The 122824-nt window shown below is 49.3% G+C and overlaps 1 protein-coding gene across 2 annotated transcripts; it reads left to right on the forward strand.

Annotated features, from left to right (window-relative positions):
- Nucleotides 1-6611: 6611 nt before the first annotated feature.
- On the forward strand, nt 6612-120471 carry SPECC1 (sperm antigen with calponin homology and coiled-coil domains 1). 2 transcript variants are annotated; one of them, XM_056865246.1, is made up of 14 exons: nt 6612-6758; nt 11833-11968; nt 56598-58153; nt 61804-62011; nt 65433-65506; nt 68321-68499; nt 82059-82204; nt 83258-83358; nt 87219-87300; nt 94693-94846; nt 96203-96305; nt 111600-111716; nt 114692-114751; nt 120283-120471. In XM_056865246.1, the coding sequence occupies exons 1-14, from the start codon at nt 6612-6614 to the stop codon at nt 120370-120372; spliced, it is 3153 nt and encodes a 1050-aa protein (XP_056721224.1). In that variant the 3' UTR covers nt 120373-120471. The 2 variants fall into 2 exon arrangements, with proteins under 2 accessions (XP_056721224.1, XP_056721225.1); XM_056865247.1 differs by lacking the exons at nt 6612-6758; nt 11833-11968 and adding an exon at nt 21190-21230.
- Nucleotides 120472-122824: the final 2353 nt, after the last annotated feature.

Raw genomic sequence — 122824 nt, forward strand, 5'->3', positions numbered from 1 at the left:
TCAAGGCAAGAGACAGAGGTAAGTTTGCCATTTCCTGCCTCTGCATCACAACCCTGGACGTCCTCGGTGGTGTTGCATCCCCCTACTAACCAGGGCCGACCCTGCTTAGCTTCCAAGATCCAATGAGATCAGGCTAGCCTGGGCCATCCAGGTCAGGTCAGCTTAGTTTAGCTTTCCTTTAAAAAGAAGAAGGGTTGGTTTTGATATGCCGACTTTCCCACTTAAGGAAGAATCAAACCGGCTTTCAATCACCTTCTCGTCCCCTCCCCACAACAGACACCCTGCAAGCTAGGTGGGGTTGAGAGCGCTGTAAGAGAACTGTGACCAGCCCAAGGTCACCCAGCTGGCTTCATGTGTAGGAATGGGGAAACCAACCCTGTTCACCAGATTAGAGTCCACCGCTCATGTGGAGGAGTGGGAAATCAAACCCAATTCTCTTGATTATAGTCCACTGCTCCTAACTACTACACCATGCTGGCTCTCCCAATGTACAGATTAGCTAAGTGTACAAATGTACTAATTAGCTAAGTGGATGACTAGTGGTAGTTTAGAGGCTCTTTGGTGCTTGAAGGACAGACCGCCAGGGAAACTTTTGATGATAGGTTAAAAATGCACACACAGTGTAAAAGTGGGATGTACAAAAACGAAAGATAGGATTGTCCATTAGAAACAACGGGAGAGGCTGCACAGCCCATTGAAGAAAATGGGAGCCAGGATTGCCAATTGACTTGCATGGGCTCCATATTACAGCACAAAAAGATTTGCAAAGAAAATGTGGACTGGATTTTCCATTAAGGTCTCTGGGCATAGGTACACTACTGTAGGACTGGAACGACAGCCCCCAGAGTGGAATGAAGAAGAAGAGTTGGTTTTTATATGCTGACTTTCTCTACCACTTATGTGAGTCTCAAACTGGCTTATAATCACTTTCCCTTCCCCTCCCCACAACAGACACCCTATGAGGTAGGTGGGGCTGAGAGAGCTCTAACAGAGCTGTGACTGGCCCAGGGTCACCCAGCTGGCTTTGTGTGTAGGAGTGAGGAAACAAATCCAGTTCACCAGATTAGCCTCCACCGCTCAAGTGGAGGAGTGGGGAATCGAACCTGGTCTCCAGATCAGACTCCACTGCTCCAAACCACCCTGGAATTGGCTGAAGTGTTCTGGGACTGGAATGACAGCCCCCAAAGTGGAATAACGGCCCCTGAGACTAGCAGATGTGTTCTAGCGCTGGAACAAGAGCTCCCAGAGTGGAATGACGGCCCCTGGTACTAGCAGAAGTGTTCTGGAACTGGAATGACAGTCCCTGGATCTAGCTTTCATTCCAGTCCCAGAACAGATCTGCTAGTACCTGGGGGCTGTCATTCCAATCTGGGGGGCTGTCATTTCGGTCCCAGAACACTTCTCAGGGCTGTCATTCCAGTCCCAGAGTAGTGTATCTATGCCCAGAGACCTTAATGGAAAACCCAGCCCACATTTTCTTTGCAACTCTTTTAGTGCTGTAATGTATTTCAATGGAGTCCATGCAAATCAGCTGGCAATCCTGGCTCCCATTATCTTCAATGGGCTGTCCAGCCTGTATTATTGTTTCTAATGGGTAATCCTGTCATTCATTTTAGTACATCCCTGTAAAGATGGTTCAATCAGGTTCCTGTTTATTCAACTTCAAGGGTGGGAAAATTCCACTAGCCTTTGGTTAAAAAGGAAAGTATCAGCCTGTTCTACACTGTTAGTTTAAAATCCTAGTGGCGATGTGGGGAGGTTTCTTCTCTCTACAAAAATTATGTTAAAAATATTTACAGACACTTTCCTGGGATTAAACACCATTGAATAATTGCACTAGGATACTGAGTAGACTGTGCTCTCAGAGATGTTTGCTTTTAGACTGAAATCCAGGAGGACTGCAGAAATCTTTTAAAATCTATAAAGTTCATATCACTGGTACCTGGCATTACATTTTATGGTATTTATTTATTTATTTAATTTGAGTTAGTACACATGGCCCAGCCCAACTAAGTGTCGTTTATGTCATATCCGGCCCTCCTCACAAATGAGTTCGACACCCCTGGTCTAGACGTTTTGAGGATCTAGAGGTTATGGGGAGATGTTCCCGTACGACCAACCCATCCCTCCTTGCCTAACATGTGGTTAGAATATGACATGTTATGGGGTTGACTTTGAGGTTCATGTCACCGTGAATCAAGCGTGTGGGGGACAGCATGATACCTGGGAGATATGGGCCAGTGATGTCCATAAGCCGCTTAGGACTCAGCCCTCCATCTGTGTTGTCAGTCTTTGCTTTGGAAATCATAGTGGGCCTCCAGCCTTGCTAGGCTTGCAAGAAGTCGAGATGAGTCACAGGGAAGGGAACCATCAAGGCTGTGGTTTTGCAAAAGACAGCCGGAATTTCTCTCAATCTTTCGTATCTCAGCTTGCGCTGCTGTTTTTCGCTTCCGACACCAACCAACCGGCGGGGAAGCTCCCCTTATCATGATCTAAGAATAGCTGGTTTCAGTTGCTGAAGCTGTTCTGGGACAGCCAGGAGCGCCAGGGTAGGATCGGTCTACTCTACACCTTTGGGTTTTCTTCTCCCGGAAGTTCCTCCTGATCCCTTGATGATAGTTTCTGGTTCCCCCTCTGTACATTTTCCAGCTTTGTGAGGCTCCTTGTAATCTGACGTGGTATGCATTAAAAAAAACCACCCCAAATGCTTTGGGAGCTTTTAACAACCAAAGTTTTCTAGAACTTCACAAAGCAGATGGCAATCTGACCGCAGTCCTCACCCAAAGGCTGCTTTTTCTGAGGACGTGTCTCTCGTGCAATCTGGACTGCAGGTGTCCCTGAGTCCATGGTGCTGCAGCTCAGGCGCGGGAGGGAACAGTCGATGCTGCCTCCTAATTCATTTCCACCCACTCTCCTGCCTTCCAAAGCGCCTCCCGTGCTCTTGGCACCTAGTACAAAGCAGAAACTGTTGCTTAAGAGTCACGATGTTCCCTGGGGAGGCAAAGGATCAACCCTTTTTAAAGTGGTATTCTTTTTTTAAAAAGTGGTATCCTTTTTTTTTTTTTTGCGAGGAGCGCTGTAGTGGACACACCGAAATTGGTTCAGGGATGAGACGTTGCCCCGTGAATTTGAGGATGGGACACAGAAAAGAGAATCTGGAATTGGCAAGATGAATTTCTCCTAGTTGTTCAGATCAGCCTGAGCCTGCTATGGGGTTGTCGGTGTTAGCAGAGCGAGAGGCACGCAGCAGAATGAGCACAATCTGATTAAGGACTTGATAACTGTTCATTAATGAACGACATAATAGGTAGTATGAGTGAATAGTTTTATTTGCATAAATAATGCCTTAGGCCATTACATAAAGCCTTAAAGGTAAAAAGTAAAGGTCCCCTGTGCAAGCACCGGGTCATTCCTGACCCATGGGGTGACGTCACATCCCGACGTTTCCAAGGCAGACTTCGTTTGCGGGGTGGTTTGCCAGTGCCTTCCCTAGTCATCTTCCCCTTTACCCCTAGCGAGCTGGGTACTCATTTCACCAACCTCGGAAGGATGGAAGGCTGAGTCAACCTTGAGCCGGCTACCTGAAACCAACTTCCGTTGGGATCGAACTCAGGTCGTGAGCAGAGCTTTTGACTGCAGCTTAACACTCTGTGCCAAGGGGCTCCTACATAAAGCCTTAGGCCATTACAAACATGTCAACAATTCCACAAATACATAATAGAAGGAAAAAACTAGGTTAAAAATGCTAGATTGATAATAAATATAATAAAACTATGCAAAATTGATGCATACAGAGCAATAATAGCTAAAATTGTGGCAGTGTCCCAATTGGCCAATGAGACCTAGCAACCATGAAACTCATAATAGATAGTAAAGTAGAAAGACAGAGACAGTCTCCTAACTAGCTGAGAGAGCAGAGATAGAACTTCCAAGAAGAAGGAGGAAATTGCCCTAAGAATATCAGTCTGAGGACAGACAAGAGGTGACACTTAAAAGGATGGAAGGTCCCTAACCTTACTGTTCTACCTAGCTGCCCACTTGCTGCCCCCTGCAGGGCCGCCTTCTTCTCATTCTTTTGCACACTAGACATTGCTGATTCCAACAGTCGAGAGAATATCTCCTGACCTGAAGGAGCAAAGCAGCATCCTTGGCTGGCATCCCACCAATCAGAGCTATGCAGTGGCACACCAGCCCAGTCTGCATCCCTGAGATTATCAGTTTGAGACCTGCACAGGCTGGGGGGGAGATCCTAACAATGGGACACGGCAACCTTAACACCCGCATCACCATTTGGTGCATCACCCCAAAAGAAACCACTGTCTGCAGTTTGCTGCCTTCCAGCGTCACCGCTACAGATGGCTGGAAGGTAGTATTACAGCTCTCGATCAGTTTACACTGGAGTTGCTGCAAACTTTGCCATGAATATGTTTGGCAGGTGATCTTACCATAATCGAAGATGGCAAATCTGATGTGCCGATCTCAGGTTTAGTTCATTAGTGTGGCAAACTGGCCCTGGCAAGCTGAAGACAATTGACCTGCTCCCTCTGTTTCAACAGTACAAAAAAACAAGGACCACATAACCAAGGGAATGGGTTAAACATTGTGCCTGAGAGTAGAATAAGCTGCAATGAGGAGTAAACCTCGTTCAATAAAATGGGACTTATTTCCAAGTAAACCAGCGTAGGACTGTACTCTTAGACCTCAAAGTCTGGAATGACAGTCCCTGGGATTGGAACGATTGCTTCTCCAGGGCTGTTTGGGCCTCCAAGACCACCCCCTAAGATGGTCTACCAGATGCAAGTCCCCTTTTATTGAATAAGCTTACTCCCAGGAAGAAAGATTGCATCCTCATTCTACTTGCAGAGACCATATTTATACTCGTTTCCATGTTTTTCTTTGGAATAATTCTCAAGCAAGGATGCATAGAATTGCAGTATGCAGTGTTTATTATCAAATTTTAGTGGAATTGCATATAGAAAAGGAAAGTAAAATTGAGAAAGAATTCTAAATGGGTGGTATGATCTAGTGGTTGGAGGTTTGGTGTCATGTTCTCTTCTTCAAGCCAAGGAAGGTGGGGATGCGGCTGCAGGCGGGTGGGATCTTTCCAAGGGTATTTGGACCTCCTCGTCCACCTTTAAGCAGCTGTCCTCAGATGAAGGACCCAGCCTCATTCTACTTGCAGTGCAGAGACCCATTCTCTTGTTCTTCCAAATCTGTTCCTAGTTTTATGGGTAACGCTAACAAGGTCTGCTGAGTTCTTTCGCAAAACAGCTGAGTTGAAAGCAATAAAACTCTGCTGCCTTGCTACACTCAGAATTCGTTAACGAGAACAACAAAAGGTAGAATCAAACTAATTCGTTTTGGAAGGAAGGTTGAAACACAGTTGCAGAGAGAATAATTATGCCCGTGCAGCAGTGACACCGGGATGTGAGAGGCAGCATGCTCGTCTGGATGCTGAGCATGTGTAAGCCCTGTTCTGAAGCTGCCAACCCCCCCAGAACTCCCAGCTCCCCAATCAGCCAATAAATCAGTGACATATTCACACTTGGTGATTAACAGGCACTCCAAACCTGCAGGAGTTTGAGCATCCTAAGTTAACACAAGTTTATCCCCCCCCCCCTTGTCATCATTTGCTGGCCTTCCCATCCTTCTCCCAACTGGCTTATGGGGGCTCACTCCTTGGCCAGGTTTTTCTAGTGGTCGCTATTTATTAGTATTGGATGCCATCTTGTTTATTAATTATATGGAGTACAGAATTTTTATAAGGGTTTAAGGTATGTTTTAATTGGTGTTTTATTATGCATTGTTGTAACCCGCTCTGAGCCCGGCTTGCTGGGAATGAGGGTGGGCTATAGAGATGAGGAATAAATAAATAAGATGGCCAGAGAGCCAGCATGGTGTAGTGGTTAAGGTGTCGGACTAGGATCTGGGAAACCCAAGTTCGAATCCCCACTCTGCCATGGACAATTTCTGGGTGACCTTGGGCCAGTCGCTCAGTCTCAGCCCTGGCAAGTATTTTGGATGGGAGACCTCCAAGGAATACCAGGGGTGTGACATGGAGGCAGGCAATGGCAAACCATCTCCAAATGTCTCTTGCCTTGAAAGCCCTACGGGGTCACCATAAATCGACTGCAACATGATGGTACTTTACACATACACATTTGACACAAGGGGCCGATAGGGTTCCACTCATAAGGATGTCAACTCTGATGGAGTCACCTAGCTGCTCTTCAGTTGACCTTGAGCTTGTTTTACTCTCTTGGGCTCAGTGGCTGCAAGCCATCTTGTTAGGCCCTAACCAGGTGAGAATGGGCAGCTGTCCTACTGTTGCTAACTTCCATGGCATTGAGATGCTCCTTCAGTGGCACACACAGGTGACTAAAGCTGTGCTGAAAATGCAGTTGTCTGAGAGCTCCTTCCAGGAGCCTCTCTTGGGTCTCTGCCTGAAAGAGAGCAGAGAGTCTGTGGCATACCTCTTTCCATCTGTTCTGTAAAGCAATGCCAGATGTTCTTCAGTTTGGTCTCTTCTTTGGGCCCAGAAGCTTTCACGCTACTAACGTGGCATCTCTCTCCTCTTCTTTTTCCAGACCGACCCCCCACCTGGAAGGAAAATGAAAAGCACCGCCAGGCCGTGGAGTGCCGTGTCAAAACCGGGAAGCCACGTGACAGAGCGAGGGAAGCCTCTGCCTGCCGCATCTGTGGGCATGAAGACCTCCAAGTCCTCCACCTCGCTTGCCTTCGATTCCCGGCTCAGCAAGGTGAGCAGCGCAAGAGTGACTTGGGAGTTTCCAGCCGGGAGTGCTAAAGACTACCCAACAGCACTTAAACTAGTTTACTTGACACCTGGGGTAGTCAAAGACGGCAGGAAGCTGATACCCCTCCACCCCGTGTGTTCCTGCATGGGTGGCACTCCTGATTTGAGGCAGCGTTTACTCATGGTGGGCGGGGGGGCTCCCAAGTCAGAGGACCTTCCCATTAGGTGCTGTGTGGATAGAAAGGTTGGGGGAGAAGAGACCAGAACACTCCTGCCATAACAGCCTCCCCTCCTCTTTCGTTGGACCTACGCAGGTCTTTCTCTCCCCTCCTCTCCCTCTCCTTTCAAGTTGGCTCCAAAATTTTGTGATAATTTTTGCTGCCCTGGTTCCAGTCAACAGTGGGGTACAAGAAAGTGTTTGGTTGCAATCCAGAGTTGATTCCCCACTCAGTTGCGACGCACCGATGCGACATTTAAGGCCTGCCTTTCTCTACCCTGGTCAAACACGGGTGTATGCAGGTTGTTTCTGTTGGATATGCACAGTATTCTCCATGCACAGTATTTGCAGTCAGATTTTCAAATCACTCTGCCCAGGGGTCTGAAACTGACCAAGATTCTCTGTGAACCTGACCAAATAAGCGACCACATAGGTGGTTTGTGATTATTTCAGCATTCTTGCTAGTCCCAAACAAAAAAACTGTCGCCTCCCTCTTCTCCTGGCAGATGAGTTGCTCCCTTCACACGTCTGGCTTCCTCCCACAGTGGCTTGGCTGGCAGAGGAGCGTGCTCCCAGCAGGGTCTGCAAAACCTACATTTTGTGAGTCAGCCCTAGAGATTAAAAGGAAAGGAGGTCGATTGGGAATGAAGCAGAACTGGGAATGTTTTTCATTTTCCCCTCTGCATTGCTTCTCTCTGCCTAAATAGAGCCTGGGTTTTTTACAAGGTTTCTAAATCTCCTGCTTCAGAAGGAAGGCAGCACGACCTAGCCGTAGCCTTGGATTGCAATCTCCTCCGGAGCCCCAGGCAGGGCAAATGAGGTCAGGTGCTCTGCGAGGAGATTTCAGTTTTGACTGATTTAAAAACCAAACCTCTCTTTTGGGGAGTGCTTTGTGAGATGAGCACTTCTGGGACCATGAGGGTTTCCTTGCCAAATATTCTGGGCGGTTTGTCTCTAGAACTGCTGAGAACTAGGGCTGTTGATTCGGTTCGGCCCGAACTGAAAAACAGCCGAATTTCCCCTGATTTGGTGGTTTTTAGTTCGGGATGAACCAAACTCAAAAATGGCGGGCAACCGGGGGAGCCGAATTCAGCGAGTTCGGGAGTTCACGAATAAATCCGGCCAATTCGGGGTGTCAGTAAGCAGCATAACCGTCAGTAAGCAGCATTCTCCTTCCCCGGCCAATCGGTGGCCCAGCTGGGTCTTCTTCTGGCCAATCAGTCAGGATTGAGTACTGGAGGAATCAGCTGATGTGCAGCCCAGCTGGGGAGAGAGAGAGAGAGAGAGGGAAATCCTCGTGTGTGTGGGGGGGTGCTTGTGCACATTCGCTCCTTTCTGTGGCTGTAGGGGGCATATTTTTTGGGTTACAGACCCCAAACTTTCAGCAGAGATTCAGACAAGCCTTCTTAAGAGACCACCCAAGTTTTGTAAACATTGGGTCAGGGGGTCCCGAGATATGGGCTCCCCCCTTTTTTCTTTCCATGGCTGCAGGGGGTGCATTTTTGGGGGTACAGACCCCAAACTTTCAGTGGAGCTTCAGATGAGCCTTCTTAAGATACCCCCCAAGTTTTGTAAACATTGGGTCAGGAGGTCTCGAGATATGGGCTCCACCCCTTTTCCCTTCCCCCCTTTTCCATTTATGTGGCTGCAGGGGGCGCTTTTTTGGGGATACAGCCCCCAAACTTTCAGCATAGCTTCAGACAATCCTTCTTAAGATACCACCCAAGTTTTGTAAAGATGGGTTCAGTGGGGGCAGAAATATTGGCTCCCCCCCTTTTCTCTTTCCGTGGCTGCAGGGGGCGCATTTTTGGGGGTGCAGATCCCAAACTTTGAGCAGAGCTTCAGACAAGCCTTCTTAAGAGACCACCCAAGTTTTGTAAATATTGGGTCAGGGGGTCCCGAGATATGGGCTTTCCCCTTTCCCCTATTGGGATGAATGGATCAGCTGATCCTGTGCATCTCCAGAGCAAAATGTCCCGTGCCTAATTGGAATCGTCTTGGATTACAAGTCCTCCCCAGCCCCTCCTGATGGAACAGAAGACAGCCACAGTAAGACCCCTTTGGGGGCTTTAATCTATAATTTTTCTCCTGTGTGTGTGTGTGGGGGGGGAAGCAGAGTCTGTGTGTGTGTGGGGAGGGAGCAGTTTCTGTGGGTGGGGGGGGGAAGCCAAAGGGGGCTTTTGCCGGTTCTGCCTGGGGGGGTGTTCCCCCTCGAGTCTCTCTCTCCCTGGTTTGAGGGGGGGGTTTTCAATTGTGTGTCTTCAGGTTTTCCCTCATTCATAAGAGCGGTTAGGTCTATTTGGATGCTTGCTCAAAACTGGTTTTCAAATGGTGACTTAAAGAATGCATTTGGAGTCCCATGCAAAAGGGGAAATTCCACCCCTCCTGCTCATTATGCATAGCTAGCTGCCTCTGTCCCTTTCCATGGTTTGCAAACTCCCAGGTGTCAGGTGTTGCTTTGCACAGTTGCAAAGGTGTTGCTTACAAGGTTGTGTTGTTTTGCAGTCCTGTTGCAATGCTTTGCAAACTTCTCAGCTGTTTGTCGGGGCTGGGAGCTTTGTGCGTGGGCAGCAAGCTCTGCTCAGACATGCACATTAAGGGTGGGGGGGACCCCTTTCAGGGCCCATATCTCAGCCCCCCCTGACCCAATCTTTACAAAACTTGGGGGGTCTTTCAAGAAACATCTTTTGAAGCTCCGCTGAAAGTTTGGGACCTCTACTCCCAAAAATGCCCCCCCAGAGCCACGGAAAGGCGCGGTTGTGTTTTAAATGGCTTTATTCGGCCGAATTTTTTTCCCGAACTTTGAATTCCCGCCGAATTGCACGGACCCGAAGTGGGGGAGTTCGGACTTCGGCATATGCCGAATCTAAACTGGCCGAATTCAGCCGAATCCGAACTATACCGAATTTTTTTTAATTCAACAGTCCTACTGAGAACCACTATGGGCCACAAGACAAAGATACCCCCATACTCACGAACACTGCATTTGGGCTCCCCTCACATTCAAAAGGACACATGCAAGATTCGTTATTAGAACAGGCATGTCGTTGTTGTCCCACACTGGCCCCCTACCCAGGGGCCTGGGCAATCTGAGCCTCTGGACTTTTGTACCTTGCTATCACCTGCTCTTGGTGACCCAGTCCCTTGGGGAGGGGCCGTGGCTCAGTGGTAGAGCATCTGCTTGGCATGCAGAAGGTCCCAGGCTCAATCCCCGGCATCTCCAGTTAAAGGGACTAGGCAAGCAGGTGATGTGAAAGACCCTGGAGAGCCATTGCCGGACTGAGGAGACAATACTGACTTTTATGGACTGAGGTTCTGATTCAGTATAAGGCAGCTTCATGTGTTCATGTGACTCCTGTTCTATCTATGTAACAAAGAAATGAGGTACACGGTGGAGCACGTTTGTGTCTTTTGGCTTATTATTTGGCATCTGTTAGCCCTGGCAGTGGTGGAAAGGGCCCTCAAGTTGCAGCCAGTTTATGGCAGACCTGTAGGGATTTCAAGGCAAGAGTCAGAGGTGGTTTGCCACTGCCTTCCCGTATGGAGCAACCCCTGCTTCCTTGTTAGTCTCCCATCCAAGCGCTAACCAGGCCGCATCCTACTTAGCTTCTGAGATCTGACAAGATCAGGCTACCCTGGGGCTATCCAGGTCAGGACTTCAGCCCTGGGGTGTGATGGAAAATTTAAGCTAAGCAAGTACCCTTGATGCCTTCTTTCACTGCCCTGCAATATCGCCAGACACTCCCCATCCATAATTACTAGAATCCAGCTTTAAAATAACTTCCACTGTGATTCTCAGGCTGCCGGATTTTCTGCCTGATAGAATAAACTGGATGCTCGTAACACAGTGTCTTTTGGTGAAAGAAATGCAAAGCCCAGCCCATGTCCAAAGTGTGTCTGTGTGTGGAGGGGGGAGGGAGGAATCTTTAGGCAGAGCCCATTGAGGTGGGCCTCCCCCAGAGACATATGGAGCCTGTTGCGGTTCAGAATACTCAGATTCAGGGGTCTCGGCAACAACTCTGGCGAGTTATATAAGAGAGCCTGGAATGGCCAGCTGCTGCCACAGGACAGCTGAGCCCCAGGACAGAGTTGCTCCCCTCGCTCTGAAGAAGGAATACCTGGGAGCCTGCAGCTTTGAAATGGATTGGGAGCCGGCGGCGAAAGACTGCAAGCGAATCTGACACATCACAGAGCCCATGAGGGGGCCCTGAAAGTGGTGAAGAAGGCTTTCCCTCCCCTCTGTGGGCATTGTAAAACAAAAACACAGGTCCCCTGTGCAAGCACTGGGTCATTACTGACCTGTGGAGTGATGCCACATCATGACACTCACTAGGCAGACGATGTTTTATGGGGTGGTTTGCCATTGCCTTCCCCAATCATCTACACTTTACCCCCAGCAAGCTGGGTACTCATTTTGCCGACCTCGGAAGGATGGGAGGCTGAGTCAACCTTGAACTGGCTACCTGAAGCCAACTTCCGTTGGCATCGAACTCAGGTCGTGGGCAGAGCTTTTGTCTGCATTCCTGCAGCTTACCCCTCTGCACCACGGGGCTCTTTGTAGCAGAGCCATTTAAGGTTCTACAAGGCCAGTTATGACCTTATTGGGATGAGGATCCATCCATGCCCGACTGGGATGCTTTTGCAGGTTTCTTTCCTGATTAAAATATCTCAGACCCAGTCTTGGACACTGACCGGGTTCTTGGACTTGCCAAAGCTACCACCTCTCAATGCACTCCTTGCCAGTCATGGCTGGGCAGATCTCCCTTGTGGAAAAGAAAAGAAAAAAAGGGGGAAACATATCCCAGAGGGATGCCAACCACCTGCTTGCAAACTTGCTGATGAGCTTGTCTTTCTCTTGCAGCTCAAGCGGGCCAGCAGCGAAGACATGCTGACAAAACCGGGGGTCATGGCTGCCTCAGGAGGCTCTCGGCTGAAAAAGACTATTACAACGGGGGCCATCTCCGAGCTCGCAGGGAACCGGCTGAGGCCCATCACAGGTAAGGGAGTGCCAAGAGGCGAGTTATTTCTTCCAGTAAAACTAAACCACAGCCGCGGTTCATCTTACCCCCTGGAAGTGCGGCTGTTTGGCGGGGACAGCAACTGGCGTCCTGGTGGTCTGATTTGGTCTGGTTGGTGCTAGAAGACTGGCCATGTGGCAGGGCAGCTTGTGGGGTTCTCCTGAGGAGTTCATGCAAGTTGGACCAAACCTTCACACTAAGCCATCACATGGACTTAGCATTCTCTTTAGCCTTCATAAAAAAGTAATAGCACTGTGCAGATGGCGCAGCTGCCCTGGAGCGATGGCATTCTTTTCCAGAGCTCTCTGCGTGCAGCTTGACTGACTGGCAAGGGTCACCTGGGCTTTTGTCAAGCGGCTGCGTGGTGGACTTGTACTTTCATGTCCTCAGGAACTCTGTTGGTATCTGAAACTCTTTTTTTTTCTGAATGAAAATTGGAAGCACACTTTACTCTTCCCCTGGAAAAACTTCATTTTCAGAGCACGCCACAAGAATTACTTGTCTTCAGAGGACACTTACCCCCTGTGCTTCTGTATGAGTTACTATTCTGGGAGTGCTGCCTAACTGGAAGGAGGTACCTCTAGAGCAGGTTCATGCAAAGGCACAAGGGGCACCCTCTGGGGCTGGATGATTGAGCCATTGTCTACGGAGGGAGAGACTGAAGGATGATTCATTTGCGTCCAATGCAGAGGCAGGGCAGAATTGAGCTCAAAAGGAGCAAGATCCAAAGAAGTAAAACGTAGAGAGATGTATACTCTTCTGTGTGGGTAGCTGGGGTTTCAGCCCTTTAGATGTTTAAACTAATTCACTGTTGGGTGGTAACAGTCCATTCACAAGTGTGTAGTTTGTCAAGTTCTGCTAGTCCTTATGGATGCAAGCATAGGCTAGAAGTGTGAGTTGAGAGAGCCTGCCGAATTGCAGACTCCAAACGGGTGGGCTAAATATGCTTTGCAGAGTCCAGAGTGTGGGACCACTCCTCTGCTTAAAACCTTGCCTCTCAGCAGTTAACAGAAGAACAGCACTTTGCGTGCAATGAGAAGATTTACATTATTCTGATTAAGCATGTGGCAGTTAGGAGGGCCAGCATGGTGTCATGGTTAAGGTGTCGGACTAGGACCTGGGAAACCCAGCTTCGAATCCCCACTCTGCCATGGAAACTTTCTGGATAACCTTGGGCTAGTCACACACTCCCAGCCTCCACCCTGGCAAGTATTCGAAGAAGAAGAAGGAGGTTTTTATACCCCACTTTTCTCTGCCTTTAAGGAATCTCCGAGCGGCTTACAATCGCCTTCCCTTCCTGTCCCAACAACAGGCACCTTGAGAGGTAGGTGAGGCTGAGAGAGTTCTGAGAGAACTGTGACTGGCCCAAGCTCACCCAACAGGCTTCATGTGGAGGAGCAGGGAATCGAACCCGCTTCTCCAGATTAGAGTCTGCCATTCTTAACCGCTACACCACACTGTTTCTCAACATAGCTGTACCAATTATTATTTAAAAGCCTAAACATGCCCTCTGGTGATGGTGAGGATGGCAGCCATGGAGAACGGAGACAGGGAAAATGTGAAGAAAGTTCCTGTGTGGATGCTCCTTTCCCACTGCAAATGCCTTTGCATTCCTTCATCTTGCACTGGTATAAAATCTTACATCCCCCCCTTTTGCTCATACACCTGGGCTGGCCACTAGAGGGTGCCAACCACCCTTCTCTTCATGCATGTGATGCTCTGGTCCAGGGAAGCGTAGGCTAGTACAGACATGGTTGGTCTTTAAAATGCCACAAAACTCTTACTTGTATTCCGCTGAAGCATACAAACACAGCTGCCCCACTGGAATGTGGAGCCTAAACAAATATACAAGGAGATTTTGCACTGGGGCCATTTTTAAAAAAAAAAGTCAGCCTGCAGGGCAAGCCAAAGAGATCTCAGACGGTGAAATCTCTCACCCTGGGGAGCAGGCAGTTCACATGAACACATGAAGCTGCCTTCAACTGAATCAGATCCTTGACCCATCAAAGTCAGTATTGTCTACTCAGACCCACAGCTGCTGTCCAGGGTCTCAGGCAGAGGTCTTTCACATCACCCACGTGCCTAGTTCCTTTAACTGGAGATGCCGGGGATTGAACCTGAGACCTTCTGCATGCCAAGCAGATGCTCTGCCACTGAGCCACAGCCCTCCCACAGTTCCTCAGGTCCAAGCTGAAACTGATTAGTAATTTAGAGGTAGGATTGCAGCTTTGAGCATTTGTTGCTTTATTTGATGGTGTGCATAATTAGAGGTCGGCTGACTAGCAGATAATTAAGTCTGGTTCACAGAGCTGCTTTTTAAAAATCACTTGATTGACCCAAAACCTGGTGACTTGAAGCTGAACTTGTGAACAGATTCCCTTTACAAAAGTGTTCCAGGGTATAAGCTTTTCAGAGTCAAAGCTTCTGCCATCAGAAAAAGGGACCTTAACTCTTGAAAGCTTATACCCTGGAAATCTGGTTGGTCTTTAAGATGCTACTGGACTCAAAACTAGCTCTTCTAGTACAGACCAACACGGCTGCCCACCTGAAACTACCTTTACAAAAGCTGTGCCCATATTCACAACATATTCCATTAGCTAACTCAGTCTTGTCTCCTTGGATTGGCTGTGGTTCTCAAAGGCCTCAGGCAGGGAAGGATCTTTCTCGGCACCCACTTTCTGAGATCCTTGAGTGGGAAGTGCCAACGGCTGACCTCAGACACGTGCTCCTCATTTGAAGTGTTTGGTCTGGGATGGCTCATTCACACATGCATGTCTTTGCTCTGCAGTGTCATCATCCACTGGCGAGTGCAAACTGGCGTGGTGTGGTGGTTAAGAGTGGCGGACTGTAAGATGGAGAAACAGGTTTGTTTCTCCACTCCTCCACATGAGCGGCGGACACTCATCTGCTGAACCGTTTTTGATTCCCCACTCCTCCACGTGAAGCCTGCTGAGTGACCTTGGGCCAGTCACAGTTCTCTCAGAACTCTCCCAGCCCCACCTACCTCACATGGTGCCTGTTTGGGACGGGGGAAGGGAAGGTGATTGTAAGCTGCTTAGAGACTCCTTATGGTAGAGAAAAGCAAGGTATAAAAACCAACTCTTCTCTCATTTTTCAGAGGGCCAAAAGTACAAATAAGGGTCAGTGTGCCAGGTTAATGGAGGTTTCCCAGGTTGCTACTGACACCCGCTGACCCCATCCCCCCCGCTTTCTACCCCCTTCTGACAAGAATATGGGCACACCTAGCCTGTAAGTCACTAGTGAAGAAGAAGAGTTGGTTTTATATGCCAGCTTTCTCTACCACTTAAGGAAGAATCAAACCTGCTTACAATCACCTTCCCTTCCCCTCCCCACAAGAAGAAGAGGTGGTTTTTATATGCCGACTTTCTCTGCCACTTAAGGGAGACTCAAACCGGCTTATAATCACCTTTCCTTCCCCTCTCCACAACAGATACCCTGTGAGATGGGTTAGACTGAGAGAGCTCTAATAGAGCTGTGACTTGCCCAAGGTCACCCAGCTGGCTTTGTGTGTAGGAGTGGGAAAACAAATCCACTTCACCAGATTAGCCTCCGCTGCTCATGTGGAGGAGTGGGGAATCAAACCTGGTTCTCCAGATCAGACTCCACCTCTCCAAACCACCCCTCTTAACCACTACACCATGCTAGCTCTCTTCTAGTCACAACAGACACCCTGTGAGGTAGGTGAGGCTGAGAGAGCTCCAAGAGAGCTGTGACTAGCCCAAGGTCACCCAGCTGGCTTCATGTGTAGGAGTGGGGAAACCAACCCAGTTCTCCGGATCAGACTCCACCGCTCCAAACCACCGCTCTTAACCGCTACACCATGCTGGCTCCTATTAACTAGTTGGGCCAGGAAAGAGTCTCCATTTTTTGTTGCCATTTGGTTTGCTCTTGACCCTTCTGGCTACTACGAAATTGTGTGTGTGTGTGTGAGAGAGAGAGAGAGAGAAACCTTCCTGACCAGTTTTATTAGCAAGATAAATTTCCCATAAACTGTTAAAAGGCCCAGATTAGACCTGAAGCAAAGAGAGACATCTCCTTTGAAAGCCAGGCCGTGTCTGACCCCCCCCGCCTCCATGCCCTGCAAATGTCAGGGTTTGACAGGGTCTGTTTCTTTGGATCCTCACATCAAAGGAGATCTGGGCCTTTGACGGGTCACCGTACCTTTTGGCTCTGTGGGGCTGCCCCCTCCTCCTTCTGCTGTGAAATGCAGAGCAGGGCAAGGTCAGCCTGCTGGAAACCAAAGGAAGTCTCCTGGGTGGGATTTTCTGGTCCTGCCAGATTGGCAAGGGCAGGGACCTCTTCACCTCCTTGGGGAGGGTGGCTCACATTCCTTTGGCAGCAGAATGTCCAGAAAGATGTTGGGGGCTTAACCATGATTGGATGTCTGGGTTGCTCTCAGTTTGCTTCTGGGCCCAATTCAAGGCACCGGCATTCACCTTTAAAGCCTTATTCGACTTGGGACCAACATACTCGAAGGACCACCTATCCCCATATGACCCTAATCCACCATTATGCTTATCTTTGGGGGGGCTGTCATCTGAGGCAGTACGTGTGGCAGCCCAAGAAATTGCCTTCTCGGTCATGGCACCAAAATTGCAGAATTCCCTCCCCAGGGAGATTCATCTGCCCCCTCTCATTATCACCCTCCCGTGGGCGAAAACTTCTTGTTTAATTTGGCATTCCCTTACCACCACCCTGTGTCCCTATTCATGATTGAATTCTGTGTTATATATAAAAGTTGATTTTAACATCTTTTTAACTGTTTGCTGCCTTGAGGGCTCCAGTTGGGTGGAAAAGCAGCAAAAAAATATTTTAAATAATAATTGTTGACTCCCAAATCCAGACACTGGGCTGTGATCTAGTTGTTTGGTTAGTCTATCAATTTTTTAGCTATGGTTCACCCCTGTTCCATCTATCCCCACAACAACCCCAAGAAATAAGTTGGATTGAGAGTGACTGACCCAAGATTCAATTAGCTTTTTAGCCAAACAGGGATTTAAACTTGGGTTGCCCAATAAAATGTCTCTGCAGGCTACTATAATTTTTTAAATAGTCTGAATCTCCTGGCTGTTTTATAGGAGAGCTTTCTTCTCTGGCTGAGAGATCAGAACGCGGCCAGGAGAACAGATCTCCATCTCTCCATCCCAGCTGGCTTCTAGAGAATCTTGCAGGCTCTTCAGATGTTAAGATGTTTTGGGACCTCAAGGCCTGTTTAGTTTGGACTGGAATGTATTTTAAGCTATTCTCAAGTTCTGCCCTCTCCTTAGACATTCTGTTGTTGACCTCTTTGTCCCCGAGCTCCTTGAATGCTTGTTGACATTCTCCTGACATCACAGCAGCTAAGCCAGTGAGGAGGACTCGCCCACAATAGGGAGCAGGTGGGCAAAAGTCAGTTTTTATGTAATAAGATGTTGAAGATGCCGTTGGATAAAATGCGAGAGCTCTGTCTTCCCTCCGGGGCACTAACTCTTTAGACTGGGACTCCCTAATCAATGATAGCAATTCAAGTTGATGAAGTAGCTGTTTGACTTGACCCCAGGGAGCCTTTCCAACCCGTTTGGCTGGCTCTTTTGGGAGTCCCATAACGAGCAGGGTGTTTTCTGCTCCAAAGCTGCCAGATGCATGAATGCAGCTAGCATGTTGTGTTTGGTTTCCGTGGTTGTTTTTAATATTCTGTTTGCTCAGTCCGGAGAACTCAGAAATCTCTTTGGCCCTCTGGCTGAAGACATGATCTGTATGCAAACTGCAAGCGCTTTCTACCAATTCTGAGGATTCTGACTTTTGAGTGTGTGTGCGGGTGGCAAGCTCAAAGGCCAAGCCCTTTGCAGCCTTCCTGCCTAGGTGGATTGAGATGTTGAAAACTAAGTGGAAGAGAAAAGGGGACTGAAACCCCACCTAGAAAACAGAAGCTGGGTACCCAAGGTTGGGTGTGATGAATAAAATATATAGATAATGAAAATATAATTTATTTAAGGCACTATGACAAGGTAAAAATTATTTAAAAACGTTAAAACAGCACAATGGCATTTCCTAAGGTTGATATACTATAACCACATGCCAAACATGTTTCGGCATATACAGACAATATATATCGGACCAGGCACGTATATAGGTTGTATAATATATTCCCAATTATACAAACATCTGGTCAGATTGTCTAAAGTTGTTATACTGGGCTGTATATGTCTCCCATATACTAAAACTAAATGGATCCAGCTGACCGACACAAAGGAAAGAGAACAGAGCTGTAAAGGTGCCTAAGGAGGCCGGGACCACCCAGGGCTGCGCCATCTTTTAGGGACTCCCATCTCTACCACTACCCTGACTTGGATAGCCCCAGGTTAGCCTGATCTTGTCAGATCTCAGAAGCTAAGCAGGGTCAGCCCTGGCTAGTACTTGGATGGGCGACCTCCAAGGAACACCAGAGTCATGATGTGGAGGCAGGCAACGGCACACCACCTCTGAAGTCTCTTGCCTTGAAAACCCTACAAGGTCTCCATAAGTCAGTTGCGACTTGATGGCGCGCACACACACACACACACACACACACAAATCCCTACTACTGGCAAGGCTTGCTCTTGGCTCAAGACCCCAGCACAGCCAGTGGCGTCCCCCCTAAATACCCCAGACGAGGCGAAAGATCAGCCTTCCTCCATCTCATTGATTGTGCTTGCAAACTTGCCAGTGGGAAGGGCTATAATTGATGATGCGTTTTTTCTCTCTGATGTTGGATGGAAGACCTATGCTCAAGATGTGTGATCCTAGAATAAATGCTCTTCTTTGTTCCTATGCAAATGCATGCAGAATTAATTGACTTAAAGCCCAGTGGCTATGATTTCTGCAGTTCCTTCCTTTTAATCTTAAAAAAAAAACCACAGTCTTTCTTAGGCAGGTGTTTTGTAACCTGTTTTACTACAGCGGCCTTCCATTGTTCTGGCCAGTGAAGCTGCGTGCACTGGGAGGAGTGACTTGACCATTTTTTACAATGGCTGCGATCCTAAGAACCTTTGCCTGGGTGCAAGCCCCATTGAATAAAATGGCCCTTGCTTCTGAGTAGATCTGCGTAGGTTGGTTCCCCATGTTTTCTTAAAAACTGAAACGTGTCCTTTCTGTTTAAATGAGTGAGACGGAAGACGGCACAAAGAATCAGTGTGCCCCTTTCTTGCTTGTTTTTTGCTGTCAAGTCACAGCTGACTTATGGTGACCTGGTAGGACTTTCAAGGCAAGAGACGTTGGGAGATGGTTTGCCATTGTCTGCCTCTGCATCATGCCCCTGGGTATTCCTTGGAGGTGTCCCATCCAAATGCATGCTGGGGTCAAGGCTGAGAGTGTGTTGTGGCTGGCCCAAGGGAACCCAGCAAGCTTCCATGGAGTGAGGGATTTGAACCTGGCTCTCTCCGTTTCTTGTTAGGACTAACCAGCGTGGTGTGGTGGTTTGAAGCGGTGGTCTCTAATCTGGAGAACCAGGTTTGATTCCCCACTCCTCCACATGAGCGGCGGACTCTAAGTCGGAGAACCAGGTTTGATTCCCCACTCCTCCACATGAAGCCTGCTGGGTGTTCTTGGGCTAGTCACAGTTCCCTTACAGTTCCCACACACCTCACAGGTGTCTGTTGTGAGGAGGGGAAGGGAAGGTGATTGTAAGCTGGTTTGATTCTTCCTTAAGTGGAAGAGAAAATCGGCATATAAAAAACAACTTTTCTTCTTCTTCTAGCCAAAATATCAGAAAACACTATGGACAAGCAAAAGTCCCCTAGAACTCTTCACGGGGCTGGACTAACTACAAAAGGGGTGGGGGACAAGCTGTCGCAAGGCATGATGGAGCAGTCCAAAGCATGCTTTCTTTCCAAGGGAGACCAGGGGGTGTTGCAGCTTTTATTTGCACCCAGCTTAACCTGATTGCCGCTGGAGCCCCTCCTGTCTCCTGTTTAAGAATCCTCCAAAGTACAGATTCTTGGGCTCCTGGGTCAGGCTCTGAAAGCCCCCCCCCCCCGCCCTTTGACTTTGCACTTCGCCTCCAGCCTGCGCCAACAGGGAGGCAGGGAGGGCAAAGCTTTGCGCTGGCAGCTGCAGGCCATTTATGCATGGGCGGTTTTGCCGCCCTCTAGATGCACATTCCCCCCCTCTGAATTCAACTCAAAAATCAGCCCCTATTAAGTACGATACCAGACACTATTTTTACTCATCGAACTTTTTTGATATATGCCACCACTGCTGCACGTGTGATATATGCGGCCAAATGGAAGTCTGGTGAGACACCGACTAAAAATGATTGGCTAAATAAGATGCTGGAATTGACAGAGATGGCGAAACCTAGAGCTTTGATAAATCAGAATGATAATGTACAATTTTTTTGGGGGGGGGAAATGGGAGGCGTGGAGAATATACTGTGAAAACCAATTTTTACTGGGACCCGTTTTTGGGTTTCATATATTTTGTATGATGGTTACATCGAGGTATCGGATTAACGACTGTCAATAAGATAAGCATAGATTAATTTTGTGAGCAAAAGTATATACAATTTATTTGTAGATGGAAGAGAGTGAGGGGGAAGTCCTTTTTAAGCTTAAATTACTATTATCTCTTGGTTGTTGTTTTTTACTACTTTTATTAAGCTTTTAGTAAATAAAGGTTGATCTGTAAGTTTATACCTTAAATGAAGAAAATAATAATTTTTTTTTATAATTTTTATTGAATTTTTAACCAAACCTACAATACAAAAAGAAAAAAATATATAATACTATTAAAAAAGAAAATAATAATAAAAAATAATAAAAATGAAAAATCAGCCCCCACGCAGAGTTCTCCGAATTTGGAAGGGGGGAAAGGCGCATGCAGAGAGCGGCCAGTCCAAGGCCGAACCTCCCGTGCGCAACCGGCCTGCGGTGCGGGGGTGCGGGGGGACTGCCGCCGCCGCCGCCGGGCCCGGGCCCCGCGCGCGCGCCTTCCCTGCAGTCCCCGCCGCCGCCTCCGAGCGGCGCTCCCGGCCCGCCCGCCCCGCGCTCCATCTCCCGGCGGCCGAGCGCGGCACCCGGCCGGGCCGGCCTCGTGGGCGCGAGGGAGGAGGAGGAGGAGGAGGGCCGAGCGTGCCTCCGCGCGGCGGCCGCGCGATGGGCGCTCCTCCTGGCCGGGGAGGATGAGGACGCGGCGGCCCTAGAGGAGCGAGCCAGCCCAGCCAGGATGGGCAACCAGCCCGGGCGGCCCGAGGAGCCGGAGCCAGGTCGGTGGGCGGGCTGGTGGGTCGGGCGTCGCTGGGCAGGTGTCTCCCCGGGCGGCGGCGGCCGCTCCCCCATGCCTGTGCGCCCAGGGCGCGCCGGCGCCGGAGGCTCTCCAAAGCGCCTGGGCGCTCGGCGCTGTGCCTAGCAGGGGTCGGGCCGGGGTGGGTCAGAGCCGGCGCCCCAGCCCCACCGAGCCGGGGCCGGCCCGGAGCCCCACGCGCCCCCCACGTGCGGGAGTCGGGGGAAGGGGGGCGCGTGGGGCTCCGGGCCGCCAGGACAGGCCACGCTGCGCCGCCTTTTGTGCGGACGTCTCCGTCTCCCCCACCTACCCACCCACCTACCCACTCCCTCCTTCCTCGCATTGTCCTCCTGGAAGCGCCGTTACGCATGCGAAATAGTCTCAGGGGCGGTGGGGGAGAGGGGCAGGGGGGGTCGCTGCCCTTCCTCTGCCCGGGGAGCGGGGGGGAGCTCGACGCGGCTGGGCTTCCTCTGCACGTGTGAGCGTAGCTCCTGTTCGCTTGGGCACAAAGGTTGGGGGGGTGTGTGTGTGTGGATTGGGCCCCGCTTTAAAGGGCGCGTAAAGGAGGGGAGCCCGGACCTGGGTGGCCCAGGCTAGCCTGATCTGGTCAGATCTCAGAAGCGAAGCAGGGTCGGCCCTGGTTAGTATTTGGACGGGGGACCCCCAAGGAAGACCAGGGTTGCTGTGCGGAGGAAGGCACCGGCAAGCCACCTCTGTTGGTCTCTTGCCATGAAAAACCCCAAAAAGGGGTCGCTGTAAGTCGGCTGCGGCTTGAAGGCACTTTACACACACAAAGGAGGTGAATGGAAGGGAGGAAGAGTTGGTTTTTATACGGACTTTCTCTGCCACTTAAGGAAGAACCAAACCGGCTTACAACCACCTTCCCCTCCCCACAACAGACACCCTGGGAGGTAGGTGGGGCTGAGAGAGCTCTAAGAGCGCTGTGACTGGCCCAAGGTCACCCAGCTGTCTTCGTGTGGAGGAATGGGGAGACCAATCTGGTTCACCGGATTAGCCTCCGCTGCTCATGTGGAGAGGGGATGGGAGGCAGCATTGCTTAGGGAAACGTGGATATTTGCTGCTGGAAAGAGGAGGGGGCGTCCCTAGCAAGCCTTTAGTTAGGAGCTCCCTCGGTTTGGGGAGGGGGGTTTGACACACTTTGAAGAAGTTTTGAGTTTGGGTAAATTGGATGCGCCTTAAGAAGCACCCTCCCGGAGAGGCTCCTTGTGGCCTTTGTAACCCCTGCCCTGCCCCCCTCCCCAAGCCTCTGCTTCTTAGGAAAAAGAAGGTGCATCGCCCCTCCCCCACACTGGCTGGTTGAAGGTGTTGCCCCAGGTAAGGGGTCCCATCGTCTCCTGGGTCTGCGCTCCTGCCAGCCAGGTGCAAGCTGAGACTGTTGCTGAACCTCTGGAGGGGCTTGACACGTGCCTGGCCAGCAGTGCAGGCACAAGAAGAAGAGCTGGGTTTTATATGCCAACTTGCTCTCCTGCTTAAGTAAGCATCGAACCGGCGTACAACCGCCTTCCCTTCCCCTCCCCACAGCAGACACCCTGTGAGGTAGGTGAGGCCGAGAGAGCTCTAAGAGCTGTGACTGTCCCAAGGTCACTCAGCTGGCTTCATGTGTAGGAGTGGGGGAACCAACCCGGTTCACCAGATTAGTGTCCGCCACTCATGTGGAGGAGTGGGGAATCAAACCCGGTTCTCCAGATCAGAGTCCACTGCTCCAAACCACTGCTCGTAACCACTACACCATGCTGGCAAGGGGGGGTGGCAACCACCTCCCAGGCCACTGATGGATGGCAGCCAGCCAAGCCCCTGTTGCGTATCAGCCCCCTCTTTGCTGGGCTCAGCCAAGGCGTCGTTTGGGTGCCTTGGCCACAAAACAGGCCTTGGTTGGCTCCTACAGTTTTAGGCCTCCTAGAGCAGGGGTGTCAAACATCCGGCCTGTGGGCCGGCTCCAGCTCCTTGAGAGCTCTTACCTGACCCACGAGCCAGCCAAAGCAGTCACCCTTCCCCACTCTCAATCTGGGCTGGGCAGGCCACTGTGGACTCGCAAGGCAGCCACACACCCCAAGTCCCGATCTGGGCTGGTGAGGCACGGCCTTGCCCAGCCAAGTGACATTTATGTCATGTCCGGCCCTTGTAACAAATGAGTTCGACACCCCTGTCCTAGAGTTTTAGGCAATGATCCTTTAACCTGGACAGTGTGTCACCTCAAAGGTTTTCACATGCTTCCTCTAGTCTTTTTTTTTTTAATGTTCCATTCAAAATACAAATGGAGAAGCTGTAGGGGTGGTGATGGGCCATTGGCCAGGCTGTTTGGGGGCCTGGCGTGCATCCCACCCACCCATCCTCGAGCTGGTCCTGCACGGGCTGTTTTAGAGCCCCAGTGGAAACATCTCGAGTTTGTCTTTTTCAGCTCCTGCTTTGCTTGCTTCAAAAGGGTGTGGCTGAGGAGCCTTTGCTTGTCTTCTTCATTCTTCCTGTGCCCCCCACCCCTGGAAAATCTCCCACTGATGGCTGTGGTCATGGTGAGACACAGATGGTCTTTGGTTTCTTCTTTGGTTCTCCATCGTTTTGCCCTGATCGTCTTGTTACAAGTGATGGAAACTCCATTTTAAGAGACGTGTCCCTTCCCCTTTTATTTGGGGGAAGTCCTTGAACTCAGGTCTGCCCTCCTTCCTCCACTCTTCTTTCCAAATCATAGTATCATTTAATATTTATATGCTGTGTTTCCTACATAGTTCACGTATTTTAGCTCTGATCCTTGTAACAAACACCCTGGAAGGTTGGCCAATAGCATTATCTGCATATAAGAGTAGGTGGTCCGAGGCTTGGCTTGGGGGTCATAATGCAAGGTCAGGACTCCGTCGGGAGCTGACTGTCATAGCTCGTTTTCTGGACCACCCGCTGCTCCACAACTGTGTGGCGTGATCGCGGACCCCGGACATGAGGTCCACATCCACGTTTTGTTTATGCTGCTTTGATAACAGACAAAACCCAACCCCATGCTTTTACCTTTGGGTTAAAGGGACAACAGAAGGGGCTTCCTGGGTTCGGCCAAAGGGCCATCTGGTTCAGCATTCCTTTTATAACCCTCTGGGCAGGCATGCAGTTTATCCACCAGCATCTATTCGGAGGCAGATCGCCTCTATATGTAGGACAGGGGTTTTCAAGGCATGAATCAACTGTACTACATGTTTCACAAAATTACTTGAATGAATTATTAGGGACTGCAGTGTGTACTATTGGGCATAGCTTGCTGAAACTAGGGTGCTACTGTGTAAATTTTGCCTCATTTAATGTGTCCTGTTAATACTTACGCTTTGCTTCAGTTCCGTTTTTCAGGTTGGTTCTACAACCCTAATTCCTATTGCATTGTTCGTTGAATGTCCCACCCTGTCAATTGTATTGACTCACTCTGTGTAATCCGCCTTGAGTCCAAGTGAGAAAAGCGGTCTATAAATAAATAACTTAAAATTTAAAAAGTAAGACAGGGACAGAGGTGGTTTGCCATTGCCCGTCTGTGTGTGGCAACCCTGGATTTCCTTGGACGTCTCCCATCCAAGTACTAACCAGGGCCGACCCTGCTTAGCTTCTGAGATCTGATAAGCTCAGGCTGGCCTGGGCCATCCAGGTCAGGGTGCTGAGAAGTAGCTGTCATCAAAGAAAAAGTTGGCAACTTCTGACGTCGAAGTTTCATTCAGCTTTCATGGCAGGCTGATTGTATGTACCCTCTGCGTTTCTGAAGGTCTTATGTGGTGGTTGCACGTGAATAGTTTGGGCTGGGTGCCCGTCCTTCCTAGCAGATCCTGCTTCAGAGACCCTCACACGGGCTAGAAACACTTCTGTTTTCTGCAGTAGGAGTGCTGGGGGTGCTTTTGCCAGTGCTGATCATCTCTCTCCATTCATACGCTTGGCAGTGCCCATGCCGCGGTCTCAAAGCCTGCTCGGCTGCCCTCCCTCTCTGCGAACCTGCACCAAAACTGGGATGGGTGGAAAGGTTAGGTGTGCCAGTTCCTCGAGGGGATTTTTGGAGACGTTTGTCATGTTGGGAGAATGAGAATGCCAGAGCAGCTGCAGGGAGCAATTGCCCCCAAAGGGAAAACACCCCCAAGGCAGTTTGAACACACACGCATTCCAGTAGCTGCACCACGCCCTGTCCCCTGCACAAATACCCAGCGCTAGTTTTGCTTGTCGCAGAGAAGCGAGGCATCTGCCTCCTGGAGGGCAAGCCTCGGCTTCAGAGGGCTGAGCAGGGTGGCACCTTCTCTGTCTTGTTCCCAGGCAGCTGTGACGGACAGCATCTACGCCCTCGCCGGATCAGGCCGAGAGTCCATCTCAGCCAGCATCCTGTCTTCAGCGGTGGCTGACACCAGCTGCCTCTGCAGCCCAGCGGCCTTCCTTGTTCCTGGCACGGAGGCAAAGCGGAACGTGGTCTTTTCCCGCTGAACCATCCTGGCTGCGGAGAGAGAGGCTCTGCGGTCCTCTCGTCCCTCATGGTTCGGTTCAGAGCTGGTGGCCGTCGGCCCATTTTGCAACAGTGTGCAAAAGGCTTTCTTTGGGATGCCCTGACTCTGTTGCCCGTTGTTATCCTTGACTTTTTATGCAGGGACGTTTCCCCACGGTCACCCCTGCCGACTGCTTTGGGGCTTCCTTTTGATTATGCATGCCTTTTCAAACTGTCAGAGGTCACCTTGTGCTCCCTGTGCGTTTTGCCGCATTTTCCAGATTCTGGCTAAAATCCAGAAAACATGGGCAAAACGCACGGGAAGCGTGAGGCAACCTCTGATGGTCGGAAAAGGCATGCGTTATCAAAAGGAAGCCCCGAAGCAGTCAGTAGGGTGACTGCGGGGAAACGTCCCTGCATAAAAGGCCTTAGTGTGACCCCATGTTCTAGAATCCTACGAGAGGGAGAGGAGCATGTGTAATTTTATCAACCTCTTTCGTTGTCTTTTTCTCTAAACAGAAAAACCCCCTGATAAGGAAGACCCTCCTGCCCCTGGGTTATTTGGCTTGTCTTTCTCTGTTACTTTTCTGGTGCAGCAGTGTCCCTTTCCCCAGATGGGCCGACCTATCCTCGAAAGCTCCTCTTGTGTATGCTGGAGGGGATTCTCCTGCCCCGCCTGACTGACAGAAATCAGCAAGAGTTTACAAGCTGCTTTATTGCAGGATGTGACTGCAGAATCCAGCCTCTTGGTTGTGAGAGTTGCCTGTCTGGGGTAGAAATATGGGGGGAAGGGCAAGCTTCATGTGATTCACTGTGCTGATCCCCAGAACACATGCCAAGAACATAAGAGCAGTGATGCTGGATCCAATCAAGGTGGACCCATCTCTTCCAGCATCCAGGAAACTAGTCAGGACACAGAGGTGTAAGCATTCTCCTGTTATGGCACCTAGCAGCTGGCATTCAGGGGAGGGGCTGGGGCTCAGTGGCAGAGCCTCTGCTTGGCATGCAGAAGGTCCCAGGTTCAATCCCCAGCATCTCCAATTAAAGGGGCTAGGCAAGTAGGTGATGTAAATGACCTCTGCCTGAGACCCTGGAGAGCCGCTGCCGGCCTGAGTAGACAATACTGACTTTGATGGACCAAGGGTCTGATTCAGTAGAAGGCAGCTTCTCATGTTCCATTTAGCCATAAAGACTGATTGGCCCTGGTAGTCTCCTTCTCTGTGAATTTTTTCTACCCCTTTCCCCTTTAATGCTATCCAAGAAAGTGACCATCACTCCTACATCTTGAGGCAATGAGTTCTGCAAGTTAATTGTCCGCTGAGTTAAGGAGTGCTTTGAATATTACTTTCCAGACATGTGCAGAGTGCTTTCACTTCCCTTCACTCTCTTCAATCAAAGCGTTTATAAGACACTGTTGAGAGCGCAAACCAATTTGCATACATTACCCTTTACAAAAGATCACTGTTATATATTGTGGGTGTAAGGCTAAGAATGGCTTGTCCAGGATTAAACCTGAACCATACCCCATACGCAGGGGGTTAAGAAAGCTTCTTTGGGTCAGTTTATTGGAATCGCTCCTGATTATGAACATTATGCATGTGTTGCATAGTCGCATCTATTCAAACGTACATTGTCATGTAGCCCTTGAATCATCCCTGTAAGGCAGTGTCAATATAATAATTATTATCCCCACATTGCTGATGAGGGCTGGGGTTGAGAGAGAGGGGCCATTTATGCAGGGTCAATTTTGATGTTCGCTCAAAGCTCTTTTTTAAATGTGACATTTAAAATGCCTATTCATGGTCCTGATGCAATAGGAGAAATTACACACACACACACCCCGCTTGCCTGCTCCTTCATTCCTTCCATTAGCAACCGGCGTTTGCATAGCTAACCAGGGCTGTCATTTTGCATGCTTCCTTGAGAGGATTCTTCGAGGCAGGGGCGGAGCAAACACAAAAGGTCGCGTTAAAGGAGCTGTTAAGAAATGCGAAGCAGGTATGCACCAGCTTCGGCAGTCATTTCCTGAATGACGGTTCAGCGTGCAAAACTCAAAAAAATATGCGTGGCACTTCAGCCTGGAACACGCTGCTAATTACCAAGCATAAATGGCCAAAGGCTTGCTAAGGCAGCCTATGGAGATCATCACAGCGAAGGTGAGATTCAAACCAGGGGTTTCCTCATTCATCAGCCAGCATGGTGTAGTAGTTAAGAGCAGTGGTTTGGAGTGGGGGATTGTGATCTGGACAACCGGGTTTGACTCCTCCACATGAGCAGCGGGCACTAATTTGGTGAACCGGGTTGGTTTCCCCACTCCAACTCCCGAAGCCAGCTGGGTGACCTTGGGCTAGTCACACTCTCTCAGCCCCACCTACCTCACAGGGTGTCTGTTGGGGGACGGGGAAGGGAAGGTGATTGTAAGCCGGTTTGATTCTTCCTTAAGTGGTAGAGAAAGTCGGCATATAAAAACCAACTCTTCTTCATAACTTAGCCCCTCCGTTGTTCTGCCACACCTGGGGAGACATGCTAATTTCTGCAGGGAAGTGGGATTGATGAGTCCTCCCTTCCCAAAGTCTCTGACTAATATGATCTTGCAGGCAGAGGGTTGGATCTAGCCCCATTTCCAGTCCCAGAGGCAAGCTCACAGGAGACAGAATGCGATCAGCTCGCATTTGATGGCATTTTTATAGGTCCTGACTCTTGCCTCTGGCAGTTGCTGATTTATTGCTAATTCAAGAAAAATCTGGCTGATGAAACTGAAGAGAGGAACACTGTTGCATATCTTGTTTCTGTGGAAGAGTGGGGGCAGTAGCTCCAAATTGGAACTGTAGTAGGTCTTGCAGCAGAGTTTGCCTCATCCTAATTAGATTCCTACTAATATCTGGACCACGTGAGCTGCAGGGTAGAGCTATGGGGGCAGGGTGGGATGGGGGAGAAGGTCGAACAGTGCAGCGAGTGGAGGAGAGTGACAGAGCGACCCTGAACATCTGGCAATCAGACCTTTCCCTCCCAAAAGCTGTATTGTTTTGCCCTAATCAAGAAGATTGTTGAGGAGGACAGAGAGGAGGATTGGCAAGATTATGGGGAGGAGGAATCCTGCAAGCTAGAGAAGAACTTTTGCACCGTTCCAGGATGGTTCACAGGCAGCCAAGGTTTGGTTTGCTCTGGAGCAGTGCTTCCCAGTCATTGGGGTCTGCCAAAACATGGGGACGTTGCATTTAGGATGAATGATCCACATCATTTAGAATCACAGAGGTGGAAGGGGCCACACAGGCCATGTAGTCCAACCCCATGCTCAATGCAGGATCAGCCTAGAGCATCCCTGACAAGTGCATGTCCAGCCTCTGCTTAAAGACTGCCAGTGAGGGGGAGCTCACCACCTCCCGAGGTAGCTGATTCCACTGTCGAACAACTCTTACTGTAAAAAAATGTTTCCTAATATCCAACTGGTACCTTTCCTCCTGCAATTTAAATCCATTATTGCGTATCCTATCTTCTGCTGCCAAAAGGAACAGCTCTCTGCCCTCCTCTAAGTGACAGCCCTTCAAATGCTTAAAGATAGCAATCATGTCCCCCCTCTATCTCCTCTTCTCCAGACTGAACATTCCCAACTCCCTCAACCTTTCCTCATAAGGCTTGGTCTCAGGCCTTATTTACCCCTCGCATGATTCTGCTTCGAGAATCCCCAGTCTTTGTTCAATTCTGTGCCCTCCCATGAAAATTAACGTTGGTCGCCCAAGGATGTAAAGAGGCAGTGCCATCCTAAGCAGAGTTACACCCTTCTCAGTCCCTCGGGGTCAGTGTACTTCAGAGTTCAGACTGCCCTGTCAGTCACATTCATGGCTGTAAGAAATAATTCGTTAAATTCACAGTATCCCGATTCCGTTTTTATTCTCTCCTTCCCAGGAGCACAGGGTGGCATACGCGGTTCACCATTTTATCCTCCCAGCGACCTTGTGAGGTAGGCTAGAAAGAAAGAGAGTGACTATTCATAAAGCAAGCTAAATGCACCCAGGTCTCCCTAGCCTCAAACTGATGCTCTAACCACTATACTACATTGGCTTTCTTTACAGGTATAAAATGGCCATTAGCCATGATGGCAGTATAGAGCACACATGTTGCGAGGGACAAAAATGGTATGTCCTTGAGCTTCTCTAGTTGGCTGGAAAAGTTGTTGGCTCCCCCCCCCCCCCCGCATGGTGTTACCGAGAAAGGACTCTGACACTTTCAGTCCGAATTGTTCTTAAGTAGTTGGCTTGCCTGGTACCTTCCCATGAGCGCACAGCCGGGTGGACGGGAACCCAGCCAGGTCTCCCACGTCCCGCTTTTCTGTTTTCCAAAATGTTGCTCTTTACCCACTAGCTGATACTGGCTCATCAAGGTTGCCCTCCCTGATTCAAGCTTCCTGGAAGTGCAGACAACTTTGGCCGCAGAGGCTGCCTGCTGTAACCGTGCACAATTTACTTGCCTGTTTCCAGTCTCTCTTTGCTTGGGGTGAGGGGGTCCAGTTTTTTCCCCCTCTCCATCAGGGTGGGATTGGATTATTCAGTCACTCCCAGGATAGAGATGTAGCAGGATACAAACACACGCACACCCTACACACCTCTTTGGGGTAAGGCTACCTGTTGTAGCTCTGCACAATCCACTGTTCTGGATTTCCTTCTCAATCTGGTGAACCAGGTTTGATTCCCCACTCTTTCACATGAGCGGCGGATGCGAATCTGGTGAACTGGGTTGGTTTGCCCACTCCTACACATGAAGCCAGCTGGGTGCCCTTGGGCTAGTCACAGTTCTCTTCGAGCTCTCTCAGCCTACCTCACAAGGTGACTGTTGTGGGGAAGGAGATTGTAAGCCGGTTTGATTCTCCTTAAAAAGGTAGAGAAAATCGGCGTATAAAAACCAACTTTTCTTCTTCTTCAATTAGAAGCCATGCCCATGCTGCTGCAGAAACTGTGTGTGGGGGGGTGAGATTCGAGTCCAGTAGCACCTTAGAGCCAGCATGGTGTAGTGCCGTGTTGGCGAACCTATGGCACGGGTGCCACTTCCGGCACGCGTAGCCCTTTCTGCCGGCACGCACGGTTCCTCCAAGCAGCTGGCCTTTCCGGCTCTGCCCCACCCCAGATGGGGGAGGCTGTAGCCCAGGGGTGGGGAACCTCTGACATCGTTGGCGGTGGCCCCCGGACTCTCCCACAGAAGCTGCCGCCATTGCAGCCACTGGAGCGTGCGTGGCCAGCCAGGCGGGTGGGAGAGCGGGGAACAGAAGCCGAGTGCTCACACTCGGCATGGCCGGCGGCTTCTCCGGCGCCCTCTGGGCCTGTGCGGGCGGAGGGGCATGGCTGGTCGGTGGGTGAGAAGGAGGCACCCTCTGCCCCACCCTGCTCGCCTCTCACAAGCCTGCCGCCGCGCCCCACCGAGTGGCAAATCCAAGGCAAAACCTCCCATGCATAAATGGCCTCTTTCTTTTTCTGTCTCCCTCTGTCCTTTTCTTTCTCTCCCTTGCTCCATTTCTTTCTCCCTTTCTCTCTTTTTTTTCTTTCTCTCCCTCCCTTCCTTCCCTTTCCCCCTCCCTTCCCTTCTTTCCTTCCTTCTTTCCCTCCAGCGGCTTCTCCGGCACCCTCTGGGTCTGTGCGGGCGGAGGGGCGTGCAGTCCTATTCCACCTTTGAAGTGCCCACAAGCTATCCTCCAAACACCTTTCCATTTGTCTTGATATGTAGAGAGAAAACACTAAGGAACTAGTTGCCAATCTCCAGGTACTAGATGGAGATCTGCTATTACAGGTGATCTCCAACCAATAGAGATCAGTTCCCCTGGAAAAAATTGCCACTTTGGCAATTGGACTCTATGGCACTGAAGTCCTTCCCCAAACCCCGCCCTTCTCAGGCGCCACCCCAAAAACCTCCCACTCATGGCGAAGAGGAACTTGGCAACCCTAGCCTCTCCCTCTGGGCCCCCTCTGGGGGTGGTATTCAGGTTAAATTGCCGCATTGGCACTCGGCGATAAATAAGTGGGTTTTTGGTTGCAGTTTGGGCACTCGGTCTCTAAAAGGTTCGCCATCACTGGTGTAGTGGTTAACAGCGGTGGTTTGGAGCAGTGGAGTCTGATCCAGAGAACCGGGTTGGTTTCCCCGCTCCTGCACATGAAGCCAGCTGGGTGAACTTGGGCTAGTCACACTCTCTCAGCCTCACCTACCTCACAGGGTGTCTGTTGTGGGGAGGGGAAGGCAATTGTAAGCTGGTTTGATTCTTCCTTAAGTGGTAGAGAAAGTCGGCATATAAAAACCAACTCTTCTTCTTCTTAAAAGGTTCTTCTGGACTCTAACCTTGCTCTTGTCCTGCTGACCAACACGGCTACCCATCTTGAAACTATCGAGGGGGAGTGTAATTGTTACTTCTCTGGGTCTGCCAGCCTCCAGTTCTCATTTAGCTATGGGAAGTTTGGGCAGGGCGAACTGTACAATTGAGGTGACCTTCAGAGGCCAGGATTTGCGTGCCTCCAGGCCGGGCCTTTTGCCTGTGCGCCTGTTTTCTGTCAAACAAATGCGCTGCTCCCCTGAGGCTCTAAAGTGAGACAAGCTAGACTTCCACTTTTGCAATCAACATCTATTAACCACATGGCATTGAGCTGATCAGTGGGAGAACAGGCCTGGCAGGGCCATACTGGGAAAGGGGTGGGAGGGATCCTGCAACTTGCGTTCTGATGCACATTGGAAACTTGAACAGGCATTTTATTCGGGGTTATTAAATTCAAAAAAGAGATAGGGGCGCTCAGATTTAAAGCAAACTGTAAAGCATTCTTTCTCCCAGCTGACTGGGAGCCTTCAGATTGGGAGTTTGAGCCTTTTTTTTCTTGGAAAAGGGGATGATTAAATTTCAGTCTGCAAAAGATGCCTGGTTGCATCCTTCATCAAGGCTCTCTCTCTCTCTCTCTCTCTTTTAAAATTCAATAAAATTATTGAATTATTTATTCAATAAAATGAACAACAAAAACATACAACAATCTTCATAATTTAAAATATGTGTAAACTTAAAAATTTAACAGAATTTCTGTATTACAACTTATTCCAATATCCTCGTTCATACACTACTACACGGTTTAGTCCTCTGTAAAATAGCTAGACTATCATCGCTGCACATTGTCCTTAATTATAAGATTTTCCATTTTATTTACAGCTCGTAACCATAGCTCATCTAGACTCATTGTATCAAAAAATTTTCTGATGAGTTGTTAACTTAATGAAGCTCTCTTGATGGTTGAGTATTCCCATCTGGAAACCTGGGATAATAGGGAAGGCACCTGAGAGAGAGTGAGAGAGTGTGTGGATGTTATTTTACTTTTGGGGGGGGTTACAGGTTGAGAATTCCTTATCTGGACATCTGATATCTGGACTGATCCAAAAACTGGACCTTTTGAGCCGGCACTCAGGCATTACTCACAGGCCCTCAGTAGTGCCATTGATTATTTAACAAAATTATTTAAATATTGTTTAAAATTACGTTCAGGCTATGTGTATAAAGTACATATAAAACATAAAGGGATTTCATGTTTAGACTTGGGTCCCATCCCCATGATATCTCATTATGTATATGCAAAAATGCCAAAATATTCCAAAATACGGAAAGATCTGAAATGTGGACCACTTCTGGTTCCAAGCAGTCCAGAAAAGAGATACTCAACCTGTACTTTGGAAATGAAAGGTGCTGTATAAGTAGGGTTGCCAACCTCCAAGTGGTGGCTGGAGATCCCCTGCTAATACAACTGATCTCCAGGTGACAGAGGTCACCTGGAGAAAATGGCCGCTTTGGAAGGTTGACTCTATGGTATTATACTCCGTTGAAGTCCCTCCCCAAACCCTGCCCTCCTCAGGCTCCACCCCCAAAATCTCTAGGTATTTCCCAACCCGGAGGTGGCAATCCTATGTATAAGTTATTAGTAATTGTTTTTTTGTGTGGAGTGGGTGGCATGCTGAATTGTTCTTACCTGGACGCTAAGAGTGGTTGGAGCGTTGGACTATAATCTGGCATGCCGGATTCAAATCCCCACTCTCCATGAAGGTTGCTTGGAGAACTGGGGTCAGTCACATGCTACCTACCTCACATGGCTGTTGTGAGGGTGGAGGAAGGAGAAGCGCCAAAGTGCACGAAATAAATAAAATAGCGTGTGCTCAGAGGTGCCTGCTTCATAAAGGCTACTTCTTGCCTCCCCGTCCTTTGTAGCCGGTGTTTTCTTTCGTACTGTCAGATGTCAACATTGACATTGTGTGAATGGGCCCCCGCCTCGCACCATTTTGTTCATTTTATTCCGCAACCCATGTTGCATTGTGCTGAAATAATACTAATAGTCATAGTTAATGGCAATTGTTGCTAACTAACTAAAAACCCATTGATTTTGGTAGGAAAGGTGGAGCGGACGCGCTCCTTCCAACTAGTTCCTCTCCACCACCCCTCTTCCCTGCCCAGCCATTGAAGCCAACGGCTCAGGCAGAGCAGACCTCTGAATGGTGGTCCTAGGAAGCAGCATCAGGGGAAGCCCTCAGCCTTTACTCGCTGCTCTCCAGGGCAACTGGTGGACTTCTTTGTGAGACAGGGTACTGGACTAGATGGGCTGGCGGTCTGATCCAGCATGACACCTCTGATGCCCTTCTGCTTTCTTCTGCCCCATTGAACTCAGTGGGGAGGCCCTGGGTGCTTTCACACATCTTGAATCATGCATTTTCGGTCCACTTTCAATGCACTTTAACGATCGTTTGCAAGTGTATTTTGCCATTTCACAGTAGAAGAAGAAGAGTTGGTTTTTATATGCCGACTTTCTCTGCCACTTAAGAATCAAACCATCTTACAATCACCTCCCCCCCCCACAACAGACACCCTGTGAGGTAGGTGGGGCAGAGAGAGCTGTGACTAGCCCAAGGTCACCCAGCTGGCTTCATGTGGAGGAGTGGGGAAACCAACCCAGTTCACCAGATTAGAGTCCGCAGCTCATGTGGAGGAGTGGGGAATCAAACCCGGTTCTCCAGATCAGAGTCCACCGCTCCAAACCACTGCTCTTAACCACTACACCATGCTGGCTCTCAAATAGTAAAATCCGGATGCAAAGTGCATTGATAGTGAATTATTTGGCATGTGTGAAAGCGCCCCCAGAGTCCCAAGCCAGCCCTTCTACGCATAGCCCCATCCCGGTTCTGTTTCTTGGCCCTGCAGAACTGCCACAGGGTGTTTCCTGGGGTCCTGGCAGCCGCAGCCTTTTTGAGGGGGAGGCAGATCTTTTCCTAGGACTGCGTCCCACGCAGGCAGGCTGGGGTTTTCTTTTCCACTCGGAGGGCTGGGAGCCTGATGTCATTGCTTCTGCGGGGCCTGCCCCAGCAAGGAGTGTGGGTAATGATTAATCTCCGAGGAGGTTGGGCTCTGGATGGGCAGAGTGGGGAGGGGGGGGAAGAGCCTTTGCCACCGAGCCAGCCCTGGCAGTGATTTTTTCAGGTGAGGATTGGCACCCAAAGGGTGCCAGCTCAGCACAGTCTGGGACCGGGCCATGGCATCCCTGCAGCCTTGGAACAGGGCATTCTCGGTTCAACAAGCTACCTAGTGCTGATGTCGAAACATTAAAATCAAGGAAGCCAGGTGCAGAAGATCTTGCTTTGCAAGTCTCAGCCAGGTCAGGTGTCGCTCTGAGAGACACCTGGACACCCAGAAATGTTAAACCAGCTCTGGGTCCATCTGTCCCCCGCCCCGATCTAGAAAAGTTCTTCTGCTTCACAGTGATTCTTATTTGCCAGAAGCAAGAGAATGTTTTTGCAAGCCCAAAGAAGTCAAATGTCACAAGGGCTGAGCGGGCTCACGGAAGTTGGGTTGCCCGTCAGGTTCTCGCATCCCTCCCTCCGTCTTCCGCTGTGTGAACTTGACGGCCCAGTGGATTTTGCATGGATCCCAGCCAGGTCAGATTTCCTTGCGTTTTATTTACCCGGCTCCTTGGAAACCCTTTTTCTGATCAGGCTCTGTTTGCTGACTTACTGAGCTCAGCGGCGGGCTTCTGCTTAGCTCTGGCAGTTGTCTGGCTAGCAGTTGTTAAAACCTGATGCCCTTCGAACCTGCTTGCAGCGGGTGGCTATCAGAGTGAGGGCTTCAGAAACGGGGTGTGTGTGTGTTGCTGTGGTGGTTTCTCCAGCAGAGCTGTTTCCATGAGATGGACTTCTCATCCAAGGGCACTTCCTGCTGCTTCTTTTTATAATTTTCCAGGTTCTTTGTCACTTCTGGTCTGTATGTTTTTCTCCCCACTGGGGCTACAAGCATCTGCTCTTTTCTGATCTGTTTTGCTTTCACGTGTTGTCTCTGTGACCCTTTTTCTTCCCTGTTTGTCTCTATAAAAGATGTTCCCAATAATTTCTTTCATCTGCAGCATTTATATGTTAAAAAGTAAAAACGACACCAAAATGACATTTTAAAAAAGGGTAAATTGAACCGGCACTATGGTGTGTAAGGAAAGGGGCCATGTCTCAATGGCAAAGCATCTGCTTGGCATGCAGAAGGTCCCAGCTTCAACCCCGGCACCTCCAGTTAAAGCAGTGGTTCCCAACCTTTTTTTGACCAGGGACCACTAGGACGTTTTTGCTCGGTGCAGGGACCCCAAGGTTCAAAATAAAAATTCCGGGAATTTGAAAATAAACTTTAACCATAACTGTTAGTTAAACATTAAACTTAGAATAATATTTGAATATATATATATTATAATAGAGAACTTTTAATTGAAAATGTTTATTTATTATGGGTTTATAACTTTGTTTCGCGGACCATAATTTAGTTCTCGCGGACCCCTGGGGGTCCATGGACCCCCGGTTGGGAAGCAGTGAGTTAAAGGGACTAGGCAAGTAGGTGATGTGAACGACCTCTGCCTGAGACCTCGGAGAGCCGCTGCTGGTCTGAGTAGACAATACTGACTTTGATGGACCAAGGGTCTAATTCAGTATACGTTCATGTGAAAGAGAAACTGGCCCAGAAATAAAGGTGTGTGTGTTCGATTTGCGCAAGAAAGAGATGAAATGGAAACAGAGAGTTTTGAATTGCCAGGGATGAGAAATTTGGAAACTGTTCTGACCACCGTTCACATCCTGAAATGGGGGAGGAGGTGTGCTGTGGTCCCTGTCATTTCCCTTGGTTCTTTTTCATTTGTTCTCAGGCCTCAGGAGCTTTGTTCAGTTTGAATTGGCTGCTATTCATTCTTCACAAGGAATTTTTACTTGACTGTGGGGAAGGCAACATTAGGAGAGGTGATGTGATGCGGTGGATGGCGGGGGAGCTGTGAGCCCGGTAAATTCACAGGCTTGCCTTTAGGTTTTTTCCTCTTCTGTAACATGGGCATAATAATATCGGCCTATCTTGCAGAGCTGTTGTAACGGTTGCTATGTGAAATGCTATGGATTATTTATTATCATTATTGCTATTGATTTATATTGTGCTGTTGTGGTGCTGAGAGCCAGTGGGGTGTAGTGGTTAAAGTGTCAGACCCGGATTTGGGAAGCTGAAAATATAATTTATTAGAAGCACTATGTAAAGGTTAAAAATATTCAAAAACATTAAAATAACACAGTGACATTGGCCCAGGTTAGCCTGATCTCATCAGATCTCAGAAGCTAAGCAGGGTCAGCCCTGGTTAGTATTTGGATGGGAGACCACCAAGGAATACCAGGGTTGCTGTGCAGAGGAAGGCACTGGCAAACCACCTCTGTTGGTCTCTTGCCATGAAACCCCCAAAAGGGGTCACTATCAGTTGGCTGCAACTTGAAGGTACTTTACACACCTGCAAGGTTGATAACTGTAACCACATACCAAACATGTTTCGGCCCATTGGGAAATAAATAAATATACAAACAGTTCATACCCAACCAGGCATGTGTATAGGTTGTAAAATCTATTACCAATTACTCAAACATCTGGTCAGATTGGTTCTATTTGTAATACCGCTGGTTAGTATATGTCTCTCATATACTATGTGTGCAGGTATCACACATATTTTCTTTCTACCCAACCTTGGGTACCCAGCTTCTGTTTTCAGGTTGGGTTTTATTCCCCTCTTTTTTCTTCCACTCCTGACCTTGGGCTGGTCACACACTCTCAGCTTTCTACCCTGGCAAGTATTTGGTTGGGACACCGCCAAGAAATACCAGGGGTGTAACTAGGGTTGCCAACTTCCAGGTGCTGGCTGGAGATTTCCCGCTATTACAACTGATGTCCAGCCGATAAAGATCAGTTCCCTTGGAGAAAATGGCCACTTTGGCAATTGGATTTGGTGGCATTGAAGTCCCCCCCACTCTCCAAACCCTGCCCTCCTCAGGCTCCGCTCCCAGAATCTCCAGGTATTTTCCAACCTTGAGCTACCAGCCCTAGGTGTAACACAGAGGCAGGCAATGGCAAACCAACTGCAAACAGGCCGCCATAAGTCAGTTGTGACTTGACGGCGAGGGGGATTGTGGTGCTTGGAGGGGGTGTCCCAGAGAAGCCCATAAAAGGTCAGGTCCCTGCCTCCATGGACTTTGCATTTAACAATCTGATGAAAGGTAAGATAGGAAAGGGAGGCACTCATTTCAGCTATAAGTATTTGGGCTAAGGCCTGGTTCGCACACAAAGGGTGGCGGATGAGATAATTAGACTGTACCACTTAAGTCTGCAGGGGTGAGGGTCACCTTTTGGAATGATCCTGGCGTTAAAAAACAGTAGCACGGCTTTGCAAAGAGAAAACCAGCCCAGCAAGCAAAGAGAGAGAGGAGAGAACCTCGTCACTAGTTTTCTGTTTGCAGAAAGGGTGTTCTTGGTAAAGGGCATACGAAGGCAGAATCCACCCCCTGCAGCGCATTGCGCCAACTCATTCTTCTGCATGTGTGAACCAGACCTTTCTGCCTGGCAGCTTTTTGTTTGCAGGGAGGTTTATTTGTTTGTTTATTTTCAAATTTATAGCCCACCCTCTCCCAGCCAAGCTCAGGGCGGATAACAATCTCTAAAATCACATAAAACCATAAAACATCAAAGTTAAAAACGTAACATCGCAATAACTATCCAACGAGATGGCATTCATAGAAACCAGTCGCCGGGTTTCAGCAGAGCCCAGTGGAGTAGTCTTCCTAGTGACCTCAGGGCCCTGCCGAGACCGGACCCTGAGGTCACTAGGAAGACTACTCCACCAGGCCGAAAAAGCCCTGGCCTTTGTGGAGGACAGCCGCACATTCTTCGGGCCGGGGACCACCAGTAGATTGTTGCTTGTGGCGTGCAAAGCTCTCTGAGGGGCACATTAGGAGAGGTGGTGCAAAGGTGCTCAGGGAGCATTCCAAAAATTAGGCCTTCACCTGCGCTCTCAAACAACGCTGTCCGTTCCTCCCACTTCGGGGCTGTCACTCCCCCGTAGGGTTGCCAGCTGCAGGTTGGGAAATACCTGGGGATTTTGGGGGCGGAGCCTGATGAGGGCGGGGTTTGAAGAGGGGAGGGACTTCAGTGCCATAGAGTCCAATGACCAAGGCGGCCATTTTCTCCAGGGGAACTGATCTCTATCTGCTGGAGATCCGTTGTAATAGTGGGAGATCTCCAGCCACCCCCTGGAGGTTGGCAACCCTACTCCCCCTCATGCTCCTCCATGCGTGAAACATGCCTTGTCATTTCAGAAGAGAAGAGGGGCTAAGAACCCCATGGAAAAGGGGATTTAAAGGAGGGACTTGGTGAGAGAGAGGTGGCATCAGGCAGGTGTGCTGGGTGGGAAGTCCAGGCTTAACGGGACAGGTGAGGGAGACGCTGGAGGGGGCGGGGAGGTGAGGGAAGTGGAGCTGGAGAGTGAAGAACAAGAAAGTCCCCTATGCCTTGAACTCTTTGGTAATCCTCAGAAGCTCCTCTGCTCTCCGCCTTGGCCTCGCCTTCATCTGGTGTAATATGGGCATAATAACTCTGACCTAGACTATCTTACAGGGTTATCGTAAGAAACCTACCTTACGGGGTTATCGTAAGAAACCTCATTCAAAATAACGTCCGGGAAATGCTTCGCCCACTGGAAGTCACTGTATAAATGCTCATAATAATAATCCTGGCTCATGAGAAGTCAGTGGGATTTTCAGAGCTGTTCCCAGGGAAGAGAGCCCCCCCCCCCCGCTGCCTGATTGAGTAGTCTTTGAAGTTCCTTGGCTCTTAAACATTTTGGGTTTGGAGTCCTCTTTTTAGATAAAGGTTGACACTGGGGAGATGCTTATCTGGTGGAGATTGCATCATCTTTGACAGAGCTGCTGCAAAAAAACCTTTCACTCAGCTGCCATTGCCACGCTCCGAGCTGCATTCCTTCCAGGGGAGAGTCCTCTGAGGTTTTAGCCTCCCTACCAAAGAATCTCTTACCTGCCACCTGGCCTGAAGAAGGTCCCAGGCTTTGCCCAAAACCTCAGTGGTTTTAAGTCTAAAGGTAACCTCCATGTTCAGAGGCAGTGTACCTCTGAGTACCAAGTGATGGAGAGTTGTTGCTTTCATACACCTATAGGCATCCCAAAGGCACCAATAGAAACTGATTGCTTGACTTGATGGCCTGATCCAGCAGGGCTCTCCATATCATCTTTTACCTGCATTTCTTCCTCTGACTTCTGTGTAGACAGAAGTATGCAGTTGTTCGAGAGGAGGTCTGTATTGAGCATGTACTGCAAGAGTGCAGCACTGCGGTACTATGAGCAGGCTGCAGCTTTGAATTTTTTTTTTAAAAGCAAGCTTCTAGCCCTCATAGCTGCTTGAAAATGCATAGGCTGGTTAAGCTTTTCTGAGGTTAAAGGGCAAGGCCCTCATTGGCAGAAGGAAGTCTAATTATGCAAAACCGTAAGGCTGGCCAAATAAATCACGTAAAGGGAAATGGTGCTATTTGCATAATTTATATAGGTTCCAGAATTTTCCTTCTGCTGGTGCTTGATTTGTATATTGCTTCTGCAACTATTCTGTAATTATTGCATTCAGGAAAGGAAGCATTACACAGTTTTCACTGTCCATGAGTGCTTAAGGTCTGCTCTGCACCCTTGCCTGGATGGTGCCTCAGTGGCTGCCCTGTCACTTTATCTGCAGAAACTGGCAGAGTTTGGGTGCCCGGGCATGGTGGGTTTGGGAGCCGAAGAGGCCGTGGGATTGATGGCTTTTACGTCTTAATCTAGTCAGCTGAATCATCAGACTACAGCTCTGTGTTCTTGCTGTGGTCGCAGTGGGTCAGGCATCTTTGCTCGAGAGTGAGATCCGGAGGCGGTCAGAAATGCACGTAGAAGTTGGCCAAGAACCGGAGACACCGTGTCCCCCCCCCCCGCCCCCACGCTTTTGCAGAGTCAGCAGTGCCCTATCTGTTCTGTCTCGGCACTTTCTGATACCTGCCCGGGGAGACAGCAGACTTGCAGTGGAAGGATTAGCAGTTTCAGCCGGGTGTTGGCTGTGTGACTAATTCCTCTGTAAATAGACTTGCTCTGGGCTACGGTGGTGGTGGTTTCTACATGGCGTGTGTCTCTCTCGAACGGAGAGACACCTGGTGGTGTCTTTCTGTGAGAGCTGGAGCTGGCTCGGGCCAGAGGCTAAAAAGCTGTAGATTCCCAGCGGTACAACTGGAAATATCACATGGTATAGCCCTGGAGGGAAGGGGAGGCTGCATGGCATAGGCTGATCTTGTCAGATCTCGGAAGCTAAGCAGGGTTAGTACTTGGGTGGGAGACCACCAAGGAAGACTCTGCAAAGGAAGGCAATGACAAACCACCTTTGCTTCTCCCTTGCCTTGAAAACCCCTTGCTGGGGCCGCTGTAAGTTGGCTGCGACTTGACAGTACTTTACCCACACACTCACAGTCCTGGAGCAGGGTTATACCACCTTAGACAAGAAGGGATTGTGGTTCAGTGACAGGGTGTGTACTTTGCATGCAGAAGGTCTTGGATTCAATTCCCAATGTCATCAGCTAAAAAAAAAGGATCTTGGGTCACAAGTGTTCAAAAAAGACCTTTGCTGGCTTTAAAAGTAGATTATACTGGGAGGCTAAGTAGAACCTCCATGTTCAGGGGCAGTGTGCCTTGGAATACCAATTGCTGACAGGTGACAGTGAGGGGAGGCTACAGAAAGAGGCCTTGGCCTCTGTCCTGCTGCTGTGTGCCTTCCGGATCACCTGGCCCACTATTGCTAGATAACAGGATCCTGGAGTGGGTGGACGCTGGTCCTGGTCCAGCAGGGCTGATCAGGCGGGGGAGTCACACGTTGGAAAAACCGTTCTGGAAACTCTTTGTATGTAGAAAAGTGTCATGTCCAGGAGAAAGCAGATTAGAAGCCTCCTGAAGGAGAGTGGTTTTATGCTTGGTGTAGTGGTTAAGCCAACATAATGTAGCGATGAATCCGGCTTACAATCACCTTCCCTTCCCCTCCCCACAACAGACCCCTTGTGAGGTAGGTGGGGCTGAGAGAGTGTGACTAGCCCAGGGTCACCCAGCTGGCTTCGTGTGTAGGAGTGGGGAAACAAATCCAGTTCACCAGATTAGAGTCCGCCGCTCGTGTGGAGGAGTGGGGAATCAAACCCGGTTCTCCAGATCAGACTCCACCACTCCAAACCATGGCTCTTAACCACTACACCACGCTGGCTCTGTTAAGAGTGGTGGATTCTAATCCGGTGAACCAGGATTGATTCCCCACTCCTCCACATGAAGCCTGCTGGGTGACCTTGGCCTAGCCACAGTTCTCTCTGAACTCACTCAGCCCCACCTACCTCACAAGGTGTCTGTTGTAGGGAGGGGAAGGGAAGGTGATTGATTGTAAGCCGGTTTAAGATTCCTTAAAAGGTTGAGAAAATCAGGGTATAAAAACCAACTTTTCTTTTTCCAGCATGCAACTCATTCCACCTCCCCCTCCCCTCCCCGAGACCAGTTTCAAGTGGGACAGGAAGAGTGGCCCCGGATCAGGCCTCTCAGAAGGGCGTTCTGAGTGCCATGGGGCCTCTCTGTGCCCACTCTTAAGTTACCCACACAGAGCAACTATACAGAGAGCCAGTGTAGTGCGGTGTAGTGGTTAATGTGTCGAACTAGGATCTGGGAGACCCCGATTCAAATCCCTGCTTGTGCAGTACAAGCTCGCTGGGTGACCTTGGACCAGTCGCACACTCTCAGCCTTACCTGCCCTACCTCACAGGGTTGTTGTGAGGATAAAATAGAGAATGTAAGCAGCTTTGAGTCCCCATTGAGGAGAAAGGCAGGATATAAATGAAGTAAATAAACATGAAATAGAAAGCCAGCAATACTTTGCATGCAGAAGAGAAGCTGTGGCTAAGTGGTAGAGCCTCTGCTTCGCATGCAGAAGGTCCCAGGTTCAATCCCCGTCATCTCCAGTTAAAGGGACTAGACAAGTAGATGATGTGAAAGACCTCTGCCTGAGACCCTGGAAAGCCGCTGCCAGTCTGAGTAGACAATACTGACTTTGGTGGACCAAGGGTCTGATTCGGTATAAGGCAGGTTTATGTGTTCAATACAGAATACAGGCATGGAGGCAAGGGTTGTCTTGTCCTCGCTTTATCTCTGGCTGAAAATTAATTTCAACCCCAAGGGTCTTCTTCCACTAATTCTTTGTGATACCTTTAGGTCAAAGTGGATAATCGCCATTGAAGAAAAACTAAATAACCTGGGTTCTACCCCCCTAGCACTACTTCAGTTAAGGTGGGATCAAGCTAAGTCAACTATAAACCAAAGGGTTAAAAATATTGAGCGACAAGTAGATCTAGCAGGAGCGCCCATATTTATGGCTCACCTCCACTCCAAATTTATCCTTGCACCGGCAGCCTATCTCCGTTACTTAGAGATGAACAAATATAGGAGGGCTTTTACCTTGGCTAGGTGCGCAGCCTTACCCTCTGCTATGTTAGAGGGGAAATTCAAGAAGATACCCAGGGCAGAGAGACTATGCCCCTGTAAATCCGGGGATTTAGAAACCACTGAACATGTTCTCCTGAATTGTAACTTTTACACTATACCCCGTTCTAAGTTTATTGAGCCCCTCATACTGAGAATGGGACCCGACAGGGAAAGAGAAAAGATAGAAAAGCTCCTACAAGGAGATAATCCCTCAATCACCTCTCAGGTAGCAAAATTTTGTACGGCTGCAATGAAAATTTGTTGCCCAGAATAGTCTCTTAGTCCAAATGGCAGATGTAACTTGGATGTTGTTTGTTTGTTTATTATTATTGTTATTATTGAGATTTAAGACTCGGACTGTAAACCTTTGTGGGTAAGACCATTTTAGTCCATGTATCTTGTTTTATCTGGCCAAGGGCAGCAAATAAATGGGAGTGGGGCGGACAGGAAAGCTCCTTCTTGTGCCCTGGAGCCAGTTACGGGATCTAGAATCTCCCTGCCCCATACCCAGCCTGTGGGTACCGCCTGGGTCATTTCTTGGCCTCTGTGTCTACTGGACTATGGAATCCAATGAAGAGAGCCTGCAGGATGGGCGGGGTGGGGGAGAAAGCGATGGTCTCTGCCAGACTGGGGCAGAATCCATCCTGCCTGTCTGCAGTTCCCTTCTGCTGCTGTTTATCTCTCCCGCAAGCTTTCCAGCTTCCGCCCCGGACCCCGTCTGTCTCCTGTGGCCTGCTGGGCGTTGAGCACGAATCGGAAAATGCTTTTCTATCTCGCTCTTCCAGAGTGTGGGCTGCTTGGAAATTGGCTGCTGCCTCTTGATAACTCTGCTGCCTTCCTCCTTCCAGCGGCCAAAGGGCCTGGTGCTTGGGGAACTTCGGTTCGATTCTGCCTCTTCTGATTTCCCTTTGTTTGTATGCTTCATTTCTTTGCCTCTCCCTCTCCCCTCCCTCCACTCCCCGACTCTTTGGATCCCATCTCCTAGCACTGGGGGAATGTGCCGCTATCTATTATTTAGAGCCTGCGCTCCGTGGGGTTGGCAGGGGGTTGCCACGACTGTCCTTTGTGCTGTCAGTCCTTGATGAATTAGTAATTTAGCTCAGCTCCAGAGAGACGGTCAGGGATAACCACCAAGAGGGTGGGGTTAGGGCATGCCTGCTGTCATGGCAGGCTGCTGGGTTCTCTTCTGTCTGTTACTCTCCAGAAGGCTCTTTCACTCCAATAAAGGTGGCATAACTGCCTTGTTGAGGCTGGCCCAAAGTCTATTGTGGCCAGCATTCCATTTCTAGCAGGGCTGGCTTGGAAGCAGGCCATGAAAACAAAACCATAACCTATCATCTGTACTGAGAGACGGCATGGTGTTGAGAGCAAGCGCGGTGTAGTGGTTAAGGTGTCAGACTGGGGTCTGGGAAACCCGGGTTTGAATCCCCACTCTGCGTGGAAACTTACTGATGACCTTGGGCCAGCCACCACAAGTAAGAAAAATCGTCTATAGTATCTGTTATTTGGCAGCCTGGGGCACCTATACAGCTAATTCCTTTCTGGCCCTGGGTTTCTTTTAGGGTTGCCAGTGCCGGGCTGGGAAATTCCTGGAGATGTGGAGGGTGGAGTCTGGGGAGGGGTTTCAGCAGGGCATAAAGCCATAAAGCCCACCTTCCAAAGTAGCCACTTCCTCCAGAGGAACAGCTCTCTGTGGTCTGGAGAACCATTGTAATTCTGAGAGATCTCCAGGCCCCAGCTGGAGGTTGGCAACTCTGGTTTCACCTTCAGCTCAGAGGTTTGGCATAAGGACCACATTTCCAGATTGAGGTTGAAGCACAACATCTTTTTAGGAGCAGCTGCCCCTCACACCCTTTCCTCAGCCCGACACGTGGCCAGAGAAAACAATGGGGACATCAGGCCATTTTTTCCTGGCCTGGGGCTGCCGGGGAGCAGGGAACGCAAGGCTGTCTTGGTCCTGATAATTGAACACGTGAAGCATGAAGCTGCCTTATACTGAATCAGACCCTTGGACCATCAAAGTCAGTCTTGTCAACTCAGACCGGCAGCGGCTCTCCAGGGTCTCAGGCTGAGGTCTTTCACGACACCTACTTGCCTAGTCCCTTTAACTGGAGATGCTGGGGATTGAACCTGGGACCTTCTGCATGCCAAGCAGATGCTCTACCACTGAGCCACGACCCCTCCCAACTAAGGGGTGGTGTTCTCTCCCTTCACTTGGAAAGCAGCGGCCTGTCGCCCGTTGTCTGGCAGTTTGCTGGCTCCTGTGGCCAGCTCTCTCTGCCTCCATTTCCCCATTGAAGTTTGGTGACCGGTTTGGAATAGTAGGAGCCACGAGCCCAGCGGAAGCCTCACGCCAGCGAACAGTGGCCGGTGGCAATTTCCATGTTTTACCAACATGGCGGAAGGAAGCTAGGGCCCGCAAAAGGGAAGGCGGAGCCAGGTCTATGTTGGGCGAAATGAACCAGGAACAGGCCTTTGGCCCGAGAGGTTGGGCAGGAGTTTTTTCTGGGTGAGATCACCGGGCTGGCTGCCGGGAAACTTCAGCTGCTGTTTGGGGCTTAGCTCCCAGCTGCTCCGCCGCGGAAGGAGTTCTTTGCCACCTGAAGGTCAAGGAGGCACAGAGTGGGCATGCCAGTGAGCGTAGCTCTGTGCCATGCTACCCTTTGCAAGAGGAAAATGAGACAAGTGCCTGAACAAGAGGAAGAAAAATGAAGGAAGCCTTTTTAAAAGGATGTCACAGTAGTCTCAATTAGAAGGAAGTCTCCCCCCCACCCCCCCCACACACACATACACTCACTTCTGAATGTTTTGCTTTCTCTTCTGTGGTTGATATGGAACATAACGTCTTCTTTATTGGGCCCTTTGGTATGGCCTTCACTTGCAGCAGCGCTGGCAGAGCATTTAGTAACAGGGTCATGGCCTGGGCGTGCATTCCACAAAGGGCGCCTGGGGCCGTTCCGACAGCAGCTGGGGATGCACCATCCGCCAAGGAAAGAAAATGGCTCCAGCCAAGATAATTGTTTTTTTTTTTTGCCACAACGTGACTTCCTGGATGAAGACATTTGGCTTTGCCCACCCCTCAGGTGCTCATGATCACAGCATGAACTGCTGGACGAGTTGCTCGTCTTCCTTGAAAACTGTAGGATGTAGGGCTACTGGCCCCGATCCTCCGCCTTTAACAGCAACCTGGCCCACACAGAAATGAGACAGGCTAAGCTAAGGTGTCTCTAGCAGCATGTGCCTGCTGGGAGAAGCGTTATTTACCAGATTTCTTTAGGCTTGTGAGCACTAGGGGTTTAAATGGATTGAAGTGGCAAACCATCTCTTCCTATGAAAACTAGAAATTGCAGGTATGTATGTGTAGGATGGGATATCCATGGGTATGAGAGAGCTAGCATGGTGTAGTGGTTAAGAGCGGTGGCTTGGAGCGGTAGACTCTGATCTGAGAACCGGGTTTGATTCCCCCACTCCTCCACTTGAGCGGTGGAGGCTAATCTGGTGAACTGGGTTGGTTTCCCCGCTCCTACACATGAAGCCAGCTGGGTGACCTTGGGCTAGTCACACTCTCTCAGCCCCACCTACCTCACAGGGTGTCTGTTGTGGGGATGGGAAGAGAAGATGATTGTAAGCCGGTTTGAATCTTCCTTAAGTGGTAGAGAAGGTCAGCATATAAAAACCAACAACAACAACAACAACAACAACTCCTCTTCATCTTCATCATCATCTTCTTCTTCATTCTGGGGCTTGAGCTTCAGAACTGGTGAGCTACTGTGAACAGCAGGGTCTCATTCCTTCTGGTGCAGAAATAGGGGAAATACAACATTGGGTCGCCATGAGTCGGAAGCGACTTGACGGCACTTAACACACACACACACACACACAACATTGGCCCCTATAATTGATTGGCAGTATGAGGCCTCTGAGAGCCAGCATGGCTGTTAAGGTGTCGGACTAGGGTCTGGGAAACCCAGGTTCGAATCCCCACTCTGCCATGGAAACTTGCTGGCTGGCATTGGGCCAGTCACACACACTCAGCCTTGACCCTGGCTAGTATTTGGATGGGAGACCTCCAAGGAACACTAGGGGCGTGGTGCGGATGCAGGAAATGGCAAATCGCCTCTGAATGTCTCTTGCCTTGAAAACCCTATGGGGTCGCCATAAGTCATCTTGAGGGCCAAAAACAAACATGAGGCCTCTGGATTGGCCAGGCTGGAGCTATAGGTGGCCGTACCACAATCAAGGTTTGGGAAGATGGAAACAAGCGGGAAAGCAGCATTTTCTCAGTTTCTGTAAATCCGGCAATTTTCAATCCCAATATATGATTCTATATCCATCTACAGCTCTAGCTGGGTCCCGTCAGAGGCTGTGGCTCTCTAATGGGCATTCTCAGTACTGTTACCAAACAGCCGTTCCCAGGGTTCTTTGGGGGAGAGCCATGAGACTTGGGACGCTCCTAAATTTCACAGTTTCAGTTTTGCTTTTTCCTTACGCAGATCAAACTCAACGAGTATTTTTGCATCACCTTCGGTATGCTTACGGTGATTTTTTCCTATTAAACCTACACTGTTTTTTTTTGGGGGGGGGGTTGTATCCTTTGCATAAAAATGTCTTAGAAGAAACAAATCAGGAACAGCAGCAACAAAACTGGGCAAAACCGAAAAGCTCACGACGATGACAGATGGAAGCAAGAAAGGAATGAAAGTGGGCAGGTCAGGGCATCTCTATTTGACAGTGGAACTGGTACAAAAAACTCCAAAGTCGTGGGTACCCGGCTGGGGGGTCAAGGTGCTGTTGGCAAGCTTAGCTAAAAGCCTGCCAAAATATGACAACCTGGAGTGGGACAGGAATTCCCCCCTGGTTCGGGCAAGTGAATTTGACTTAGATATTGTTAAAGAGCTGAAATCCAGGCTATTAATCAGATCCTCTGGTGACATACCCTCCTTTAACCGATGATTCCGTGATATAAGAGCAGGTCTGGGAGCCCCGCGTACCACCAGCTGCCCTCAAAAGTGGGAAAAAGCCGCACAGGGTGCGGCCGCTGCTTTCCAGTTTCTCCAGCTGCAGCTGCCGAAATGCAGCCAGGGTGTGGGTGGGCTGCTTGCGTTCCGGCCAGAAAATGCCTGCTATCTCTCCTTTTTTCCCCCTTCCCCGAACACTGCAGTCTTTGTCTTCGGCCTTTTATTATGCCTGTAACACAACACAGAGCTGTACTGTGCAAAGTACCCATCCCCCCCCCTGTTTTGTGTGTGTATATGTTTTGTGGGGAGGGGTATCTTTCCTTCAGCCCACTCGATGTCTTCCAGCCCTCGCACCCCCGCACCATTCGCTGTGCTGGCTGCAAAACGTTTTCATGTCGCGAGAAGGCGCAGAGGAGACTATTGCCTTTTCTATAGGCCGTGGGCCATTTCAGCGCAGGAGCTGGCCACTGCTATGTTCTCTTGGGAATAAAACCCAACCTAGAAAACAGAAGCTGGGTACCCAAGGTTGGGTGGGATGAAAATATATATAAATAATGAAAATATATAATTTATTAGCAGTGCTACGTCAAGATTAAAATTATTTAAAAACGTTAAAACAGCACAATGGCATTTCCTAAGGTTGATATCTATAACCACATGCCAAATGTGTTTCGGCCTATATGGCCTTCCTCAGTAGTCTATTTGAAACCCATGTGAAACATGCAAACATTTACAGATATATATATATATATATACACACACACACATACCGGTATACAGAAAATATAAAACAGACCAGGCATGTAATAGGCTGTATAATATATTACCAATTACACCAACATCTGGTAAGATTGTCTCAAGTTGTTATGCTGGGCTGTACATGTCTCCCATATAAGATGTGTGCAAGTATCAACCTAGTAAAACAACGGGAAGGCATAAAACCAATAATTGGTGCAAGGGAATTACATTTTAATAAATTGCTTGCATGGAACTCTGAAATAGAGAAAGATCCCCCTGAAGAAGCTTGTGCAAAACACGAAGGGGTTACAGAATTTATTAAAATATAAATTCCTTGCACCAATTATTGTTTTCTTTGCTTTCGTTACGTACATAAGTGCCTTCAACTCGCAACCGGCGACCTCAGCTAGGGGCTTACAAGGCAAGTGGTTGGCCATTGCCTTCCTCTGCAGAGCCTTCCCTGGCAGTCTCCCATCCAAAACAGATAAAAGGAAGTATTTTTTCACACAATGCATAGTTAAATTGTGGAACTCCCTGCCCCAGGATGTGGTGATGGCTGCCAGTTTGGAGGCCTTTAAGAGGGGAGTGGACATATTCATGGAGGAAAGGGGTATTCATGGCTATTAGTTAGAATGGATACTGATCATGCTGCATACCTATTCTCTCTAGTATCAGAGGAGCATTTCTATTATATTAGGTGCTGTGGAACACAGGCAGGATGGTGCTGCTGCAGTCATCTTGTTTGTGGCTTCCTAGAGACACCTGGTTGGCCACTGTGTGAACAGACTGCTGGACTTGATGGGCCTTGGTCTGATCCATCAGGGCAGTTCTTATGTTCTTATCCAAGAACCAGCTGTTACTGGTTTACTTCCACCTGGTTTAATTAATTATATTGATATCCCTTTTTTCATTCATCACGGAACTCAAAGAGTCTGTGGGGTTCATTGGAAGTCTCTCGACCAAGCATGGACCAGATCCAGACCTACTTAGCTTCAGTGAGGTGGCTGCATCCCACGCCCTTTAAACCATTCCTCGGCCATTCCCCGTAACCTGGATGGCCCAGGTCAAATCTCAGAAGCTAAGCAGGGTTGTTCCTGGTTAGTACTTGGATGGGACAACACCAAAGAATATCAGGGTCGCTATGCAGAGGAAGGCAGTGGCAAACCACCTGTTAGCCTCTTGCTTGAAAACCCTGCTGGGTTGCCATAAATCGGTTGCAACTTGACGGCACTTTTACACACATACACAGGCCATTCCCACCTTTGTGCATTATTTGTGGCCTCTTGAGAGAGAGAGAAAAGAGAACCCTCCGGTATTTTATCAACCTTCCTTGCCTCCAATTATCCTCCAGTTGGCATGTTCAGTTAAAATAATCAGGTATATGGGGCTCAGGGAGCCAGATGGATTGATGGTCTAGCTCCATAGAAAAACAAAGCAGAAGCCCGGCGGCACCTTAAAGACTAGTAATCAGTATGAGTTTTGCTGAGTCAGAGCTCTGACTCACAAAATCACATGCTGGAATAAATAATGTTAGTCTTTAAAATGCCGCTGCTCTGACCTGGATGGCCCAGGCTACCCCTATCTTGTCAGACCTCAGAAGCGAAGCACGGTCAGCCCTGGTTTGTATTTGGATGGAAGACCACTCCGTAAGTCCAGGGTTGCGACGCAGAGCCGGGCAATGGCCAAACACTTCTCACCATCTCTTCTCTTGAAAACACCATAAGTCAGCTGTGGTGTAGTGGTCAAGAGTGGTGGTTTGGAGTGGTGGAGTCTAATCTGGAGAACCAGGTTTGATTCCCCACTCCTCCACATGAATCCAGCTGGGTGACCTTGGGCCAGTCACAGTTCTCTCTGAGCTCTCTCAGCCCCACCTACCTCACACGGTGTCTGTTGTGGGGTTGGCAAGGGAAGGTGATTGTAAGCTGGTTTGATTCTTCCTTAAGTAGTAGAGAAAGTTGGTGTATAAAAACCAATTCTCCTTCTTCTGTGACTTGACACTTTCCACTTTCCAGATGCCACTGGTTTTCTGCTTTGCTGCAATAGACTACCACGGCAACCCCACCAGAATTAATTATGTACAAGGCAGCTTCACGTGTCCATGTCCCTGTTTACCCACCACGGGGCAGTAATTGCTGACCCTGGCTGGACTACCCTGTGTGTTGTACATTTAACTCCACCAGCAATGTGACTTTGAAACCTGCCGTTCCACTTGCAGCTTTTGAAACCTGTTTTTTTACTGTGGGCAAACGTCTCACCGCATCTGAATTGGAACTCAGCGAGACGGCCCCTGGCCCAACTTGGCCTGCAGCCGGGCTCACAGAAAGTCCGCGAGCAGGGTGGCCCCCCAGCCTGTTCCTCCTTAGGAAATTTCTCGTTGGTTTTCAGTTCTAACACCGACACTTTCCAGCTATAACCCTGAGAGAAGCATTTATGGCTGAAGTTTAGGGCCTGGGCTTTCCCCCTTACAGTCTCCCCTCCTCCTCCTCCTCCGGAGCAGGACCTTGTAAAGATCTTCCTCCGCCGTCCATTTAAATGCAAATGATTTAATTTCTGGCAGTGTGTGTGTTTGAGAAGGAGAAGCAGGCGCGCTCCGTTCCCAAGAAGGAATTGATAGCCGGGATTTGCAATTAAGTGCACGTAATGTGATTAAAAGAATCAAAGGCCCCGTTGTTTGCCGTCAGTCGGTTAACGAGATGCGGCTCTGGGGCTTTGCTGTCAGAAGGGCTGCTGCATCGGGGGATGAATTGTCTGGCCCGGTGCCCTTTTCACACATTCACAAATGGCCATTTTCTTGAGTAGGAGGATGCTCCGGGGGTCCAAATACTGAAGAGCAACTGGCCGTGTGTGCGTGCGCATGTGTGTGTGTGTGTGTGTGTGTGTTCTGCCACACGGTCATAGCCAAGTTATTTTGTTTTTCCTGCCACGTATTGTGTGTGTGTAAAGTGCCGTCAAGTCACAGCTGACTTATGGCGCCCCTGTAGGGTTTTCAAGGCAAGAGATGGTTAGAGGTGGTTTGCCATTGCCTGCCTCTGCATAGGGACCTTGGTATTCCTTGGAGGTCTCCCATCCAAATGCTAACCAGGGATGACCCTGCCTATGATATAAGCACATAAGAAAAGCTATGCTGGATCAGACCAAGGCCCATCAAGTCCAGCAGTCTGTTCACACGGAGGCCAACCAGGTGACTCTAGGAAGCCCATAAACAAGACAACTGCAGCAGCATTATCCTGTCTGTGTTCCACAGCACCTCATGTATTAGGCATGCTCCTCTGATCCTGGATCTCTCACCCTCCAGTTTTAGCAGATGACCCCACGTTCTAGTATTATGAGAGAGGGGGAAAGCTTCTCCCTGTCCACTCTCCATACCATGCATAATTTTATGGACATATTCTTACATGTTGAAATGTCTAGGATTGCCAACTGGTTTGGGAAATTCCTGGACATTTGAGGGTTTTTTTGGGGGGTTTGGATGGGGAGGATGGGGTTTGAGGAGGGGAGGGACTTCAGTGGGGTATAATGCCATACAGTCTACTCTCCAGAGCAGCCATTTCCTCCAGCAGAACTGACTTCTGTAATCTGGAGATCAGTTGTAACTTCAGGAGAACTCTAGGTCCACCCGGAGCTAGGCTGGGATCTTGATAAAACTCCCACACTCTTCCCATGTAATTCAATGGCTGTCTTATTAGTGGTTCATCCAGATTTCAAAAGCTGTGCTGCTTGATTTGGATACCTGCATTTCAAAATGGCAAGAGATTATGCTTAGGGCATTTCATTCTGCATCTGGTTTCTTTATTTGCACCAGTCCCCCACCCCCATGCCCTCCGTTACAAATTAATGAATGTTTCCAAAGTTATTTTTGTGTTAGTTGCGTGCAAACTGCATGTAATGTAAAAAAAACAGTGTGAAAGAAACTCTACAAGGAAAGCAATGAAAATGGAATAGTTCAGGACCGATGACAACACACAGAAGGCATTAAAATGGCCCAAACGGCCCTGCTTTCTTTGTTTGTTTTTTTCTCCCCGGCTTTCAGATTTTGTAATACACAGCGTCGTGTGTGTATCAAACACTTGGGATCAGATGCTGCGGACCCATACTGCTGGTGCTGGTGTTTTACCCCTGAGCAGGGAGCCTTCCTCTGAGGCAGGAACCTTCTGTGCCACTGTAAAAAAAACCTCATGCTGGAGTAAAAGTGCCACCTTTTGCTGAACAGACCTGTAGGATCCAACCCTTGACATTTTTGTGGAGTTAAAAAAAAATTTCCTTCCGCATATTGGGCTGCTTCCACACAGAGACGGTTCTCCATGTAGCTCTCATAGAGCCTGCGTGGCATAGTGGTTAAGAGCGGTGGACTCTAACCTGGAGAACCGTTTGATTCCCCCTTCCTGTACATGAAGCCTGCTGGGTGAGCTTGGGCTAGTAAATCCCGATGGCCTCTCGCTTATGTATTTGCGGATCCTCAGAACTCGAGGACCTCCCCCATTACGTGTTGTATTGTTCTTTGTACCATGAACCCGGATCTAAATTTCTTGTCTCCTTTTTATCCAAGATTAGCTGTTTTAGTGCCCAGGAGAAGCTTTCTTTTCTCCTGTCCGATACTGACTCTGCTGTTACTTACAATATGTCTCTTTTTGCCCTAGCAGCTAAAAAAGAGCTGGAGACCTTTAAAAAATTAACACTATGGCGACCTAACAATTCCCAGTTTGTTTTTAAGGCAAAAATAGACCTATAGTGTGTTTGGGGGGATAGTTGCCATAGGGATTGAGGCAAGGAACATGGTGCCAATGTGGATGGAACTTTTCTCCCTCTCTCATAATAGCAGATCATGGGGTCATCTGCTGAAGCTGAAGGGAGAGAGATTCAAAACAGATAAAAGAAGAAGAGTTGGTTTTTATATGCCAACTTTCTCTACCACTTTAAGGAAGAATCAAAGCTACTTACAATCACCTTCCCTTCCCCTCCCCACAACAGACACCCTGTGAGGTAGGTGGGGATGAGAGAGCTCATCCCCACCTAAGAGAGCTGTGACTAGTCCAAGGTCACTCAGCTGGCTTCATGTGTAGGAGTGGGGAAACCAAACCCGGTTCACCAGATTAGTGTCCGCCGCTGAGTTGGAGGAGTGAGGAATCAAACCTGGCTCTCCAGATTAGAGCCCACTGCGCCAAACCACCGCTCTTAACCACTACACCATGCTGGTATTTCTTCACACAATACATAGTTAAATTGTGGAACTCCCTGCCCCAGGATGTGATGATGACTGCCAACTTGGAAGGCTATCCACGACTACTAGTCATGATGCATACCTATTCTCTCCTAGCACAGCATCTGGTTGGCCTATGTGTGAACAGACGACTGGACTTGATGGGCCTTGGTCTCATCCAGCATGGCTTTTCTTACGTTCTTGATGTGCAAAAAGGCACACCTTCTGATCTTCATGGTGTCATCCAAAGGCACTTTGACTGCATTCTTTCCCAAAAGATGGCACTAGATAGACTGCAGCAAGATTGCAGTGGGGGGGGGGGGAGTTGGTGGCAGAAGCCTAAAAGAGTCATGTGGATGCTTAGGAAGCATGAGCCCCCATGGGCTGAGCAAATGGAGATGAGGGATATCCTGATGGGAGCTGATTTAGAAAATTGTGTGTGCGTCTTTTGGAGTGCTAAGAGGGAAGCATGCCTCTCAGTTTAAAGCCAAAAATACCCCCCTCTCCCGTTCCAGCTGTCAAAGGTTTGGAAAACTCTTCCGAAAGCTGCTTCTTCCAGCCAGAAACTCTGACCGACCTTTTCCAATTGAAAACTCTTTTCCTTCCTCTGTCCAACCAGATTCGAGAGTAAAAAAAAAAAAAACTTTCCTTTCACACCCCACCCAGTGAGGTGGGGTGTGAGGCACTTTCCAGCAGTCTGGAATTGGAGCAGAAGATCGGAATGCTGTTGCCCACCATTTAGTGCCCTGTTGAACAAAAAAAGCCAGAGCGGAAGTCCTCTAGCTCTGTATAAACCAAAAAGCATTCCCAACAATACACCCAGCAGTGTGTAAGGGTGCTTAAGCATACGCTGTCCCTATGGAGTTTAGGCTTCTCCATCTATTTGAATCTCTGGAGAGACAGCGTGGTGTAATGATTAAGAGCAGTGGAGTCTGGTCCGGAGAACCGGGTTTGATTCCCCACTCCTCCACATGAGCGGCAGAGGCTAATCTGGAGAACTGGATTTGTTTCCCCACTCCTCCACACGAAGCCAGCTGGGTGATCTTGGGCTAGTCGCAGTTCTCTTGGAGCTTTCTCAGCCCCACCAACCTCACAGGGTGTCAGTTGTGGGGAAGAGAAGGTGATTGTAAGCCAGTTTGATTCTTCCTTAAGTGGTAGAGAAAGTCAGCATATAATAACCAACTCTTCTCCTTGTGGTGTAGTGGATAAGAGCAGTGGTTACCTTGGGCTAGTCACACTCTCTCAGCCTCACCTACCTCACAGGGTGTCTGTTGTGGGGAGGGGAAGGGAAGGTGATTGTAAGCCGGTTTGATTCTCCCTTAAGTGGCAGAGAAAGTTGGCGTATAAAAACCAACTCTTCTCTTCTTCTTATTGCTATTATTATTATTACGCATTCTCTGTTTTCCTGTATGTTGTATGCTGAGCAAAAGGTGACTATGTTAGCTCTGCTTATGGCTACTTTTCCAGCCCACTCTGTGAATTACCATCTGTTAAATCTCATTTTGGGACCTCCCAAGTAGACTATAGAAATTTATCTCCTAGGCACTAAAACATTGTGACCAAGTCCTGGAATTATCTTGAGTGGTTGGGTTCTGAGGACTTTGATCTAACTCTTAGGCCTTCTATTCATGGCTGTCTCTCTCACGGTCACACACCCCCTTCCCTGACTACTTTGGGGCTTTGGTTTGATTATGCATGCATTTTCCGATCTTCAGCGGTCACCTCGTTCTCCCCACGTGTTTTCTGGATGCTGTTTAGCCAGTTTCCCTGTGGAAACTGTGTAGGGAGGTTGAGGCGACCTCTGAAGGTCCGAAAATGTATGCATAATCAAAACAAAGCTCCGAAATTGTGTGTGTGTGTGGAGTGACTGTGAGGGAAACAGCCATGCATAAAAGGCCTTATAGTAGGCTTACTGATATTTTAGCTAACTTTCACACTGTACTAGTTCCAGCCATATATTAGGTGAACCTTTTGATTCTGAGCTGTATTTATCTGTTCATTGCATTGTTACTGAATTGTTTGTATTGGGCCCAGCCTGAGTAAGTCTAATAAGCCATTGTGCTTTACAGACTGTTTCATTGGGAATAAACGGAGCATACGTTGTTGTGTTTTCTCCAGTGTCTGAATTACTTTTCTCCATTCCTTTTCTAGGTTCCATCCCGTCATCAAAGCGTACTGGAATCCCAGCTCCTCGGGAGCTGCCGACGGCCGCTGTGGCCAGAGAAAAAGCTGTTTTGCGGCCCAGGAAGACTCAGCCCAGCCCGACTTCTTCCGGGACACCAACCCCTACCAAGCATTTGCGCCCTTCCGTCAAGTCCAAGAATGAGGTCGAAGGCGGAGACAAGGCGGTTCTGGAGTCCCAAGTTAAGGAGCTCTTGGCTGAAGCCAAGACAAAAGATTCCGAGATTACCAAACTCCGAAGCGAGCTGAAGAAACGTCAAGATCCACCAAGTTTTGACGTGGCCGGCTTTTTAGACCAAAATGCAGATGCCTTGCCGTTGTCGCCAGCAAAACTGGAGCCGTTTGTACAGGCCCTTCAGGAAAAAAACAAGGCCTTTCAGAGAGAACTCCTAAGCCTGGGGGAAGAGAATCGGCTGTTGAAAGAGAAACTGAGTCATATAGAGCAGTTGCCGTTGACAGACACAACAAGCAGTGGCGGTAATAGCAGTCTTCCCACCCCCACTACGCAAGAGTCCAGCTTTGGTAGTCCAACCAAACGTCCTGTGCAAGGCATCGTGGGTGACGGCTACCAGCGAGTGAATGGGCCTCCTTTGCGGAATTCAGGGTCTTCCAGTAGCGACGTCACCAAGGCTTCCCTGTCACCTGATAATTCCGACTTCGAGCACATCATGGACGTACCTTCTAGACCTGTCTCCTCCAGCAGCACCCCCTTCAAGACCTCCAGATGCTCTACCTCGGGGAGTTCGCCGAACAACACGAGTGACCTCTCTGTGGCCTCCCTCACAGAGAGGATCCAGAGGATGGAAGAGAACCACCACAGCACGGCGGAAGAACTTCAGGCCACGTTGCAGGAGCTTTCCGACCAGCAGCAGGTGGTCCAGGAGCTGACCACTGAAAACGAGAAGCTGGCCGAAGAGAAGGCCATGCTGGAGACATCCTTCTGCCAGCACCGGGAGAGGAACGAGAAGCTGAGTCAAGAGAACGAGAAGCTGGTGGCTCTCTTGCAAGAGCGACCGAAGAACGACGAGAGCAAAGCCCACGATGCCAAGGTCCACGAGTTGGAGCAGAAGTGCGCAGAGCTGCTCGAGAAGGCCCAGTTCGAAAGGGAGAAGATGCTGAACATTCAGCAGCAGCTGACGAGCAGCCTGCGGAGCCTGGAACGGGAACACCAGGACTCGCAGGGGGCCATCAAGAACCTGAGAGAGGAGAACGAGAAGCTGAGCTTCCTCTTGGAGACGGAACGGCAGGGCAATGCCGCCTTGGCCAAGACGCTGGAGGACTGCAGGGTCTCTCTGGAAGGCCTGAAGATCGAGAATGGCTCTCTCCGGTCCCAGCTGGACAGCGAGAAACAGAAGGCGGCAGCGATCGACGCGATGAGTTCTGATGCAGACAACTCAGAAGTCCGTGAGCTGCTGAAGGCGACCCGAGCGGAGAAAGACCAGCTGGAACTTACCTGTACCGAGCTCAGGCAGGAGTTGCTGAAGGCGAATTGCGAAGTGAAGGCCGTGCAAGGGCAGCTGTCCAAGGTAACGCGGCGATGGCACCTTCTCTCTTCCTTGAGAAGCAGGGATTCCAGGACGCTGTCTGGGACAGCTGGCAGAGCCAAGGTGGAATCCCTGCAGGATCAGGACAGCTTTGTCAGGAAACGTCACAATTCATGGTGCATTGTGTGGAAAGCATCCCAAGCAATTGTTTACCAGGGCTGCCACTTTGCAGTGACAGCATCCTCTTCTGGTCCCGTTTCTGCCGCCAATGCAGAAGCATCCACAATGGCAAAGTGGCTTCTGTATGGGGCTATTCCCTATGGGATCCCCTTGCACTCACCATTTCCCCTCCTTCTCCCACACAAACACTGCCACTGAAGTGCTCTTTGCCTGGTTTTTTTTTAAAAAGGTAGTAGCTATATTGCCACAGTCTAGAGCCAGCATGGAGTAGTCCGCCAGCTGCAGACTCTACTCTGGAGAACCGAGTTTGATTCCCCACTCATCCACATGAAGCCTGCTAGGTGACTTTGGGCTAGTCACAGTTCTCTCACTATCTCAGACCCACCTACCTCACAGGATGTCTGTTGTGGGGAGAGGAAGGGAAGGAGATTGTAAACCGGTTTGATTCTCCTTAAAAAGTAGAGAAAGTCGGCCTATAAAAACCAACAACAACAACTCCTCTTCTTCTTCCTCTTCTTCCTCGTCTCCTTCCTAGTAATATATTTACTACTGATTTTAAAAAAAAAAGAATAGCCAGCAAAAGAAACTTGCTGGCCTTGGGGGGCAGGGAGGGTAGAAATGGCAGGTGTGGGAGAAAATGGTAGGAAAAGAGGCCGCAGAAGTGTGCAAATCCACAGTTTTCCTGGATTGGCTTTGGGTATGACATTTCAAGAACAAACATACCAAAGCTGGTTTGGAGAAACATGTAAGGTAGATGATCACATGGCAAAGTTATACAGAAGCCCTCAAAACCACCACTACTACATTCTCAGTAGGGGAGAATGTAGAATGAGGGTCTCTGGTTGCTTCCAGACAGGTTTTGCTGCATGCTTCCCAGTGGAGGAGGCGTTTGAGGGGTTATGCGCATTATTGTCCATCTCCCCCAAAACTGGCTTTGATAAATCTTTCTGAAAGTTCCTACTTAGGGAATGTGTGGGTCAGAAGAAGTTGGGTTCTGTCTCATACAGGGCCATTTCCCCTTCCAAGCCCCTGTAAGCCTGCCACACTCACACACACACACCGCTGGGAGGTTGTATGCTTTAAAAAAAAAACTGGCAGTAGGTGTATCGCTGCAGCACCACTACACTGTGGTGATCTATCACACCTATTAGTGTTTTTGGTGTGGGAGGCAGGCTGGAAGTAGGTGTGTGCCAAGTATGACAGATCCAAACCTGACTTTGAAGCCAGAGTGTACGTGCCACTGGGGGTCCATGGACAACCCTTGGTTGTGCAGTTGGGCTGCCAAAAGAGCCAGCGTGGTTGTAGTGGTTGAGCAGTGGTTTGGAGTGGTGGAGTCTGACCTGGAGAACCGGGTTCGATCCCCCACTCCTCCACACGAGTGGTGGAGGCTAATTTGGTGAACTGGATTTGTTTCCCCACTCCTACACACGAAGCCAGCTGGGTGACCTTGGGCTAGTCACCCACTCTCAGCCCAAGGTCACCCAGTGATTGTAAGCCGGTTTGATTCTTCCTTAAGTGGTAGAGAAAGTCGGAATATAAAAACCAACTCCTACTCCCATTAACACACACACCCTGCCCCTTTCACACACACCCCTGCAGGGAAAGGCTCTGCATTTGGACGTTCAGTACAATTACTATTTGCAAAGAGCGTCGCAGTAATTATTTCCTTCCTCTAAGTCCAGCCTTCAGCACTTCCTCCTGCTCTCCCGGGCAGTTGGACATCATTAGCGGCTCGCATCACTGTGGGAGCCCAGGTGTTCGCGCTGGGGGGCGGCATTTTATCAGGGAGTCTTGCACTGGTAACCCGAGCCTGCAATTAACCTTTGCCGCTGCTGCGCCGGGTGTCCCCGGCTTGGGGAGCAGCCCTTGCTGCAGAGGAAGAGGGACCTGCCAAGAGCTGCCACCTGATTTACTGGGATTGGAAACCTGAGCCCTGATTTGTCGGTGGTGACTGCAGCCTGTGGGAGAGGAGGGGAGAGCCCACGGCGAGGCTGGGCTTTGTGAGGAATTGGAGGGAAGTCAAAACCGATGACATGTTTTGACTTTGCTTGGTGGGGGGTTATTGCTGGGAGGTTCGCTTTAACAACCACAAATTTCCTGCATTTTTATTCTTTCCTTTTTCTATACTCAGCCAAGCCTTGTGCTCACTGAGGTGTGAAACCTGTGTCAGGACTGTACCATTTCCAATTGCAAGGGGAGGCTCACAGGCTTCTCCATTAAAACAAAGTCCTGCACACACAAATCTAGCATGAAAGGAGGTGAACACAGACCCTTTCTCCTGGCAGACCCCATTTCTACTCACAGGGATTTTTTTAAGGAGGTGCATTTGATTATGGAACCCCCACCTGCCATCTGAAGTGATACGGCCCAGGTGCAGGCCTGTCACCTCCCTGAAAATGAGACCCGAGGGAGACCGCAGTATATTTAGTATGATACAAGGTGGGAGTAGAGTTGCCAACTCTGGATTAAAGAATTCCTGGAAATTTGGGGGCGGACCCTGGGGAGGGCAGGGTTTGGGGAAGGGAGGACCTCAGCGGGGCATAGTGCCATATAATCCACCCTACAAAGCAGCCATTTTGACCAGGGGAACTGATCTCTGTCATCTGGAGATTAGTTGTAATACGGGGAGATCTTCAGGTACCACCTGGAGGTTGGCAACCCTTGGCTGGGTGGTGCGTATTTTCCCCAGCACCATGGCCCCAATCCATACCTCTCCTCTCCCTCAGCTGTACATTTGACGTTGCAGTAGAGGAACTTACACATCTTAATGTAATTTGGGCCTTATCCCCTGTAGAACAGAAGGTCTTGGTAGACCACCACATGGGAATGGTGCTTTTATTATTTATTTTGCTTACTTCATTTGTACCCCGCCTTTCTCCCCAACTGGGACCCAAGGTGGGTGACATCATTCTCCTCTCATCCATGTTATTTTCACAATAGCCCTGTGAGATAGATTAGGCTGAGAGAGTGTGACTGGCCCATAATCATCCAGCAAGCTTCCATGCACTAGTGGGGATTCGAACCCGGGTCTCCCAGATACCAGTTGAACACTCTTGACCACTACACCACACTGGTTTAGCCTAGAGAACCACCAGATTCTGGCATGCAGAGACCTTGGGATGGCAGCGTAGATCAGAGCGGTGTATAAAAATTGTTTGCCCAAGCAATTAAAAATCCTCACTAAGGTCAGTGTAATTATGCAGATAGAACCAGTTGCATAATTCCTCTGATTCTGCATAATTTTAATTTGGATTCATTCATGGAGAGGACCAACGAAGGGGATGCTGAATCTTCCTGCCCTTCCAAACCACTGGAAGCAAGCACTGTGATTTCATGAAACATTTTCCACATGTCCTGGTACGATCATAAGGGCTAGGAACTTGGCTCTTGGAAGCTGAGAAGCACATCACAAAATGAGTTCTGCTCCCTCGACCTATTCTTCTTCTGTGCCTGTGCAGAATAGGGGCACTCGCCCCGCCAGCTTTTTCAGCTACCTTTTCCCTCATGCCCAGGTGGAGAAGGAGCGCTGGCAGCTGAAGGAGCAGTGCGAACGCCAGGCAGAGCAGCTGAGTCGAGCCAGCCGCCAGCTGCAGGAGAAAACCTCTGAGAATGAAGCCGAGATCAGGAACCTGAAAGAGACCATCTTCGAGCTGGAGGACCAGGTGGAGCAGCATCGAGCCCTCAAGCTACACGACAACCAGACCATCAGCGATTTGGAGAGTAGGTGGAATTGGGGGGGGGGGGAGGAGCAGGAGAGGACAGCCTTTTAGCAGAGGTCAGTTGGCAATCTGGTGAGATTTCCATTCCCCTCTCTAAAAAAAAAGTCAGATCTGAATTTTCAGGTTGATTATGTCGACGGAAAAATGCAAAAACTGTCCCAAGATATTTTTCACAGGGGGCGAAGGAAACAGCAGCCAACCTAATCAGTTACTAGTTTTCCAGCAGGGCCATTTTGAGTAGGGGGCAGAGGTTGCCGGGCAAGTCACTTCCTGCCCCCACCATCGCCCAGGCCTGCCAGCAAGATTCAGGAGCCGTGCGGAATCTGAGTGAGGTGGTCCAGGGTTTGGTTCTGACACCAAGTGGCTGGCTAGGCACCCTCCTGAGAAGCTCCCCTGTCTGACATGAAAAGAGACGGGCCTCCCCAGCTGTTTGCATCCAGGGCTTAGAGGTACACTGCCTTTGAACGTGAAGGTTCCGTTTTAGCTCTCATGGCTGTTGAGAAGCAAGCCAATTGCTTTGTTTTATTTATTTTACTCAACGTTGTCACATCTTTCTCAGAGCTGCACTGTAACTCCATAGCAGTCCTGTGAAGTGAGACAGACTGCGAGAAAGCAGTAACTGCAGGCATCTGAATGGAACCCAGGATTCTTGCACCCAAATGTAACTTTAGCCTCTCTGCTAATTTTATGGCAGAGCCTCTTCAAGGAGAGGTCCCCAAAGCTGGCATCTGGCATTTTTTTCCTCCACAGCACTCATGCCCTCGAAACATCTTTCCTCCAGGGATTCGGGGCGGGGGGCTCCTTCAAAGGATCAGATTTGGCTTAGGACTCTAGATGTTGATCTCTGTTCTTACCATTTTCCTTCTCCCCCCCCCCCCAAGTAAAAGCCAATAATGTCTCCAAATTGGAATACATAAAATAGCATCCATAGCTGGTAATGGTGTTAAAATGTGACTTTTCTTTTAGTGCCATATAAATTAAAAAAATTGCGGGCAGATTTGGATCAGGCAAAGCGGGCAGAGATTCTTCCCACCCTTCCCAAAATAAAATCGCTTTTGGAGTGTCTTTTTTATAGGCAGCATGCTGTTCACCTGTGGGTTTTTTTTGGGTAGCATTCCAAACCCCCACTCCCACAGTATTGTCAATGCAGATCCAATGGGTGATTCTTATGTGCACCAGCAAGCATGAAGATCTCTGGAGTGGGGCCAGCAGGATAGTATGGGAATGTAATATTGCCACCTGCTGGCAGAAAACAACATTCTGGCCCTCTTGGCTTTCATTGCAAGAAGACTGCATAATAAAGAGGAAACAGCTAATTTTTGCAAAACCTAAACCTTAGCAAATTTGGGCAGGATTTTTTGAAAAATTAATTTCTCTTTTATCCCAGGGATATTTTTGTTTCAGGGTGTACAAAGCTATAAAGATCACGATGGGTAGCCTTGTTGAACACATGAAGCTGCCTTATACTGAATCGGACCCTTGGCCCATCAAAGTCAGTCTTATCTACTCAGACCGGCAGCTGCTCTCCAGGGTCTCAGGCAGAGGTCTTTCACATAGAATCATAGAGTTGAAAGGGACCACCAGGATCATCTAGTTCAACCCCCTGCCCAATGCAGGAAACTAACAACTACCTCCCCCCCCACATTCCCAGTGACCCCAACCCTCCCCCCACCATGCAGGATCCCACAATCAAAGCACTCCTGACAGATGGCCATCCAGCCTCTGTTTAAAGACCTCCAAAGACGGGGACTCCACCACCCTCCGAGGCAGTGCATTCCACCATCGAACAGCCCTCACCGTCAGGAAGTTCTTCCTAATGTTTAGGTGGAATTGCTTTTCTATTAGTTTACCTACCTGCCTAGTCCCTTTAACTGGAGATGCCAGGGATTGAACCTGGGACCTCCTGCATGCCAAGCATATGCTCTACCACTGAGCCACAGCCCCTCCCAAGACAGTGTCTGTTGCAGTAGAAAAGAGAAAGAGTCCAGTAGCAACTTAAAGACTAACAAAATTTATATATAACAAAAAGCTATAATGAAATGCCCAACTTCAGATATTTGCTAACACAAAGAATAATGATGGCCAGCGGTTTAGTTGGCTTTGAAAACAGATCCAGGCAAATTGATGAGAATGTTACGTCTGTCAACATCAGCTGATCCATGACAGCTAAATTGAACTTTTGGGTTCAGAGGCAGTCTACCTTAAAACACAAAATGCAGGGGACAGGCAACAAAGGGTTGCTATTGCCTTTGGGTCCTGCGTAGGAGCTTCTTTGAGGGAACATTTGCCTAGCCCTCATTGGAAACAGGATTTTGAGTTACATGGTCCGTTGATCTGAGCTAGGTTTGAGCTATTTAATAGTGTGAAATCCCCCCCCCCAAAGACCCACAACACTTTGGGGAGCAAAAGGATCCTCGTGGGATTGAAGGCAGCACTGGGTAAGAAAGGACTTTCCTCCTCCGCCTTCATTCGTGTGATTTTGGAGACTGACTCCCCTGCTCAAAGGCATGACCTTTGCCCCTTGGATCACCCTTCCCAGCTCAGTCCACAAAGGTTCCACAGGAGCGCCGGCTGCTTTGTATCTGTTAGAAGAAAAAGAAGAGTTGGTTTTTATATGCTGACTTTCTCTACCATTTAAGGGAGACTCAAACCGGTTTACAATCACCTTCCCTCCCCACAACAGACACCCTGTGAGAAGTAGGTGGGGCTGAGAGAGCTCTAAGAGAACTGTGACTGGCCCAAGGTCACCCAGCTGGCTTCACGTGTAAGAGTGGGGAAAGAGATCCAGCTCACCAGATTAGCCTCCGCCGCTCATGTGGAGGAGTGGGGAATCAAACCCAGTTCTCCAGATCAGAGTCCACCGCTCCAAACCACCACTCTTAACCACTATACCATGCTAGTTAGTTCCTCCAAGGAGCACAGGCTGGCAAGCTAGAGAGCCAGCAAGGTGTACTGATTAAGAGCAGTGGTTTGGAGCTGTGGACTCTGATCTGGAGAACCGGGTTTGATTCCCCCCTCCACCACATGAGCGATGGAAGCTAATCTGGTGAACTGGATTTGTTTCCCCACTCCTACACACGAAGGCAGCTGGGTGGCCTTGGGCTACTCACAGCTCTCTTAGAGCTCTCTCAGCCCCCCCTACCTAACAGGGTGTCTGTTGTGGGGAGGAGAAGGGAAGGCAAGCCGGTTTTATTCTTCCTTAAGTGTTAGAGAAAGTCGGCATATAAAAAACAGCTTTTCTTCTTCTTCCTTCCCCTGTTATTTTCTCAGGTTAGGCTGAGAGGGGCCCAACATCACCCAGTGAGCTTTATGGCCAAGCTGGGCTTTGAAAAAAGGTCTCACCACTCCCAGCCAGTCACTCTGATCACTGTAGTGTTCTTCAGCATTTCACAAGAGAATCTTCTCCTCTAAACTTTCCCCAGGTAATCTGCTGAAACTGGAGGACCAGAAGTTGGACTTGGAGAGGCAGCTGAAGATCCTGACCAAGCAGATCAAGGTGATGCTCTTAGCCGGCTCTGGTTGATTTCACCAGGGCACACACAGGACAGTGTCCGGGCGGGCGGGGGTTTTTTTCCCCTGTGGGTCAGATCTGTCTCTCTCCCGCCCAGTGATAGGCTGCTTGCAGATGGCGTAGGGCATGATTAATCAGAGATCATTAAAGTGATTTGGAACTTGCTAATTGAAAACATGCCACAAAACAGCAGTGTGCTTTTCTGGCTGCAGGAATTTGGAGCCTGTAAACAAGGCGCCCTGGGTGATAACCCCCCCCCTTAAACAGGAAGAGGCAAGACACAGAAATAAAGAATAGTGAAGTTGGCTTATCCATTAGTCCTACCTTGGAATTCTGTGCCTGGCTGGCAGCAGCTCTCCAGGTGCTCTGTCAGAGAAGGCTTTTTCCCTATGCTGAATATCCTTTTAACCAGAAGCATTGGGGAAGGATCACTAATCATTCTGCATGCAAAGTAGGTGCCCTATCTATAAGCGGTGGGCCCTCTCTGTCAGAAAGATCCCTGGTGTGTCAGTGTAAGCCCCCTTGAGCTCAATATTGTAAGCCGCTTTGAGTGCCATATGGAAGAAAAGCGGCTCTTAAATATTTTAAATAAATAAATAATAAATAAATGTCTGCTTGAGCCGCAGCAGCCCTTCCAAGGAAGTTCCAGGGGGTTAGCCATGTTAGTCTGTTGTAGCAAAATAAAAACAAAAGTCCAACTGCCACCTTTATTCCAGCACGAGCTTTTGTGAATGAGTCAGAGATCACCTCTTCAGATATTGTGAGGAAATAATTTTAGAGGATGTAATAAGGAAAATAACAGGAAGAGGGGGAGAAGAAAGAGGAGGTGGATCAGAGAGAAGCCTGGTATGACTCCCGTCGTAAATCTTTCTGGTGTGATTCCCTGTGTGAGGGGCTGAAACAGATTTGGGTGTTAAACATAATGAATGACGAGAGAAGTCAGAGGTTCTCGTGGGTTGCACATATATTGAAGTTGGATAAACAACAACTAATCAAGGAAAAAGCTGTCTGGAGCAAATAGAAGTTAACTCACATCAGTAAAGAATTACAGTATGATAAAACATGTTAAGAAGAATTAATAAGTCTCAAAAGAGTGTGTCCTGTTGTGCTATTAGAAATTGTAGGGAATAAGGAAACTCAAGTCTCTGTTTAGGCCAGAGTAAGAGAGAAAGAGAATCTGTTTTTTTTTTTTTAATGAGCCTTAATTGGGCAATTTTGTGTTGCACTCTCCCTTCTCTGCCTTTGAGGTATTTTTTTAATAGAACAGTGACATTCAGATCTGCAACGGTATGTCCAGGAAGATTAAAATGTCTCCCCTCTGGTTTCTGGGTGTTGCGATTTGTTATGTCCAATCTGTGTTCATTAATCCTCGTACGTAGGGACCGACTTTTGTCCAAGGTAGATTGCAGAAGGGCAGTTGGATGAAATTGGATGACATGCATGTGGTTGAGCTCAGGATGGCGTAGCTGATATTAGGTCTCATAATACCTGAGTGTAAATGGGGAAAAAGTTGGCATCTAAGTCTGTTGGAGGGTTAGTTCCTGGGTTTGTGTCTCTGTTGGGTGGTCTGTTGTGATTGGTGAGAAGCTGTTGTAAGATTGGGGGCGGCCTATAGGCGAGGGACAGCCTGCCACACAAGTTGTGTGAAAGAGAAATATTCTTAGGCAGAAGATGTGTTGTAGTGTAGTTCCAGAAGGGTAACCATGTTGGTCTGCAGTAGAACAGCAAGATTCAAGTCCAGGAGCACTTTAAAGACCAACAAGATGTTCAGGGTTTGCGATTTCAAGAGTCAAAGCTTTCTTTGTCAGATGCGTATCGGACGAATGGAACTTTGAGTCTTGAAAGCTCATACCCTGAAAATCTTGTTGCTCTTTAAGGTGCTACTGGACTCGAACCTTACTTTTAAGTGGTAAGGTGTAGGCAACAGCCAGCGGTGTTCTGTTGTTATCTTTTTAAAGTCTGTCGTAGGAGGCCGGCTCTCAGAACTAGTGTGGCATGGTTGACCATCTCCTTTGCTTTACTCCAAAGAAAGAAAGAAGGGTCTTTCACTAGGCTTGCTGCTGGAGACACTTTAAGCGGAGATGCCAGGCAATGAACTTGGGACCATGCAGAGTGGTAAGAAGCAGTTAAAAAAAGGGAAAGGTCCCCTGTGCAAGCTCAGGGTCATTCCTGACCCATGGAGTGACGTCACATCCCGACGTTTTCTAGGCAGACTTTGTTTGCGGGGTGGTTTGCCAGGGCCTTCCCCAGTCATCTTCCCTTTAATTTTACCGACCTCGGAAGGATGGAAGGCTGAGTCAACCTTGAGCCGGCTACCTGAAATCTGAAACCAACATCAGTCAAAAGCTCTGCTCACAACCTAAGTTCGATTCCGACAGAAGTTGGTTTATGGTAGCCAGCTCAAGATTGACTCAGCCTTCCATCCTTCAGAGGACAGCAAAATGAGTACCCCACTTGCTGGGGGTAAAGTGTAGACGACTGGGGAAGGCAATGGCAAACCACCCTGTAAACATAGTAAATGTCATGGTGTGACGTCACGCCATGGGTCAGTAATGACCTGGTGCTTGCACAAGGGACTACCTTTGCTTTTACTTGCCAGATCTAGTGCTGTGCTGCTCCTATCACTCATGCTGCCTCTATTCTTGGCAGGTGCTCTGTGCAAAGAGAGAGTGGCGGTCTGATGCAGCCCCACTGCCAGCCTCAGGGCCCTGGCAAATGCCCACCCTTTCCCCACTTTCCAGAGCCAGCCTCGCCCTTTCAGCCAGGCTCAACCTCCCCCTTTTTTCCCCCTTCCCGTAGGAGGACACGGAAGAGTGGCGCCGTTTCCAAGCGGACCTGCAGACGGCCGTGGTGGTGGCGAACGACATCAAGTGCGAGGCCCAGCAGGAGCAGCGCGTGACGAAGCGGCGGCTGCTGGAGGAAGAGGAGAAGAACGCTCGGCTGCAGAAGGAGCTGGAGGAAGCACAAGGAAGCCGCAGGTAGGGGGCTGGCGAGCGCCTGCCCTTCCACTCTTGGGTGCCATATGGGCATGGAAGGAGGGCTTTGGCCCTAGGGTTGCACTCTCTACCCCCGTCTGGGTGTGCACACTCGCACACTTCTGTTCGCTCTCTCTGTCTCTTTCTCGTGTAGCTTTCCTGGCAGGTTTTGTTGCCTTCTGCTCAAAAAATGTCTTCCAGCACTGTTTGTTCCACGTGCTGTGCTGGCCACTTGTTCCCCCCAGCCCCACCCCCGCCCCCGATAATCCTGCTGGCACTGAGGCACCAGGTGGTCAGGCCCTCAGCCAGGATCAGTAGGGGCCCCCGCCCCCCACGTCACAGATAGCCATAGCATAATCCTATTAACGGAATGATCCTATTAAAGGATTCTCCCCTTTTTCTGGCGGACTTGCGCTAACAAGCAAAGGTAACTGGATAGATTTGATGGCTTCCTAGATCCTAGCCTCACTAACGGGACATCTGTGACACACTCCAAATATTGATTTGCCCTACCTGAGGGGAAAAAACAACTTGGTTTTTTCATTTGCTCCCATTTCCACTGGCATCTTGTCAAAACATATAAAAGGAAGTATTTCTTCACACAGTGCATAGTTACCAGTAAATTGTGAAACTCCCTGTCCCAGGATGTGGTGATGGCTGCCAGCTTGGAAGGCTTTCAGAAGGGAGTGGACATGTTCATGGAGGTGAGGGGGTATTCATGGCTACTAGTTCAAATTCAAATTCAAAACCTTTATTGGCATAACGTCGTTCAAAGCATTCCAGAATTAGTCAAATGATACAGTATTAATATCAAAATATATATCAATATCAATAAACATGGATGAAGTAGGATATGCCGGAATGCAGTGAATATAAGGTATATATAAAAAACATGTATCTAAAATAACAGGAATAATAGCTATTATATTTTTGTTTGATTTTTATCTTCAAAGCTTGCTGCAAAAACATGGTTCTATTTCTGTAGTTTCTGAATCGTGCCCATTCAGTAGGAATCTAAACAAAGAGTGAGGGGAAGAATTCCTGTCCTGAATTAATGGTATTAAAAATTTAGTGTGTAGATCCACTAGCATTACACACTCCAAAAAAATATGATGTATGAAGTCTATCTGATTCAAGCCACAGCCACAAATTCTCCTTTCCAACGGGGTACCACTAAATCTCCCAAATAGAACCGCCGATGGAAAGGCGTTTAATCTAGCTAGCATAAAAGCCCTGTGGAGGGAGGGATCACTTAGAAAATAGAAGTAACCCTGAAGCAATCCAAAATTGGCAGAAAGGCTACTAGTTAAAATGGATACTAGTCATGATGCTTACCTATTGTGTCCAGAATCAGAGGAGCATGCCTATTCTATTAGGTGCCGTGGAACACAGGCAGGATAATACTGCTGCAGTTGTTTTGTTTGTGGGCTTCCTAGAGGCACCTGGTTGGCCACTGTGTGAACAGACTGCTGGACTTGATGGGCCTTGGTCTGATCCAGCAGGGCCTTTCTTATGTTCTTATGTATTTTGAATGGGAATGTTTCTGTTTACAACAGCAGGTGCTCTCCCCAAAGGACAGCGCTCTAAATCCCGTCTGCTTGACCCGCTTAGCTCGGCCCCTCCAGCCTTCCTCCTGGCACCGGGCCTTGATCCTGTTTAAATTAGGTTGCCGGGGGGTGGGGGAGACCTGCCCCTGAGGTGCCGTGGGCTCAGCGAGGTGCTTTGAGGAGATCAGAGGTAGCTTAAGAAAGTTATTTGTTTAAGGAGCATGTGCTTATAAAAATATATATATTGCAGAGGTTTCTGCTGGTTATGGTGGCCCCATCAAGGAAGGGAAATGTTTGCAGCCCTTCCTATACCGCTACTTAGTGCTGCCTTGCTGAGATTTGAAGCATCCTGGCTCAGATCCTACCTGAAAGGGGCAGTATCCACCTGGATGGCTGTATCCTCTTAGCCCACTCGCTTCCAAATTGTGTGTAGGACAAGCTCTAGCACACCACAAGAAATCAAGTGTTAATGCAAAATATCAACCCACAGAAGGGGAGCCTGACTGTAGTGAACCTGCACGATTCACTGATCTGGCCTTGCTTCTTTGACTGAAAAGAAGCAATCGGATGGGACTGAATTGTTCTGTTACCCCTTGATACGGAGATGCGGCAAAATTAGCCAGCACCAGAGGAGTGTGGCGGTTGTGTCTGTGTACGAGCTCTGCTCTGGAGGCATGTTCAGAAAAGTGAAGGTGGGGAATTCTTACAGGGTCTGCAAATGCACTCCTAGTTGTAATTCAGTACAACTGGTGTGCATCAGAAATTTGGGAAATGGTGACCTAGTCTCATTGGCTTGTAAGTTTAATTTCAGGAATGGACTGCTAAGGGAAAGGGACTTGGCACTGGGTATTGTGCCCATTTCTATCGTACTTTTTTTACCTCAGACCTCTCAGTGGTGACCAGTTTGTGGCTTACTGACTTGGATGGCCCAGGCAAGCCTGATCTCCACAGGTCTCAGAAACCAAGCGGGGTAGGCCCTGGTTAGTTCTTGGATGGGAGACCACTGAGGAAGTCCAGGGTAGGGATACAGAGGCAGGCAATGGCCAACCACTTCTGTTTGTCTCTTGCCTTGAAAAACCTACGGGCTCGCTGTAAGTCAGCTGTGACTTGATGGCGCTTTCCGCCTCCAATTTGTTGCAAGGGTACCCCAGCGTCCCAGACACTTGGTGAGCGTGTGCATGCTTCGGTGAGTGTGTGCACGTGTGCCAGGACTGGAGCAGGGAGGCCACGAGGCCTCTCCCCATGGCAGAGAATCAGACCTGCTCCCTGACCAATGGAGGCTTGTGTGGGGTTGCAGTACTTCTGCCGGAAATTCAGACTGGCTACGAGGTTCCCGTCGATTTCCCCTAAGACTTGTGTGTGTGTGCCCCTGCCAAAAGAAATTACTTTTCTAAAAAGATGCGCATTATGTGGGGGTTACCGCACTTGTATTCCCAGCGATGTATTAAGAGTTTGAAAACGTTTTAAAAAGTACTGTTCGCACTTTCTATGAATTCCAACCGATGTATTAAGAGTTTGAAAACGTTATAAAAAATACTGTTTGCACTTTGTTTGGCCCCTTTAGCTGTGAAGACGTTTTCCAACCATTTAAAAGCCGTAGTATCCAAAAACCCTTTTAAAGCGATATTTTTTATAACATTTTCAAACTCTTAATACATCGCTGGGAATACAAAGTGCGGTAACCCCCTATATTTTGATTTTTTTATTCTGGATTGGTTTGATTGTGGTGACTGGATTGTGTCTAGATTGTCCCCCATTCTTCCTTCAAGGCACACGAATGTATCTCATGCATTTGACATGGCTGAAATGGTAGATTGATGCACTGGTCTGGCAGTGAATTCACCAGTTAGATCAGGGATGTCAAACATAAGGCCCGCAGGCCAGTTCCGTCCCCTTGAGAGCTCTTAACCAGCCTGCCAGCCAGCCGAGGCAGCAACACACACCTCCACTCTCAGTCTGGGCTGGCGAGGCACGGCCTGGCTTGACCAAGTGGCAAGTATGTCATGTCCGGCCCTCATAACAATTGAGTTCGACACCCCTGAGTTAGATCAATCACTTAAAAACGTTTTGACTGTCTGGAAAGTTGCTGCCAATTTAATTGGGAAGCAGGCTTTATTTTTCCCAAATGGTTTGTTATGTTTAATGCCCGTATTTATCGAAGACTGTAGACCGCCAACATTTACTGTCAAAGAGAGACACCTGCCGCCTACTGTGACGGAGGCAGCACTGGGGAGCTATGCTTTTCCCTTTACAATGATGGTTTTTACTCCTATGCAAACGTGTGCAGATTGGTCAACGAAAACTCATGTTTAAATCGGATGAATCCCTAATATATAGTACTGCGCCTGCTCACACATACACCCCCATGCTCAGTTTGTCAGCTGTCACGTTGGGTCAGATGCGCTTGGAAAAATCTTTGTGCCTGCTTTGTATCTTGGGAGTTTTGTGTCAAACTGGCCCCTAAACCCGAATTCCGATCCATCATTTCTTGACCGCAGCTCTCTCCCTGCTCCCCACGAGAGCCGTGATGCCACTCTGTTTTGGCCACACTTTCTTCCACAAAAGCAAAAAGGCGTTGCTGGTCTGATGCGCTGGCATTCCCAGAGGTGTGCTGTTGATCCTGCCAGGCTGACAGCCTTAAAACCAAGGCGGGAAATGGGCTTGGAGCTTAATCCAGCTCTCCCCAAGGACACCCTCTTCATTACAGAGCCGTGCTTTATGGACATGTCTGTCTGTCTCTGGTTTTGCTCATTTGCGTCTGTCCGGCTTCCTTGTCGCATCGCTCTTGGGTACCTTTCTTGGTTTTGGCAGCAAGAGTTCAGAATTGCCCTCCTCCTCGGATTGTCAACGCCAGCTAAATAGCCGTGTCCTCAGTGTACCCTGCTACTGCTGTAGGAATTCGGGACTGTTGGCTTGGCTGTATATTGCAGTGCAGCTCAACCTGTTTGCAGGGTGGGATGCCCCTCCCCAAATCCCTGGTGCTCAGGGAGAACTCATTGGGTTGTGATTGTCAGAAGCGCTAGCATGCTTTACAAACAAACCCAGTCTTCAAATACTGCTCCAAGGAAAAGTGGATTCTGCATCCTATATAAATCTCTCGCTTGTTTTTGCATCACTTATTCTGGATTCTCCCCCCACCCATCGATTGCCAAAAAAAATAATGTGCATCAGCCTAACCTTAGGCAAGAGCTCTGAGGGCATTTGAAATGCCAGCACCCCTGACCACTGGAGCCGCTCTGGATTGACTATAATTTCAATAAGTGCTTTCAGGCACATATTTGCAGCCACAAGGACCAAAAGCTTTGCTTTGATTTTTAAGCAAAGGTTAACATTCTGAGGAAACCATAGGCTGGGTCCCATGAATTGTTCCCACGCTCATGCCGATCGGCAGCATACAGCCCCTTTCACATTATCAGTTTAAAAATGCATATCTGAGGACGGAGCTGGATGGTTGCTGGACAAATGGGGCATTCCCAACTCCAGGTTTCCCCTCCTATTTCTAAAGAGCCCTAATCTGGATGGCCCAGGCTGGCCCGATCGGATCGGATCTCAGAAGCTAAGCAGGGTTGGCCCTGGTTGGTACTTGGATGGGGGAGCCCCCAAGGATGACCGGGGTTGCTAAACAGAGGCAGGCAATGGCCAACCACCTCTGAACGTCTGTTGTCTTGGAAACTATGGCAACTTGGTGGCACTTTCCTCCTCCACCACCACCACTTCTTATAAAAGGGCATGTGGCACATAGGCAGGGAGGTGGGAGGCTTTAACCCTTCCCCTTCCTCTGGCTCTCCAATGCAAATCTCTCCTCCTCCCCAATTCAGCCTTAAAGGGGTTTTCCCCCCTTACCTGGGTTTCAAAACTAGATGTGGGTTTGGATAGATGAAAAAACAGCTCTGGGAAGGGAGGGCATTTGCAGAGAAGCGTTCATAGTCACCAATGGGGAGAAGCTCCCTTCTGCATACCCTTCCCATAAACACCCCCCCCCCATGTGTTTCTGGCAAACACAGGATTGGGGCATGTACTTGGCCACTGAGAGCCCATGGCCACCCGTCACTGGGAGAAACTGCCTAGTTCATGTAACGCGTTACGTTTACAAAAGGTGTGGAACAGTTACTCATGTGTAGCACTACCTGCTCCTTGTCTGAAGGAGAGCCCAGCAGGCCCCCTTGCCTGTTCCCAAGAGCGTTCTTCTTGGCTGTTCTTGTGGCTCCTACTTGACTGGAAGCCCTGCCGTGGAACCGGCTGCAAAGAAGTGTGACTGTTTGCTGTGTCGCACGAGGCTCCCGCCTCCAGCTCTCTCCAGGTTGTCACTGACTGTATCCGTCCCCCACCCCACCCCCAAGTCCTCTTTCATTTCCGAAGCAGATGGTGAATTTTCAGGACCCGTGAGGTCTCTACAGTGCATCTGAACCACAGGTAAGATATTCCTTCAACCCCAAAGAGGGAGCAACTCCCCCCCAGTTCTAATAACATGCCTCGTTCCCCCGTCCTCTCCTAACTCCCCCCCCCCCAGGGCTTCAACATGTGTTTTAATTTCCCTTTCTCTTTTCTAGAGTTCAGCTTGCACCATGTGTCTGTCTTAAGCGCTCCAGTCGGTCTTTGTCTGCTGGTGTATGTCCTCCCCACTCCCACCCCAACGTGCCTGCCTGTAGCCACTGTCCCCGCTGTGGGAAGGTGCTCTGGCTTTGCATCTGCTCCTGTTTCCTGAGTCTGGAGGACCTGCTTGCCCCCCTCCCTCCCCCAATATGTGGCCGCTCCTCAGGGCCTGTCGGGTAAGGAGACTGACACCCAGAGAAAAGCCCGTGGCCCTGCTGCGGGAACGGATGGGGGTTGGGGTTGCTGGTGGAGTGGGTCAGTGACACCCCCTGTGGTTCCCTGCTGGACAGACAGGGTTAAGGAGGGCTTAATTCCATTCAGAGCTGAGCGGGGTTCAAGACACTTGGGGATGTTGCATCCTAACAACCACCCTGCAAGGTAGGTCACTTTTAGAGCCCATGATTCCCACGGGTGCCGTTGGCCTCGGAGCAGCCTTGCAAATAAGCCCACCAAAGTGATTAGCTGAGCAAAACAGGCAGTAGCTCCTCCTGAATCGCCTCTCTTATTGATGGCCTATAGGAAACTGAAGGGGGGGGGAGAAGCTGAACCAGATCTCGTCCAGTTGACAAAGGCTTTGTGGTGAGAGCCAGCATGGTGTAGTGGTTAGGAGCAGTGGAACTCTAATCTGGGGAACCTGGTTTGATTCCCCACTCCTCCACATGACAGGCAGACTGTAATCTGGTGAACTGGATTGGTTTCCCCACTCCTCCACATGCAGCCAGCTGGGTGACCTTGAGCTAGTCACAGTTCTCTCAGAACTCTCTCCGCCTCACCTACCTCACAAAGGTGTCTGTTATGGGGAGAGGAAGGGAAGGTGATTGTAAGCTGCTTTGAGACTCCTTGAGAGCCAGCGTGGTGTAGTGGTTAAGAGTGGTGGTTTGGAGTGGTGGACTCTGATCTGGAGAACCAGGTTTGATTCCCCACTCCTCCACATGAGTGGCAGATGCTAATCTGGTGAACTGGGTTTGTTTGCCTGCTCCTACACATGAAGCCAGCTGGGCGACCTTGGGCTAGTCACAGCTCTGATAGAGCTCTCTCAGCCCCACCTACCTCACAGGGTATCTGTTGTGTGGAGGGGATAGGAAGGTGATTGTAAGCCAGTTTGATTCTGCCTTAAGTGGTAGGGAAAGTCGGCATATAAAAACCAACTCTTCTTCTTCTTCCTCTTCTTAAAAGGTAGAGAAAAGAGGGGTATAAAAACTAACTCCTCTTCTTCTGCCTAGAGGCAATTTTTAGTGTGGGCTCTGAGCTTACATGGTCCCTGCCCCACCAGCTGAGACAGGACCTTGCTTCCGCCGTGCCCCTGAGGCCTGCTCTGACTGGCAGCAGCTGTCCAGGGTCTTTCCCAACAGCGGGGGCTGAATGGGGGACATTCTGCATGCCAGATATGCTCTCCCTCCCCAGCTGTGGCCCCTCACAAAGCTACCTCTCAGGTCCATGCATCTGCATTTATTTATGCCTGTATGTATTTATATCCCGCTTTTCTCCCCAGTTGGGACTCAAAGCGGCTTTTAGAACATAGTTTTCCCTTCCTCCATTTTCTCACAACAGCCCTGTGAGGTAGGCCAGGCCGAGAGTTTGTGACAGGACCAAGGTAGAAGTGGGGATTCAAACCTGGGTTGTTCCGGGTCCTTAGTCAACTGCTCTGTCTGCTGCACTACACTGGATCTCAGTTTGAACCCCAGTTTCCCTGATACTTTGGTGTGGGGGGGGGAAGGCCCAAATGTCAGTCCAGCCTTCCTCAATGAGGAATGGAGAGGTGTGAACTTGGGACCCATAATTGCCGGCACCCGGCTTTGGTAGTCAGCCTTGCGTCAACGTCTGCCTTTAAAGCCCTCATTGCGTCTCTCTCTCTTTCCACAGATCTCTGATCTCGGCCGACTGACTCAGCCCCAGGGGCGGGGAATCGGGACCGTCTCCATCAGCATCTTCTGCAGCCTGAGAAATGAAACTTAGCCCGAGAAGGGAAGGACGAGCAAGTCTCCCTCTCCCGCTTTTTTCCTCTCTCCCAGGGCTGGGCTGTCTGGGGCCCAAAATACAAAAGCCATTCCCATCTACTCTCCTTTTCCAACCTGCTGTTCTTGAATTTTATTCCTACTGACAACCGTGCAGTAGAGCTGGATTTATCAAAACTAGCCGAGGGCTGCAGGCCCCCAAATCTGGGACCTGAGGAACCGTGATGTCAGGCACAGGCAAGGGGCGTTGTTTTGCATCTTTGACACTCTTTCCAGAGGAATGGCCTATCCGCGTCTGTCTTTGCAGGCTACAGGTGTGCTAGCATTGATGGAGAGGATGCAGCTAGTGGGACTGAGCAGGGGCAGTTCCCCTCCACCAGCGCCCACCAGCTACGTGCCTGGATGTTTCAGAGGCCTTACAGAGAGACCCACCACTAGGTGGCAACAAGCTACTTGAAATACAGAGGCATCTTTGCTGCGTTGCGGAACCCAGCGCCGCTGGCTGTTTCCCCTGCTTATGGGATCTGCAGTCAGGGAGGGGCACAGAGGTGGGGGCCAAAGCAAAGGCCCTTTGGGCGAGTGGGAGCCCTCCGTTTAGCATCTGGGGTGCTTGCTGGCAGCCGCTGCCAGCTCTTCCGCCTGCTTGTCCCATCTCTTCCCTGTGTAAACTCAGCAGACTGCACGCTACTTGAATCCTCGCAACTCGCTCACAAGCCATGGATCGTTCAAGCTCAAGATTGTCTTTGAACTACAAGAGCTGAAAACCACATACTTTGTAAAAAATAATAATTCCTGTAGTAATTTAAACAAAAACCACAGCCTCTCGATCCTAGCAAAGCACACGTTTCAGTCGGCTGTCTGGACTGAAGGGGCATTTGGCTCCTCGGACATGGAATTGTTTTTTTCTGTCCCTCAGGTTGTGGGCGGCAGCTCTTTGGGGTGGCATCAGATCCACACACACACACCCATTTTTTTCCTGTGTTGGGATCTTTCTACTCAGGTGTGGCCTTTGGCGTGGGCGACGAGGTCTTGCATTTGCACCCGTGCGTTTCTTTGTTCCACTTGCTCCTCTGTGGCCCTGGGGTGAGCTGGGGAAAATACCCCTTTGGAGGACAGGAAGAGCACGACCTTGCAAGTGGTGGCCCCTGAGCCAAGCCCATCTGCCTTCTGGGAAGGGGCGGTGGCTCAGTGATAGAGCACGTGGTGTGCATTCCAGAGGTTCCAGGTTAAATCCCTGGCATCACCGCTTAAAGTGGGTCTGGGGGAGCCTTCCTTTCCCTGAGACCCTGGAGGGTCGCTGCCAGGCGAGACAGTCAATTCTAGGCCAGACTGTGAGGCAGAAGAAGGATGTGGCTGATGCATTTTGCAGGGGGGAGGAGACAGCTGCCTCACTTGCTGCCCACCACTCTGTCGTCCAAAGGACCCTCCAGGAAAACTGGCCATTGACCAGGAAGGGAGAATCTGGTAAAATGGAAAAGGTGAAGGGGAAAAAACCACCACCAAACTTTGCAAAGGGCCAATGCTGCAGGAAGGAAGAAGGCTTCGCCTGGGTCACAGCCTGCTCCTCCATTTGGATTGCATTAGAACCAAGGGGCAAAATTCGGCCTTGCTTTTGTGGGGCCACCTGGTACCCTGTTGTTGTGGGCCTGCTGTTCTGTCTTTGGCTGAGGCCCCTCTGGCCAGGGGTGTGTTGTGGGAATGCCGTGCACTCCTGCTGGGCAAACGCAGCCTCTGCCATTGTGTCCTACATTTGTGTAAATGTGCTTGTAACAATCTTGATGGCCGTTTTTGACCTGGGGGGGGTTGCTTTGAGGAGGGGCAGGGGGTTATCCGAACCCGCTTCAGTGCGCCAAATAAACACACCCTCTGTGCAGAATCATCCTGCTTTTTCTCTCCTGTGACCTCGGCGACGGCTGCCGGCATGCCTGGTTTCAAACCCAGGGAGCCTCACTGGCACACAAGCTTTCCACTTGGAGGGAGATTTTGAGGCCATCCCTTCTGATGCGGTACAGTTGTGGAAGGAGGCCAGGGATTAGATCCTGATTGAATTCTCCACTAACAGGAGTGGTAATTTCCTGCCCCCTGACCCCCAATTTGCCTCTCATGCTGCTCGGGAGAGGCTGTGGCTCAGTTTCTAGAGCATCTGCTTGGCATGCAGAAGGTCCCAGGTTAAATCCTTGGCACCTCCAGTTAAAGGGACTGGGCAAGTAGGTGATGTGAAAGACCTCAGCCTGTGACCCTGGAAAGCCGCTGCCGGTTTGAGCAGACAATACTGACTTTGATGGACCAAGGGTCTGATTCAGTATAAGGCGGCTTCTTGTGTTCTTAATCTTTTAGGAGAGGGGCCATGGTTCAGTGGTAGAGCATCTGCTTGGCACACAGAAGGTCCCAGGTTCAATCCCCGGCATCTCCAGTTAAAGGGACCAGGCAAGTAGGTGATGTGAAAAACCTCGGCCTGAGATCCTGGAGAGCTGCTGCCTGTTTGAGTAGACAAGACTGACTTTGATGGACCAAGGGTCTGATTTAGTATAAGGCAGCTTCGTGTGTTCATGTGTACACTAGCATGGTGTAGTGTTTAAGACCAGTGGGCTCTTATCTGGTGAACTGGGTTTGATTCCCCACCCTTCCATATGACACCTACTTGGTGACCTTGGGCTAGTCACAGTTTTCTCAGAACTCTCTCAGCCTCACCTACCTCACAAGGCATCTGTTGTGAGGAGAGGAAGGGAAGGTGATTGTAAGCTGCCTTGAGACTCCTTAAAGGTTGAGAAAAGTGGGGTATAAAAACCAGCTCTTCTACTAATACTGAAGTTCCCTGTCTCCCACGAGCAGCATTTTGGGGAGATCAGCGTGCTGCAACCAGAGGCAGGAACATTCTGTTCCACTGACAAGCGCTTTGCATGAGTGGAAACTTTAATCTGGATCATACCCTGGGGATGGATGGTTGTTCCCCTTTTCATTTCCTTCTGGGTTTGCGTGTTGTCGTTTCACCCATTTTTAATGAAGGTATTCCCAGTTGGTTGGGTTCTTTTACAGCAGTTTTATGACATATGCTGTTCATGCTTTATGCACCGTTTTCATGCTGTTTATGCAGAAGCATAACACTTTTGTCAAGACTTCCTTAGTAGGGTCAGGGTGGGGAGAGAGGATGCTGGTTGGCCGCTGTGGACTTGGCAGGCTGCTGGGCTTGATGGGCCTTGGTCTGATCCAGCATGGCTTTTCTTATGTTCTTATGGTTTCATCTCAAGGACCCTTGTCAGAGCTGAGGATTTTTGAACTGACGTGAAGCGGCATAAAATTCTCTAGCATGCCATGTGAGGGAGGGCCTATTTTTAACTGTGCCTCCCTGGGGAGTGAGGCTGTGTACAGTGCTTGCTAATAGTGGCTGTTATTCTGCCAGGCTCACCCCGCCCACCCTATGCCCCTGGTACTTGGGAAAGACCTCCCCGCTCATTACTTCTCACTGCCTGGCAGCTTTGACACTTGAGTACCCCCCCCCATTTGGAGAGTCATTCTTATCCCCACTGCCCACCCAAGTGAACCCGACCCCATCTTGGCACAGGGCCTCTTTCCCTTCAGGGCACCGCAGAGCTGTTGGCTGGCCCAGCTGAGGGTCACCCATGCCAGAAGCCCCCTCTACTTCATGCTGCATTAGAATCCGGATGCCGGTCAGCCTTCGTATGTGTTAGGAATGAAATGCAGCTGCTGTCCCCCGCGGGCTTCCCGAAATGCGGTGGAGCAGGAAGTTTGTGCAAGAGCAGTGATTTGGGGGTCATGCTTTGCGAAAAGCTGGAATGTCCTCGTCATCCTTCCCCCCCCCCCCACCGCTGGCGAATCTTCTTTAAATTCCATTCTTTGCTTCTTCCTTTTTGGACTAGCCAGAAATGAGGACGAAGAGTCTTTTTCTCAGGCCATCTGCCTCCGTTTGCTCGCCGGCCCTGTCCCCCCCCCCAATCGCTGGCTCCGTTGGCATGAAAGCGGGGAAACTGGCACGGAAGGGCAGAGCGTGCTTCAAGACAGCATCTCCCTTGAGCCCAGAATGAGTCACCCGCTTGTTGTACTCCCCGAGCGCTCTTGTGCCGCTCAGACGGACTGCGGTGCCAAGAGGGAAGCAACCCCCCAAAAGTTCCTATTAATAACCCAGCCGGAGTCGTGCAGCTGTTTTGGGCCGGGAGGGGGAGGAAGGTTCACTCCGGATGGAATCCAGCTCTCCTTTATCTGCCTTGTTTTTCAGCACCCGCAAAAACGATGGGAAATTGTGTTTCTCGGATTGCAGGTGGGGAAATCGTATTAACGGATTAATTCCAAAAGGCCAGAGATAGTAGGCCTGATTCACACAGGCAGGGGAATTAGTTGGTGGAGAGCCATGGTGGTGGACTGAATTCGCCACCCCTTCACACTGCCGGGGGCGGGGTGTGTGTAATTTGGAACACATATCTCTGAAAAGCTCCCTGCAAGCAGAAATCCAGCACAGTTTAGGGCTGTTTAGCTTGGAAAGAAGGTGGTTAAGGGGAGACATGAAAGAGGTCTATAAAATCATGCATGGTTTGGAGAGAGTAGACAGGGAGAAGTTTTTCTCCCTCTCTCATAATACTAGAACGCTGGGTCATCTGCTGAAGCTGGAGGGTGAGAGATTCCAAACTGATAGAAGGAAGTCTTTCTTCACACAACACATAGTTAAATTGTGGAACTCCCTGCCCCAGGATGTGGTGATGTCTGCCAACTTGGAAGGCTTTAAGAGGGGAGTGGACATGTTCATGGAGGTGAGGGGATATTCATGGCTACTAGCAAAAATGGATACTAGTCATGATGCACACCTATTCTCTCCAGGATCAGAGGAGCATGCCTATTATATTAGGTGCTGTGGAACACAGGCAGGACAATGCTGCTGCAGCCGTCTTGTTTGTGGTCTTCCTAGAGGCACCTGGTTGTCCACTTTGTGAACAGACTGCTGGACTCGATAGAACTCAGGTTGTGAGCAGAGCTTGGACTTCAGTACTGCAGTTTACCACTCTGCGCCACGGGGCTCTTTAAAAGCAACATTATAAAAATAAATTCAAACCAATGAAATATCATTTCTAAAATTAGTGCCTACTAGAGCAGGGTGCCAACACCAAGGTGAGACCTTCAAACTGGGCCGGCAACCCCCCCCCCATAATTTTGTAATCAGTGGTTGTAAATAAGGGGGGGAGGGAGTAGGGAGGCCAGCACTGATATTACCTGCGGCTGTCCTCCATCATCGGCCTGGTGGAATAGCTAATGTTTGTATTAAAGTTGTGACCAAGGCAAAAACCAGCCTGGGAGATGATGAGTCAGGCCTATGATGCTTTGAGAGGGTTTGTGGCTCTTCCCCAGGGCGATCTCAGTAATCCCAAGAATGACCCCTTAAGTCTTGTGTCGTCCTTCCTCGGTGAGCAGTCCGAGGCCAAAACTGATCAGACACCCTTCTGGTTCTATCCCTCTGCAGGCCGACAGCGGAGCTGATTGACTCCCCGGAGCCGGATTCCACCAGCCGCTGGCCTGGGATCCCCGCGAGCCACGCCTCACCAACGCCCCCAGAGTCGCTGGCCACGGTGAAATCCTTGATCAAGTCATTTGACTTGGGATGCCCAGGTACTCGACCGAGCGGTTCCTTTTAAGTTCCCCAGTGACGTGGTGAAGTCCTCGCAAGCTAGCTTATCAGAGGTGTTTGGCCTGGGCAGGGGCAGAAAGCCAGCGTGGTGTAGTGGTTAAGAGCGGTGGACTCTGGTGGACCGGGTTGGTTTCCCCACTCCTACACCGGAAGCCAGCTGGGTGAACTTGGACTAGTCATAGTTCTCTTCAAACTCTCTCAGCCCCACCTGCCTCACAACGTGTCTGTTGTGGGGAGAGGAGATTGTAAACCGGTTTTCTTGTGCTTATAAGGTATAGAAAGTCGGCATATAAAAACCAACTCTGGTTAAGAGCAGTGGTTTGGAGTGGTGGACTCTGATCTGGAGAACCGGGTTTGATTCCCCACTCCTCCACATCAGCAGCAGAGGCTAATCTGGTGAACTGGATTTGTTTTCCCGCTCCTACACATGAAGCCAGCTGGATGACCTTGGGCTTGTCATAGCTCTCTCAGCCCCACCTACCTCACAGGGTGTCTGTTGTGGGGAAACAAAGGTGATTGTAAGCCAGTTTGATTCTTCCTTAAATGGTAGAGAAAGTCGGCATAGAAAAACCAACTCTTCTTCCTTCTTCTGAATGCAGAGGTGGTCATGGAGTCCAGAGCAGGGAGATTGGTTCCTTACACTACAGATCTGCCAAATGTCTGGGTGCAAGGGGTTGGTCAGAAGCTCAGTGGCGTTCAGTTGTCACTTGGTGACATTTCTCAACCATGAGCTAGCGAGACCCAGAGATTCGTAGCAGGCCTGACATCATGCGTGGCCTTCTGCCCAGTTCATCTCGTCCCTTTTGACTGGCAGTCTCTCCCCAAGGGCTCCAGAAGAGAACGGTCTCTCCAAGTACTTGGACGTGTCGGTGATTGAACCCAGGACCTTCTGCGTGCAGAGCTGGCGCCCTACCCATGGTTTGCGTGATCCCTTGAATGTGTGAACTGAAACCAGTGTGTTTGTTCCTCTCTTAAAACTGGGTGGGGTGTTGTGCAGCTAACCCACTGATCTCCTTCCTTCTCTTTCCTGGCAGGGGGCACTGGGCAAAGCATTCCAGTCCACAAGGTCTCCCGGAGCCCCCTGAGTGGAATCCCAACGAGGACGGCTCCGGCAGCTGCCGTCTCACCCATCCAGGTACCCGTGCGAGCCCTTTTCTTTTTGTGCAGGAGCGGGGCCTTGCAGCAGGAAAAGGTTCAGCACGTCCCTGCAGCAAAGGGGAAGCCTATCTGTTTGTTTGGGTGTTTATTTTAGTGAGACATCAAATAGCAATAGATCAAAGCAAGCTCCCCCCACCCCCCAGCCACCATTCCTTGGAGGGACAATGAAGCACCCTTGACCTTGCTGGAATCCAGTGGAGGATGTGTTATTGGTTTGGGCTGGAAAAGGGGATCTGGGATTTGATCTTTTCCCCCACATGAACACATGAAGCTGCCTTCTGCTGAATCAGACCCTTGGTCCATCAAAGTCAGTATTGTCTATTCAGACCAGCAGTGGCTCTCCAGGGTCTCAGGCAGGGGTCTTTCACATCACATACTTGCCTAGTCCCTTTAACAAGAGATGCCGGGGATTGAACCTGGGCCCTTCTGCATGCCAAGCAGATGCTGTACTACTGAGCTACGGCCCTTCCCAAGAGCTCTGGTAAAGGCGAAGTGTCTTGTCAAGTCGCAACTGACTCATGGTGACCCTATGATGTTCCACTTTGTGTGGCTGGCAAGCCAAGAGATGAGCCGAGGTGGTTTGCCCCTGCTTTCCTCTGCACAGCATCCCTGGTCTTCCTTGATGGTCTCCCATGCATGTACCAGCCCTGCTCAGCTTCCAAGCTCTGATGAGATTGGGCTAATCTGGGCTATTAGGGCTGCTCCTGAAGAATTCTAGTCAATGTTTATTTATTTTTTGGATTTTTATGCCGCCCATTTCTGACCAGGTCAGGCTCTGAGAGGCTCATAGTTATTACAGTACAATTAAAAATAACCATAATTTACAATTAAAACTAGATTCATAAATTAAAAAACCAGGCGCCTTCAACTACGGGAGCCAGCATGGTGTAGTGGTTAAGAGCGGCGGACTCTTAACCACTACACCAGGTTCAATTCTCCACTGCTCCATGTGAAGCCTGCTGGGTGACCTTGGGCTAGTCACAGTTCTCTCCAAACTCAGCCCCACCATCTCACAAGGTGTCTGTTGTGGGGAGAGGAAGGGAAGGTGATCGTAAGCCGGTTTGAGACTCCTCTCATTAGAGAAAATTGGGGTATAAACGCAACTCTTCTCCTCCTCCTATACGCAACATAAAACAATGATGGGGAAACCATGCAGAGGGAGAAGGGAGCCACATAACAAAACAAAATAATCACCAGCAAGAAGGGAAAGGGAATGGAGTCCAGCAGGATGGAAACCATCACTGGTTGGTCACTGTGTGAACAGACTGCTGGACTGGATGGGCCTTGGTCTGATCCAGCATGGCTCTTATGTTCTTTTGTAAGCCTTTGAGAGGGGAGTGGATGTGTTCATGGAGGAGAGGCCTATTCATGGCTACTGGTAAAAATGGATACTAGTCATGATGCATACCTGTTCTCTCCAGGGTCAGAGGATCATGCCTATTATATGAGGTGCTTTGGAACACAGGCAGGACAATGCTGCTGCATTCGTCTTGTTTGTGGGCTTCCTAGAGGCACCTGGTTGACCACTGTGCGAACAAACTGCTGGATTTGATGGATCTTGGTCTGATCCAGCATGGCCTTTCTTTTATGTTCTTACTCCAGCCAAAGGTCCAGTTCCCTCAGAGTAAGCTTCTCAAGCTTGAACATGCTTTGTCCTAAACTGACAGCAGCCACTGCAGAGGAGTGGGCCAGAGCATCCGCCATGCAAGGAGAGGCAAGAAGTTTGGGGCTTTTCACTTTAGAAAAATGAGCTGTTTAGAAGAATGGGGTGTTGACCTGGCTTTCTAAAAGCCGCATGGAGCAGTGGGAGGTTGAAGCTGTGGGCGTGCTGGAGCCCAGCCTAGAGCAGGGGTCCCCAGCCTTTTTGAGCCTGCGGCACCTTTTGAATTTTGACAGTGCATGGCGGGCACAGTCACAGAATTGCTGCCATAAGAGGCGGGACCAGCCACAAAGCGGCTGCTGCAACTTCCCTTCAGGCACGCGGTGCAGATCCTCGTGGCAGCTGCTGTCAAAGCAACATTTTAAAAAATCTGTGCAGCCAATCAAATCTCCAATAGCAAAACCCCACCTGGGCTCACCTACTTTCTAAAGGCTGTTGGTGGCTGCCCGAAAAGGTGTCAGCAAGCACCATGGAGCCCACAGGCACCATTTTGAGCCCCCCTGGCTTAGAGTGCGTGCAGGTCGGCCTTTCCTTGGTGCCAGACACTGAATAACAGCCAAGCTGGGTCTTGGCTGGCTTCCTGCAAATGCATCCGCAAAGAGAGAAAATAGCAAGAAAAAGCCATTACTCCCAACCGGGTGGTGGTGGTGGTGGTTGTTTTCTGTCTTGGGCTAATTGATAATCAGAAAGGGTTTCTGCTGCAAAAACAACTCCCTCACACACAGTACAGTTCATGAAAGGGAGCCTTCTTTTCTATCATCTTCTTATCCCCCGCAGGGGTTATGTAACAAATTTAAGACGGTTTCCTGGACTGATTTAGCAGGGCTGCGTTTATTGGCAATCAGAGTTTATCAACCAGAACAACAAGGCAGTGGAACTAGGAACGGGGGTGCAGCAAGACCCCCTCTTCTGTAGCAGCCAAATACCCAAGCTGGAGCTGCCCAGGAACAAGCAGTTTCCAGGTTGCTTCATAGCTTTAAGTGTCGCAGGTAACATTCGCACGACTCTTCCAGAAATTTAAAGCGCTTTTCCATACATTGTCTGCCTTGTGTCTAGTTCTCATTGCCCCATCTCAAAGTGGAAAGTGCATAGCCGTAAATGGTGCTGACCAGAACAACCCAAATGACCTAGAGGAGGAAGACTGGAGTCCAGCAGCACCTTATTTATTTGTTTGTTTGTTTTTCATACTTCTAGCCCTCCTCCCCTGGCCAGGCCGGGCCCAGGGCGGGTAACAACATTAATATTTTTACCATATAACAATAAAGCTCAAAACTGGGTCTGCTGTCCACCCCCAATAAGTTGATTTTTAGACTAAAGGGAGGGGGAACCTTAAAGACCAACAAGATTTCTAGGGTATAAGCTTTTGACTCTCGCCATCCCATACCCTGGAAATCTTGTAGGGCTTCAGGTTGCGACTGGACTCCAGTTTTGCTCTTCTACTGCAGATCAGCTGCCCACCTGAAACTATCTTCCCCTACCAGGACAAGCGAAAGAGTTCAGAAAATAAGTTGACAGGGAAGTGGGGCAATGTTTAGTGTTGCCAACCTCCAGATGGTGACTGGAGATCTCCCGCTATTTCAGCTGATCTCCAGGTGACAGAGACCAGTTCACCTGAAGAAAATGGTTGCTTTGGAAAGTGGACTCCATGACATTGTACCCCACTGAAATGCATCCACTCCCTAAACCCTATCTTCCTCAGGCTCCACCCCCAAAATCTCCAGGTATTTCCCAACCCAGAGTTGGCAACCCTAGCAATGTTAGAGGTTTATAAAATTAGGCTTGATGTAGAGAGAATGGGGAGAGCTGTATATCGTGTTCAAATTCTGCGCCAAGAAAAGTGGGATTCTGTGACCTGCACACATTATTCAAACTGAACTGGTTTGCATGATTTATTCTAGCTTTGCCATTCTTGGGTGGGGTGTGTGTGGAAATTGAAGCCCTTCCCCTCCATAGGCCTGTATACTTCCCCTACGTGTAGTTATAAGGGCTAGAAACTTTAAAAACACACACACAACATAATCTTGAGTTTCTCAGGAGCACTATTTTGCACCTAATAGAGCCTCCTGTGCTACCTGCCCTTCTCTGAAATTTCAATGGGAATTTAGGCCAGAAAATTTTGACAATTGCTGCCGTGTAGATTCCTGAATTCTATTTCTGTTTCTTTTGGGGGCTTCCAGAGACATTCCACCTTCAACAGCCCAAAGCCAGCTGGGAAAGCTTTCTCCAAGCATGCCGACCTTCCAGACCTCCCCTTGGCAGGTAAAGTGCAATCAAACACTCGAACGGCAATTCTCTTTAATTCTGCATCTTTATCAAAGCCAGCATGATGTAGTGGTTAAGAGTGGTAGACTCTAATCCAGAGAACCAAGTTTGATTCCCCCACTCCTACACATAAAGCCGGCTGGGTGACCTTGGGCTAGTCACGGTTCTCTCAGAAAAAGAAGATGATGACGACAACGAAGAAGAGTTAGTTTTCATATGCCGACTTTCTCTACCTTTTAAGGCGAATCAAACCGGCTTACAATCTCCTTCCCTTCCTCTTCCCACAACAAACACCTTGCGAGGTAGGTGGAGCTGGGAGAGCACTGTGACTAGCCCAAGGTCACCCAAGCAGACTTCATGTGTAGGAGTGGGGAAAGCAACCCGGTTCACCAGAGTAGAGTCCACCGCTTTTAACCACCACACCACGCTGGTTCTCAGAATTCTCTGTGCCCCACCTACCTCGCAAGGTGTCTGTTGTGGGGAGAGGAAGGGAAGGAGATTGTAAGCCAGTTTGCTTCTCCTTAAAAGATAGAGAAAATCAGCATGTGAACACTAACTCTTCTTCCTTTTCGTCTGCCCTTGGGCAGTGCTCTCAGTGGGACCCTTCAAGCTGACCCTTGGGTCAGTGGTCAGTTGGTGGCCCTCGCCTTGAGCCTTCGAATGCCCCAAGTGCCCTTCTCCCATCTGCCCCGATGAGTGAGGTCCAGGGCAGTGGCACAAGTGGGGGGTGGGGGGGAACCATCGCCCATCCATGGCACCCCTGTGGACTCCAGCACTCATGCGGCCCACCTGGACCTGAGCAGCGGCCATGAGCATTGCCTGTTGCCCCCATCTGCCAGTTGGACAGCCCAGGAGGCCCTTGGGGTTGCTTGGGTGGCAGCCTAGTACTGCCCTTCCTTGCTGGTCGAGGTCTGGCCGGTCCCTTCTTGGCCCAAAACCCTTCATCAGCAGGCTGTAGAGCTTCCTATTCTTATCAGACAGCTTGGGTCTGATGCTTGCTGTCTTTTGAAGATTTTTTTTGGGGGGGGGATGCAGGGACCCCAGCGGGCCACGCCATCACAAACCTGTTTTGCTGCAGCCGAAATAACCCCTGGCACCTTTGTTGATACCCAAGCCCGGGTTGTCTTTGCGAAGGAATCCCTCTCTCTTGGTGGGCTGCCTGGCTCGCCGCCTGACTCCGATTTACGTCTGGTTGTTTTGTGACTCTCTTTTCAGCTGTTTGGGAGGGGGCTGTTGTTTCCCAGCATTGTTTTAGTCTTGCGTTCCTCTTCAAGTTCCCTCGGGGCAGGAGCACAAGGATTGGTTCTTCCTCAGTGCAGTTTCCATTGGATCTGTGATCTAGTGTTGGGTCCCTAGGATCTCCAAATCGGATGCAGGGTCTCGGCTCTGTTGGGGTCAAGCAGGAAGCATCTGCCTGGGAGCTCAGAAATTCCATAGAAAGGGGGTGCTAAGCTAAAGAGGCCTGACTCTGCCCTTCTTCATTCCTTTTTTATGTTCATATTTGGTCACTGGGAACCTTTTTGTCTTGCTCATTTTCTTTGCTGGTTCTTTTAACACCATTTTTTCTGCCACTGACACATTATCTGTCATTTACTGTCAGCTGATGCTAAAACCATTTTTTAAAATAGGTTGATGTACTGGGGGGAAATGTAGTATGAGCAATCAACAATGGTGCAAAAAAATAAAAGGCTTTTTGATTTGGGGAGCAACTGTGGCTCAGCGGTAGAGCATCTTCTTGGCACACAGAAGGTTCCAGGTTCGATCTCCGGCATCTCCAGTTAAAAGGAACAGGTGATAGGTGATGTGAAAGCCCTATTCCTGAGACCCTGGGAAGCCACTGACAGTCTGAGTAGACAATACTGACCTTGATGGACTGATAGTATAAGAATCCTATGATTCTGTTTCATGCAAAGGAGAAGGAGGTCAGGAGCTCCTGACTGCCAAGCAGGTTGGACTTCCCACAGAGTAGTGTTGTGGTTAAGAGTGGGGGACCAGGTTCAATTCCCCTCTCCTCCCCATGAAGCCTGCTGGGTGACCTTGGGCCAGTCACAGTTCTCTCCAAACTCAGCCCCACCTACCTCACAATTAATTAGCTAAAAACTCCCTGCAGATAAGAAACCAGCCCTGCAAGCAAAGAGAGGGGAGTAGAACCCTTCTTTCTGCTATTCTTTTGCAGTGGGGTTTTTTTAATGTGAGGGAACATACACAGCTGGTACCTGGCATGTGCTGCCCCCTCGTGCCCATCTGATTCCCCCACATGTGTGAACTGGGCTGTTGCTGCCTCCTTCAGCATCTCTCCCACCCCCCACAGGTGGCCGCTGGTGGCCGCTGCATCGAGGACTCCCAGATCTTTCCTCTTCTGAGGCTACTTCCACAAGGAAGTTTTCCTCTACTTCAGCTACCAAGCTGCAGCTTTCTCTTCCCCCCCTCCCTTTTTGGCAGGAAGCATCTATGTGACATCATGGTCTGATTGTGCTCCAGTCATCTTTTCCCAGCCCTCTCTATGCTCTTTCCCAAACATGTTCTTCTCTGATCTTTTTGCGGAAAGCACAATCCAAGTGTATTACCAGGCCAGCCAGGATGCAAGGTATGCATTATCCAAGGTCCCATCTACTTCAGTGCCATTCTCCTTCTCTTGACCTCTTGTGGTCACCGTTCCCCACACACACACACACACACACATCACCAGAAGGCTTTCTCATTTTTTTAAAAAAAGTCATTGCTAGATAGCTGTGGTATTACTTCTACATCTGTTGGTTGCCATAATCTATTCCTTCCTCGGAATAAAAAAAAAGTCTAGTACTTTTCATTGTAGCAGTACACCTTTCTTCTTACATCTCTGCAATGAAAAGGGCTAAAGATGTGCTTTTTAAATAAATGAAACCTGTGAATTCAGAGAAACAACTGTATGGTTGCAATGAATTGGTAATTGCAATCTAGTTATTACCAGTTTTTGTTTTTTGTTTTGAAAAAAGCCCTCCAGTGCCTATCTGTCTACATTTCTGGTTTAGCAAATCCAACAATGACCTTTTGGCCTTTCTGCCCTTTTCCCTCCAGATTAATCATCTTGGTTGTCAAGCTGCCGAGCTCTATTATCCTGACATGAGCAAGAGGCTCCTCTGTGAGCCTCATGCCTTTGGCTCAGTCCCTTCTTCCCCATGTTTTTGCTTCATCCCTTAAAGTCTCTTTTTTAAAAATAATTTTATTAAAGAAAACAAGAATTACAAAATCAAACGCAACGTGCTTACATACAGTATATCAAACCTTCCAAAAGGAGTCATCTATTACCTATATTCTGTATCTGCTGGATAAATAAAAGTATCAGCCACAAAAGATCCTGTTGTAAAGATATTTAAGTCTCTTTATACTGCCTTATAAACTATAGCATTACTTATTTTACTACACTCAAACATCTAGCCTCTCACTTTCTGAGTATCCAACTTTCTTTCTTAACAGCACATTAAATATGACTACATGTATTTTTTTCTTCCCCTCCATCATAACCCTTTACCATAAATGTAAAATTGATCAACATGAATATAACTTATTCCTATTTCTAATAAAACATCTATATATTCTAACCATATTCACTTTCTATTTATTCTGCTACTAAATATTGAAATTACATTTACGTGTAGTCATAGTAGAGCAGGGGTGGGGAACATCAGGCCTGGGGGCCGTTTAAGGCCCGCGAAATCATTTAGTCTGGCCCTTCGTGGGTTCTGGCAGATCTCTAGCTCAGAAGGATCTAAGACTGGCGATCCGCCCCTTCCAGCGGACAGGAATAGCCTCTATTCAAGGCGGATGTGAGTTTGTTTTGCTGAGAAAATGAACCTTTTGTCCTCCTTGCAGAAGAGTCGTTAGCTATGGAGCTGCTAGGACCGCCCAAGAAACTGTGTTTTTATTATACTAAAGCCGGGTTCAGGGCGGCTAACAGCATAAAATTATTACAATTAAAATCATAAATACCATATGAATAATTAAAGCCATAAATAGTAACAAGCAATAATGGGGCCCTGATCATGGCTCTCAGATGATGTTATCATTTCCCAGATCAGAGAAACCGTGCATGGCTCGCGTGGGGAGCCACAAGATGTTGATACATGGGCATAAGATAGGATTAGGGAAAAAACAAGTAGGGAAGAGAACGAGGGGGAGGGGGAGGGAAGAAAGGGGAGGAGACCCTGGCCCCTAGGAAGGATGGGAGGGGTGGAGGAAAGGACTGGAATGCCCCATCCCTCCCCTGCCCATCCAGCTCCTAAATAGTTAATTTCATTCCGTGCACTCGGGTTTGCTGTGGATTGCGTCTACTACCTTTCAGTGAGCAGATTCTTTGGTTACAAAAGCAAAAAACTGAACCACAAGTAGATCACGGTGGGTTAGCCGCATTAGTCTGCCTGTAGCAGTAGAAAAGACCAAGACTCCGGTAGCACCTTAAAGACTAACAAAGCTTCTGTCAGCTTTCGTGATGCACAGCTCACTTCTTCAGCGCTACTGGTACTCTTGCTCTTTTCTACTGCCAAAAAATAAATTGATTGTGTTTTCAAATCTACGTAATTCTACAGGGGGTGCTGAAATGAGTTTTCAAAATTGCAATTGAGAAAATAAAAAACGGCAAGGCAGGCGTTGACTGGAGCAGTTGCCCTGCGAAGACCTGGCGTGCGAGAGCCATTATCTTAATTGAGCAAAAGGGTGGAAGATGGCGCCAGAGTCAACAGCCTGAAGTAATTGACGCAGCCCAGGGCATCAGTCTCTCCAGGGCCCCCCGTGGGCTAGCACAATCCGGGCATGTATGTCAGCCATTCCCATGAACTGGGGAGGGAGAGGCTGGCACATGGTGTGGTGGTGAAGTGCCGCAGACTCTAATATGGAGGACCAGGTTTGATTCCCTGCTCCACGTGAGCTGCAAACTCTAATCTGGAGAACCGGGTTTGTTTCCCAGTCCTCCACATGCAGCCTGCTGGGTGACATTGGACTAGTCACAGTTCTTTCAGAACTCTTTCCATCTCGGTTGGTCCAATGGCAGTGGCATTTATAATTAATTGATCACAGTCAGTTACAGGCTTCTTTGTTCTCCGCTCCTGCTGCTTCACTCAACTAGTCTAAAAAAAAAAAAGAACTCTCTCAGCCTCACTTCATAAGGTGTCTGTTGTGAGGGGGGAAAGAATTTTTAAGCCGCTTTGAGACTCCTGTTAGTAGAGAAAAGTGGGGTATAAAAACCAATTCTTCTACTCTGATCGGGACACTGATCTGGACTCTGATCTGGAGAACTAGGTTTGATTCCCCACACCTCCTCTTCTTCTTCCTCCTCCTCCTCCTCCCAAGGCTCAATGAGGGGTTTTGCTGCGTTCCCTCTTAGCCAAAGGCCCAGTTGTCTGGAACATTTGGCTTCCAGTTATGCCAACCTTGGCCCATAGTTGAGGACAGCAATGGTTTATATGGCTAACACCGGATGCCGGCATGGATCGTGGGACCCGCTCTGCTTTTTGCCACAAGGTCTCTCCACCTTACCCAGCCTCAATTGTCACCTGGGCTGCTGCAAGCTGTTGTATCCCTCCCGGACCTTTGTACTGCTAACGTCTGATATTTTAATCCGGGGGGGCTGATTTTATTAAGCGCCATCTTTTATGGTTTTATGTAATCTACTGAATTTATTGTTGTGGTTTTAATAGTTTAAAGCCTGTTATCATTATGTTTGTATGTATTGTGAACTGCCCTGAGCCCTGCTAGATAGGCAGAGGGTGGAATATAAGTATAAAGAATGAATAAATAAATAAATAAATAATATAGACTGGATATGGAAAAATGAGGTTCACTCTGGCCCCCACGGACATCTAATATTGCCAGATAAGATAATGAATGAGGTATAACGATCGCTGGGTAGTGTTTCCATCTTTGCCTTTTGCAGTTAACCCGAGTAACTAAAACAGTGAGATTTAACTGCTCCCGATCACAAAACACAGGCGTTTGTTTCATTTTCCTCTTGGGGGTGCGGTGAAAAGCAGGGGGGCCTCATGTGGAACTTGAGAGCATGGGTGTCCATTTTTGAAGAATCCTGGGAGAGGCTGCAGTGGGGGGGGGGGAAGTCTGGCAATGGCCCACTCTGCACAGAGCCCCCAATAGTGCTGCCAGCTCCGGGTTGGGAAATACCTGGAGATTTTGAGGGTGGAGCCTAAGAGGCTGGGGTTTGGGGAGGGGAGGGACTTCAGTGGGGTATAATGCCATAGAGTCCACCTTCCAAAGCGGCCGTTTTCTCCAGGTGAAATGACCTCTATTGCCTGGAATCAGATGTAACAGCGGGAGATCTCCAGCCACAACCTGGAGGTTGGCAACCCTAGCCCCCAAGACGTTTAGTGACAGCACAAGAGAAGCCTTCACTTGCCTATATCCTTTCAGGCTGAGGGGACTCATTTAGGGCACCCACTCATTTGGTATAAAGTTTTATCTTGTTGCACAAAATTTGGCCATTAAAGGCTTAACACAGGGGTGTCGAACTAATTCGTTACGAGGGCCGGATATGACATAAATGTCACTTGGTCAGGCCGGGCCATGTATACCATAAAATTTAATGCCAGGAGATACAAACCTTATAGAAGACATAGGCAAAACCAATTAATGGTATTCTTTTTTACTTTATTTTTTTACTTAAAATACAAACACGTTTAAAACAATAACACCCTTAGGCCATTTATGGAGAGTTGATTTTGATGCTCGCTCAAAGCTGCTTTTTTTAAATCCGCCCTTTAAAATGACTATTCACGGTTCCGATGCAAGAGGAGAAAGTCAATAAATTACACCACCCCCACTCACCTGCTCCTTTGTTGCTTAGTTTGCATAGCCATTAGCAATGGTCGTTTACATAGCTAAGCCTCGGCTGTGATTTTTCATGGTTCCTTCAGTAAATGCTTCGATGCAGGGGCGGAGCAAATACAAAGGTAGCGTTAAAGGGGCTCTTAAGAAATGCGAAGCAGGTATACGCCGGCTTCTCAGTGAGGGCTGGAATGATGGTTCAGCTTAAAGAAATAAAAAAAATATGCGGGGCACTTCAGCCTGGAACCCGCTGCTAATTACCAAGCATAAATGGCCTTACAATATTTTTTATATTTAACAATCTTTGATAATTGACACCTTGAGACTGGATGGGGGGGGTGGCTGCCTCGACTGCCGAGCCCACAGCGGACTCGCCAGCCCAGATCAGGACTGGGGGTTGGCAGCCCCGGATGGCGAGCCCGCAGCAGGCTTGCCAGCCCAGATCGAGAGCCAGTGGGGTGGCTGCCTCGGCTGGCTTGTGGGCTGGATAAGTGTTTTAAAGGGGGCGAATCCAGCCCTTGGGTCTTATCTTTGACACCCCTGGCTTAACAGTTATTCTTTCTCCCTGTCCCCCATCAGACCTGTTGAAAGGGAGGAGCGAGGACCTGAAACCTGAGCACTTCCTCCGCAAGAGCCCCTCTCTGGAATCCCTGAGCAAGCCCCCCACGATGACCTTCGCTGGCAGGATGCTCAACTCCGCACCCAGCAGCCTGAAACCTCCAAGCCGACTTAGGTAGTGAGACTTTGATGTTTCAGCCCTGGCATCTTCTGGACCTCTCTCTTATCACCCTCAACCTGAGCCTGCCTAAGTTGGCTCCACTTGGAGCCACTTTGATCCTTTTGGGTTGCAAATTCAAGCACCCTCATCCCATGCCCTCTAGAGAACGGCCAGTAGGCCACTGGTGGGCGCCCGTCTGCCTACCCATGGCTAGAGAGCGCAGTTGCATTGCAGAAAGGGCTGTAGCAAGAAAGCAGCTGCCACAAGGTAGAAGAACCATGTGCAGTGCGAGTGAAGCCTCATGCAGGCACATCCGCTCATGCGCAGATCTCTTCCAGCACATCTAGAGAATTGCTCGCAATTTTGATGAGAAAAGGGTTTAGAATAATCTGCGGGAAGATCGTCTTGATCGTCAAGACATACTGTAAAGAGCCAGCGTGGTGTAGTGGTTAAGAGCGGTGGTATGAAGCGGTGGACTCTGATCTGGAGAACTGGGTTTGATTCCCCATGAGCAGCGGACACTAATCTGGTGAACTAGTTTTGTTTCCCCGCTCCTCCACATGAAGCCAGCTGGGTGACCTTGGGCTTATCACAGTTCTCTTAGAACTCTCTCTGCCCCACCTACCTCACAGGGTGTTTGCTGTGGGGAGGGAAGGTGATTGTAAGCTGGTTCTTCCTAAAGTGGTAGAGAAAGTCGGCATATAAAAACTAACTCTTCTTCTTCCTGTCTAAAAGATTCCAGGTAGTGCATGTTGGGCAAGACCTCTCTCTGCCCGAGATCCTAGAGAACTGCTGCCAGTCAGAGCAGGCAATATGGGGGAGTTGAACCAAGATGGTCTGACTTAGTACAAGGCATCCTCACAGCCCAGCCTTCGTACCCTAAATCCACTCCAAATCCCGCTCAGCATCCCTGGAACAAAAAACAAGCTGCTGCCCAAAGCAACTTATGTTCAACAGTGGGAAGAGAATCGGGGGGGGGGGACGAAAAGGACTGTGTGCAAGGGGACCGGGGTCTAAGGAGCCCCCCCCCACACACACACACACACAGCAGATTCGTGCTGCTTATAGCTAAGTGTGCCAAGCTAAAGCAGAAGTATTTATATTTTGTTTTATTCATTTACACCTTACCATTATCCCCCAGTGGGGACCCAAAGCAGCTTACATCGCTCTCCTCTTCTCCATTGTGTCCTCACAACAACCCTGCAAGGTAGGTTAGGCCACAGATCACCCAGCAGGTTTCCGTGGCAGAGCGGGGATTCACACCTGGATCTCCCAGGTCGTAGTCCAACACTCTAATCGCTACACCACATTGGATGAGTGTTAACAGTGATTCGACGAACATAACCTGTTCTCTTCTTCCTCTGGCTTCAGCGTGGAGAGAAAGGACCCTCTGGCGGCTCTAGCAAGGGAATACGGGGGCTCCAAGAGGAACGCTTTGCTGAAGTGGTGTCAGAAGAAAACCGAGGGATACCCAGTACGTAAACGGATGCCACTCTCCTTTCTTGGGTTGCTTGCTGCAAAAGCCTCTTTGGCAAAGCCTTGTCATACCCAGCACTAGGGCTGTCAAAAAAAAAAAATTCGGTACAGTTCGGATTCGGCTGAATTTGGCGCTTGTGGGTTCGGTACGTGCCTAAGTCCGAACTCCCCCACTTCGGATCCGTTCAATTCGGCGGGAATTCAAAGTTCGAAAAAAAATTCGGCCGAATAAAGCCATTAAAAACACAATCGCGCCTTTCTGCGGCCCTGGGGGGGGCATTTTTGGGGTTAGAGGTCCCAAACTTTCGACAGAGCTTCAAAGGACGTTTATTGAAAGACTCCCCAAGTTTTGTAAAGATTGGGTCAGGGGGGGCTGAGATATGGGCCCTGAAAGGGGTCCCCCCCACCCTTAATGTGCATCTCTCAGCAGAGCTTGCCGCCCACGCACAAAGCTCCCAGCCCCGACAACAGCTGAGAAATTTGCAAAACAACACAACCTTGTTAAACAACACCTTTGCAACACACAACTGAAACCTCCCCCCTCAAACCAGGGAGCGAGAGACTCGAGGGGGAACACACACCCCAGGCAGAACCGACGAAAGCCCCCTTTGGCTTCCCCCCCACCCACAGAAACTGCTCCCTCCCCACACACACACAGACTCTGCTTTCCCCCACACACACACACATACACAGGAGAAAAATTATAGATTAAAGCCCCCAAAGGGGTCTTACTGTGGCTGTCTTCTGTTCCATCAAGAGGGGCTGAAGAAGAGGACTTATAATCCAAGATGATTCCAATTAGGCACGGAACGTTTTGCTCTGGAGATGCACAGGCTGATCCATTCATCCCAATAGGGAAAGGGGGAAAGGGGAAAGCCCATATCTCGGGACCCCCTGACCCAATGTTCACAAAACTTGGGGGGTATCTTAAGAACACTGGTCTGAAACTCCGCTCAAAGTTTGGGATCTGTACCCCCAAAAATGCGCCCCCTGAAGCCATGGAAAGAAAAAGGGGGGGAGCCCATATCTCGGGACCCCCTGACCCAATGTTTACAAAACTTGGGGGGTACCTTAAGAAGCTTCATCTGAAGCTCCAGTGAAAGTTTTGTGTCTGTACCCCAAAAAATACACTCCCTGCAGCCACAGAAAGGAGCGAATGTGCACAAGCACCCCCACACACACACACGAGGATTTTGCTCTCTCTCTCTCTCCCTGGCCGGGCCGCACATCAGCTGATTCCTCCAGTACTCAATCCTGACTGATTGGCCAGAAGAAGACCCAGCTTGCCAACCGATTGGCCGGGGGAGGAGAATGCTGCTTACTGACGGTTATGCTGCTTACTGACGGCCGAATTTGCCGAATTTATTCGCGAACTCCCGAACTCGCTGAATTCGGCCCCCCCGGTTGCCCGCCAGTTTTGAGTTCGGTTCCTCCCGAATTAAAAACCACCGAATCAGGGGAAATTCGGCTGATTTTCAGTTCGGGCGAACCGAATTGACAGCCCTACCCAGCACCACTAGTTCTGCCTCCCTGTTTTCCCCTTTTTTTCACCTCTCTGTGTGCTGTTTGGGTGCATTCAGACATGCTCACACGCAGGGGCCAAAATTTGTCCCTATGAGATATCCCCACGGTACATATTGGGCGGAATCCTGCAAATCCTGCCTCTGACCTAAGAAACTCTTGCATCAAGGCTGGCTCCTTGCACCGGGGGTGGAGGGCTGCTTCAGACTGTTGAGGTTTCCCCCCCCCCCCCGCGCGCGTGTTACAACCTTTGTTTAAACATGGCTGAGAGTTAGGATTGCCAGGTCCCTCTTGGCAACCAGCGAGAGGTTTTAGGGGCAGAGCCTGAGGAGGGTGGGGTTTGGGGAGGGACTTCATTGCCTTAGAGTCCAATTGCCAAAGCAGCCATTTTCTCCAGGTGAGTTGATCTCTATCGGCTGGAGATCAGTTGTAATAGCAGGAGATCTCCAGCTAGTACCTGGAGGTTGGCAACCCTGCTGAGAGTAGGTTCTGCAGCTCTCCCTGTGCCTGCTCTGCTGGTTTTCTATTTGCCGGAGCAGGGAGTTTTTCAGGCAAAGGAAGGTTCAGAGCTGAAACCGGTCTCCCATGGCCTCTGGAGTGGTGTTCCCAATTCTGCCGCCTGCTTCTCCTGGGAGCCTGCTTCCTGAGTAAGCACCCCCGGCCAGCCACCTCCCAGGGCACGCCGGGCTCCTTCCTTGCAAGAAGCATGCCTGGGGCAAACCAACTCCACATCCCCAGAAGACCTTTGGGGGGTGGGCGTTTGCCGTGGGCCTCCCCAACCTCCTCTCCAGCAGCTCCCGTCAGTTCCCAGCGAGGCGGAGGCGCTCCCTGCCCTGACCCCGGGATGGCAACAAAATTCATTCCAGCTCTTCAAATTGTGGCCCCCGCCCGTTGAAGCCAGCAAGGGAAGCCGCCGGGGCTCTCGTTTGTTGTTGTGCTCGCTTGGAATTAAACGACTTCTTTGCCAAAAAACCAAAAAGGCCCATTGGTTCAAAGGACAATGACATTCATTGAGTTTATTTTTATTCCGGGCTGTTGGAACGATCCTGTGGCTCCCTCAGACTTGACAAAAAAGGCAGCTGTAATTCTTGGCCCGGGGCTTAGGGCTCCTGTTCTCTGGGTGCCGCTTTCCCTGCAGATGAAAGAGCCCGGTTTGCTTGGCTGGGCTCTGGATTGGCGGCAAAGGCCCTTGGGAAACGCTGAGAGAGACTCGCAGGGAGAGGAGGGAAACGCAGCGTGTGGGGTCCATGCAATCATTGCCCCCCCCCAAAACAGGCTAGTAGGCCCCCCACACACATGGTAGAGAGGAGCCACGTCTTGGCTTTAGCTCACAGGCCGAGCGTGGGCTTGGCACGCAGGGAAGTTTCTAGCTTCAGTCCCCAGCATCCTGGGCAGCGTTGCTGGGCAGGCCCCTGAGAGCTCCTGCCAGGGCCATGGTGGCAGTTTATAAAATTATGCCCAGTGTGGAGAGAGAGAGAACAATCTTCTTTTATTCTCTGAAAATACTGGGAATTGCAGCCCCCCCACCCCCACCCCAATGATGTTGATGGGCAGTCATTTCAGGACAGAAAAGGGATGGCCTTCTTTGCACAGTGTTTGGAACTCCCAGCCACTGAGTCAGATGACTTCAAGTTGAGTATTAGACAAATTTATGAAGGAGTGATCCATCCGTCACTATTAGATGATGGAATTGAAGTCCTGAAGCAGTCTGCCTCTGAATTAGGGTCCCCAACCTCCAGGTACTAGCTGGAGATCTCCTGCTAGTACAACTGATCTCCCGCCGATAGAGATCAGTTCGCCTGGAGAAAATGGCCACTTTGGCAATTGGACTCTATGGCATTGAAGTCCCTCCTCAGGCTCTGCCCCAAAAACCTCCCAACGGTGGCGAAGAGGGACCTGGCAACCCTACTCTGTACACCTGTTGCTGGGAAGCCACCTCGGGGGAGGCTGCGGCCTGGATGGCAGCTTCCATCTGGCCCTTGGGGGAAATGGGATGCTGGAGCCTGCCGTGGTCCAGCAGGGCTTCTCTTTGCTTCAGAGGATATAATCCTGAGGCAGACAAACTAGTGGTCTGACTTGGTGCCAGTTCGGCTTTTTAAGCAAGGCACACTGGTTTCCCCACTCTTACACATGAAGCCAGCTGGGTGACCTTGGGCAAGTCACTCTCTCTCAGCCCCACCTACCTCACAGGGTGTCTGTTGTGGGGAGGGGAAGGGAAGGTGATTGTAAGCCGGTTTGAGTCTCCCTTAAGTGGTAGAGAAAGTCGGCATATAAAAACCAACTCTTCTTCTTCTTTGACCTCTTGGCCTGGAATTGGCCCACCAGCTCTCTGTCCCTTGGATGCAAAAACAAAAAAATCCTTGTCGAAGGCTTTCACGGTCAGAGTTCATTGGTTCTTGTAGGTTATCCGGGCTGGGTGACCGTGGTCTTGGTATTTTCTTTCCTGACGTTTCGCCAGCAGCTGTGGCAGGCATCTTCAGAGGAGTAACACTGAAGAGACACTGTCCTTCAGTGTTACTCCTCTGAAGATGCCTGCCACAGCTGCTGGCGAAACGTCAGGAAAGAAAATACCAAGACCACGGTCACACAGCCCGGATAACCTACAAGAACCAAAAAAATCCTTCTTTTTTGGCTGTTAAGATTCTCTCTTTGTTCTCTTTGGTTGCCTTTTAATTGTTCGCATCTCTGTACCATTCTCTGGGTAACTTCACGCTTTTAAAAAATATTTATCGCCGACCTATCCATTTATCACTTTTTCCTCCACACAGACAGTGACTGAAATGTGACAGATTGATTCATTCAGAAGGCGGGCAGTTTGTGGACTAGCAAATCTTTAATCAGTCAACTCTAGAAGTCCAGTTTGTTTGTTTTAAGCAATACATGAATCATGGGAAGGAATGCAAGGGACTTTTTTGGACTTTAGTAACAAAGCGCTCTGCTTTCCCTAAAATACCAGCCCAATCTTTGACAGGAGCCCTGGCACTAGGGTTGCCAACCTCCAAGTAACACCTCGACATCTCCCCTTATAACAGTTGATCTCCAGACGGCCAAGATCATTTCCACTGGAGAAAACGGCTACATCGGAGGGTGGACTATGGCATTATACTCTGCTGAGGTCCCTCCCACCTCAAAACCCCTACCTCCCTAGGCTCCTCCTCCAAAATCTCGATATTTCCCAACCCAGAGCTGGCAACCCTACCTGGCACCTATTTGAACACATCTGACACCGTTTGGGTGTGATGCAGACTGGAAAACCCCGCCCCCAGCCCTGCTAAGCTGATGCAGTGATTCCTCTTTGCACCTGTCAAGAATTGGTTCCCTGTTGCTCCTAAAGGCCTGAAGAACTTCTCAGCAAAATTCACTCTGAATCCTAGCAGTGCTGGGGGTTTTTCCCTGGTAGACTTCTGGGCTCCGTTATCTGCATCATCTTCTCACGTCTTCTGAGCACTTCTTGGAATAACTAAGCCTAGCTCCTTTGGGTCTTTGCTGTGAGATTTTTTTTTGCCTCATTAGTGTCATCTTCCGTAATCGTATCATTAGCAGCTGGGGCCAGATTTAAGTGCTCTGGTTCTGTTTATTCTGCAGAGAGCGATCATTTTTGTCAAAGGGCCAGAGCTCCCCAGATTAAACCTCTCAGCGCTGCAGCCTCCGACTGCCAGAATGCGAGAAGACAGCAGCAGGCACTTAAAACGTTGTCAAGCACTTGTTAGGAAGGACGGGTGGTCTCGGCAGATGAGGACCAAAAGGGAAGGGAAGGCTTGGCTCTTTTCTATTTTGTTTTGAAGCCAGTGTTTTCAGCTTTCCCGTTTGGGTTACTGGCATTCCCAAGTCATTTGCTGTTTTACTGCATTTTATGTCGTATTTATATTTATTTGCCGTTTGGCATGAGGAGACAGAAAATGGCGTGAAGATACCGAAAATGGCACGAAAAGCAAGAGACAGAGGTTTTGGTTTGCACGAGGGAGATGCGAAAACTAAATGTGGACTTTTGAGTTGAAGTAGCGGGGCTGCAAAGTTCCAGTTGTGTCCTAAATGAAATGGTGGCAACAGGAACAATTCAGTGTTCCCCTCACAGAGCATATTATGAGCCACTTACTCTTAGTTTGTTCTTGTAGGCCTCGGGTTTTTTTTTTTTTGCAAGCTAATGAATTTAAACTGTTCCTTCTACACTCTGGCGCAGTTGTGCAGAACGAGTGGGAATAACGGCAAATTTGAGTTGAGTGTACAACCTGGTCACTGAAGAGTGAGCTGGTTGGCTCAGATCAGTCTGTGGGCTAAATGACAAGGTTACAGAAGACTCACACACACACACACAGCACGCAGCCCCCCCCAACTGAGCACTGTGGTGTTACTTTGGGGTCCCTTCTCTAATTCGCCCCATGCTATTTATTTATTTAGCACATTTATAGGTCCCCTCTCTAGCAACTAGCCCCACGTGGATCGCAAAGGAAAAACAAAACCATAAAAATAATGGCATGATAATGATTAATACTGAAGCAAGACATTAAAAACAGCATCAAGCAGCCTGAAATTATATCCATAAAAAGGCGCTCAGACTAGAAGCAGACTATAAAAATAGCTGGAAATTATGGAACACTTCAGGCACATAATTCAGATTCTCTGCCTCCCTTTCTTCAAGCCTCCTTCTGTCAAGTTCCGCCCCCCCTGCATTCTTCCTTCGGCATCCTGGTCTCCCTGCCTCCCATAGCTTGCCATCATAGTGGTGTTCAGTCTGGCACTATGTGAAGTTTTACTCCCAGCCGAACTGACGAGTCTCCATTCCCTCCCTGAAGCTGGACCGCAAACTGTCCGATGAGCGTAGCAGCTGAATTACATCCAGCTCAGCCAGTCATTCACTTTCACTTACACAAATACAGCATAGATGCCTCCAGTACTCTGATGCTGCTGTAAGGAAGGCAAGGGGGAACATTAACATTGAGGGCAAATTTGTTAAACTGAGAGCATGCATAGACCTAACAGTACCTACCTAGCAGCCCTTCCCTTCGTGCGTTTATGCAGTCGATAGCAAGGACTGAGTTTTATTCACTGATTAATTGGAAAAGCCCTTCAGCATGTTCTTCAGTTGTTTTCTTATTAAGAACATCAGAAAAATCACACTGGACCAGATCAGGATTGGTCCATCTCATCCAGCATCCTGTTTAACAATCTGATCAATCAGATTGCCCCGAAAAGGCCCGCAAGCAAGGGCATAGGGGCCAGAGCCTCCATCATTACTGTACCATAGCAGCTGGTTGCTCAGAGGTATACTGCCTCTGAACATGGAGGTTCCCTTTAGCTGTTACACCTAGTAACCATTGATGGACTTCTCTTCCGTGAAATTCCTTTCAAAGCAATGTAAGCTAGTGGCCATGATCTCACGGCAGTGAGTTCCACAAAACTACATGCTGTGTGAAGAAGTCCTTTCTGTTGCCTGTCCTGACGGTCTCTAAACATCTGGATACCACTGGTGGTGGAAAGTGCTGTCAAGTTGCAGTTGACTTGCGATGATCCCATAGGGTTTTCGAGGCAAGAGATGTTCAGAAGTGATTTGCCATTGCCTGCCTTTGTGTAACAACCCTGGTGCTGTCCCCTCCCAAGCACTAACCAGGGCCAACCCTGCTTGACATCCAAGATCTGATGAGATCGGGCTAACCTGGGCCATCCAGGCCAGGGTGGATACCTCTAAGTTCTAGTGTTTGGGGAAAGCGAGAAAAAAGTTCTCTCCATCCCATTCATCGCCTCCATCTGGTGGTCCCATAGTTATGTTTTTTTCCTAAACAGAAAAGCTTCAGCCTCTGTATCTGTTCCTTTTAGGGAGGGTGCTCCAACCCATGAATTGCCCAGTCCAAGTTCACACGATTCAGACGAAACACCAAACAGAACACCCAGGCATTTTGGGGGAGAGATGCCCATACAACCAAAATATGCAGCATGCAAGCTTTGGGGAACCAGCAGAGGGGCGGGGTGGTGAAGGGTGGCCTGGCCTGCTGTGTTTAAGGGCCTGAACGACTGAGAATCGGAGAACTGATGTGCCTTGGCAATCAGAGCCTTGCTGTCAGTAATAGGGATAAGACTTTGACCTCCTGAATGCCTGGAAGATTTTGCTGATCCCTCAGTAAACGCTGGGTGAATCATTGGTTCTTGCCTTTTACCAAAAGCTGATAAAGAGGGATCGAGTGGGATGGGAGCATTTACAACCTTTGCAAAGTTGCTGGGGCTTTGTGGTAACCAAAGAGGGGAGTGGGGTGACCCTTTGCCCTCGCCCTGTGTGCTGACAGCAAACCACATGTGTACTTTTCCTGTTGAATTCCTTGGGGGACCTCTGAGGTCCCTCTGAACCTTCCTGGGATTTAGTCAAGGGGAGGGTCCACTCCCCAGAATGCTTCCCTGAAAAACATTTTACCCAGTGTGGCTTATACTTCCCTGCAGCCTAGAGAGAGATTGGGTGCGTTGTGTGGAGTAATAGAAGAAGAGGAGTCGGTCTTTATATGCCGACTTTCTCTACCACTTAAGGAAGAATCAAACCGGCTTGCAATCACCTTCCCCTCCCCTCCCCACAACAGACATCCTGTGAGGTAGGTGGGGCTGAGAGAGCTCTAAGAGAACTGTGACTAGCCCAAGGTCACCCAACTGGCTTCATGTGTAGGAGTGGAGAAACTTACCCGGTTCACTAGATTAGCTTCTGCTGCTCATGTGGAGGAGTGGGGAATCAAACCCGGTTCTCCAGATCAGAGTCCACCGCTCCAAACCACTGCTCTTAGCCACTACACCACGCTGGGTATGCATGGAGGCAGGGCTAATCAGATCCTTGCTTGGAACAGTGACTGCACACTCTCAGAATCTTCTGCAACACACAGGAGTTTCACTTCAGATGAGGCGATGGGAAAGGGGTCCCTTGAGGTAGGAAGTTTAGGAGACACCAAATTACAGCTTGCAGAGTTCACTGGTGAGTTTCAGGTCCAGCCCTGGGTGAGGACTTAATCTCCCCACGGTGGGAAATGTTCTTCCCCTTACTAATCCAAGGGGCTTAGGTGGATCGAATATTCACGGAGAGCTGTTTTCGTAACAGGAAGCAAACCTGATACGCAGACCAGCACTGCTGGTGGAATGTCCCTGGTTTGGTGGAAATCCTTGCACAAGCGGGTTTTTTGGGGTCCATGATGTCATCCTCCCACAATCCTTTCAGATGGTTTGGGGAACCTTTCACCCAGACAGATCAGCGGAAGGGGCAATGAGATCCCTGCAGAAGGACCCAAAACCTTCCTTGGTTTGGTGTCCTTTTCTGAGGAATGATTTAGAAGCCTCTCTGGACAAGGGTCGCCCGGGTACGTATTTCATGCTGGAGACTTCCTGGCTGACGCCTGCCAGCCACAGCTCCTGCCTGCTTGTGATTTACAAATCAAAATCTGCTTGTGATTTACAGCATCACAGTGCCAAAGCCAGTCAGGCTCAGAGTGAGATAATCGCCAGAAGTTTTGCCTCATCCCTCAGAATTTCCTCCCCAAGCACTGCCTTAATTCGGCAGAAATGCAGGTTGGCACGACAGAGGCTTCTTCCTGCTGACGGCTGCACCCAGAGGCCGCCAGCCCACCGGCAGCTTTGCCAAGATGCGCACAGGTGCCAAAACCACAGACAGAAAAAGGTTAAATCTCTCAGGGATTCTTCCCCTCCTCCCCCACCCCCGGTACTTGGATTGTGTTGCCAGGTGAAAACCAGTCTGTTCAATCCCACTTGGTTGTTACGGAGTGTCTTTAAAGGCATTTACCTCTTATTTAGCACAGGCAAATATAAGAACTTTTTCACACGGTAATGCGAGGAATTTTTTGCCAGGCGATGTAATGATGTCCGCTGTAAAATAAGATTAGCCCAACTTTATGGCAGATAGTCCATTAGTGGTGTTAGTTGCAATGGGGAAATGGAACCTCCATGTTAAGAGGCAGCTTATCTTTGAATTAAGGAGCCCCATGGTGCAGAGTGGTAAGCTGCAGTACTGCCGTCCAAGCTCAGCTCACGACCTGAGTTCGATCCCAACGGAAGTCGGTTTCAGGTCACCGGCTCAAGGTTGACTCAGCCTTCCATCCTTCCGAGGTCGGTAAAATGAGGACCCAGCTTGCTGGGGGTAAAGGGAAGATGACTGGGGAAGGCACTGGCAAACCACCCCGTAAAACAAAGTCTGCCTAGGAAATGTCAAGATGTGACGTCACCCCATGGGTCAAGAATGACCCAGTGCTTGCACAGGGGACCTTTATCTTTTGAATTGCATTTTCTGGGGTAACAACAGGGGTCAGTTTTGGCTACTCTACCCTGCTTTCAGGCCCTCTGGGGCATCTGGACTAGATGGACCAGCAGGGACCCTTCTGGACAGGATCTGGACTAGATGGACCAGCAGGGACCCTTCTGATGTTCCTATGTTGAATTACATTGGCAGCTGCCACCTTTTCTTAGTTGTCGGCTTGTTTGAATTATCAGCCTGCTGCCTGGGCCTTTTTCGTTTGTTTGTTTTTAAACATCTGCCCAGCACCTGGCGCTTGGGAGGGAATGCATTTTGTCATGCATTTGGCTGTCTTGATTTCTGTGAATGAGCCAATCACCATGCAACTCGTGAAAAAAATATGAATTTTTCTTGATGGTTGTAAACATTTCTCTTTGGCCTTTGGAATGTGATCTCTTTGAGCTAGTGAAAAGGGGCAGAGAAGATGTCTGTTGCAGGGTTTTGTTGTTTTGGAGTAAGCTGGTCCGGACACAGTTTGGGGGTGGGCTCTGGGGGAGGGATCCATGGTGTCATTTTAGGGGGATTTGATGGAGGATAGGCAAGTTTGTGAAATACATTTAGGAATGCACTTTCTCTCCACTCTTTCTATATTTGTATACAGAGGCACCAGATGTCTCGTGCTACCTGTTTATTTTTACAAATTATCCCACTCTATCTAAATATATACAGGTTGAGTATCCCTTATCCAAGCTGCTTGGGACCAGAAGTGGTCCATATTTTGGATCTTTGCATATTTTGGAATTTTTTGGAATTTTTTCACTTACATGATGAGATATCTAGGGGATGGGACCCAAGTCTAAACACAAAATTCATTTATGTTTTATATCTACTTTATACACATACCCTGAATGTAATTTTAAATAATATTTTTAAAATTTTGTGTACTTTGAACCATCAGTGGCACTGCTGGGGGCCTGTGAGTAACACCTGCACGCCAGCTCAAAAGGTCCAGTTTTCAGATCACAAGAACATAAGAAAGGCCATGCTGGATCAGACCAAGGTCCATCAGGGCCAGCAGTCTGTTCACACAGTGGCCAACCAGGGGCCTCTACGAAGCCCACAAACAAGACGACCGCAGCAGCATCCTGCCTGTGTTCCACAGCACCTTATATAATAGGCATGCTCCTCTGATCCTGGAGAGAACAGATATGCATCATGATTAGTATCCATTTTTACTGGTAGCCATGAATACCCCTCTCCTCCATGAACATATCCACTCCCCTCTTAAAGCCTGCTAAGTTGGCAGCCATCACCACATCCTGGGGTAGGGAGTTCCACAGTTTAACTATGTGTGAAGAAATACTTCCTTTTTATCTGTTTTGAATCTGTCACCCTCCAGCTTCAGGAGATGACCCCGCGTTCTAGTATTATGAGAGAGGGCGAAAAGCTTCTTCCTGTCCACTCTCTCCCTACCATGCATAATTTTATAGACCTCTGTTATATCTCCCCTTAACTGCCTTCTTTCCAAATTAAACAGCCTGATCAGTCTGGATATCGGATGTCTGGGTAAGGAATACTCAACCTATAATTGATTTCAACATTCAGAGGGTTCTGCTGCCCTGCTGTTCCCATTTCATAGATGGGGGAAGCTGAGTCTGAGACTCGTGGCTTGACCACGGCCCACCCAATGGGTCAAGCCTTTAGTCCCTAGCATCCCACACCAAAGCTCGAACTCTGTCCATTCAAACACCCCGTCTCAAATGCACAGGGAATAGAGGTCATTGTGCTCCCTCCCTTTCTTCTCTTCCCCAATTTCCTGGTGTCCTGTAAATCCCCTGAACCTCCTTCTGGTCTTCATCAGTCAAGGTCGATATTGACGTGTGCAGAATCCGTCTTCCCTCCCCGTTGCCTGTCTGCTTCACCATCCCCGTATTCACATGCCTGTTGGAAGAGGGCAGGGCAGGATGCGGGGCCAGGGTCTTAGATCCTCCCCCCCTCCCATTGTGCAGGGGTGGAGGAGGCGATGCTCCCTCCCCGGCAGTGCCGGCAAGGCTGTTCCCCGCTGGCTTCCTTCTGCCTCCCACTCCTCCTGTAGTTCCTTTTAATGTTGGGAACATCACAGTAGCCCGACAGGATACACCTCTACACGCCTGCATTCTAAGCATCACATTCCGGAAGGGCAGGATCAGATTCTATTTATTTGTTTCACCTTTGTACCACGGCTCTCTTCCAAGAAGCTGTAGACCTCGTTCTGGGGCCTCCAAATTTCTCTGCTCAAGAGCTATCTGAGGTTGGTTATGTGGGGGAAGAGAGCGGCTTTTCCTAAGACGATCCAGTGGGTTTCATAGCTGAGTGGGGATTCGAACCCAGCTCTCTCATGGGGATGTACAAGAAAGCCCCTTTCCATTTCTTTTTGTTTTCATGTGTCCCGAGCCGCTGAGTTTGCCACCAGCCCGTATTTTTTCCTCCTTTCAAACCCCTTTTCTCTCCCAAGTTCCTTCAAACTCGTAGTGTCCAAATGTGTGTTCAGTAGACTAGAGCAGAGGAAAGGGGTTGTATGCTGCTGGAGAAGGGCGGCGCAAATCTGAATGTGAGCCGTTATATCCAACCTGTTTTCGTTATTAGCATTCCCAACGGTGGCTTGTGAAAGCGCTGAAATTTAACAGGGGAAATTGATGCGAGGAAATGGAAGATTGTGTCCGCTTTGTTCACACAAGAGAGAAACAAAATTGAAAAGCGTTGGCAGGGATGGTAAATTCAGAATCCTGCCTACTTTTGAGAAGGGGAGAACTTGCTTGGTGTAGTGGTTAAGAGCAGTGGACTATAATCTGGAGAAGCGGGTTTGATTCCCTGCTCGTCCACATGAAGCCTGCTGGGTGATCTTGGGCCAGTCACAGTTCTCTTAGAGCTCTCTCAGCCCCACCTACCTCACAAGGTGTCTGTTGTGGGGAGAGGAAGGCAAGGCAATTGTAAGCCGATTTGAATCTTATAGAAAATCGGGGTATAAAAACCAACTCCTCTTCTTCTTTCCCCACCCCCAATTTCAAGGGTCACAAGTGGTAGAGGAGTGACCACATATGCAAACCTACACAGTCACTGCCCTGACTTGGAGGGCCCAGGCTATCCCTGTCTCATCAGATTTCGGAAGCTAAGCAGGCTCGGCCCTGGTTAGCATTTGGATGGGAGACCACCAAGGAAGTCCAGGGCCCCTACTCAAAGTCAGGCAATGGCAAACCACCTCTCTTTGTCTCTTCCCTTGAAAAACCTATGGGGTTTCCATATGTTGACTACGACTTGATGGCACTTTCCACCACACATATTCACACTACTTTTTGCTCCACTCCCCGGTTTTACAACACAAAAAAATAAGCTGAAGTCAGGTCTGTCGACTTCACACAGTGCCCCACCCCCTCCAGCAGAGGTGCAAAGTTAATGTTCCCATCTCCAGAGCTGAATTGCTGGAGGTGCCCCGGTTGTGTCCCAGACAACCTTTTCCTCCTGCAGCCCGGACCACTGTGCACCTTTATTAGTGTGACATGGCTGGGAGGGGGGGCAGTTTGACCTGGAGTGGCAACTTTCTCGCTTCTGAAAGCTGCAAATTGACAAATGACAATATGTAAGGTGCCTTTTGTCAAAGCGCGATAATCCAATCTCAGCCTAGTTCTTTAATGCAATTAAAGTTGCCGGTAATTAAGATTTGGGAATGAAGCGGTTTCCACCAAGATAATTTGTTCCCTGCTGTTGCACGAACGGTTCACATCAAGGCAGAACACCTGGCTCCTGAGGCAACTTGTGTCCAAGAGGCCTTGCAGATCCTGTTAGCACTACTGATTGGGATCAATGGCTCATCTTACCTTCTGGGTGTTTGTTTGTGCCGCACAGGGGACACCCAGCAGTAGCCCAGTTGGAGGAGCAAAAAAAAAAAACACCACAGGACTGGGTTTGCTGGAGCAGACTGGGCACTGTTTAGGTCAGCCTCTTGGCTCTGGGTGCTTCTAGAAGTCCACAGGCAGGATCTGAAGGGTCCTCTGCAGTTGCTGGCACCACCTCTTACTCCAAGGTAGACTGCCCATGAACATGGGTGTTTCATATAGCTGTTGCAGCCCATATCTCTGGGTAGGTTTATGAATTTTCTATTTCGACTGGGTAGCTGTATTAAAAGGTAAAGGTCCCCTGTGCAAGCACCAGGTCATTCCTGACCCATGGGGTGACGTCACATCCTGATGTTTCCAAGGCAGACTTTGTTTGCGGGGTGGTTTGCCAGTGCCTTCCCCAGTCTACCCTTTACTCCCAGCAAGCTGGGTCCTCATTTCACCGACCTCGGAAGGATGGAAGGCTGAGTCAACCTTGAGCCGGCTACCTGAAACCGACTTCCGTCGGGATTGAACTCAGGTCGTGAGCAGAGCTTTTGACTGCAGTACTTCAGCTTAACACTCTGCGCCACGGGGCTCCTGGCTGTATTAGTGTTCTGCAAAAAAAAAAAATTAAAGTCCTTAAAGTCCAGCAAAATGTAATTTGCCAAAATGTATTTTGCCGAGAATGTAAGAGGAGCCTGCTGGATCAGGCCAGTGGTCCATCTAATCTGGCACCCTGTTTCACAAAACACCCAACAATTTATTCTGAAGGACCAAACAAACAGGTAATAGAGGCTGAGACCCTCCCCTGCTGCTGCCTCCCAGTGCTGGGATCCAGAGGTTTGCCACCTCTGTAGATGGAGGATCCCTTACTATGGCCGGTTGCCACAAATGGACCTCTCCTCCATGAATCTGTCCAACCCCCTTTCAAGCCATCTTTGCTTGTGGCCATCACTTCTTTCCCTGGTAGTGAATTCCACAGCTTAATTACTCATCGAGTAAAGAAATATTTCCTTTTGTCTGTCGTGAACCTATTTTTCAACTATTTCATTGGGTGCCCGAACATATAGTAATATGGGAGAGGGAGAAAGACACACACACACACCCATCTGTTTTCATCACTCTTGGGCTAGAGTCCACTTCATCAAATGCATGGTGAAACCTCGGGATGCAGATACGGGAGGGGGAGGGGATTTGTGAAGAGTGGGGCTTAAAAAGACAATTTTTTAAAATGGCCAGAAGATAATTTGTGATATGTCTATGGAAAACTCGAAAGTTTAAGTAAAAACACTAGTTTTGGGGACTAGAGTTAAGAGTTGAGTCTTATTTTTTGATATTACTTATTTTTTGATATTACTTTTGATATTGATAAGCTACTGAACTTTAAAACTTTAAAAAAAATGTTTAGGAAGCTGTCAAATGACAGAGCCTCTGGCAGGTGGAATATTCCTCTTTCAAAGTACGACAGTGTACCCATGAGGACTAGAAACTTGCCCAATTTAAAGACAAAGGCTGGGCATCATGGAATGCCACCTGCTGGGCAGCTGCGGCCATACGAGGAACTTCTTCAGCTGTCCAGGCTGAGATTCTCTGCCCAAATTTCCATGAGGGAGCCGAGCACTTACAGAGCAGACGGCACAGTTACCTTTGCCAACAGAACTGACCTGATGCTGTTTGTCTCCACCCTGCTTCCCTCCCTCCCCAGAATATTGACATCACCAACTTCAGCAGCAGCTGGAGCGACGGCCTGGCCTTCTGCGCTCTCCTCCACACCTACTTGCCTGCGCACATTCCCTTCCAGGAGCTCAGCAGCCAAGACAAGGTGAGTGAATTGGTTGGAATCATCACCGACATGAGACGCCTTATACCAAGTCAGATTATCGGCGTTGCCTACTGTGACAGGCAGCTGCTCTCTAGCATCCCTGGCGGCCTGAGGTCCTTTAACTGGAGACGCCTGGGGAGGAACCTGGAATCTCTTGCACATCTTGTGCTCTTTGGCCCCTCTGGCTGAAAGCAGAACGGGAGGGTTGGGAATTGTTGCTCATGAACATAGGAAGTTCAAGTCTTGCCTGCTGAAACTGGCAGTCACTGTCCAGAGTCTCAGGTGAATTCCCAGCACCTGCTGTCAGAGATCCCTTAGCTGGAGATGTCAGTGAGTGAACCCGGCACCTTTTGCATGCAAAGGAAGTGCTCTAGCACTGAATGTCGGCCCCTCCCTCAAACATTTCGATCTGCTAAAAAGAAGCCCTTGATTGATTAAGCAGCAGAGTGCTTCTTTTGTTAAGTTTCATGATTTTTAAAACTAGTTCTTATAAAACGTGCAAGCTCCAACTTAGAAGAGGCATTTCCTTTCAAAGAGGAGTTCCTCTTCAAAGATGCAGCTTGGTGCAACCTATGCTTGCATCACCTAAACAACAAAGCAAGAATTCCTTTTTTCCTCACAGCTTCATATGGGGGCTTAGGCTTATTTAATTGATTGACAAACCCGTAGGATTGATTGGTTAATATTTGTTTGAATGGGAGGCTAATATTGGTTAATATTTGTTTGAATGGAGATCACTCAGAATTACAACTGATCTGCAGGTGACGGAGATCAGTTCCCCTGGAGAAAATGGCTGCTTTGGAGGGTGGACTCTATGGCATTACACCCTGCTGAGGTCCCTCTCTTTCCCAAACCCCATCCTCTAAAGGCTCCACCAAATTTCCAGGAATTTCCCAACCTGGAGCTGGCAACCCAACTAAACAGGCAGATATATGCATAAGTATGCAAGCTCATGAAGCAGTACTTGTGGACTCTTAACTTTTGTGGGCCTTTTTTGAAAGGCTGGGCAGTCCCCTTTGTCCTAAAGGGCTATCTTGCTCTCAGCCAGAAAATTTACCCTATGCTGCAGACTAGAAGCTTGCTGAATGTAAGAGAGACAGAAAACTCCTTTTTAGGAATGAACCCCTTTATTTATTTTTTTAATTGGGCAATAAATACTCAAAGATGGTTTTACTCCTGGCCTGCTTTTGCTCATTTTGCTGTTTTCCCCCCTCCCCCCCCAAAAAAAAACCCTACCCGCAAACCAACCTGTGTTTTGTATGCATTTCTCCCCCAGCCCCACCCATACATGTAGGTGCGTGCGCACCATCATGTATTTTATTTGCATGCTTCATTAATTTGTTTCCTTTAATGTTTTGAATAGGGTAGCAGGTGTCATTTTTAGATTGTGGTCTGGATTTCCTGGTCTGAAGGTGGGGCGGGGGTGGTGGTTTCAGGCTTGAACCTGTCAAATTTATCTCGTTGGAAATTGAACCGGTGAAGTTCAGAAGGCCGTGACTGTCAGGGCCGGCAGTTGACTTCCTGGCTAAGGAGGCCAGGGCTTCCTTCTGGGGCTCCTTGAAGCTCTCGTATAAGACTCAGGAGGGCAGTTTAGGTTCCTGGGGGACCACTTATTCTCCAGTCCAAGAGGGGGAAAAATCTCTCACCACCACCACTTGACCATTGTTAACATAATACATGACAGACCATAAACTATGCAGAAATGAATTACAAACAAAGAAAACAAGGCAGCAAATAGCAAGATAATAAATGCACTTAATAATGCAGTATACCACATTCCAGCTCCGTTTATGAAATGTCCCCTCTGAACTATTCTCTTACATTACAGCCTTGTTTTCTTCATAAAAATGGTTTTAATTATTTCAATATAGAATATCATGATTAGAATGTTCTTATTATCCAGTAACTGATTAAGCAATGGCAGTCTTTGCCAATACCATAAACTTCCGTGAACGAGACAGCAAAGTTCTTCTCCCATGCCAGTAAAGAAGAAGAGTTGGTTTTTATATGCTGACTTTCTCTACCACTTAAGGAAGAAACAAACTGGCTTACAATCGCCTTCCCTTCCCCTCCCCACAACAGGCACCTTGTGAGGTAGATGTGGCTGAGAGAGTTTGGAGAGAATTGTGACTAGCCCAAGGTCACCCAGCTGGCTTCATGTGTAGGAGAAAAAAGACAAATCCAGTTCACCAGATTAGCCTCCGCCGCTCATGTGGAGGAGTGGGGAATCAAACCCGGTTCCCTAGATTAGAGTCCACCACTCCAAACCACCGCTGTTAACCACTACACCACACTAAAGTGATTCAGAGCTGCTCTCTACACCACGCTAAAGTGATTCAGAGCTGCTCTCTACACAACGCTAAAGTGTTTCAGAGCAGCTCTCACAGACTCAATTATCTCCTGAGAGCAGAGTGACCCAGATCATGTAGTCGTCTCCAAAATGTAATCTCAATAGCTACTAATATAAATCATTATTGAAAAATAGTCGTATTTATTACCAATAGCAGCAAGTGTTTGCGACTGACATTTGACTTCCCAGGAATGCTGGGTTAGGGATAGCGGGCTATGAATTTTTCAAAGAAATACAGGATTCAGAAGCTGAGGGGAGACACCTTAACTTGAATTAGGTTTGAGTCCTGTAGCACCTTAGATACCAGCAAGATTTTTCAGTTTTAAGCTTTCGAGAGTCCAGGCTCTCTTCATCAGATACCAGAACTTGAACTCAGAGGCTTATACCCCAAAAATATTGTTGGTCTCTAAGGTGCTTCTAGACTTGAATTTAGCTCTTCTTCTGCAGACCAACATGGCTCTGAAACTACCTTAAATTGAAGGTTTCACTTTTACCCAACAAAGCTTCTATATTTTTCGGTCTGTGCATCCCAACTGCTAGACTCGGTTTGGGGGCTCCACCCTTCCCTCCCCACTGAAGCACTCTTCCACCCTGACCTTCCCTCGTCCTGATTTTATTTTCGCAGAAAAGAAATCTCCTTTTGGCATTCCAAGCAGCTGAAAGCGTAGGCATCAAACCCAGCTTGGTAAGTGCCTTTTGTTCCAGACTGGAGGGCGGGGGGGCTGAAGAGGCCGGGGCCTGCAAGGCAGAGATGGCAAGCCAGGACTGTGGAGGAGGCAGGCAGTTGTCCCAGTTTTTCTACCAGAGGGCCTGATGCTGTTTGTTGAAGGTCTGCTTTTAACTTGAAGAAGAGTTGGTTTTTATATGCCGACTTTCTCTATCACTTAAGGGAGGCTCAAACAATCACCTCCCCTTCCCCTCCCCACAACAGACACCCTGTGAGGTTGGTGGGTCTGAGAGAGTGTGACTAGCCCAAGGTCACCCAGCTGGCTTCATGTGGAGGAATGAGGAAACCAACTCGGTTCACCAGATAAACCTCCACTGCTTAAGTGGAGGAGTGGGGAAATCAAACCCGGTTCTCCAGATCAGAGTCCACCGCTCCAAACCACCGCTCTTAATCACTACACCACGCTGGCTCTCCTGATGATGATGCTTGAGAAAACTGGCCCATCATTGAGCTCAGCTTTTGTTAAATTCTGTGGAAAGCAGTGAACCCGCTTCACTATTACCCCAACAGCATTTGAGCCAGCCTGTGGTCCCTTCTGTAAGGAATAAAAAATAACATCTTGGTAAATTTCTTGCAAACTTCCACCACAGACTGTAGCCAGGAGCTCGCCATGATGAGTGTCATTTCTCCCTGCCGAGAGCACAGTCCTACAGCTCTCACGTACCTGCATCGGTCATTTCCAAGTACATTTGTTTATTTTATTGCATTTTTACCCTACCCTCTCCGGCCCAAAGGCCAGGCTTGAGGCGGCTGAGTGCTTCTGTGCAGTCGGAGTGCTTCCGTGCGAGCGCAAGCTGCATTCGGCGCGCTGTATTATTATTATTATTTGCAAAATAACATCGCATGGTCAAGATTACTCTTATTGTACATCATTTATTTTGCATCGTTGTTTCTGCCTGTGCTGGCTCCCCTCCCAGCCCCACTTTGAGAGTCACCACTTATTAGGCCGTGCACTTTCAAATAAGCCTCAGTTCCCACCATGTCTGGGGAAAAAATGCTGTTTCTGCTTCTTTCTTTTTTAAAATGAAAGCTGAGATGATTCTCAGAAGGTTCGCTTGTCTCGGCTCCTGCTGAATTGCCCATGTGGTGTGTGGCACAACTGCAAATGTGCGAGTCCTCCATAGAAGAAGAAGAGTTGGTTTTTCTATGCCGACTTTCTCTGCCACTTAAGGAAGACTCAAACCAGTTTACAATCACCTTCCCTTCTCCTCCCCACAACAGACACCCTGTGAGGTAGGTGAGGCTGAGAGAGCTCTAAGAGAGCTGTGACTAGCCCAAGGTCACCCAGCTGGCTTCATGTGTAGGAGTGGGGAAACCAACCCGATACACCAGATTAGCGTCTGTCGCTCATGTGGCGGAGTGGGGAATCAAACCCGGTGAGGCTCACCATCTGCACCTGGTCTGGCAGCAGCTTCTGTGTGCAGGACTCTTGACCGAGATAGATTGACTCTATAAAGGAAGCCACGGCCCCAGTTTGCCTCTATAAAGGAAGCCACGGCCCCAGTTTGCAAGACCTGAGCAAGGCTGTCAAAGATAGGATGTTTTGGAGGACTTCGATTCATAGGGTCGCCATGAGTCGGAAGCGACTTGACGGTACTTAACACACAATTCTTTCTGGTCCAGGCTCAGGAGTACGAATCTGCCTTTTTTAAAAGTTTAGTTTTAATTTTGTTTTCAGATGATGTTGTTCCAAGCTTTTTCGTTTCACTTGTTTTCCCTGCTGGTATTCCTGATACATTTGTTTTATTTATGCAAAGAACAGGCGTTTTTAATGGTAGTGATTCTATTCAGTTTCATTAACAAGGCCGCTGGGGGGACTGCAATTTTGTCCCCCAAAGTTGGGAGGACCTCTGGCAGAAACTGGAATTGTCTAATTGAAGCAGTCTGGCCGCAAAATTTGGGCGCATCCCTAGTCCGGGCCGTTTATCAGCCTCTGAAGAGGGAGCTGCTGACCAAACTGGGAATCTCTGGATCACACGTGGTCGGTCACCTGTGGCTGTGCACCTGAAGGTGCCAGGGCATCTGTTCTGCCAGGCTGCATAGGGACTCCTCTGCCCAGTCAGCCCACTGGTTTCTCCAGTGTGCCAGACTGGACTGAGATCAGCACGCAGTGAGAACCTTGTGCCTGTCTCTTCATAGAATCATAGAGTTGGAAGGGACCACCAGGGTCATCTAGTCAATCCCTTGCACAATGCAGGAATTTCACAACTACCTCCCACACACACACCCAGCGACCCCTACTCCATGCCCAGAAGATGGCCAAGATGCCCTCCCTCTCATGAACTGCCTAAGGTCATAGAATCAGCATTGCTGACAGATGGCCATCTAGCCTCTGCTTAAAAACCTCCAGGGAAGGAAAGCTTACCACCTCCCGAGGAAGCCTGTTCCACTGAGGAACCACTCGAACTGTTATAAAATTCTTCCTAATGTCTAGATGGAAACTCTTCTGATTTAATTTTAACCCGTTGGTTCTGGTCCGACCTTCTGGGGCAACAAAAAACAACTCGGCACCATCCTCTATACGACAGCCCTTCAAGTACTTGAAGATGGTTATCATATCCCCTCACAGTCTTCTCCTCTTCAGGCTAAACATACCCAGCTCCTTCAACCTTTCCTCAGAGGACTTGGTCTCCAGACCCCTCACCATCTTTGTTGCCCTCCTCTGGACACGTTCCAACTTGTCTACATCTGTCTTAAATTGTGGTGCCCAAAACTGAAGAGGTCCCCACCTGCCTGCTACATTCCACAAGGGACCCATTCTTGGGGGCTCCCACCTCTTGTTTCCCTACTTATGGCCCTCTTGCTTCCTTGCAAGCAGAAAATCCACCTGTCGCTTGGCAACAGAGCCATCAGTTGGCTGCTTGGAAATGATAGCCCGCTGATCTCTGCCTGCATACTGAGCCAAGTTTCTTGGTTGTTTGAATCAGCCCACAATTTCATCAGCTGGAACAACTCGTGGCCCTTCCAGAATGTACGAAAGTACAAGGCTGTATGAACATCCATCGGGTTTCCCTTCAACTTATTTATCCTACCCCATCTCACCACTACCCCCCACCATTTAAAAATAAAATCTCATCTCTTGAAAACGTTTAAAGCTGAGATTTAATGAGCTTTGGCTGCTGTCTGCTCCCTGGAAGCCTGGCCAGCACGTAAACAACCCTTCCGGCAGAGCGCCTGTTGTTCCTGGCAGCGGCTCCTGGGTCGCTGCAGCAGGAAAGATGAGAGCCATCACGTTCCCCAAAGCTTGAACGTGAAGCCTCCCGCACGGACTCCCAGCAAGCATTGAACATCAGAGAGCAGCTTGGCCTCTCCTGGACTTAATGGGAATGCCAGGACGCTCCCCAAGCAGGAGGCAGCAGCAGCCTGGGGCAAGGAAGCCCTTGCTGGACAGTGCACAGCCAGCCCCTCTTCAAACCCCAGTGGGAGATAGATGAAGTTCCCAAACGCTGCCAAGCCTTCCTTGCTTCCCTTCTTGAAGATGCTGGTTAGGAAGGGGCCGTGGCTCAGTGGTAGAGCATCTGCTTGGCATGCAGAAGGTCCCAGATCCAATCCCCAGCATCTCCAGTTAAAGGGACTAGGCAAGTAGGTGATGTGAAATACCTCTGCCTGAAACCCTGGAGAGCCACTGCCGGTTTGAGTAGGCAATACTGACTTTGATGGACCAAGGGTCTGATTCAGTAGAAGGCAGCTTTAAGTGTCTTTCAGACGTGGTAGAAGCAGAGGGGTTACGTGGCAGGGCTTCAAGCGTCAGGTCCGCCATAGACTCACTGGGCGGTGTCTCTTCTTTCAGCTTTGGCCCCTTCCCCCCCCAATCTGCAACACACAGATTATAGCACGGACCACAAAGAAGAGCCTCACCTCTCCCCTCCCACACCTCCCCTCCCATGCCTTCTCCCCGAGCCGCCCCTGCATGCCATTCCTACACACTCTTCCCCCACCCCACTTCTCACACCTTTCCCCACTTTCAAGGACTGCAGGGACCCTCTACGGTAGAATAATAGAGTTGGAAGGGACCACCAAGGTCATCTAGTCCAACCCCCTGCACAATGCAGGAAATTCACAACTACCTCCCCCACACACACACACACAGTGACCCCTACTCCATGCCCAGAAAATGGCCAAGATGCCCTCCCTCTCATCATCTGCTTAAGGTCATAGAATCAGCATTGCTGACAGATGGCCATCTAGCCTCTGCTTAAAATCCTCTAGGGAAGGAGAACTCACCACATCCCAAGGAAGCCTGTTCCACTGAGGAACCGCTCTAATGGTTAGAAAGTTCTTCCTGATGTCTAGATGGAAATCCTTTTGATTTTTTTTTTTTATATAATTCCAAAGAGAAATCAGGAAATGCCTGTCAGCCTCATTGATGTGTGGCTTTTCTCTCTCAGCTTTTCTTTTAAAGCTAGGGGGATCTGGCCCAGTTCCGTAGGGCCTGCAAGAGAGAGACTGGGCAGAGCCCCCCCTTTTCTATATTCTCCTCCCCACTTACTTTGCGGTGGGTCTGTTATTATCGGGCGCCAGCTCTGCTGGGAGTTTCGGGCGCCATCTTATCATTCGTATTATATGGATTTTAATCTGTTTCAACTGTTTCTGGTTTTTAGGGGAGGGGCGGGATATAAATCTAAAATATACATAAATATTAATAAAACAGCAATATTGTATGATGAAGATTGTGTGTACTTTGGCGGGCCTCCTTCCCACCCGCCACTCTTTGACAGGGCTGCCAGATGTTCTCCTTGGCTGGGCTCCTGCGCCCAGACACACAGCAGACAAGAAATTTAACAGGCCTAGCGGGAGAAAATTTCATTTGTTGAACTTCCTTTTGTTATAGGGATGGGAACCCATCCAGAAAATGGGGGGGGTCCTCTTACTCATCACTGAATAACCACATTTAATATATAGGGGGCAGAGTTCTCTTGGTCAGAGGAAGTGACCTTCACTGGGGCTTCCATGTTCAGAGGCTGTCTACCTGAGCACCAAATGGGGAGGGGAAATGGAGGCTGTAGCCACATAAAAACCTAAGAAGAGCCCTGCTGGATCAGACCAGTGGTTCATCCTGTCCCACACAGAGGCCAACCAGTTCCTCTGGAGGGCCGACAGCAGAGCGTAGAGGCCGAGGCCTTCCCCTGATGATGCCTCCTGGCACTGGTATTCAGAGGTTGACTGCCTCTGAACGTGGAGTTTCCCTTTAGTCAGCATGGCTAGTAGCCACTGATAAACCTCTCCTCCATTAATCTGTCTAAGCCCCTTTTAAAGCCGTCTCTGCCTGTGGCCATCGCTACATCCTCTGGCAGCAAATTCCACGCTGCCCCTGCAGACTCGCCAGAAGCGCTGCCCTGCCCACTGCCAGTAACAGCATGCTGGGCTGGATGGACTTCTGTCAGGGCCGGGTCTATGCTTTATTTCCATTTCCTCCTGCAGCAGAAGTGCATTATCGGCTTCTGCCTCCCCTGTCCCAGATTCTAATCCTGTCTCCATCCCCGCCACAGGAACTCAGCGAGATAATGTACACAGACCGCCCCGACTGGCAGAGCGTCATGCAGTACGTGGCCCAGATCTACAAGTACTTCGAGACCTGAGGCCCCGGAGCCAGCTAGAGGGAAGAGCCGAGCTGCAGAAGGAGGAGGGAGAGGCGCCTGAAGAACGCCATGGACAAGCACTCGATCACTTTAAAAGAAGCCCACTACCCACCACCCCACCCCAGGCGCCCCCGTTCCTACTCCACAGAGCCCAGCAGACTTTTCTTGTGATTCGGCAGAAGCCCAGCCCAGTTCTCCGCTTCCACCACACTCCAAAGATGCAGCAGGAAGGTTCTGCTTGGCCTGGGGGCACCTGTCATGTCAACAGCCCCCTCCCTGCCCAAGAGTGCCAAATGGATGGAGCCCAGAAGGCTGAAAGGGCTCCCCTGTCTCACCAGCAGCCTTTCCGAGGCGCCACAGCTGCTTCGCAAGCGTCTGACTCGCATTCACAGCCCTCCACGGAAGGGCCGGCAGGAAGGTTCACAAACGCGTTCCTCTGAGACCCACCTGTGCTGAGCTCCGAACACCTGGTGTGTGTCAAGGGGACTGTTCCAGGCTATGTGTGGGTTGGTCCCCTGCCGACCTGGAGAGCAGGTCCAGGCAACTGCTCCTTTGCAGGTTTTGGCTGGGGGTGGCTGGCTATCTCTGTGGGCCTTCACAAGACTAAGATCTGCGTGTGTTTCCAACACATCCTGTGCTTGCGGGTGCACAACATGTGGGAGGAGAGGTTATGTTTCCCGTGGGTCCCCACCAACCCAGAGGGAAGGGTGTCTGCCGAGGAATAACGCTTTGCTCTCCCTTTGTCCCCTGGAGGATGGGAATTCATACTTGCTGTGTTTACAGATCCAAGACCTTGTCAGGTGTTTGTCCCACCGTCGTGCCAGGCTGTGTCATCTGCAGAAGGTGGCGCATGCCAGAGAAGGCAGGTTGGACATCTCACCTGAAGGTCTTGGCCATGGGACAACACCCCCCTACTACACCCTGGATACCTCCGCCAGGATTGTTTTCAAGTTGGCTTCATCTTCCTTCCCATCCCGAGCTCTCTTGGCCCCTTTCAGCCGCTGGGATTTGGTTGGGTTCTCACAGTAGCTGCTGTGTAGGTGGTCTTCTGTGGGGCATTTTGGATGGAAGGGATTGGAAGGCAAATTGAGACGCCTTGTTCTGATTGAGATGTGTAGACAAGCCAAAAAATCTTACTTGAAATGTTCTGATTTTGTGGGATTCCAAGCAGAGCAAAGGAGCTTTCAGATGCATGTTATGTTATTTTGGGCAGGTCTAATTTGGGGAGGGCCAGGAACTCCCTTCCAGGACCCCAGACTCCAGGAAGGGAGAATTCCTTTAGCCACTTGTGGATGGTGGGGCTGATGTGTCTAGCCGCGAGATGAGGATCAGGAAGGGGCAGCTGCTTTCCGGCCCATGCAGACATAGGCGAACGGCTGCTCCCGGCACCAACATGCAAGCTTCTCCGGACAGTGTGAGACGTCTGTGGCCTGACAGATCTTTCTGGGTTAGCTTGAAACTGTTCTCAGGGTTTTGAGCGCATGCAGGGAAGGGGTTTGCTGAAAGGCTTAGCTTTTCTCGGCTGTTTGGCTCTCAGCGCTGACCGTGTCGGCCTGGCGGCCTCAAAACAGTGACTCGGCTGCATTGTTTACGCTCTGCGTGAAGTCAAGTAGAGAAGATGGAGAGTTTGAAGTCGAGAGGGTCCGAGTTGGTGGTCTGTTGTCGGAAGGGCCGGTTTGTGTTGTTTTGGGAAGAGAAGAGAGAGGAGAAATCAGGCAAAGGGGCCTGGAAGAGACTGGTGGGAAGAATCAGAAGGCGTGCCGGGAAGTGAGCTTGAGAGCGCCACAGTGTGAAGGGAGATTCCGTTCCTCCGTTGCTCCTGGGGAGCAGAAGCTGTTAAGGAGCAATGCCCTGCGTGTTCCACTTCATTAATAAACACTATTGGAGTTGGGGTATAGAGGGAGTTGGGGTGTAGAGGAAGCTGGGGACATTCTCAGAAAAGCCCCCCCCCCTCCAACGTCTTATGGATTTTAGGTGGGGGCAGATTCACAATCTACTTCTTGCTTTCGTGGGGCTGTATCCATCTAGGTGGCCCAGCTTCTCAGGTTAACCTCCCTGGGATCCTCCCATTTTTAGACTCCGTATCCTTTTTCTTCCAAGTGTTCATTCCATTTGTTGCCCTCCCCCCAAGCTCTGAAGAAAGTAGGAAATCAGAGCAGTTTTCCCCCTAGATTGGTTAATTTCCTCCTTGTCTGTTGCAAACTTATATACCACCAGATTTCAAAGCCACACATTGGTTGTGGCGGTGGGGGGCCTCTCCCTGTTTCTCCTGTGGACCAGAATTCGAACTCTTAATTCTCCTCTTACTTATCTGCCTTTTGTCTCCTCTTGTCCAAACTATGGGCTCAACTCCCACAAGTGTCTCCAGCCCATCTTGGTTCCCCTCCCCAAGCTGTTTCTGCCGGGTCAAAGAAAGACTTGCCGTTGTCTGCTCCGTGGACACGAAGCCAGA

Source organism: Euleptes europaea, chromosome 19, assembly GCF_029931775.1.
Source record: "Euleptes europaea isolate rEulEur1 chromosome 19, rEulEur1.hap1, whole genome shotgun sequence".
NCBI lineage: Eukaryota > Metazoa > Chordata > Lepidosauria > Squamata > Sphaerodactylidae > Euleptes > Euleptes europaea.

Bases quoted from the DNA above. Each gene is read 5' to 3' on its own strand.
- SPECC1 (XM_056865246.1), top strand. From the start codon at position 6,612: ATGAAAAGCACCGCCAGGCCGTGGAGTGCCGTGTCAAAACCGGGAAGC. The intron at 68,500-82,058 runs GTAGGGGGCTGG...ATCCCTCTGCAG, and splicing joins GAAGCACAAGGAAGCCGCAG to GCCGACAGCGGAGCTGATTG. The intron at 94,847-96,202 runs GTAGTGAGACTT...CTCTGGCTTCAG, and splicing joins AAACCTCCAAGCCGACTTAG to CGTGGAGAGAAAGGACCCTC.